Below are 144179 nucleotides of genomic sequence, written 5' to 3'. Positions count from 1 at the left end.
TTCTCTTCCAAGTGTTTGGGTTTCCACAGTGCCCAGCGGCAAAGAATCGGTTTTACTGAATGAATGAAGGATTTCTCTCTAATTGGCACTAATTACAACCATAACTATTATAATTTTGAGTGGAGAGTGAATTGAGTACGCCAGGTAGTAGACAGTCCGATTTGACTGCATTTCCATTATGAAGAAGGCCTGTTGCTGCGTAGGATTAACTAAAATGAAATTCCCAGCAATGTGTCTTAACTTTTCTCCGAAATTTTCCAGCTGTTAAGAAGAATGTTGGGATTGAAACAGACATGTGAAGCTGGCTGTTTCTAAGAAAGTGCTGCGTGTGTGTGCGTGCTGTAGCAAGAGATGGTTTATGGCACAAGTTTAAGATGCTCTAAGCGATGTTGGGTGACGTCACTTCTTCTTGACGTTCGAAGTATTGTGAAACAAAACGGAGACTAGCTCGCCCCTCCCTCATCCCGTCCCCTTCAATGTTATGTTATGCTAAAATGTTATGTTTAGTGGTGCAGGTTGGCGCAGCTTGTTATTGTTGCAGTTTGTGGAGCCTGGGCTGTCTACAGACACCGTGTTTTTTTTTTTTTTTACAGTGTGTTCAGGGGACAGGCAGCTCATGGATAGTGAGGAGATGTTTGCTGTATGTGACAAAAAAAAAAATGTTGTAGCCTAAAAAACACGCAACATCGCTTAGAGCACCTTTTTAAAAACTGCCCCCAACATGTTGTATATGTCATATTGTGCCGTTGCTGCTACGATGCGATGTACTCCATATCCATGAGCATTACCTTGCCCTCTTTGTTTGACTGCTCGCCACCTTTGTCCACTGATATTTTCTTCTAAAGTTCTGAATGCAGTTCTGTTGCCGATGCACGTTTTTAAGAGATTGCCATTGTTGTGTGTGCAGGACGTGATGTGTTTGTATTGTTGGCTAGATTTGTGCGTGCCCCTGTCCCCACCTCAGTGTGTGCTCAGTGAAACCTTTCTACATTAGCAAATAGTTGGAGTTTCTTTTCCAGTAACTGTGATTGAATAAAGAAGCTTATATTTCTTACAGTATCTGTTCGGTCTCAGCGGTTTCTGTCATTAACGCAATTCTACAATGCTTAATTATATTGATCAATAAGAGAAAACACAATGCACAGTCTCGTTAATATTTCCACAAAGAAAGAACATTTCTGGTATCATTGATTAGATAAATTATAATATGCTTTAAAATAGAATAGAAACCAGCCAGGATCTTTAGTATGACTAAGCTTAAAGGAATACAATAAAGTGATAACCAAATCTATCTGGGGGAGAGGCTGTGAGCTGGGACTTTATCTGAGGTGGTGAAGTTAAAGGTGCAGTAGGTAAGACTTCTAAAACTAAAACTTTCTGTCATATTTGCTTAAACTGACCCTATGTTCCAGTAGAAATACATGAAGCAGGTCATTTAAAAAAAAAAAATCCAGCTCCTCTGGCACCACCTACAGCCTGTAGTGCGATTTGCAAAAATTCACAGCTCCCTGTTCAGATGCACCAATCAGGGAACGTTCATTCTCCCTTGTGGGGGGAGGGGCTTAGGAGACCGTTCTGGGCTCTAGCAGAAAGGGGGGGAGGGACTGAGAAGTTGTCGATGTTCAAATTCTTTGGCTAAGTCCTGGATCTTCACAATCCTACCTACGGCACCTTTTAAAGGTCCAGTGTGTAACGTGTTTAGTTGTTGGGGATCCAAGCGTACAAGGGTTTAAGGACGCTGAGGAACTCAGGAGGGCCCAGTTTGAAAAAACCTTTTATTATATTTCTTGGCTAAATCATTAAAACTGTTGTCTGTGTTGTATTTTAAATTGTATTTTATGCCATTTAAACTGTACTTATTTCATCTTCTAGCCCTATTTCCCTTTCCCTAAGGGGCTTTGCCACTTGTCAGGCTGCAGTTGCAAATAAGAACCTGTTCTTAATGACTTACTGTGCCTTTTTTAAAAATAAATAAAGGTGAAAAAAAAAAAAACCTCACATAAGAGCAGAGCAGCGGTTGATTAAACCTGCTGCATGCTGCTCTGTGTTCTCACCGCCGGATGGCTCGTTCACGTCATCGCTGCGCACGTGCGCGTCATCGGTACACGTCCAGCCCGAAACCCTCTGAGCTGACAGCAGAGACCTGCTGTATGTGGAGGACTTTCAGGTGGATTCTTTGAGAAAGCTTTTTATTCAAACACTGGTGTGTGTGTGTGTGTGTGTGTGTGTGTGTGTGTGTGTGTGTGTGTGTATGTGTGGGGGGGGGGGGGGTGGAAGGGTTCATCTGGGTGTATTTGAAGTCTGAGCGCTGAGCTTTTCTTCTCTCATCTCACACACACACACACTTACTTTGATCCACGTTAAGGTGAGCGTGGGGGATTGGGCTGTGCGGGGCAGTGTGGAGGGCAGGTAGGGCGGAGAGTTGATGTCTGCCGGTTGCCGCTTGCTGCCTCATTAGCATAAACCCTTTCATTAGCACATGAATATAGATTAAATGTATCAAAAAGTTCCTCAGCTGTTCTCCAGCAATAGCTCTCGCTTTCCAGGTGGTGCGGGTGGACAGGATCAGTTGTTTGAATGCATTTAATCCGACTATTCCTTGTGCTGTTTGTTGGGGGAGAAGCCACAGTGCTACTCCCGAATTACAGTCCTTTTGCTACGAGACACAGGCATGTGTCACTCGAGCCTGCTGGAGCCCGCTTAAACACCGGAGCTGCAAGGAAACACGGTGAGCGTTTTCAGTTTGAATCTGATTGGATCATCATGCAGGCAGATAGAGACAGTTTCTCATTCGCATCATTTCCACAGAGAACACACAGATCATTATTGCTGTGGCAGTGTAATGTGTGTGTGTGTGTGTGTGTGTTCAGGGTGGTTAATGAGACAGCTCTCAGCCTCCGGGGCATCACCTCTCCACTGCTCTGCTCCTCCTTTTCTTCCTGCTCTTCTTTCTCTTTGTCTGCTGGCGTCTCGTGGTTTCTCCTGAAGCCACCGCTTCTATCTCGAGTAATTCTCCCATTTCCTTTTTCTCTGCTTTCTCCCATCCATCTCTCCATTTACCCTCTGTGCCCGGGGAGCCAGGACAGAGACATCATAAACGTCATAAATAAGGTATGAGGTGGTGTACAACACACGCACACACACACACACACACGCACACACACACACACACACGCACACACACTCGTTTTCCTTGAGAAGCCTGGGAATAAATCCAGCTATAAACACCATGCTGATAAATCTAAAGATGAGGAAATTAATAATATAATATAGTCCTAGAAATGAGTGCTGTGCTGAAAATGTATAGAACAATAAGTGGTCTGAAGTTTAATATTAATATACAACAGCTTACTGTTAGCCCAGCCGTCAGGCAGCCATGAATATTTCACTAACTATTGAACGCACTTCTGTTCTGCTTGAATATTTTAGGACCTGGGTAGGTATATGGAGACAGGCACCCTACGCCGTAGGTACATGGAGACAGGCACCCTACGCCGTAGGTACATGGAGACAGGCACCCTACGCCGTAGGTACATGGAGACAGGCACCCTACGCTGTAGGTACATGGAGACAGGCACCCTACGCCCGTGGGTACATGGAGACAGCCCCTCGCCCGTGGTTATGGAGACAGGCACCCTCGGTATGGAGACAGGCACCCTACGCCGTGAGACAGGCATGCTACGCTGCAGGTACGTGGAGACAGGCACCCTACGCTGTAGGTACGTGGAAACAGGCACCCTATGCCTTAGGTACGTGGAGACAGGCACCCTACGCCTTAGGTATGTGGACAGGCACCCTACGGCGTAGGTGGAGACAGGCACCCTATGCTGTAGGTGGAGACAGGCACCCTACGCCTTAGGTATGTTGAGACAGGCACCCCTGAAGGCAAGTGCAGGGTGTGATGAAGTGTTTTACTTGTGTATGGAAAATATGAGCAGTGCTCATACTGTATTTATTAATATATTTAAAAGAAATGTAATTAAAAAGTTATGTTTTTTATTTTTTATTTTATTGTCCAGTCAAACATTTGAGAGGGGGGTGTAACATGAGCCCGGTGTCTGTCTCTCTGCCTCTCTGGGTTTCCTGAGCTCCACGTCAGCCAGTTCATCTTCTTTCTCCTTTCGTCGTTTGTTGGACTCTGTTTCTCTGTTATTGTCTCATCTGCTTTTCAAACATTCCTTCTAATATTGGTTGCGTTGATTTCTAGATTTCCAATCCAAAGCCTGCCGTTTGGAACCGCTGTCCTTTAGCAGAGCCGGCTTTATAATATCTGTATGAACACAGTGAGTCCAATAGAATCCAGATGGGGCTTAATGAGCTGGACCAGAAATGTTCAATGTGTTCAATAAAAGCAAGAGAGATGACTGCAATCTAAAACCTGCGGCGGTCAGCTCGCTTTTGGTGGTTTGACACATGAAAGAGTGAAAGAGAGATCAAGTGGGGGATAAAGACAGGATCACACATCGAACCATTTCTCATTAGAGCCATTTATTCAGTGATGAAGGAAGCCATAGCGATGTCATTAATCCATAAAGCTACAAGGAGAATTTGAATTCAGAGCGGCTAAGGCATCGCTTTTCTTTCATCTTTTGCTTCTGTACACTGTTGTGCATTTCAACAATGTGCAAGGACAGTCATTTTGAAAAAATTTTTTAAAATGATATATACACACACACATATATATGGTCCATTTTCATCACAGGTTTCCAGGATCCGGTCCAGAAGCTGTTTGCTGATAGACATTTTTAATCCCTCGATTAAAAGCAGAAAAGCTTATCTCATAAAAACAGACATCCAAACCAATCAGTGGATAAGCTGCTAGCTCTCTGTACAATATTAAAATTTAAAAAAAGATAGCACGTGCTTGTTTCCACTAAAGTGTTTGGAAAAAATCAGCACTTGGCTGAGGAGGAGCGTGGGGAATAATTTGTCTCGCGTTTCCCGTCTGTGAGGAGACACTGAGTGAAAGACATAAACCTATTTGGAGAGACGGAGCTTAAGGGACATTTCCTTTGGTGCAGATAATCAAACAATTAGCATGGATGAGACACTTTGGACAGGACAAACACACTGTACACACCTCCAGCTCCATGATTGATGCTGTTTCCAGAACACCATCCCTGTGTCCGGTGTGCACATTGATGGAATACTGCACATATCTGCATCACTAATCTCTAATAAAGCTTCCCCTGTAAAGACTTTATAAATGTATTATTGATTAATAAATGAACTAATGCCTTATAGATCCGTTATGAGCCCATAGTTTGTTTTTGCTTTTTCCAACGTTTTAAATTGTAACATTTTTCTTCTACACATTTTCAGCACTTATTTCTACGTCCCATATTTTCTGATATAAAACTTGAAAAAAAATAAAAAAAATTGAAAACGGGTCAATTTGACCCAAAGTCAACACAAGTTAAAATCGGGACTGTCCCGGTCAAACCGGGACTTCAAGTGCTACATTTTGGTAACACGGTTACTAATAAAAATGTAAAGACATTTTTTTTTTAACTTTAATGCTTTACAAACACCAAAGCAAGTAAGCGCTGTGACTACTCTTCTGAAGAGATTTTGGAGAGGGAATTTAGGTAGAAATACACTGATTGACTGACATGACACCATTGTATTCAATAGGCTACAATTAATCCAGGCTAAAGTGAATGATATTAATAATGCATGCATGTTGCTTCCTCTAAATTTCAGATTGTGGTCGACTAGCAGGGCTTGCTTTGGTTGTTTGAGAAATTGATTAACATTGATTGTGATTGGTAGTTCGCTGTTCGTGCAGAGCCTGCATGTCACGCACTAACACTTAAGTCAGTGTAAATTACGTTATATCAGACACAGACTGCTGTTGTAGATTAGTTTTGTGCTACGTTTACACGTGGCCGGCTATTTTCATAAACCGACATTTCAAAAATACGTCGTAACATTGTGCACAGCTGTCAGTTTTCAGAAAAGTGTTCGTTTACACGTACCCGTGTATATATGCTGTCAATGCAGTTAAGAGCATGACAAACCTGTAGGTGGCGGTGTAACGAGAAGCTCAAGCCCACGTTAGCCAATCAGAATCCCGAAAATAGCAACAGCAACCAATCACTTCCTCTTTCTCTCTCTCGGCTGCCTAAACCTCCATTTGTCTCAGTTTACATACAAATGTGCAAACGAAGATTTCAAAAATCTCCACTCTGGCCGGAGTTTTTAAAAAGAGGCAAATTCTCCGTTTGCATGTGAACGAAGGGCACAAACGAAGGGAAATGTCTCCGTTTGTAAAAATAACCATGTACGTGTAAACAGGGTCTTACGTTTCCAGCGTTGCAGCTCCGAACCGTAACGTTGGTTGGTGAAAAATGGCCGGGAGACGTCGTAATTACGTTGCATTAATCAGGTGATTCATTTCGTCTACACTACTGTAGCTTCACTACCCATGGAAAAGTATGTGCATCACTGTGTCAGCGGCAGCTGCCGCTTACCGTACTTTCCTACACACAGAGAGCCTCACTTCCCATAACAAACCCCGTCGGACTAACGTTACGTCACATCCACACGTTGCCCACATGGCCACCTGTCTTAAAGGGGAAGGCTCGGCCGGTAACAAAAGATGTGACTATCGCGAAACAAAATATCGTGCAGACCTAATCTGAAGCGTTTAAAGACTCTATTTGTTCATTGTTTATTTCTAGAGAAACACGACAATGTATAAAAGGCTCCATTACCTTGTACCTCACGTTATGGCTCCGTAGTAGACGTTTTTGTAAAAATAGGCTAACGATTGTGTCATCACCACGTGACTTTCTGTTGCACAGTAGAGGAATTACTGTACAGTACACGAGAAGCTCGCAGGCAATCGGGGGGGGACATGGAGGCATACAGTCAAGGGAGAAGCCCATAGAGTGTCCATGAAATTATCAGAACAAAATTTTTCAGCAACGTTTTGATGGATTGGAAATACTTCGGTATGTGGCAAGTGAATTTATATGAAGTAACATTTATCCACGATCCACTTTATCCACAAGATGATGATTGAAATTTCTCTTGGCACAGCTACTAGAAGTCTTACAAATATAGACAGGTTGCTCATGTCACATCTACATTGTCAAGCTCAGTTTGAGGCTGCGCCATCACCGGAAAAGGGCTTCTAATAGACCTCACTGGTCTCCATCGAAGTCTATGGCGTCGCTGTGTCTATTTATTTTACTCTCTATACCTAACCAGCAAGGAAAACAGGCTCCACCCTCCTACAACCGCGATGGCTGCACCTGATTGGACGAATGCTGCTCGCGGATTTCAAAACTGACCTTAATGGCGGCTCGTCGGGATACAATCTATTATTTTTATATCTACAAAGGTCACTCAAGATTTTCGTCAGCTTTTGAGAGGCGGCGAGCTGAGGCGACCACGCCTCATTTGCATAAAGTAGACTGGATTCAACTTTATGTAAATGAGGAGCGGGCAACTCGATGCCTCAATGGCTCAACGACTAGCTAACATTAGCCGCGTGCTTGTGCGTATGTATGTGTGCTATGTGAGAATCTGGGACTAATGTAGCTGTGAAAACGGAGTTTCAGCCCTGACCCTAACCCAGTACTAACCAACAAACATATGACACTTTTAATTAACACTTGGTGCTGCAGAACTCGGCCGGTGCCTGGCTGCTAAGCTAACAGCTAACTTTTACATTGTGTCATGCTGGCCCTGCCAGCTTTGCCTCCCACTCTCAGGCTTGGAGGCTAGGAGGAGCATTTCTGATAGTTTTTTTCTCTTCAAGTAATAAACATATTAATAATATCACTTCTGACATCATTTTTGACAGGACGGCCTTTTCTGAGTTCAGTTGGACTTTAAAATATAATCTCACCACTGTTGGCTTTTAGAAGGCAGTGATAGGGTTAGGGTTCGGGACCCTGAGGTTGTCATTGTTGATGATGTGTTTCTCCTGGATATCCAAACGTGTCCGCTCTGCACCCCTGAACCATTTCAACTCTCGCTGATGTGTGGAGCCTGGATGGCCCAGTCGGTCACAGGTCCCTGTTGAGCTGCAGCTTCCTGTCTCTGATGTGCTGGAGGAGAATCTGGCCTCTGCGCTCCACAGTGTGGATGAGGGGCCTGAGACCGCTGGCCCCGCCTCGGCTGTCCCAGAACTCCCTGTCTGTGTAAAGGGAGCGTAGAAGGAGACTGTGCAGGCAGCCTGACTGGAGCACCGACACGGCTCTCTCTGGAAACCTGACAACACAAACAGCATTAGATGTGATGTTCTGTCGCTTTGATGCAAACAGGACTACAGATGTGTAAAGCCTCTCCAGCAGTAACACTACAACACCATGTCCAGTGATTGGCCTTCATGATACAATATGCCATGGAACTAGCATTGTTGGCAATATTAAAATAGTTGATTTGCGCATTTGCGATTGACATCCTGTTTTTTATTCAGGTTCTCGTCCAGGCTTAAGATATTAAGAGCATTTTATGGAGCGGCTTAGTAATCCTAAGTGACAGACAAAGGGGAATTTCTATCAGACGGATTCCTGCAGCATATTGAACAGCAGGCTAACTGAATGTGCACTAATCTAATCAGACAGACATTGTAACAAAGCCTAACAAGCTTCCAGTGGACCTGTCTGAGCTGCTGATGTGAAGGCGGCCCACCAGGGAAATATCTTGTTGTCTTTTTCTTTTTTTTTTTTTTCCTGAAACGTTTCCTTACATCAGCGTTTGTTGGAGCTGGATTAAAGCCGCAGCTGTGCTCAGATGCGCGTCCTCCTGCTTTAAAAGAATGCTCTCTACTCACTCATCAATGCCCTCCACCAGCTGGAAGTTGAGGTTGTTGGTGGACTGCTGCGGTCTGCCCGCGTTGTCTATGAACACCAGTCTGGAGGGATCTGCCTTCCTCACCTGAACACACACGCACACGCACACACACACACACACACACACACACACACACACACACACACACACACGTGCATGCACACACGCACGCACACATACGCACATAACCCAAGCACTCATGCACGCACACACATGCACTGTGTCTCAGTCCAACATCATTCAATCCAAGTATTACCACTACACTACTTACTACTGTAAGATGAGATGTTTTTAAAGATAAGATAGACTTTATTATACTATCTGTCTGGGTGAATACTCAATTCTCATTGGCTGCATGGTGTCCATAAAAAAAGGGTTATAGGACACCTACTAAATAAAGGAGTTCTGGTGGAACTGACTGTTTACCGTTCTAAATTATAGACCTTTTTCCCGGTAGACATGTTGACATGTCATAGTAGGAAAAGCACAGGTGTATTCAGAACCATTAATGATGGCTGCATTCCACTCAGGAGAGGATCTGGTGTTTTACTCTGAACTGACTTTGGTTCACTGCGGTCACGTCTCCCCTCCAGCTCACTGTTCAGATCTCTCCTTCGGGCTGCGGGCGACAGTAACGTTACACACGGATCCTTGTTTTTTCAAAGTCTCGATATAGATGTGGGGACAATGACGTGGCTGATAGCTAGCTCGACTTGTTGATGAACATACTGTCACACTATACATTACTGATGTAATTAGCACGAGCTTTCACAATGAATGCGTGTGCAGGCATGCGCCAAGTATTCATTCTTTGCTCTGTAAATACAAGCAGAGCTGCAGTAGAATCATTTTGGATGAATGAGGCCAATTATTCCCTGAATGTGCCTCGGAGGAGGAAGACATTTTGACACGTCATAGGAGTAAAAGCAACAACAAAAACAAGATATCACGAGTAACGATTGAGAACAGTTTGGCGTGGCAGGAGAAACAGTCTGTGATTTAAGTGTTTTCAGCAACCCAAAGAGCCGTGAACTGTGACTGGGAATGAAGAGAAAGAGCCCAAAAGGCCGTGTCACGCTTCGCGACATCCACCCTCCGTTTCCTGTCTGTTGGAGAGGATATGACATCAGTGCTGTTGTGGGTGACACCTACCAGGATGTGGACCAGCAGCAGGTCCTCGGTGCTGCCGCACTTGGCGTGCAGCCGGTTCTCCACACACAGCTCGCCGGGCTCCGGGGTGAAACCACAGCAGTACCTGTCCAGCCGGTCGTTCACCTGCACCAACACACACACACACACACATACACACACACACAAGACTGAGACTGGTCATCATTAACAACATTAACATTCACAACATTAAAGTACACATCATTACTGAGAGATGACCAAAACTATGAAAATAAGAACAAGCTGTCCTGAAAAGGAACTATCCTGTCCATCTTTCAGTGACAGAACCCAATACTAGCAGCTGCAGTGTGTGTGTGACTGTGTGTGTGTGTGTGTGTGTGTGTGTGTGTGTGCTGCTGTGCACCTCCTCCACTTTCTCTTCTCTCTTATTTGGTGCTTTCAGGAGACTTCTTACCCTGCTGCCACATTCCACCCCACCCTGAAGTTGGCTAGATCCTAAATCGGATCTGCTAGAATGGTCGACAGTTAGGTTTAGGCATGCGGAGTGGGGGAATTGGTTGGGGTTAGGGTAAGAATACCAGGGTAAGCCAATCAGAGGCAGGGGGGGGACACACATCACTGGGACCAAGCTGCCATCCATGCTGAGTGTGCAGAGATTTGGTGGATTTCCCTCACAGCTGCAGCAGAAAGTGCTAGGTAGCGGTGTGGAGCGGTGTACCTTTCATTTAGAAAACCTTCCCTCAGACTGTCAACTTATCCTTAGTTCCCCTGTGTGTGTGTGTGTGTGCAGGTGTGTGTGCGAAGGTATGTGGTGCGTGTGTGTGTGTGTGTGTGTGTGTGCAGCTGTGTCCTTCCTGTGCCTCTGGTGTTTGGTTGCCTGCTATCAGAGCCCAGCGAGGTGTTGAGGGAGCCTTAAGGAACAAGTGTTGGGAGGCTCTCTGCAGATCAATAGAGCCTATTAGAGCCGGGCCCTGTTACAGGGATCGACTTCTGGCAGCCTCAAGGGTTATTCATATTCAACCCCACACACACACACACACACACACACACACACACACACACACACACACACAGTAGATGGGTGTTGGACACATTCCGTCTCAGTGTGCGGACAGAACAAAGCAGGAAAAAATTGCTATAGTAGGCTGTATAATCAGTGACAGGATGCAAGCATGTGTGAGAGAGCAACGTGAAATGTTCTACAGTACTGCTGGTGGAAGACAGAGCCTGACACAAGCTCATTTACAGTGTGTGTGCCCAGATATGACAGCAGGACTACATATATGAAGGGTACAATGCTAAGACACAGAAATACAGCCGGCTGTTCAGAGGAGAAAGACGATATCAGGATATCATTATATAAAAAAAAATCACCTGTCAAAGTAATAGCAGATCAGTTTTTCATCAATCACTCAACTGAATCAATCAATCGAAGTTTTTTAAATACTTCAATATCCATGAGTCTCAGCCACCATCGTCGGTATTTATGGGTACACCCACAGAACATCACATTCTTTAAAAGGTCCAGTGTGTAACGTGTTGTTTAGTTGTTCACAAAACAAAGGCACGTTCACAAACTTGTCCTTTTTCATGAATATTTACCACCACCATCAGTTCCAAGTATTCCTATTGGCTTGAAATTTTACATTTGCACTCGCATGAACTAGTGTAGACGCTATACCTATACGATATTCATGGTCCATCTTGAAATACGTTAGCCGGTAAGGGACATACAGGACATACTGCTTTGGCATTTTCGCTGTCACATGATTAAACTCTCTGGTGCTGCTAATGCTGCTAAAGGGTATCGTAGCTTCCTGGCCCTGGCAAGTTTGAAGAAGGAAACATGGAGGACCACGTCTTCAAAATCCAAATTTCAGGAACAGGAGTCTTCTTCTTCTTCGCCCAGAAAAAGAAAAAGGAGATTGAAAAGAGCAAGAGACCAGCTTTTTGAAGCGTGAAGGCTACCGTAGCTGTAATACGTACTTTGAACTGCGTGGTGAGAGAGTTGATCGCGATATATGATCTCAACGCCAGATGGGAGAAATTCCCACACATTGGACCTTTAAAGGGAAGCCAGCAGGTTGGACTTGGACAGAGAGGAGTGTAGATGATGCGCTGAGTGAGACGAGCCAATGCAGGGAGCAAACCGTACCATGAGTGTAGCAATGGGAGGAAGTTCTGACGGAGACGAGTGGCTTTTTATGGATAGAGTTCAGCCAAAGAAAATCCATCCATTGTCTGGAGACTGGAGACCTAGGCCTCATTGGAAAGGGAACAGTGATAATACTGACTACCAGGAGGAATGGAAAGTTATTATTATAATAATGTGAATGCAACTTCATCCAGTCCGTTGACTAAAGCAACAGAGAGGGAAATTGGAAGAAAAGAGACTGCCAAATTGCTGAGTAATAGAAAAATGCTGATATCAGCAGCAAATACGCCTACGTGCTGATCGCTTATACCAGGAATGGAATCCAGGTTGAGAGTCAGTGGCGCCGGCCGGATTCTATATCACAGTACACACAAGATCCGCCCGCTGGAGCGGTTTACTGCGCCAGGAATCAGCTGTTCTTATAATATTTAATGTGTATAAGAGTGTGCTCCTAGCGTACTTTTATCATATCATGACCAGATCATGAACATATTTTACTGAAGCAGAGAGAGAGAGAGAGAGAGGTTGATGTGCTCAGAGCAGACAGCTGTCAGCGAGCCTGTACAGAGATATGAATAACCTGATTTCTCTGTGTGCCATGTAAACAGCAAGTCCCCAATATGATAAAAAAACGGGATAAGCCTCATAACCCCAATATTCATGTCCATGTTAAAGGACAAATCTGGCGCAAAATGAACCTAGGGGTTAATAACACATGGGTACCGAGTTTGACCGTTCTCTGGGATATGTTTTCATGCTAATCGAATGTGACCGGTTTTAATTAGCGCTAATTAGCTTATAACGCTAGTCGTCAGGGCAGAGGTTAAAGTAAAAAGAAATCTCTCTTTCTATACCACTAACAAGGCTCAAAATAGCGCCACACTTCCACGGCAGCAGAATGAGGGTCCCTACATTCAAACCGAAGCATCGAGAACTTTGTAAGTGTACAGTTTAGAAAGACAGTACCGTTCACGTATACAGGCGGGCGCCATCTTGGGGAAGCAGTCACGACCAGTCGAATGGCGAACGCCGTGTAGCGGCACTATGTGTCCTGGGCCTACATATCCTATCCTACAGACTAAAGAAAACATCTTTGTTTGGTACAGATTCATGCAAAAATCACACTACGTGACTATCGTACATTTTTATTTGCGTTTCAATGAAAATGAGAATATCGTGAATCACATCGCAATCGCAACATCAGTCAAAATAATCGCAATTTGACATGTTCCTCATATCGTGCAGCCCTATTTAAGGTTTACACTTTTCTCACCGATCCTGACTCCGATACCTTTTCTCGGATGGCAAACGGTTATTTTCCGCTCCCCTGTGACTAAAAGGTGATCCGACGTATGGGTTGTCGGTGGCTGTCTCTGTCCTGGAGGAGGAAAGAAAGCGATCTTACCTGTAATAAGAAGTCGAAGAGAGCCAGTCGGCCCCACTCTGAGTGCTGAACTCCCACGCAGGGCGCTGACCTCAGCTCTGCCTCCGACCCACAGCGGACCTGCAGCAGCTCCTGGTACTGGGCCCAGCTGAGCGCCACCGAGTTCTGGTCGTTGTCTGGGTCGGCGAGGTGCTGGATATCTGGATCCCACCACACTACAGGCCGGGGGACGCCGCTGGTGTATCGGTACGGCAAAACAGGGCTGTGGAAGGTCCGGAGCACCGCAGGGAGACTTCTGTTGAGCCCCAGCACCCGGTCCAGGTGGAAGGCTAACACCTCGAACCAGTCATCGGGCCGTTTGATCAGGGAGCAGTGGCCCTGCTGGCAGCGCTCGGCCGGGCCTTCTGGATGTCCTCGGCCAGCTGCTCGCTCAGGGCCACCCCTCTGCCCTGATGGCTGCTGGGATGGACACACACTATATAAGGCTTTACTTTTAGTTTCAGTTATTAAAAAGAAAAATGTTCAGTATTAGACACCACAGCCAATATCTTGTGCCTCAGCTACAGTCATGAATATGTCTCTTAACTTACTGTGAATGTACATTAAATGAGTTAGTTATAACACCAGGGGCCTCATTTATAAAACTGTGCGTAGATTCTATTCTGAAAAATTTGCGCAAAAAAGTCAGAATTTTCGTATGCAAAAACAATATTCTGATTTATAAAACCTTGCGGCGCACACCAGTACGCACTCTTCTCGTTATAAATATGGACGTGCGTCACCTTATGCGGTCCTGCACGGGAGGGGAGAGCAAGGTGTGGGAGGATCTCCTGCCTCTCCCCGTTGCTGGCAGCCCCTCGCCGGGCGCCGCGACCGGCTCTGGGTCGGTTTAGCAAGAACGGGATTGTTGGGTTCAGGAAAACAAAAACTGGGTTAGGTTCGGAAAACGGGCATACCATCGGAGTTCACCAAAACGCAGTCTCCAAAACCTTGGGAGCATTACGCACGATCACACGTGTGGTCAAAAGTTTGCGTAAAAACATTTTTACGCATGGAAATTCTTTATAAATCCCGACTATTGCGAGGAATGTTGCGACGACAAATTTCACCCTGCTTCACGCAACTTTTTCTTGCGTAACAGGTTTTATAAATGAGGCCCCTGGTCTGCACCTCAGCCTTCTGCACAGCTTGTCTTATCTGGAACAACCTGCACAGGTTTCTATTTTTTGGTTTCCAATCATTTCTGTACAGCATGCGAATCATTTAGCAGACCCATGGCACCTGCTGGATTGTATAAACCAACATCAAGTCTGCATTGTTTCTTTCATCCGTTTAGCATTATCATTTCATAGTGATTCTATTTTTATTTTTTTTATTGTCAACAAACCCCAGAAAAAAGGCAATACCATCTGACTCCCTTAGCCTGTCTGGGGCAGTCAGCTCTAACCCTTATTAAATATGATAACACATATAATGTTTTTTAGCAAAGCTCAACCGGATTCATTTGTGGCAGCAAGACGGTGTGTGTGTGTGTGACAGGCTGCTCTCTAATAGCACAGAGGAATAAGATGGTTCAGGCTTTGGATGGGCAAGATATCGATATTATATCTATCGTGATATGAGACTAGATATCGTCTTAGATTTTGGATATCGTAATATCGTAATATGACATGAGTGTTGTCTTTTCCTGTTTTTAAAGGCTGCATTACAGTAGAGTGATGTCATCTTCTGAACTTACCAGACTGTTGTAACTGTTCTATTATTTGCCTTTACCCACTTAGTCATTATATCCGCATTACTGATGATTATTTATCAAAAATCTCATTGTGTAAATATTTTGTGAAAGCACCAATAGTCAACACTACAATATCGTTGCGGTATCGATATCGAGATATTTGGTCAAAAATATCGCAATATTTGATTTTCCCCAGCTCTACACATTACTGTTTTCATTGGATTTGCTGACAAAAATAAACATATACAATGTATGTGTATATATAAATGAATATCAGCAGCCGTATCCTGCCTCATGTTTTCTTGTAGAAACAAGTCTGTGATAAGGACCGGTACAAACCCGACACATTAAATAATATGCAGGCCACAATGCAATCGCAGTATTAATCAGATAGTATTAGAAAGTCATATATGTTTCTCCAATCATTCAGGTATATACATTATGTGCTTCATGTACTTCATGTCGTGGTTGTGTTTCTCCATATTGTAATTCCAGCTCTGCTGTCTGTGACACAGTAGGCTGCTGGAGAACCAGGAGTGGAGGGAAAGAGTTGCGTCATGTGTGGCAAAGACAAGCTCCTATAAATAAAATGGACCTGACTAATATCTGTTGAGTCCCCGACAGAGCCCAGAGCTCCTGGTCTCTGTGTTGGACACTGTGTGACATGCAATTGGACAGAGTGGCGGAGTGTACCTGCTGCAGTGCAGGAGGATCCAGCTCCACCTGGAGCACCTGTCCGTGTGCGGGCACCCTGGCCTTACTGAGCACCTCTCCCCCAGCCAGGAGCTCCATCTTCTGGATGTCATCCTCGCTGAGCCAGGGGAGAGGCCCCAGATCTGGACTAATATGCCTGATCCTCCCGTGGTCGGCGACTGGGAAGTCCTGCCCTCTGAAGCTGCGACACCAGCTGCCGTCCTCGGCTCTGGACGAAGCCTTCTTAGGGTTCCTCTCGGCTTCAGAGGGATCCTCTGAGAGATCAGGGCACTTTTTCAGATCCCCGGAGGGCTTTTTCACGGCCTGCTGCTCCTTACCCACTCTGTCAGATTTCCCAGAGTGCTTTGCCGCTCGTCTGTGTTTTTCCACAGCTGGCTGTGCACTCGTATGGCTGCCATGTATTTGTGTCTTTGTGTGTCTGTCCTCCTGTCGGCCTGCGGCTCGTCTGCCACTCTTCGGGCTCTCTGCTGGGGCAGGGAAATGTGCCGCGCCGGATCTGCTCCTTTCAAGATAAATAAAGGTCTGTGCCGCGTGCTTCGCCACAGCGCTGTGGTTGCTGGCCTTAATTCTATGCCTTGGCCCTGTTCTGTTGACTGTAAATTGCGGGAGACGGCCACGCTGATTGATGGTTGAAAGCTGGATGGCGCCTGCCATCCCTTTTCTCTTGGAAGCGGTGCCTTTGTTTTTGTGTTCGCTTCTGTGTAATTCTGCGTGACTCCTCTCTTTGAAGCTGTTTCTGTTAACGCCGGCAGCGTCCCCGGAAGGTTTCGGCGGCACCGAACGTTCGGTCGTCTCTTTTCCAGAGCTGGATGTCCAGGCCCTGTGAGCGAGGGGCTCCGTGACTCTGAGCCCGGGTCTGAACCCCCCCCCGGCCGAGCTCAGGGCTCGCGACGACCGCCAGTTGGCGCCGGCGTCGGCACGCGGCAGAGCAAGGGGGAGAGTCATGGTCATCACAGAGATGGCGAGGAAGAGGAGGAAGAGCGGGGAGAGGAGGAGCAGCCATTTCTGACCACAGCACAGTTTTGAACACACTTGCCAGGCCTGGAAGAAAAAAAAAACAGACAAAAAGAAAGAGAGAAGCAGCGAGAGAGAGAGAGAGAGAGAGAGAGAGAGAGAGAGAGAGAGAGAGAGAGAGGACCATGGTTAACATGCAGACTCCTGAGGGAGTTAACCAGAGGCTGGCTCCAGGCAGGCATGATTCACACTCTGCAGTTGAGGGGGGGGGGGGGAAGAGAGAAATGGCACATTATTCTGTCCTGTGAAACCACAATAGTGGTGTGTGACCTTTGAGTGTGTATTACCCAAAATAGAAATGCGAGAAAAGCAGGAATGTGGTGACAAAGAGGGAGCAGAGCGCGAAAACATTCTGCCCGTGCTGCACAAATCGGAATATGTAAGCGTCGGAATACGGAGCTTGTGTTTCCGCTGGCTCACAGCAGAAATGGATCCACCCGAGGCCAATGCGATTGGGACGTGCCCATAATTCAGTGCTGCCTTCTGAACGTAATGCAGAGCACCAGGAGAAAGCCACAGTATATCACACATATATATATATATATATATATATAGTAGCCTGTCGCTGGCCAACGTGGCTCGCTGTACACTCACGGCAGGCTCTATAGAAGTGAGGCTGTGTAGTACATGACAAATAATAGAAGCTAAATAAAGCCTTTGAAAGAAGTATTCCGGAGTATTCCTGTTGGAAGAAGCCTCTACAGCAACGCTTATGGCCGTTTTACAGTAGCCGCAGCCAAGCTGGCACGCGCCATCGTGACGTCAAAGTGACGCAGATCTTGCCGGCGCGCCAGGATTTATAGCGCGCGAGCACAGGTCGCGCACCACTCTTTTTTTCACTTCTTCTCCTAGTCCGTAGAAAGGGCAAAGTCGGTAGCCTTTCCTCATTAGCGCCACCTCTGGTCAGGAGAAGACTGCAACTAGTGTCGCGACCACCACGCGCAGGTATGAACAGCTACGGGCGATCCCACGACGTCACATTTGCGATCGCCAGGTTGGGAACGGCCAGTGTACTTTACGCTTCAGGCCGGCTGTACACCGGCTGCGTGAGCGTGAGCGTGGCGTTTCTGTTGCGTGTCAGCTGCGTGGATTTTTCTCTGTCTCTACGCACCAGAAACGTGTCTGACGCGGCGCTGCTGCTGCTGCTAGCCTTGTCTGGACACATGTATGTTTCCCCATTGATAAAATGCAATACCATGTTAAACATAAATACATACTGATCTGATTACAGCGAAGACAACGTCAGCAGTATTGACGGCAAAACAGGCTACAGGATATTTCGTTCTGTATTGAAAATCGATAATTATTTGTTATTATTTTTTAAAATTACATTTATATCTGCATTTATGTCAAAACCTCGACACTTTCAAACATAAAAATGTCATTTATTAATCTTATTCATTTCTGTCAAAATGACAGTTAAACATCTTTTCCTATTCTATTTTGCCTGAAAAATCGGCCTCGGTCCTATTTCTAGCATGCACGCGTTTTCGGCGCGGCTCGAGACGCGCCTGAGATGTGCGTGTCACGCAGGCAGTGTGCACACTCTGACCTGTTGACACGGGAGCCGAAATAAAAACGGACACGCCACGCAGCTGACACGCTCCCTAGGAGTGTGCAAAAAAAATCGATTCACATTCGTATCGCGATTCAAGCTCTACCGATATATATATATATATATATATATATATTTTAATTGTATGTCTACTGTAATCACATGCGAAAAGTAACTACATTTGCATGCTGTGAGTCGTTTTTTTAACCGAGAATCGTTTTTAATCGAATCTTGAGCCTAAAAATCAATATAGAATCGAATCGTGACATTTTCTGAATCGTGTGCCCCTAAAGCTCACAGGCAGTGTGCAGGAGGCCTTATTCTGTGTGACGGCAGCCGTCGGAACACAAACCACCAATCCGACGCTTCCCCTGCAGACAGGGTGGCCTGCACTCCGTGTTCAGTGGAAAGACAAACAGCAGTGGAGGAAGCAGAGAGCATGTATCCCTAGAACGAAGCTTCCTTTCATTCCAACTAACTGGAATCATGCCCAAACAACGCGATCAACTGAAAGCTGAAGCCAACAGTGCAGCTCCGTTTGAATGCCCTGCTTTGAGTCCGGAGCCGTAGGTGAAGCCGCTTCTCCTCTCTCTCCCTCTCTGTCCTGCTTTCATGTGAACGCATAGTGAAGGAATGTTTCAGACCCTTGAGATGTCTTCCCCATCTCAGAGCTGTTAACAACATTCCCCGATCCGTCCACCTGTGAATGGATCCCAGTGTTCTTCCCCCTGCAGCACAGGCAGCCTGTGCTGAGAGATGGCCACTTCGCAGTGGGGTCCAGATGTGAGACTGGCTGTTATGTGTTAACACTCCAAAATATATTTAACCATTGTAGTTCCATGAGGTGGACGTCTGCAATGGCAGCGCCGGTGCTTTGCAAAAGGCTTCACAGTGAATACTAATCAGCCCCCCCCATCGACCAGAGGCGCTACATGGAGCCAGTGAATGTCACGGGGAATAATTACTGATGATTGCTGCGTTTAGCGGGAGCCTTTTGTGAATGACACTGAATAAATGGGATCATTGCTGACAGGGTTGGCAGCATCTACTGACCTCTAAATGGCTTTTTATATATATTTCACATCACTGGGTTGCAGTTTACAGCCTGACTGCCTGCCTGGCCTTAACTCCACTCCAGTTAACATCATCTGGTTCTGTTTGTTTGCTGCCCTTGTTGTCGGGACATTGAGATCCGCAACCATTCGTTAATTCATCAATTAGTCGATGGAAAGAAAAATAATTTCAAGCATTTTTTTTCAAGCAGAAATGCCAAACCTTTGCTGGGTCAAGTTTCTCAGATCTGATGATTTAGCTACGTAGCGTATGATAGTAAATGGAATATCTTAAGGTTTTAGATAGTATTAAGTTAGTTGCAACCTGAGCAACCTGAAAAGACTGACCAGACACTTCTGTCAGAGCAAAAATCAGTCTCAGTGATTCTCACCAAGATTCAACGCGGTCATAAAAACATAAAGGGCTCTGTGTTGAGACCTGACACAAGGACAAATCCGTTCTTTTAATATTCCTCCTTTTCTTCTGTCCCAACTGAGGGCTGCGGAGGAGGAATGCAGCATTAGGCCAAGACATGCAATAGGTGTGTGTGTGTGTGTGTGGGGGGGGGGGGGGGGATTTCTGAAGACAGAAAACTGTCTCATTACATCGAGACGGAGTGATAAGTCAGTTTAAAGAGAGATGCACACTGACTCTGTCCAAAGTGTATTCATCTGGCAGAATCCCAAGAGAAAGGACTTGAAACTGCTAAAACATACCAGCTGGAGGTCTTCACAACAACGACAACAAACCTAACAACCCTCCACGGGAATACCAAAGGGTGCTTTCAAACCCTCAACCTAACCCAAGATAAAAGAAATGAAAAAAGCAAAGCAACTATAGCAAACTGATGTACCAAGACGTAACTGTTGATTCATTTCCTGCGGTGTTTGAGCCTGAGGATGATGAAAAGCCATGAAAGATGAAAAGTAAAAGAGTTGAGCTTTCCAGATGGCCTGATACCTTTCAATGTCTCTACAAAGAAAATAATGAAGGTAATGGAGGGGAGGATGAAAGGTCCTCGGCGTTTCAGAACGGTGCAGTTGTCATTTTCACACCCAGCGCCTACGTTGTTGCAAATGCACTGCACCCATTGGTCTTAAAGTGCCCATATAAGAAAAAATCTTTTCTGGGATTTGGGGTGTTATTTTGTGTCTCTGGTGCTTTCACACGCATACACACTTTGAAAAAACTCATCCATGCTGTTCTGAGTGAGATACGGTTTCTGAATGTGTCCTGCCTTCAGTCTCCGGGTGAGCTGGTGAAAATCTGCACGGCTTTCTAAATCACTAGCCGAGACGAGGAACCTAGGGGGCTAACCGTTAGCATGCTAGCTCGTTCTCAATGGCAAAACACAGCTACAACACACACAAATTCACCCTAATCTACAAAATAAATTGTATAGCAAAAGTTCGAAGTGTGCCCTGGTTTAGAAGAATTCTCCCGGCTAATCCTGCCTTGTACAGGCCGAAGTTGGAGAAACAGCTAGCTAGCTGATGTAGTCCTTACCTAGCTACTGCGCATGTGAGACTGACAACAAAGATGTCTCAGTCTGTAGCTAAAAACTAACTCACTCTAACCAGCAAAAGTGGAGTTGGACATGCCCTAAATGCACCTGCGCCATGCACTTTACACTAGGGCTGGGCGATATAGCTGAAAACTGTATCGCGATATAAGTGTTTCATATCAGTCGATATCGATAATTATTGATATTTTTTATGACCTATTTAAAATAAGGACCAGGAGAAAAATATATATTAAATTTAAACATTTTTATTTTAAACTTAACCTTCCTCTGATTATAATCCCTTCAGTTATAAAGCAGGAATGTCAACACAACCATGGAAAACACTCAAATAATTAAAATGTAAACATAGGTCTAAAATCACAATGAACACTTAACAATTATCTCTTAACATTAAGGTGCAAACTTAAAGAATGAGTAAGAAATGCTTCATAAAGTGTAATAAAATAGTGCAAAATGTTAAATATAAGAAACCTGAGAAACTATTTTCTGCAGGTTTAGTGCTAGGTTGGTAACCTGGCTTCTGAACAGACATGTCTGCCTCCGTTATTTCTTTGTAGTGTTTAGTAAGGCGCTGATGCAGAGTACCGCTCCATGGTGGTCTGCTGCTTGTAGCGTTTAGTAAGGCGCTGATGCAGAGTACCTCTCCATGGCGGTCTGCTGCTTGTGCGGTGTAGCAGCTGCAGATGTTGTTGGACGTTGCTGGCGAATACGGCTGTGCTCCAAAGTGTGAGCGCGGCTAAGGTGGTAAAACAAGTTTGTGGTAGTACCAGTGTTGGTGGGGACGACGGTCTGACGACATTGGTCTGTCTACGGTCACACTTATAAAATCCCCAAAAACTGCCATGCTGACTTTTGTTTTATCAACAATTTCCTCGCTCGCTGCGGCACTCACTTTCCACTTATCACTCCACGCCGGTTCTGTTATTGAGGAACACGAGACAGTGATGTGGCGCAACCAAACTTGATACTGTTACATGATTGGCTGTTAGAGTGTCACTCCCTACGTTGCTAGGTTACCAGAGAGCGAGTGCCTTTGTTCATGCAACCAAACTTGCTTCACAATCTCTGGTTTCTTTCGATGAAGAAAAACAAGTTATCGAACATTTTATCGACCGCATTTTCTATTGATATTGATTACGTGTCTATCGCGAGACATATCGTTATCGTTTTATCGCCCAGCCCTACTTTACACCATTCCACATCTTACGTCATTTTAAAATGTCTGTATTTGCAATATAGAGGGGAAATCCTGCTGTAGCTATCGGGTTTAAATAAACTGAAGGCTGAAGGCTAAAGACTCATAGGGAAACGTGTGGATGACAGATTCTCCTTTAAATCATGAATCACCGAAACCATTTCTTAATTTCAACGCTGCAAAATATTTATCTGTTAACTAGTTTTTCAAACTGATTCATCATTCAGTTGAAAAACTGCCATTTTGTTGCACCTTAGCCTGACACATGCATTGACACAGCTCAGAACTATGCTATTAAAATCGCAGCTATAACAGACAAGAGGATGTGGTGTCGATACAGAAAGCTACGATGGAGAAAGGAAGGAAGCAATAAGGTAGTAGCCCAACAGCAAACACACACACACACACACACACACACACACACACACACACACACACGCACACACACGCAAATGAATGTTCCCACAGCTGGTAATATGCAGTTACACACAGAGGAAAGCATACAGTATGGACTCCATCTGGTCAGTCCTTTACAGAAATATTTCCAAGTATGGTGGACGAGGATTTATGTATTTCAATACAGTCCTGTGAATATGCCTATATCTAATGATTTCCACACTGACGCTTCCTGAAGAAGAAACCTTACACTGCTCTTCCTGTTGAGTGAAATGAGAGCAGTCCTGTCAGCAAATTTCTCCTCTGTTCACTCTGTTATTGCAGAGGGTTTTTTTCATACTATTTGGATAGTAGATTTTGGAATGAGTATTGATAACATTTCTGATATTGTAATTAGTTGTCTTGTTGCAATTGTCTTTGTCCAGATATGATCACCAGATGCTTCCATTCCAAGACCCAAGAGACCAGGATCGGATTGCAAACGAGTTGCTGCACTACCAGATGCTGCAGGACACACAGATGTCTCTGACACCGGTTGGCAAAAGGAGGAAGAGGAGTTCCACCACAGGGACATGGTATGGGTACACTTGAGTGAGCAGAGGAGCTGTGTTATTTCACTCAAAAACCACAAACGTGACCCTTGCACTGGGAGAATTCCCAGTTGGCCGGTCTGGATCCAGTTTTTGGCCGTGATCATAGTTAAGCTATATCATGGATGCTGTCCCTGCTGCCTGCACTCGCATCCCACTCTTTATTTACAGTATTTACGTTTCCCTGCAGCCCGCCGTTCTTTACGTTCATGCAGCCCACTACAGAGTGCAGCCTGGTGATTACGACATCATTATGTCTCGACTCCTTCAGTCCTCAGGCGGCAGCACCTTGCTGCTGTACGTAGCGCACACTTTCAGTTTATAATTAATATCTCTGCTGTCGTGGCCGGGTTGGATCCGTGGGTAGAGCAGGCGCACATAGAGGTTTATGCCTCGACGCAGAGGTCCAGGGCATGTCTTCCCCCTCTCTCTACTTTCTCACCTAGTTGTCCTGTCCATTAAAGGCGGAAAAGTCCAAAAATATTATCTTAAAGAAATTAAAAATATCTCTGCTGTCCAAAGTATTGATAGCACGCTTAGTACATAATTACACATGAAGTGGACTTGAATTGAATTGTAGACCATTTATCTGTTTCAAAATGAAGCAATGACATGCTACATCAAGTTTCCATGGTAATACAATTCATAAGAAAGGTTTATAGATAGTCACAAGCAGCATTTGAACTAATCCCTTAATATTGATGAGTTATTGTGTGTAATATCACTCCTAATAAAAGACTATAATAAGACAAACTACATAATTTTTGACCTGCTCACTTTATTACAATAACACCACAACCAGTCGTGATTAATTTAAGGTTTGTCTGTCTTTGGAGAGGCTTTAGTTATTTCAAAACTGAAATCCATCTGAATAATTTTCCACTGCCCTTGACTTCCAAACACTAGCTCAGAATAAAATAAGTTTTTCAGGCAGCCACAGACATCTTTTTCTGTTCAGAGTGCCAACCCAACCTCAGCTTGGAAAGTGAACGCTGTGTTAAATAGCTTTGTTGTGAGTGAACCGACTTGATAAAGGAAAAGAGGATGCGGTGCTTTATGTTCCTCGTGTCTGTGTGTAGAATGAAGGCCAGACATCAGATCTCAGCTCTGACAGAAACTGTTGCTCCGTATGGCTGCAATGGGAGTGTGGTTCCAGCTGGTCCCCACTGCACATTCCATTCTCCTGAGAGGAAGGTGCAGCATGAGAGTCGGAGAAGTGGGGGCCAAAAGAAAACCAAGGCGGACATTTCGAAACCATTTGAAGGAACACGCTTCATTTGGGCAGGGGCCAAATCACCAATCATCCAATTAACGAGTGTAAATAATCCACAGACCCACAGCCTCTTCACTTTCTAGTCCCTTTGAAGGCCAATGACTATGCAGGTCACCCAAAGATGCATTAGCGACATCACCCATTGGTTTGTGGATTTGAAGCCGCGAGTTGGCATTTTGTCCGTCGCCATCTTGTTATTTTGGAGCCAGAAGTGACCATATTGGGACAAAAGGGTGGGGCGGGGCTGGGCAGGATGACGTTGCTAAGCCAGTGTTGTGTATGGTCTCGATGGCGCTGCGCTAACGTAAACGCGAAAGAGGGAAAGTTGCCGATTTTGTTAACCGCTGCAGCAAGTCATCCAGCGGTTGTTTATCGGTAAAGGGTCTTCAGGTACTGGTGCCGTTCGTCAGCATGTCCGGCAGTACACAGAGCTTTACCCTTAAGTTATCAGCTAACCGTAGCGCTAGCTAGCTTAGCTTTGGTTGGCGAGATGCTATCCAACGCTGAATAAGACATTTTAAGGCTCTGACACGCCAACCCGCCGGCCGACCCTCGGCAGAAAAGGCAGTGGGACTGATCAGTCTCCCCGAGTTGGTCAAAAAAAGTGCCTCGGAACATACCGAAGCAACGCCAACTTGAGCGTACGTCCTGCGCGTGCGCGAGATGTAATACAACAACAGGTGGCGCTAATCTGTATTGTTGCCCAAAAAATGAAAACTGGCAGCTGATTGGACGAACCCGCCATGTGGGTCTGGCTTCCAGACCATAATGGCGGCTCGTTCGGAATACGATGAATGAATGAATGAATATATTTCATATAAAAAAATAAACCAAACATCAAAAAAAATTTACTAATAAGTTAAATAAGCAAAACATTCAATAAACAATAAGTAACATTAGCCAACGTAGACATGTCTGAAAAGGAGTAGGAAGAAGTAAACACTTCCTAACCCTGTTCCATAACTCAGTAAATTAATATTATTATTATTTCATTTACCACACATTTATGTCGATCTCGTAATAAATAGTTTGAAAATAGTTCACTGGAATGTGTTTCTGAAATTTTAAGCGAGAAATAGGCCGTGCAGTTGCTGAATCGGTCTTCATTTCAGATCGACAAAGGTCAGTTTGAAAGATTTCCGTCAGATTTTGAGAGGCGTTCGTCCCGCTCGTCCCGCTCGTCATTTCTGGATTAGCACTCCACCAATCAGATTGGTCGTTGAGTCCGACTGCCCGCTGGCCGATTCAACGAGTCAAATCGGCCCAAATGAACGCCGACGGCTCCTCCGGCTGACGACGGACTCGGGTCACCGACCTCGCCATCCGACGGCCGATAATCGGGTTGGTGTGTCAGCACCTTTAGGTGACCAAAATGTTCCAATAACCTTTGATAAAGTGAAAACACTGTGAGATGGTGAGATGTCAAGACCTGCTTACCCCCTCGGCTGGGAGAAACCTGGCCAGCAGTGTCAGAATAAATTCCTTTGTACCACTTTTAAACAGACAGAAAGACGACCCGATGGAAGGACAAAGATCACAGGCACCAATGGACTGACCGACAGACAGTACAGCAAACAACCTTAGCGTAGTACCCCACTAGTATGCCACAAAATGTATTCAGCTCATTTTTTTTTTTGCATTTAAATCCAGACTTTGCCCCTTGCACCTTTCTTCTCCTACCTCAGATACTTTTCCTCTTATCCCTTCTATCTTGTTTAGTTTTTGTCATATTCGGATATCGCACTGCCACCTGCAGATGCAACCTTTACACATGCTCAAGTGTGTTGGAGCGAGACGCTGAACACCAGGGTTGCTCTGCTTTACAGTGTTCCACTGCTCCTAACGCTTAGGATGGGTTAAATGCTTTGGTCACATTTCACTACGTTTTGCTGTGTAAAATTGAATGTGACAATAAAACAAGGAGAGAAACAGACAGTAAAAGTCTACACAATGCTCCCTCTCCTTGTCTGAATGCTTTAAAGAAAAAGGGGGAACACAGTCAGAAAAACCCATCATAGCATAGCGTTTTATTTATTTATATATATATATATATATATATATATATATATATAAGACCACCACTGAATGTAAACACTGCTGTGCTACAACACTTCTCCCAGCCTTTATGTGTCAGTCTGTTTATCCCCCTCTCTACCTTCTCCTTACCCCTGACTGTCTCTCTTTCACCAACCTCTGCTGAGTTTGTTTAAACAAGTAATACTGCACATCATGAGTGTTCAACGATTCACACGCCCCCTCCACACAGAGAAGAGCAGCAGATGGCCGTATGGACAGTGGAAACCAGAAGAAGTGGGAGGCAAAGCGCCTCCGAAATAGGCTTGTGCCGATTGGTGTTCAGATCGTATATATCGACGATTGAATGAAGGACGTGCGATTGGTTTTTCTACGCTGATATAAAGCAATTTTAAATTCACTTTCTATCAGAACTTTGTAATTTCTAAAATCTGTGCCCTACTGTTCATGGATCTGAGACCTGATGGGTTACACTGCTGCCCATTAACATCCTGAAGATACTGGCTTAACGACTAAATACAGGAGTCATGGCTTTGTTTAAAATGTGCTTCAGTTTCCCCTCCAATCATTTGGCAGGACGCTGCACCTTTACAGGTGACAGAAGCTGAGATTTCATAACGCTCCGCCCTGCTGGATGTGTGTGTCAACATGAGTGGGAGGGTGAACCCACTCATACATGTGTTTGTGTGTGTGTGTGAGTGTGAATGTGTGCGTGTTTACAGGAGGTTGTGTGTGGGTAAACGAGCGTGCATTAGGGCCCTCCGGGCCAGTGTGCTGCCTCAGGCAGAATCAGTTATGTCACCCAGAAACCTGGTCTATAATGAGGCAGAGATTTCCTGTAATTTAAAAATTACTTGGTTTATTTAACTGAAAGTAATGCACATGTTTGCTTTTGCACATATAATATCCATAATAAATGACAGAGGAGCTGCCCTATGCGTGTGTGTGTGCGTGCGTGCGTGCGTGCGTGCGTGCGTGTGTGTGTGTGGAGGCTGTGGAGAGTAGCCAAATCACAAAGAGAGAGAACTTGGAGAGATAACAACTAATTTCTCAGCCAAGTGAAAAGATAGTAATAGTTAAATAGAGTTAGAGTGACTGCAGAGCTCTGGGTCCTAGTGCCAGGTAATTCAAACATAGTTGTGGTGTGTGTGTGTGTGTGTTAGTTGACTCCTCTCATTGCCATAATGTTAGGGAGTGTGAGGCTGATATGGACTCAATCAGGGGGATCAGTTGGAGCCTGTCTAGCTTCTCTTCTCTCCACATGCACAGACACACAGACGTGCAGCACAGGAAGAGGAGAGCCCAGCTGAGAAAGAACACAAAGACTGACTGTACTGTGGTGTTTGTGCCCAGCACTGAATCCCAATGTGGGCCCCGTAACTGAAGAACACTGGTAGTTAGACCTGACATCTGTTGTGTTTCAGACTTAAAGGGAACGATAGCAGCGAAGGAGCGGCAGAAACGTCCACATCTCAGTCCATCGGTCACTTCATTGAATGAAATGTGCAACAGCACATTCACCTTCTATTTAGTGAGAAACATTGCTAAACGTGAGAAGAGAGGAGAATGGGCAGAGAGTTTTCCATGTGGCAGCTGAACCCAGGAGTCGGTCTGCTCAGCATATGGAACCAATTAGAAATGTGAGACTACAGGGACGGCTGAAACACACATGGTAGTTTGGGGATAGCAAAACACGCTTATTTTAAACACTGAAGAATGCAAATGTCAGGCGATGTCAGTGTTGGGTGTATACTTCTGTATGATATCAAACACGGCATGGAGTCACAGAGTGAGTGCATATTTCCCTTCCATTTGTTATTTGAGATGACTAAAGTCTAGAGATAGATCGACTGATAGAATGTCAATTATTCTGTCCATCACTTTCTCAATTAGTCATTTCATCTGTAAAAACGTCAGGATTTCGAACAATGCCCCCAAAACTACTTTAAATTGCTTATTTTGTCCGACCGAAACACAAACACAAAAGGTTTACAGTGATTTGAATGGGAAGGTGCAACCAGACAATGGTTTTTTTGGCCGATCAACCCATTGATTAGTCGGCGAATCCTTTCACCTAGAGTCCTATTTATATGCAACACACCAAATGCTACAGCTCCAGCAGCCGGGGTGTTTGAATGCGAAGCGAGTCCAGCTACATCAGGGATCCAGCTGTTTGAAAAGAGCTGAGACAATGTGTCTGCTTCCCTACTACCCCATTCATCGCCATCCATCACCTTGGATGGACTCCACTGGATTAATCTACATTCAAACAGCATGAAGTCATTAGTCGTAGCAGTACTGCCTAATATATAACAATATATAATATCACATCACTTTAATACTTTAAGTAGGCTACATTTGGCTGATCATACTTCTGCACTGTTGCTTCAGTCTGATGTGGTATGAATGAGTTTGACTTAGTTTGTTGTAAAGGTACTTTTATTGAAAGGTATTTTTCTACAAAAGATCTACAACTTGTATAATCTTGTCACGTGAGCTAAACTGTAATCCATATCGTTCTGGGGTGATAGAGAGACTTTTAACTGCTGATATCAGCAGGTCCAGGATCAGCCCGGGCTGCTGCAGAGAAACGGGCTTACCATGGTTCATCTCCCCGGTCGGGACATTCCTCTGTAGCCGCTGGAAACAAGTCATTTAATGCAGAGACATCCCGGGGACCGGACCCTGGAAGCCTGGACCCTGGACCCTGGACCCTGGACCCCGGACCCTGGACAGCCGCTGGTCCTGAAATTGTAGCCGCGCGCGCCCCTCAGCAGCTTTAAGTCTGAAAAGTGTTCCCACAGTTTAACCCAGCGGTTCTTCTCTCCGCCGCACACCGACCATTGATCGACAAGGCCCCCGGGGGGAACGCGAGCGTCTGGAAGGCTGATTTCAAAGTAAAAGCCCCTGTGTTTACAGAGGAGTGAAATAAGAGAAGCGTTCCTCCTCCACACCGCAGCGGGAACAGCCCAGGCTTTATTCAAGGAGTTTAATATGTCTGCACATTTTGGGAGGGGGAATACAAACACTAATATAAGCATCTTTTCCCATCCGCATGCCAAATGTGAAGTTATTATCTTTATTATGGAAAGCAAATATAATGCTATGCAACCAAACAGGAAAGAATCCCATCACACGGTCTCTCTCTCTCTCTCTCTCTCTCCTGCATGTAGAATCATACCGGTAGAATAACTTAACTCTTGTGTTGTCTTCAGGTTTTTTTATATTCATGGTCAATAAACCTAATTTATGACATTATACCTAGTTTTTGAGTTAAAACCCCCCAGAGATCATAAATTATTTTGACTAATAGTTAAGATCAGAGGATGTTGAGTGGATCACAGTTTTGAAACCATTTAAAAGAAAAAAAAAATTCAATAAAACACCCCAAATTTAATGGAAGAAATCATTAAATTTACCTGCGAAGAACGTTGTAGCCACACAACGCACACGCATGCATCCGTGTTATTTTTGGGGGTCAATTTGGTTGAAAGAAACCCATGTTTCTGATATTAAAAACTTTAAAAACGGGTCGAATTGGACACGAGGACAACACAAGGGTTAAAGCTCACCCCTCTGTGTGCAGCCCCTCCCATCAGACCAGCACCCAGTAACATGTAGCAGTACCAATCATTTCATCCTGATGGCTTTATAGAGCACCACTCTGTCCTTTGAGATGACACGCTGTGAAGCCAACAGATTCCCACTCCCATCACGTAGAGGTCCAGTCCATAGAGACCTGCCCCTTCCTCTTTAGCAGCACTGATGTGCCACTGAGTCTGAACCTCCAGCTGCTCCACTGAAGCCCACAGATCAGACTGTGGTTGTGCTTCCAGGTGGGATTGAGCTATCTCTGGATTAAGCTCTGCCACAGCTGTGGCCTACAAGCTGTAGAAAGGGTTAGGGTGCCCTCTTGTGTTCAACAAGGCGTTTTTATCTTTTTTGTCCGTGCACACCACCGGTTCTGGTTGTCATAAGCCGAGTAGATACTGCTGGAAGTCAGGTTGCCAAAAGATTGAGCTACGTTTTAACGCGTCCACTTCTACCAAAGATATGAGTATTATCCTACCATCAACAGGCTAACAATGCTTCGATGTACGCTACTGGGCCACAATGAAACACACAAACATGGTTAAAAAAAAAAATGTAAAAGCCAGTTTCTTTCAGGAAAAGAAAAGATATAGATTAAAGTAAGGAATAAGTAGTTAAATAGTCAAAATTATGAGATAGCACATCAACAATCCATATGAAATGGACCTCTCCAGGAAGATCTCAGGAAACAAAAGTAGCACAATGTATATAATAAAGAAATACATTTTGATATATGTCTGTCATCATGCGTCTTACAACACAAAACCAAAGTACATTGACTTGTGTGTAGCTGCTCTCAGATGTGTTGCAGAGCATTTGCCTGTAGGTGGCGATGTTGGTGTGTTTGGCGTCTGAAAGGAATCCCCCCCCCCCACATTTTTTCATGTCATCTGATGAACATGGTTCAAATCCAGGCCCTCTCTAATGCATCTACCTACACTCAAATACATTTCACTGAATTGTTTGCATCGTATAGGAACTTTCATTGTGTTAAAAATGTCCTGTCATAATTAAACAGGAAGTGAAGAGTTGGATTTGAGGGGGCTGACATCTTCAGTGCCATCTTTCACCCCCTAGAGCGCACCAAAACACATTCTCCAAACTCCTTGAAAACGATTTCAAGCAATGTGTGTGTGTGTGTGTGTGTGTGTGTGTGTGTGTGTGTGTGTGTGTGTGTGTGTGTGTGTGTGTGCGGGATGGTGCTCTCTGACCTTTCTGCCTTCGACCCACTCTTTCCTAACGTTCAGGCCGACTGTCCCACCGGACAATCAGCTGCTTCATCTGACTTTGCTGACCTTTGACCCCTCACTCTGACCCCCCAGCCACGCAACCCCCACGGCTCTCACTGTGTGACATTTCAGCAGAATAAAAGATCCACTTAACAGGGCGCTCTGTGTGTGTGTGTGTGTGTGTGTGTGTGTGTGTGTGTGTGTGTGTGCGTGCGTGTGCGTGTGCAGCAGAAAGGACGTCCAATGAAGTATTCAAGTGCATGTACAGTACACATGTGGGCTCATCCCTCTGTCACACTGCACAGGCTTCATGAAGACATAGGGAGAATATTTCCAGACCACAGAGAGGCACATAGAGATGATCTTCCCCTGCCACACAGTGAGAGCTTTGTACCCTGGCAGCATTCCTCTGGCTTTACACTTCTGTACATTATCAGCAGTTTGGAACCACACCAACAAACTGCCCCTTCATTCAAACTACACTCATTTGAATTGTACTGTACTCAGAGTAAGACGAGGGAAGAGTGAGCATCTAACAGAGCTGGGTTGTGTCCCAGAAGAAATACCTGGACGGTCCGGATGAGCCCAGGCCTCGCCTCTTTTACCTCCTCCCGAAGATCCACAAGCCTCCTGGGACTTGGACGGTCCCCTTTGTTGTTCCGGTCGGCAGACCAATAGTAAGTGACTGCGGATCAGAATCATACAATATCACAGAATACATAGACCATTTCATTAACCCACTTTCTAAACTTCACCCTAGCTATATCCAAGATACATATGAATTTGTTAATAAAATAAAAAACCTCCAGGTACCCGGCCACACACTCCTTTTTTCAATAGACATAGACTCATTATACACAAACATAGAAACACCACTTGGCCTCGCTGCAATAAAACACATTTTTGATAAACACCCAGACCCATCCAGACCTGACAGCCAAATTTTACAGTTACTCCATCTCACACTTACCAGAAATGACTTCACCTTTAACAATAAACACTATCTCCAGCTTTGTGGGTGTGCAATGGGCCGGAAGTATTCCCCGTCATACGCAGACATCTACCTGGCCCATTGGGAGGAAACAGCTTTCCACAAACTCACCATCAAACCTCTGCTTTACTTCCGGTACTTGGACGACATCTTCGGCCTCTGGGATAACACCGAACAGACTTTTTGGACTTTTCTGGACATCCTCAACTCGCATCACCCTAAAATAAAACTCAAACATAACCTACAACCCGTTACAGTGGAGTTCCTGGACACACGGGTCTTCTTCCGCGCCTCCGACGACCGGACCAAAACACTAGCCACCAAAGTTTATTTCAAGGACACCGGCCGCCATGCACTTCTCCATAAGACCAGCTGTCACCCCAAACACACGTACAGAGGCCTCATTAAGTCCCAGCTGATACGCTTCCACAGGATTTGCACCTTCCCGGAGCATGTGGAGGAGGCCACTAGTACACTTTTTCGTGCGATGAGGTTGAGGGGTTACTCGAGGCGCTTCCTTAGAGGTATAAAGGCGGAGGTCATCGGCAAGTTTACAAACAAAACCGAAACCATCATCCAGGCGCCCAATTCCGCCCTCGTACCTCTGGTCATTACATACTCGGAAAATCTTAGGAATTTTTTACCTACTATCAGAGCTAATTTCCAGGGGGCGGGGGTTGGTTGTGACGTCCTGAGGAACTGCCGTATGATCTCCGCCTACAGGAGGAATAAAAATCTAAAAGTTATTTTAATTCATACAAACCTAAACAAGAATAATGACCCTAGGGAAGCGCTTCGAGGCTCGGATGTTGGTTTTATGAGTCTCCCCCACATTTTTAACCCTTACAGCAGATTTGGTTTTAACCCGGGGCAGGCCCTGCAGCACACAACCATCAATGTGGTTTATGCAATTAGGTGCAGGGCCTGCCACAAATTGTATGTGGGGGAGACAAGAAATGCACTATACTTAAGAATTAAACAACACCAGTATGTTTTAAATAAGGGCGATGGCACAACTGTTTTATATGCACATTTTAAACACATTTTAAAAAAAAAATGTTTAAAGCATCATGGGCCTGGAGAGTAACAAGGCCGGGACCACAGCTCAGCGTCGGGCAGCGGAGCGGAAGTGGATCCATCTTTTAAAAACCATAGACCCTACGGGTCTAAATGAAAAATATTAAAATGGATCCACTTCTCTTTTTAACCCAAGTTTTACAGGGTATTTTTAGAAATATTTCCTCCCACTGCTCTGGTCTCCTCTCTCCCCATGTTTTATTTGGACCTCCTCTGTAGCGCATTATACCCGACCTTTCTTTTCCTTTCCTTGCTTTTTCCATCTTTTTCTATTTTAAATGACTTTTCATTGTTTTATGGGTAATAACTATTTATTGCAAAAAACATTTTTTATATATTTAATTCCTTTATGGCATGTTTTTTTTCCATTTTTACTATTCTTTCCTTTCGGGGGTTTTAATCTATTCCTACAGAGGAGGTCCTACCCAATACCTTGATTTTATTTATTTTAATAAATATTTTGAAGATGCCTTGTTTGTCCTTTTATAACTTTTATTCTGTCTTATTTACATTTTAAGAATTTGATTGGATTTTTTGTCTGTCACTAATATATAATTTATATTTATTATTATTATTATTCATTATTATTTTAATTTTATTATTACGAATTGAATTACTTGCCTCAAGATTTTAGCATAATTATACACATGCCATTGGTTTTATGCATTTTTTACTAACAGTTTAGTTTTATTTATATGATGTATTTTAAATTATTTATGTTATTTATTGTGTGGCACTTTTTTACTTCTTAAAGCACTTTTAACATAGCACTTATTATTAACCCTGAATGGTATGTGTATGGATATTTTTAACTTCAAGAGCAAGTAACGCAGACAGTATTTAATTTTTTTATTTAAATAACATGGTTTTAAGATTATAATAGAGTTAATATTTTATATTGGGACACCAGGCTTTTTATAATTTTATTTATCACACGACTGTGTTTTATTTATATTTATTTTTAAAAAATAATCTTCTGGGAGAGACACCAGAGTTGTTGTGGAGTTGACCTTTTATTCAAAGTTTTAAATTCCCGCTGTCCTTCCTTTCCAGTGGTTCTTTTAACCTCTTTTTAATATCTAAACCCCCTTTTTAAACAGCCCCGTCATTTTTATTTAGCCGAACCTGGTTTTTAAGGAGTTCCTTAAAGTGTTTTTATTCACACCAGTGGTCCCCTTGTGCCCGTGACCCTCGCAGCACCCATTCTGGGTGTTGCGTTTTAACCCAAACCTAACCCTAATCCTAACCATAACCATAACCATAACCATAACCAGTGCCTCCCAACGGTGCCTTCCAGCCAGCGCTGCCTTGGGGGCAAAAGACACCGATAAATCTTTCTTGTATACAGCCGTGCTGTTAGTCTTCCATTTCAGCCTGTTATCGATGTTAACACCCAGGTATCTGTACTCATCAACCATGTCCACATCTCCACCAAGAATGCACAAGGGCTGCAGAGCCGTCCCCTTCCTCCTGTAAATAAAAATATTTGAGGGTTGCTTCATGCTTGTACAATTTACAGCAGAAGTTCTCTAAAAATCTCTCTTATATCTTTTATGTATAGGAACTGAAATTGAATTGATTTGGGAAATCATTGGCGATAACTAGCCCTAGCATCTAAACTTTGTATTCCCTGAAATACTGTCCCCTTTTTTTTTATTCCCAAGACTGTGCTGAGTGTGTGAGGAGACCCTGTAATCTTTTAGCTGGGAGAAATATACCACACTCTTCTTTTGTCTTCTCTGTCAACGCTGCTGCGGTTATGTAAGCGTCTTGTTGCAGGATCCACAGCTGGTCAGGGCCAGCTTCATGACAATCTGCAGAAACACCCAACTTAAACCTACAAGACCATGAGTCACAGTCAGAGATAACAAATGGGGCCTTGTTTTCTCAAGTTCTACCGTGATCAGATAAGCCTTTTGGTACTGTTAGTCCGTGGGTGTAAAGATAATTTGATGCTTTGATAGGTTTGGAAACCCCAGCCAAGACTTTTCCAACCATGACAGTTTGCTCTTTTTGTTCAGCTGTCACGACTCGCCTTTTTCATTTTTAATCTGTTTTAGCCTTTCTCTTATCTCTTCTTTTTTTTTTCAACTAGAAAATACATTTCCCGAATGCTGAAAGCTTATAAGCTGAAAAGCTATCACTCTAAAGAAGCACAATACACACCTATTGTAAACTCAGAAAAGATCTTAAATAAACATTACCACACAAAAACTGCTAAAGATATCAAAAAGCCAAATACAAGTGTGCTAGCTCAAAGTACTTAAGGCTAAGTATGCAGAAGTACAGTAGAAGTGATGCAAAAAAACCTATGGAAGAAGAATAAAGAATAAAGTATAAATATTCAGATAACAATACAACAATACAATACAACTAAGTACATTTATTCAAGTTGAGTTTTCAGGGATACCTGTACTTTACTGGTGCAATTTGGCTATATTTTAGGATGATTTTTTCGTTGCCATTTCACACACTTAGGCCCTATAAGTTTAATTAACTATCTATGAAATTAGAAGTAAAGTTATTATTAGTTCCAGGCCTCTTCTGTCATCTCATCCCAACCTCAGATGGAGTGGGAACATCTCCTGCCTTGTTTTCGTAAAAGGTGAACATGAAATGGACACAGGGAACTATTCGGGCTGGATCGTTACATGGTGGGAACAGTTTTATGTTTTCAATTGTTCCACGATGAAATAATGTCCAGGATGGGAAGAAGGCTAAACCATGCTTGTTCTACAGAGTTGTGATGTCTGTCAGTGATGATGTTCTGCCAGAGAAGTCCACCAACCAGAGGACGAGGATGGAGAACCCGCCAATCTGGAACTAGTGTCATGACTTCAGAGACCTAGTCCTGAATGATTTGACCTCTGTGACATGAACGTGTTTGAGTTGCTGAATGTCTAACAACACTGCTGAGGTATGGGTTCCATACAATGTTCTTCCACGGTGTTTTATTCAATTTCATTCAATTCAATTTTGAAAAAAATAAATAAATGGTTTTTCTACAGTATCCTGGCCAAACGTTTAGATAAACTAGTCTGTGATTCACTCAACATCCTCTAATCTTAAACTATTAGTCAAAATAATTAATAATTTTGGTCGTTTAAAAAAAAACAAAAAAACATTGGTGCTATTCTGCAGACTTTAGGGTAAATTCTTACACACCATCACCAGTCTAATGGACCAACAGATCCCGTAAAGTACAGATGTAAAGTTATTAGTTCATAAAGTTATGAACACAATTCTAAAATGCACAAGACAGAAAGGCTTCTGCTATCGGTTGATAACTCTAACTTGCAGAGAACCTAGACACCGGTGATTACATAGACATGTGCTTTAGGCACGGTTACGGTCTCTTTCAGTAGCCTGGTGCACGGTCTCCTAGTGACAGCCTACCTACCATGTAACAAACATTTAACTTACAATGTAACAAACATTTAACTTAACATAACTACTAAGATAACATGAAGTGCATTTGTATGTGATATCCATCGATAATGTAGTCTATGCATTTGTATGTACACAATCATCTAAGATGCACGAGAAATAAAGGCTTCTGGGATCGGTTGATGACTCAAACTTGCCGAGAACCTAGACACCCGGTTGAATATAGACTCATGCAGTACCCTCGGTTACCGTCTTTACGGTCTCGTTCAGTAGCCTGGTGGGCGGTCTCCTCGTGACAGCCTACCTACCACGTAGCAACATTCACTTCTCTGACATTTAACTTAACATAACTACCAAAATAACATGACGTGTATTTGTATGTGATGTACTGTACTTCCCCATCGATAATGTGCGAATTGCCGTGAACACACAACAACCAAGACGCTTGATTACATTAGACTCGAGCGGGCCGGCTCGAGTCTAATGTAATCAAGAGTCTTAAAGGACTGAACACCCTGAGTCCACGGGTTACGTTTGCAAATTGCCGAATGATAATACCGAATGTGGATGGTTTGTAATAAATAAGTTACGCTAACGGTGGTTAACGTTTGACTGGCAATCAGGTTATCTGACGATCTCTTATGCGCAAGAAACTTGTACTGTATACACACTTTTGGAAGAAGCCGCTTTGTTGTTGATTTATTCTTAATTAATTTAAAATTAATCAACACTAACACAAAAAAACATGAATTTATAAGTCTACCAGCATTATTATCGCATTAGCCTACATCAAGTGTCAAAATAACGCCATTCATATATAGTCATAGTCTCTGCTATAGTTTAGCGACATTAGTCCATGTAAAAACGTTGAGCTTAATGGAATATGCATTTCCTAATGGAAAATGTATTTATTGACACAAGTTAATGTCCGATCAGAGGGTTATACATACTGAAGTAATCTCAGCTATTATGCCCCAAGCCACAGAGTAAACCCGAGACACCGGTTTGTACGTTTTCAACAGATGGTTTATTTACAAATAATGAAAATAAAATGACAAATTGGCACTGCAATCTTCTTTAGAGAAATTCAAAATATCAAAAACAACACCTGCAGAAATGGGTGTAGAACTAGAAACATGGTGATATCACAATACATAAAAACTAGAGGTAATCTTTGAATTTACAGCTAGTTTTGGACACTAACTGGCACATAAAGTTTACATGCTGTCTTAGCTAGCGGTTAGCCGAATTAGCTGTTAGCTAAACTAACGTTAGCTTAACTGTGGAGGCTAACGGCAGAGCGCTACAATCAGCTAGCGGTCCGCCGAATTAGCTATTAGCTAAACTAACGTTAGCTGGAGGCTAGCGTGGGAACAGATTGAGCCAGACTCCTTCAAGACACGCACAAAAAGTTTGTTATTTCCGGTCCTGACACTGGGGGCAGCCTGAGAGTGGAGCCTGCAACAGAAGCAGCCTGACACTGGAGGTCTGCAGCCAGACCCTCTTGACACGAGTCGGGTTAATTAACAGGCTCTTAGGTCAGTTCGTCAACACTACACACACAGAGAGTACACAACCGCTACACTTGTATGTTTTTTAATGTGGCTATGTTTCATATGTGTTTTGTTTTATGACTTTAGGGACGGGCATTGGAAATTAACAATAGCTATAAATGCAAGTGTTTATGTGGTAGCATCTGTCCCCAACATGAAAGGAAATGTGTAACGGAGCTGTGGTGTCCTGCAGGTACAATGCAATAAAGTATCAACCTATGGCAGGAAAGACACCACGTTCACCAATACCGTGCCTTTTAAACCAACACAACATTACCTCATCAACTTCTTTCTTGTGCATCTGGACTCTTTTATTACATCTGTCTACCCATCATGGTGTGTTATGGCAAAGAGCAGAAATAGTTTGGAACATAGTGTAAAAGCCTATACTAGTGAGGACCTACCACAGTGGAGCCCAGCGAGGGCTGTGGAACAACAATGATGTCAGTGTTGCTCTGGTACAGGGTAGAGGCTCTGCACAGCAGCTTCATGTAAGGCCTCTCTCATGTTAAACTGGTAGAGGATGAAACTCAAATGGGACCCCCCCTTTTTTAACTCTGTGGGTGTTTCTCTAACATGCTCTTACTCCTACCATGCCCTGTGGTGACTCATTTCTTTTTCTTTGTAGACTTTATTCCTGTGGGGCGCAGCGGAGAGGAAGAAGTCGTAGGAATCGGCAGCGTGAATCTCCCTTGCCTCTCTCCTCGTCCCTACATTTTGGAATCTTTCACTTGCCCCATGTGTGTCTTGAGAGATAAAGAAAGCTGAGGAGCTGGACTCGCTTTCCCAGACAGAGGTATTTTTCGCTGCCATGTCTGCAGAGTGTTTTGGATCTGAGTTCTTTTCTCTCTCGTTTCCACCCTTTCTCCCCAGATATGTTGGCGAGCCCAGACGCTTGTCTTAGGGCCCAGATTGGTCGCCATGGGGATAGACCTAACAACAGGCGTAAACAGAGATGTCAGGGCAGAGAATGACGGAGAGGAGGGTGAGATGGAAAAGAACAGAGGTTAAAGGACAAGTGGAACGGACCAAGGGGCAACACAGAGAGGGCTGAGCAATGAAGAGAGGGGTGCTGTATGAGATGGGCAGATGGGCAGGACATCGTCTGACACAGGATACCCTGAATGCATGCTTTAAAACAAGCCTTGATGTATACAGACAGGGAGCCAGGCTCATGAATAATAAAACTCAACGCTGGAATACCAGGGTACTTTAAAATCTTTGCTTTGATGTATCACATCACATCTGAGCTGGTTCAGACAAACTGTTTTGAAATGTCAGAGACTATAGCTGCTCCTGATCTGTCCGCAGACAGCTGAACTTCACAGTGCTTCCTCTAGTTAGGGCTGTGAGTGGACTGAAAGCTCTGCTGGTTTGTGTGTTTGTCTAAAGAGGACACCCAGACAGTTTGGATGACACGAGGATGAGTAAAGCAACGACATAATCTACAGTCTATACAAAAGCTGTCTGCTGATTTAAAGAACAAGGATGTGTGCGTGCGTGTGTGTATACGTGTGCGTGCGTGCATGCGTGAGCTCCTGGATTGTTGTTGTCAGTTATGAATCAGTCTGAACTCACCCAGACACAACACAGTAAGCATTAGAATACTTTGTCGTCTTCAGTGCTCGTCTGCAAAGTCCATCAAGAGACTCTGCAGCGTGTACTTAGAGTACTTTTGATCTCTTCCAGCCACTCGGGGACACTTTGTTCTGAGAAAACCTCAGAATTTGAATCATCTTTTGGGATTATTTTTCTGGACTGAAAATGTGAGTGAGTGTGTGTGTGTGTGTGTGTGTGCGTTTAACTATATTCATGGGGTCCAAAAACCGGGAATACAGTATACTTGTGGGGCCTGGACAGCTTTGTGGGGCCAAAATGCTGGTCCCCACAACTTTAAAGGGCTGTTTGAGGGTTAAGACTTGGTTTTAGGATTAGGGATAGAATTAGGTTATGGTTAGGGTGAGGGTAAGGGTTAAGGTTAGGAATTTAGTTTTGATGGTTAAGGTAAGGTAAGGGGCTAGGGAATGCATTATGTCAATGACGGGTCCCCACAAAGATAGTGAAATGCACTATACTGTATGTGTGTGTGTGTGTTTGTTTGTTTCTAGGTTGCGATCGGTAATCATTAATTGAAGACATCTGCTAATACTTACAGTACCTCCACATTAGTACTGTCACACGCTCTATTTGAGTGTGTTAGTGGAAGTGTGTGTGGTGGAAAAAGTATTCAAATCCCTCACTAGTTGTGACGTAAAGTAAAAGTAGTATGTAAAAGTAGCAATACCACATAAAGAATACTTGACTTAAATAAAAGTACATAAGTATTATCGTTCAGGCTCCTTCGCTGGCATCAGATTGTTAGCACTGATACAGACATAGTTTGATGGGTCTATGTTAAGAAACATCACATTTATGAGCTTTATGAGCTCTTAAATTTTAATATAAAATCTTTATCTGTAACTAAATTTAATTTAAATAAAGTAGAAAACTTATGTTACAAGTTTAATAAAATGTTGTGTAAAGTATAAATAACGATAAAATGTGAAGTAAAGTATAAATATCCCCAAATGGTACTTGAGTACAAACATTAAGTGTGCAAGATGTGAGAAGTAGTAGAATCCTTCAGTGGTTATTGTAATTCTTTTAAGGAGACTGTCCTCCCTTGTTTATCCAGCATCATTCTGACCTTTATTTAGGTTTCTAGTGGTGGCGCCCTCTAGTGGCCGTAGTAGTTCTGACGGGAGCAAAGCAGGAAGTAAGGTGAAGAAGTATAAGAGCGCCAAATTACGCGGTGGAAACACAGGACTGTCACCCACAATATAGTTCCTGTCCTCTTTTGAGAAAAATAAAGTAACTAACCCTAGTAAAGTAAAGTAACTAACGGAACAACGTTAGCGTTAGCTTGATCATGACATGGATATGACTATACTTCACAGTGTTTTGCATTGTGTTTTGCTTACTGCGACAGTAAACACTTACTGTACTGAGTACAATTCTGTGATGTATGATTTACAACACACTCTGGTTTATCTTTTCGGAAGTTGAAGCATTGATTAAAATGACAGTTTCCTCTGGGTTCAACATTGTTGGAAACAGACATTTAATGCAGAAGTATTACATATTATTTCTTTAAATGGTTCTTTTGTGTAATATTCCCAGTTAAAAGTTATGCTTGACCATTTTGTGTATGCACAAATTTTTGGGTTTTTAAGGTGGATCATTCATTCATTCAACCTTTATTTATACTCGAGAGATCATTAAAGGGCGACTGTCATTTAAAATGACATTGAGTCAGTAAGAGAAAACTATAACAAAACAACATAGAACACAAGCAACGCCATCATAAGAACCGTAGAAAGATACTAAAACTTTCTGAATTGTAAAAATGATTTGATAAATACATTAGGATAATAAGGATGTAAAAAAAAATATAATTATGTAAAGCAGTAGAAGTTTGGAGGTTTAAAATCAAATGTCTAAACTGTCCACAAGGCACAAGTGAGTTGGTTTTAAGAAAGTGCTGTAATTTGTTCCAGGAGTACGTTGCACTAAAGTTAAAAGCAGCTTTTCCAAGTTCAGAGCGAGCACGTGGAACAGGAAGTAAAATAGTTAAAGAGATACCAGTAAGTATCTCTCTTGGAGAGAAGACCACCTAACCCTTTCATATAAAATACAATGATGTGTAGCAACCCGGTCTCACGGCAGTTCATGTAAATGTCCACGTTATTCTTAATCTATTGATACGTGTTCACGGAGACGTTTTTCTCGTTTTTTACGTGTAAATGTCACATTATTTTCGCATAAAGGTCGCTCCATAAGCCGGGAGGCAAAACGTCTCCGTGAACACGTATCAATAGATTCAAATAACGTCACATTTACACAAACTTCCATGAGACCGGGCTGTGTGTAGACATGACCGGTTATTTAATCTCACGGCGGAGTGATATACTGAGTCCAGAGATTTAAGAGTTGAAGATGATGCATGTCTATAAAACACATTACCATAGTCCAAGACTGACAAGAAAACTGCCTCAACAATACGTTTCCTACAGAACATGGAAATGAAAGATTCCTTTTGATTTGTAGAAATAGCCAACTTTTTGCCTATGTCGGCACACAAGATTATCAATGCGAAATTTGAAGGAGAGCTTTTCGCCAATCCAGATGCTGAGATATTTATATTCTGTGACTTTCGACAGTAAGTCTGTGCATAGTGGAAATATTAAGGTTAGTATAATCTATAGCTCTGGAAAATAGCATCAACTTTGTTTTATCAATGTTTAGTACAAATCTTAGGTCTCTTGCAGAAAATTAAAGGAACGCTGGAAGTTTTCAATTGCTAGATGAACAGAATCAGCAACATGATACAGCACTGTGTGATCCGCATACAGATGGGCATGGCAGTTTACCAAAAATGAGATTATATTATTGATATAGTGAAAATGACTAGTCCTAAATTTGAGCCCTTTTGTTACTGATAAAAACTAAGAGTTGTAGCTTCCCAATTCAACAGATTGTTGTCTCTTTGATAGGTGGTTCCTAAACCAGTTATAAGCATTAATATCTCACCACCTCTGCAAGAGCCAGCAATGATCTACTGTATCAAATGGTTTTGAAAGATCAACAAAAAGTGTGGCACAGTGCTTTTTATTATCTAAGGCTGATACAATGTCATTTACGACCAAAGTAACAGCAGTGGTAGTACTGTGTCCTGCTCTAAAGCCGGTCTAAGAATGGCTCAAAAAGGAGGCTCTAGACAGAAACACCTTCAATTAATTATTTATCAGAGATTCCAGGAACTTTGACAGGCATGGCATGGATGTTGGTGTATAGTGGTTTGAGATTGTTTTCATCACATCCCTCCTAAAATATGTATTATTCCACAACACCAGATGCCTTGCAGACACCTTATATTCTCATATTAATAGAAGTTCTTCATTCACAATGTTGTAATGCTGGATGCTGTAAGTCAATATGAAGAGAAGAGTCGTGCTAATCCAGTCTGGTTCTGTCTTCCCTTGTGCTGTGATTGCAGTCAGCTGATGGTTATGTACACAGGGCTAATTGAGCTTTGGTTTGTCTTTTCTGGTTAAAGTGAGTGTTTGATCTCCACTAAGCTTTTGACCACTGTCACGGCTCGCTGCCAGAGGAGATGGAGCCTCTTGGTCAGCAGGACCAGAGGGACTGACTGCTGTGTGGGTCAGTGTATAGGCATACAGTACAAAAATCCAAATATATACACATAAGGCATGCAGGTTCAGTGCAGTCATAGGTTAATAAAGGGTCATCGCTGGCTTCTTCCATAGGATGTAGCTGGGTTTATACTCATCACTCACTTCAGAAATAAAAATAAGTAAAGAAGGAGATGATTGACAGAAAGAAGCCGAAGAGCAAGAACACACAGTTAAATGTCATGCCAAAACAGAAAGTTGAAACTAAAAAAACTAGAAGAAAACAGACGCTGAAAAAAGAATGAAGACAAACAAGATTGTGATTGAAAAACACAGAACGCAAAAAATATCAAAATAAAATCAATTTAATACACAGCATTACACTAACAAAAAATCACTTCACATGACATGAGCACATGACAAATCCATAAAACACTAAAAAATTACATTAATCCACCCCTGAACAGTGACACATGGGCCGCACATTCAAAAGCACATGGGCTGTTGTGCAAAAATGATGGCTCATTGTGGGAGGATGAGGATGAGGGGAGAATAACTTGACATAATAACTTGTTTTTGCCCATTTCCTTCAGTATTTATAAGAAATCCACCCAAACCACCACTGACTACATCCCTGCCTCTCGACGGACTTCCCAGCCAACTGGGTTTCATTAGGAAAAGCTGATCCACCCAAAACTAAGACTACCCACAGCCACTACTACCAGCATCGCTCAGCAAGGGAAATAAATGATCTCTTTCCTGTTGGGAGGGCCCTTCCGTAACAGCAATCTGGCAGGTCGAGTGTAGAGAAAACATGTGAGGGGAATGCAGAATTATGATGATATAAGAGATTAAATGATATGTACTTCCTTCCCTACCGTCTCTCTGGGTTTTTCCTTGTTTTTCACATCCCATGCAGGCTTCACTCTGTGTTTTCCAGCCATAAACCTCTGTTACTTTCCCATGCTGAATTATTCCAAGTGCTTCCCCACTGCTTCCTCTCCCTCTGTCCATCTTCCATCCTTCTTTTCCTTTTGTGAGACATTTTGGGCAAAATGCCTGCATGGAAACATCTTACACTTTTACATTTACACTTATACATACTTACACATACATTTTTAAGAGGATTAGTACACAACAAAAGCTGATTTCAAAAGGATCCAAAATAGTACATCCAAGTGTGTAAATTGCACATCCATAATTAAAGGAATGAATATTCATACATAGAATTGTTATGCACTTGTGGGGTGTTTTATTGCACCTGGCATGTCTGTTGATCACCGTAAACCTCTGATAGCTAGAGTAACTGCAGTTCTGGAGAGTACTCCCACCTGACAGAATACAGTAGACACATCTTCATTTTATATAATAAAATAAAATCCTGGGCCAGGGGGGTAGGGAAGGAAGTACATATCATTTAATCTCTTATATCATCATAATTCTGCATTCACCTCACATGTTTTCTCTACACTCGACCTGCCAGATTGCTGTTACGGAAGGGCCCTCCCAACAGGAAAGGGGGGCAGATGACCCCCCACTATAGGGCCTTGCCCCCCCAGCTGCCCCCCTAACTTTGGTGTTCAAAAAACTTTGCTTGTAAAAACAAACTGCCACTATGTGCACAGGCTTCTTAAAACATTGAAACAAACAATTATAAATTATTTATATTATATTAATAGTAAATAATAATTGTAGATGTAATCTCAGCCCCCTGCCCCTCAAATACTCTACGTCCCTGCATTAAACGTGCAGAGCGGCGTTCGCACATTCTGGCTCGCACACAGCGAGTCTGCTGCGGTGTGGTGGCCCTGCATCCCGGCAAAGACTGGAGCGACCGAGCTGCCCCCCCCCCCCCTCCCCCGAGCCTCTGAAAGTGAAGTCAGTTTCCCCAGGTGAAGTTAAAACACACGTTTCGTGTAAAGTTAAATTTGTAATAAATGCAATGTATGCTAAAGGCGAGTCAGCATCAACAACAGCGCGTCCATTACGTTAGCCAAAAGTCAAATCGCTCCCTCCTGGTTTGTAAGCGCATTCTGCTGTTTGATTAGTTTGATTTCAGTAAAGACAAGAAGAGCATAATACAAAATATTACAAACTGGCATGTTTGAATTCATAACGTTTACAGAGGGTCGCCGTTTCGGTGGCGTTACGTTACAACACACTACACAGTGCTTGCTGAGACCGATCATTTGTATATGATTATTTAAGGAGTATTATAAAATCCACTTGCTCTCACATATCACGACAATACGGCTGCACAAATTAAACCAGGCGACATCCTTTACTGTCAAACTGGGAAAACAACAAATACAACGGGGTTAAGAAGGCTAGTCTAAACATAACTGATGTGTGCATGTAATAAATCTCCTCTGATGTTATGTTTTTTAGGCTACTTATTAGCTACAGGGCCATACAGTGTAATGTAATACAAGAATAACAAGCGCTTTTCACATCTTGACTTTTGCAGGCCAGAGTAGCTGGAGATATTAGTTGAAGCCTAAAAGTGGGGATATTGCCAGCCAAGAAAATTCTGACTAGTGCACAGGAGGAAGAGAAGGAGGGAAATGAAGAAGGAGAAGACAGGAAACTGGAGAGACCAGGCAGGTCAGAGCAGGAGAAGACCACAGAAGGAGATGCAGAAATGAGTGAAAGAGAAGAGGGAAAGGAAGAGTTGACAGTGAGGGATGAAGAGGAGGCTGCAGGTTCAGAGAGAGGGACAGAGGCAGAGAGTGATCAGGAGGAGGCAGATGAAGATGACAGAGAGGAAGAGGAGGCTGCAGTTACCCCAGGACCATATGGTTGGTTTATATTCTCCTTCCATATAAATTGCAGTACAGTAACATAACATGTCGTGACATGACGTGTTTTCAGTTTTTGGCTATTTCCATTCGGTTGTATATGTTGTAGGGTTAGATATGTAAATATTTACATATACAACAACAGTTCACTCTTCTCAAGACACTTTACAGATAGAGTAGGTCTAGACCACACTCTTTAAGTTACAAAGATCCAACAATTCTCCCAAGAGCAAGCATTTGGTACAACAGTGGCGAGGAAAAACTTCCTTTTGGGCAGAAACATCAGACAGATCCAGGGTCTTGGTGGCCGCTGCCGGTTAGATACAGATGGATACAGATATACAGATATAGAGAATTATGATTCATAATAATGGTAATTATAGTAACAAAAAAGATAATGGAACTATGACTAGAAATAATAGTTGTAGCAGTTTAGGGCGTAGCAGTTTAGGGCATAGCAGGGCGTTGCGGGGCGTAGTAGGGCATAGCAGTTTACGTATGGGGGTTCCCATGTACCGTCTTCCCCTGCCAGCCTACCAAGATCTCTTGCTACCCTTTTGCCCCCCCCATGTAAAATTTTCTAGATCCGCCACTGTCCTGAGCTGATGGGAGGCTCAGAGGAGTAGAGAAAGGCTGGCTGTCTGATGGAGAAAGTCAGCGTTTCCTGATTTACTTGATGTACCTGTTGAATTCAATGCAAGTTAATAACAAAAAGGTAAAAAACATTGCTGACTGAAGAGAAAAGGCATCAGGATGAATCAAGCCGGTTCTGGAGCAGGCTTGCTGCACAGAATAAATCTCCATGGTAACTTATGTGCCTGATATCTGGAAAATACTGCTATGTATGTTTTGTGAAATAGCCCTCTGATGTTTTATTGTGTTATCAAGGGCGTCTTGCCCCTTTGTGGGATTAATAAAGTTGTTTTGAATTTAAATGAGAGGGGGTCAGAGGAGGTGGTGGAGCTGGTTCTGGGCTAGGTAAAGGCTCTGCTGGTATAGTGGAACCCTCTTGGACAGCAAGTCGGGATTGCGTTGAGTGATTGGTTGTCCCTCGCAGTGAGGAAGCAGCAAGCAGGTTGGCCCATGCAGAGTGAAGTGGATTTAGCCTGGTCCTACCAGACTCTTATACATTTCATTTGTACAGAGAGTCTGGCCACTCTCCATTGACAAGCGTTAACTTCCTTAAAGTTTAAAACTATTGGATCTGCCCAGAGCCACTCTGGATCTGCCATAACCAATCGCTAACGTTTGGTCGTGACGTCGGCTGAGCATCGCTAGCGTTAGCCTTAGCCAACTCCTTCACCACTAGCGGAGCGAGTTGGATAATCAAACTTTTCCCGAACCCCGTGGGGAGGAGGGCCACAACATCATGGCCCCCAACAAAACCCAGCAAAGATTGGTGTTGCTCGGGCTTTAAATTCTGGACATTCGGCAGCGCTGCCACAACGGACCGAATGGCTTAGCTCGCATCTTTCTCCGCCGCAACTCTAGCGCACGACCTCAACGTCATCGTTCTCAGCCAATCCCTCTGTTCGCTGACTGGACCGCCAATTATTTGTTCGGATAGAAAACCTAACAATATACCGCAAACCCAGACGGTGTACTGAAGGAAAATTAAAATTGAGCGGAAGTACGTAGGAGGGCGGAGCCAGGCTAAAGTGGATACGCTGGGGTGTAGGGTTTAACCATGTGCTGCATGTAAGCAGGGCCTGATCCGTAGCATGGTACCCAGTACTAGTGTCTTGAAGAGGATGCGGGAAGCAACTGGTAACCAGTGAAGGGAGCGGAGGAGCGGTGTAGTGTGAGAGAACTATTATTCTGAATGAGCAGCAGGGGCCGGATGGCCCATGCAGGCAGGCCAGCCAGGAGGGAGCTGCAGTAGTGCTGCTGCTTCAGCTTGACTGATGGTCGACTCCTGGGTTAGGGTCATAGCTGGAGGCTCATCAACAAGGATCAGATCAGTTCAATACGGACCAAGATCTTTTTTCATAACCTCTATTTCCTTATTTTGAAAGCTGGCTCCCTTGTATTCACTGGAAAGATATTCATGCACTCAGTTGAAAAACATTAAGCAGCGGTAGCTACAGAGTCATTTGAGCAGTGGTTAACAGTTTATTTAACAGCATTTTTCTTCTGTTGCTCATTGATCAACAGCACAAAAATACTGAGTCATAAGTTCTTTAATCCCTAATATACTGTCCCTAAAATATGTTTAGCTACCTGCAGATCTTTTTGCTTCTCATCTGCGATATATCTTGGACATACAGCATGAGCATGACAAATGATCATATGAGCATTATTTCCAAGCACAAGCTCAGTTATTTAAGGCCTGTATTTTGTCTTTATTATACTTGAGAGTATTCAGCACCTAACATTGGGACGCTGATCGTCCTGTTTCTAAAGGCTTTCTTTACAGAACATAGCTTTATCATGCTGGGGTTCACGTTCTCTTCTCAGTATCTGACAGCTGATTATTTCAAGCATCCTGAAATATCTTAAATATACAACAGAAAACATGTAATCCAATGTAATTCTGTGCAGTTAATTATTAGCTACTGCTCATTTCTACATGCAAGTGTTCCAACATGCCCTCTGTACACACAATACCAATATGAAACATCATTTTAATATGTGGATGTGAAGAAAATTGTTTTTTTCTCGATTATTTTGAGTCAGCCAGTTACTCATAGACCTACGCCCATTGGATGGAGACCAAAGCTGTGAGACATAACCAAGCTGATGCTATCTGACTTGTGACTCATCGGTTTCTTCTGATTGCACAAATATATTTTCTCCTGTTTATTTGCTCACATCTGTAGTAAACAGCTGTTTTAGGGAATTACTAAACCTTTTCGAAAACAAAACTGTGTATTAGTGACCCAAGACTTTTGTCATCAGAAGGAAGAAATGAGGTGAGCTGAATCCCACAGACGGTATTGGGAAGAGGCAGAACAAATGGTTAGTTTTAGTATTTTCCTGCAGCCCAGTATGCCTAGGAATGTTGTTCATGTTTATGATGATTGTAGGTCTGCTGGTGGACGGCGGTGTAGCGCTTCTGATATTTAAGAGACTGGAGTTTGCAATAGTTATATTTTAAACACAAGCTTTCCGTTTACCATACCATAGCTGCCTTGTGCAGATGTTGTGGAAAGAAAGAATAAAAAAAAAAATTTTGCTCAATGGATGTCCAGTAATTTGGGATTTTGAATAAACGTCTGATATCAACCAGTTTGTCTGGCGATAGGGTTATTTGATGGGATTTATATTTAAAGTATAAATATAAAGTAACACCAGCTTCATCTTTTAACTTTGTGTATAAAAGCAAGAATTGTATTTTGTGACTGCTGCACTGCAATATCAGACAAGAAAGAAGAAAGGTCCAAAAGAAAACACTATAAAATAAGAGAAAGAAGCCCAAGAAGACCTTGATGGATCCCAAAATTATATAGGGGCTCTTGTATTGAAGAAACTAAACACCAGTCTCATTCAGACCTCACCCTAAACTTAAATGTATCTGTGTTAATGATCTGTCTGAACAAGTGATCTATTCCTCTGATCTACTGTACCAAAATCACTAGAAAAATATTATCGAAAGGCAAGAATAGTTAAAGGAAAACTCAAAATCCCTAATTTATAGAAAAATGAAATCCAAATTATGACTAGTTCTACTAAACTGAAGGCAGCGTAGGAACTCCCTCCTCTTATTTGCTGCCCTCTCTCCCCTCCCCTCTCAGGGGCTTCGTTCTGGCTCCAGAAGCCAAACTGCAGAGGTTAGGAAGTAGATTAACAGCCCGAGTGTGGAAATCACAGGGCGGCAACGTGCACAGATCATGTTCTGCTGACTGATGAGCCCCCCCCTTCCCCGCTACTCCACCAGTCTCTATTTGATTGTGAAAAACATCTGCAACGTGCAGCCTTCTACATCTGTACAGTATCCCACTATAAAAGCTTTTTATCGTAAAGTCTCTTTCGTGTTATTCTGTACCAGTGCCTTCCTTTTTGGGCTCTCTATTCTCCTTCTTAATCTTTCTTTCTTCCTTCCTTCAGATCTGTATTTTAAGTATCTGGATTTCTTTCTTTCCTTCTCCAGTGGTATTTCTCTGAGATCAAAACATCTCTTGATTTTCACTTAGCGCTACGAGTGTGAGTGTTTGAGCAGATGTCTTTCTGTGTGTGTGTGTGTGTGTGTGTGTGTGTGTGTGTGTGTGTGTGTGTGTGTGTGTGTGTGTGTGTGTGTGTGTGTGCGTGTGCGTGTGTGCATGTGTGCATGTGTGATGGTTTTGCCAGCTGAGAACAGAGTGCGCCTGTCCTGCCAGCTTGAGAAATGAGAGGAAGCATTTTACAAGTTGTGGGGTTGTACTTCCATATCCTGATTCCTCCTGTACACCTCAGTCTCTACAAGTGGATGCAGTGATTGTATGGCAATAATGTGTGACAATGGAGGAACCAATGATGCAGTATGGTCAAGCTCCAAACTGATTCTGAAGTGTATTATTCATTATTTTTTTAGTTTCATCTCCAAGTCTGACTATGTGCAATTGATTGATTTCTAAATGATCTTTAACAAGTGTAGACAAGTACGATCACCATATTTAAAGCCACACAGCGTCGCTGAGACTGCTACCTCTGAAGGTGGCTGGGTCCACCCGCGCCAGCCATCTTCAGAGGTAGCAGCTGATCCTTCTTTCCAGGGTTTCTACTGTAGACATAGTCACCTCATACACCGGCAGAACCAGAGGATACTGGACAAAATGCCATGCTTGCACCGCCATCCACAAAAAAGGGGAACTTGTCCATCTGCCTTGACCACCATCAGCTGCCTTCACCACCATATTTATGGGGAGAGCGTTAAGGATAACAGAGATAGTACAGAAAGTTATGATCCCTCTCTCGAGCCGGTGCCAGTCAGATGTTAAACTCCCAGATGTGACTCTAAGCCCGAATTTCCCATAGTTGGTCAGGATCCAGCCAAAGCACCACCAGGTCTCCATTCCCCTCTTGTGCCTCCTTGATGGTGGCATATTAAACGCTATAGCCGAGTAATCTGGGAACAAATAAACACTCAATGTGCTGCTCATAAGTATTCATACCCATGCTAAAATTGACTAAAAAGAGGAATAAAAAAAATCATCTTTTGGAAATTGATCTTAATGCCTTAATTAAAACAATGAGGAAAAATCCGATCTTTTAAGGACACCAATTGTTTTTGTGAATGAATAATGTAAATAAATAAATGTTCTTCCTTAAAATACAGGGGCCATAATTATACATAGCCCTATGTTAAATTCTTATAGAGGAAGGCAGATTTTTATTTTTATAAAAACTTAACTTTTATCATCACATAGCCTTCACCATATCTCACGATTGGCATGGTTTTATTTCAGTTAGCCTAATAGCTGGTTTGATTTGCATTGATATGGATCTTAGATATGGTGGAGGGTATGTGATGATGTGGAGCTATTTTAATTCCAAAGGCCAAGGGAACTTTATCAGGATGCATAGTATCCTGGATCCATGAAATAACTGGCCTTAAAAGGTAAAAATCTGCCTGTCTCTATGGGAATTTAACATAGGGGTATGTATACTTATTGCCCCTATATTTTAAGGAAGAACATTTATTTATTTACGATACATTATTCATTCACAAAAAAATTGGTGTCCTTAAAAGGTCGGATTTTTCCTCATTTTTTTAATTAAGGCATTAAGATCAATTTCCAAAAGATGATTTTTTTATTCCTCTTTTTAGTCAACTTTAGCATGGGTATGAATACTTAAGAGCAGCAGTGTATGTAAAAAAAAAAATTCTCAAATCAGAAACAGACGGATTACTGCAATTAGCAGAGCTTAAAAGGTGCTGTACTTAAAATTCTTAACAAAATGCAGTCTGGGCCGCAGGCATCATCGGTGGGTAACCTCCATATGAGCACCGATGTCCCGCAGAAGCCCGCCCCGGGCAATGTGCTGCGAAGAGTGGTGGCAAGTTGCAGGCACTCAGCCAACCAGTAGGACAGTAACACTAAGGGATGGGCCAACCATTTCAACAACCCGTTGTCATTCCCAGGTCGTCATATACCGACCCACTGCTGTCGGTCTGGTGGGACTCCCATGCACTGACATGCAGGTGTGGCCGGACCGGCTATCAAAACAAAGAACAGAGAAGCTCAGACTACGACACACGCGTGTGGAGTGAGACTTCATTCTCTGCTCGGGATACCATTACTCCACTTACAAAGCATATATTTATTTGCTGCTATATAAATGTTGTGAATGTTGAGTGCAAGAGCTTTAAATCTGACCTCCTGTCTAGGTTTTGATAAATGAGGGTCTCTTTTCCTATTCCTAGTCGTCTCCTCTCCCTCTTTACTCTCACCTTCACCCTCCATCCGACTCTTTCGTGAAGTGAGGGAAAACTGTTTAGACAGGCGTGCAGTTTTGCAGCGATTTCAATCCATTAAATGTAATGATAATAGCCCTTCACAGCAGCTCCTCTCACTGCTCCCTATTTGTTGGAGTGATGTAGTGTTTGGCTCTGAATACTCTAATCTGTCTCTATCCAGGAGGCCCTGCCCTCCTTCAGCCTTTCCCAACAACGCCTTGCACTGTGTTGCTGACGTCTGTCTTTCCTGTGTCCATGCCAGGAAAACCCAGATTGTGTTGTGCCGAAGTAGAAGAGGAAATGCAGGAAGACGCGAAAAGAGATTACGTGGAAAGGCTTTTCGCCTCACTAACATTAGTTAATCAGTAACGGAGAAAAAGATAATTGTATTTACTGTAAAACATTATTCACTCCTCACACACAGGCAGGCACGCACACACACACACACACACACACACACACACACACGCACACGCACACGCACACACACTGATATATTGACAACACTTCCTATGACTTTTGTACACAAGTGAAGTGTGACTTTAAATTGCTTTGTGGGTTGTTAATGCTTTTCAATGATGTGCATAAGAGAGAGAAAGAGAGAGACAGAGAGAGAGAGACAGAGAGAGAGAGAGAGAGAGAGAGAGAGAGAGAGAGCGCGAGTGAGAGCAGTACATGGAGGCACATTCCATTCTTGTGGGGGCTGGACGACTCCTACAAGAAGAAATGCTAGCTACATAAATGCAAACACATGCATAACCACACACACACACACACACACACACACACACACACACACACACACACACACACACACACACACACACACACACACACACATGCTTCTCCTCCCACTCCTATCAGCTGTTATTTGTTCCCATACTCACATTAATCTTGGCCTCCTGCATATGTTACGGAGATAGACTAATCATTAGGGACTAATATGCGAATGGAGAGGTCGCAGGACGACAACAGGGTCACATGCTGAGGAATTAGGAGGAACAAAGAAACAAATGAAAGTGCTAAAAATAGGTTTAACACACGATGAGACAGGTTGTGAATAATTTAGAATAGAATAGAAAATAGTTTGTCTACTTCTTTTGTGTGCAAAAAGGAAGAGATTTGTCTTTGGTTTGCATGTGCAAAGACTTTCAATAAAAAAAACGGCACACTAAAACACATCATATCACAAACATTAGCCAAACATATTAAAATGATTACCCTAACTGTTATCATTGTGAAGCAGAATTCACCAATTGTTGGATTGTTCACCCACTAATAAGGAACGTGAGCTGGGTTTAGACCGTCGTGAGACAGGTTAGTTGTGCCCTCCTGATGATGTGTTGTTGCAATAGTAATAGTGACCGCAGGTTCAGACATTTGGTGTATGTGCTTGGCTGAGGAGCCAATAGTGCGAAGCTACCATCTGTGGGATTATGACTGAACGCCTCTAAGTCAGAATCCCGCCTAGACGTAACGATACCATAGCGCCGCGGATCTTCGGTTGGCCCCGGATACCCGGCTTCGGTCGGTGAGTAGAGCCGTTCGTGACAGGGCTGGGGTGCGGCTCCTATCTCGCACCTCATGTTTGTGTAGAACCTGGTCCTAAATCCCTTGTCTGAACAATGACTGATTTTCTGAGACTGAAGATGGACTGCTAAATAAACAAAAACAATAATAAAAAAAAAAATGTACAAGCAATGCATCTGCTGCGGTACAACCCACTGGATAGAAATCGGAGTTCTGACACACATTTCTAGCTCTCTACTAGACCATCTGCTCGCTAAACTTCATACTTCCGGTTTGCACAGGAAGTGATGCAAAACCGCCATTATACAGCAGGAGCGCGCTACTACATAGAATACACAACATATTAAAACAACATAAATTGCCTGGAAGGCAAAATACCTTTGATTCCTTGTGTTTTCACGCCTCGCAGGTTTCCTTGGATTGTGGTGGCACCTGGATTGTGGTTGCAGCTGCTGCCGTGGTTCTGCTTGACGCCCTGCATTGCTACTACTATTATTACTAGTCGTAGTTCTATTTTCTTTATTGGTACTATAATTGTCACTGTTCATCGTGCCCACTGCTGCAATTATTATTAATCATATTTCTCCATGTCTGTATATCTGTGTCAGCGTCTCTGTGTCACAACCAGCAGCGGTAGATCACAGCCAGAGGTGGGTAGTAACGAGTTACATTTACTCTGTTACATTTACTTGAGTAAGTTTTTGAAAAAATGATACTTCTAGGAGTAGTTTTAAATCTCTATACTTTTTACTTTTACTTGAGTAGATTTGTGAAGATGAAACTGTACTCTTACTCCGCTACATTAGGCTACAATGAGCTCAACTTTTTTTTTTTTCACCTCTTTGGTATTCTACGCGTTGTTTTTTTATCCCCAGCGTCGCCTCATTTTAATGTTTTATTTTGACAGAGAGAGAGACTTCCGCTAAAGGCTCTACCACGTGACTGTGTTTCACCAATCAAACGTAGTTGTGCAGTCTCGTCTCGTCACCATACTCAAACTCAGCGGCGGGACGGGTATTAGCTTACAGTCGCAGCAAAACAAAAATGGCAATGTCAGAATCAACCGTCGGCAATGCAGACACAGACAAGGAGGAACACGCCAGAGGCCAGATCAACATGCCCTGGATTTCTTTCAGTTACCCGGCTTCACCTAACCTAACCACCGCAGTCCCACATAAACTGTGTCATGACGGTGATTAACTAGTTCAATCAACCCAGGGTTTCCCAATACAGCGGCGCGTGTTCACATAAAAGAGGTGATGTTTGCACAACATGACCAATAGCCACATATTTTACATAAGAAGAGCAAACTATAATTCTACATAAATACGAAGAACACAGACACGGTTTTACAGGCAAAACGCAATACAGTCGCTGCTTCCTAAAACAGGAGGACAGCTGGCAAAATAGCAGACGCTGTAGACTCTTAGGCTATCAATATCACTTCCCCATCAGTCAGGCACAAGATCTGACCATAATTACACTTGTACTTTCCATAAACTGCTGTTGCTTTATGCCTTTTATTTCAGTTGCAACCCTGGCAGTGGAAGCGATCATGAGAGCAAATAAATATAAAAAAGACATTTTTATCACTGTGCGCATTACACACGGCAAATATACCCATCAGGGAATGTTAACGGGGCTGTCGGTCACTAAATGTTTTTTGTATGAGCACACCCCTCTCTCTCTCTCTGCGCACCGAGCTTCACCTGATCTAAGAACGGTGAAGCCGTTATCAGTGGAGTATTGATTGGTCAGTAGGCGGTGCTTTTACACCAGTTGATCTCTGATCTCCAAAATAACCTGCTCCCGACCAGGTTAGACATCCAGCATAAGTTACCACGGCGATTGAACCCGATAACAAGTGATCCACCTTTGTGATTGAAAGCATGTTTACCTTAGTAAAAGTGCCAAACAGCAGCTACATTACCTTGTTCTAGTTCTGCCTGCAGAGTCTGGTAAAAAAAGTGTAAAGGTTTGGAAATTTGTGTTACTTGTGCTTATTTATTTTTCATGTATTATTATTTTATTGATTTTATTTTTTAAGTACTTGAATTAACCTGGATTATTTTAATGTAAGCTATTTTGTAATTGTCAGGGAATGACCAGGAGACCGACTGTAGTAGCGAAGCAGATCTTTAATAACTATGATCCAACAGAGAGCAGGAAGCAACAGGCAGGAATCCGGTAGCTGAGTAGGCAGGTTTAGAGCAGCAGCAGACAACAGGATACAAAGTACTGGTAAAGCAAACTTGGATAGACTAGGCATAACGTGTGTGAGTTAGAGCGTCACCAAAAACGAGACTAGACAAAGTGCAAGTGTGTCTGTGCTGCTTATGTAAGTGGTTGTTGGTTAGCTGCAGGTGGTGAACTGAGGATGTGGCTTGATGAGGTGAAGGTGTGTGTAATTAGGACTGAGGGGACTGGGAGCGTCTGATCTGCGTGAGTGACGAGGAGTATGAATCAGTGGGAGGAGTGTGTGCTGGAGAATGAGAGAGAAAGGAGTGAGTGCTGGTGACGGTGGGACCCTGACAGTAGCCCCCCCTCCCACAAGGCGCGACCCGCGCCGTAGAAGGCAAAACCCGGGAGGGGGGGCGGGCAGCCCGGAGGCCGGGACAGGAGGGGGATAGGACGAAGGCGGACGGACTCCAGGCTGGACCAGAGGACCTGGGCGGAGCTGGCTGGAGGCGCGGCCACGGCGGCGCTGGCTGGGGCCGTGGCCATGGCGGAGCTGGCTGGGGGCGTGACCACGACCCCTCGGGTGGCCATGGCAGGGCTGAACCCTCGGGCGGCCATGGCGGAGACGACCCCTCTGGCGGCCACGGCGGAGACGGCCACGGCGGAGACGACCCTTCTGGCGGCCACGGCGGGGCTGATCCCTCGGGCGGCCACGGCGGGGCTGACCCCTCTGGCGGCCACGGCGGGGCTGATCCCTCTGGCGGCCACGGCGGGGCTGATCCCTCTGGCGGCCACGGCGGAGACAACCCCTCTGGTGGCCATGGCGGGGCTGATCCCTCTGGTGGCCCAGGGAACCATGTAGGCGGGACCTCCATGGTCCCCGTAGGAAGCGCACCGCCCCCCAAAATATCCTTGGGGAGGGACTGACAATGAGGGCTTTGGGCTGGACGGGACCGGCGATGAGGACTTAGAACCTGGCTGTACCGGCGATGAGGGCTTTGGGCCGGACGGGACCGGCGATGAGGGCTTCGGGCCGGACGGGATCGGCGAGGAGGGCTCCGAGCCGGACGGGATCGGCGAGGAGGGCTTAGGAAGGGTGCTACCTAGCTGGGGTTCAGGAAGGATGCTAGCTAGTCTGGACTCAAGGGAGATGCTAGCTGGTCTAGACTAAGGGGGGCCGCTGCACGGCCGGGACTCTAGGAACTCTGGGGGGCCGCTACACGGCCGGGACTCTAGGAATTCGGGGACTCTAGGAAACTCGGGGACACTAGAGAGCACAGGGACACTAGAGGATTCTGGAACACTAGAGGATTCTGGGACACTAGGGACACTAGAGGATTCTGGGACACTAGGGACACTAGAGGATTCTGGGACACTAGGAAGCTCTGGGACACAACAAGGCTTGGGGACGCTAGAGAGCTCGGGGACACTAGAGGACTCTGGGACACTAGAGGATTCTGGGACACTAGAGGACTCTGGGAAACTAGAGGACTCTGGGACACTAGGAAGCTCTGGGACACAACAAGGCTTGGGGACGCTGGAGAGCTCGGGGACACTAGAGGACTCTGGGACACTAGAGGATTCTGGGACACTAGAGGACACTAGGAGTCTGGGACACTAGGGGACACTAGGAAGCTCTGGGACACAAGAAGGCTTGGGGACGCTGGAGAGCTCGGGGACGCTAGAGAGCTTGGGGACGCTAGAGAGCTCGGGGACACTAGAGGACTCTGGGACACTAGAGGACTCTGGGACACTAGGGACACTAGAGAGCTCGGGGACACTAGAGAGGCTGTCAGCCAGCTGAGAATAAAGGGGGCTGCTAGCTAGCCTGGGTTCAGGGGAGCTGCTAGCTAGCTGGGACTCAGGGGAGCTGCTAGCTAGCCTAGACTCGGGGGTGCTGTTAGCTAGCCTGGAGTCAGGGAGAATGCTAGCTAGCCTAGACTCGGGGGTGCTGTTAGCTAGCCTGGAGTCAGGGAGAATGCTAGCTAGCCTAGCCTCGGGGGTGCTGTTAGCTAGCCTGGAGTAAGGGGAGATGCTAGCTAGCCCGGACTCAGGGGAGATGCTCGCTAGCTGGGACTCAGGGAAGCTGCACGTCAGCCCAGGGTCAGGAGAGCCGCACGTCAGCTCGGGAACAGAAGGGTTGCATGTCTCGCCTGGGCAGTCGCTGTGAGCAGTCTCTGGCTTCAGGTCAACTGGGCAGACGCTTGCTGGCTCTGGTCCGACTGGGCAGTCGCGGTGAGCAGTCGCGGCTGGGCAGTCGCGGTGAGCAGTCTCTGGCTTCCTGCTGAAGGGGCCTGAGGTGAGGACTTTGGCACCGGATCGGCTGGCTCTGGATCAGCTGGCTCTGGATTGGCAAGCGCTACCGTGAGGGAGGAACCACAAACCCAAAGGGCTCGGTCCAGAAACTCTCTAAACGGCAGGTTGAGGTCCTTGAGCAGCAGCATCTGAGCAAGTGGGTCATCCAAACCCGACCAGAACTGCTGCTTTAAAAAGTCCTCCTCCCAGCCCTCGTTCTGATAATAATGAAGGTACACAGCAACAAAGTCCTCCAGAGTATCTCCATTCTGGTTGAACAGAAAATCTTCCATGGCGTCCTCATCCATGTTCGTAGTACTTGGTCTAGTCTTCTGTCAGGGAATGACCAGGAGACCGACTGTAGTAGTGAAGCAGATCTTTAATAACTATGATCCAACAGAGAGCAGGAAGCAACAGGCAGGAATCCGGTAGCTGAGTAGGCAGGTTTAGAGCAGCAGCAGACAACAGGATACTAAGTACTGGTAAAGCAAACTTGGATAGACTAGGCATAACGTGTGTGAGTTAGAGCGTCAAGCAGAAACGAGACTAGACAAAGTGCAAGTGTGTCTGTGCTGCTTATGTAGGTGGTTGTTGGTTAGCTGCAGGTGGTGAACTGAGGATGTGGCTTGATGAGGTGAAGGTGTGTGTAATTAGGACTGAGGGGACTGGGAGCGTCTGATCTGCGTGAGTGACGAGGAGTATGAATCAGTGGGAGGAGTGTGTGCTGGAGAATGAGAGAGAGAGGAGTGAGTGCTGGTGACGGTGGGACCCTGACAGTAATTAATTAATTAATTTAAATTTATTTAATTGATTGGATGAACTATGATTTTTTTGTATTTTTGTCCATCTGATTGAATGCTTGTGTTAAAAAATAAATCAGACGTTACTCAACAGTTACTCAGTACTTGAGTATTTTTTTTACCAAGTACTTTTTTACTCTTACTCAAGTAATTATTTTGATGACTACTTTTTTGTTTTACTTGAGTCATATTATTCTGAAGTAACAGTACTTTTACTTGAGTACAATTTTTGGCTACTCTACCCACCTCTGATCACAGCCCACTAAAAGTCAGGTTCTGTCCGAGGTTTCTGCCTGTAGAAAGGAAGTTGTTCCTCTCCACTGTCACACAAAATGCTTGCTCTTGGGGGGAATTGTCGGGTCGTGGGGTCGGGAGTGTGATCTAGACCTACTCTGTAAATCTGTAAAGTCCGTAAATTCCGTAAATCTGTAATCTGTAAAGTGTCCTGAAATAACTTCTATTATGATATCACACTATAAATACAATTTAATTGAACTGAAATAGCTATAACAATATCAGGAATGATAATTATGTGACTCATTTGAACAACACCTTAACATTTCTAAATTGTATTTCTATCATTGGTTGGTGTAGATGTGCGTAATAAGATGGCAAGTGGCTGCACACAGGGGAGATGGAGATACAAATCTAAATGCTGAGGGGGCTTATTGTCCTTTCTTTTAACAAAAGGTGATAATGTTATCATTTGCACTATGATTATATTGACCATATAGTTTATTTCGCAAAAACCATGCACAACTACGAAGAAAAAAAAATACGATGAGTGGAGGTCAAAGTTAAACAAGTAAGGGGTCTATAAACTGTGATGGATGTTTACAATAGGCAGTTTGGGTAATACTTTTACTCTGCATCTACATTTCTTTTTCAAATAAGTTTGGCTAACCTGGGGGTTTGTTTTTTGTGATTGTCTGATGATAGTAGGTTGCCTGTCAACTTCTTTGCAATGAACGCTATTATTTTATTGATAGGAATAAAAGCTAAAACGTTAAAATGTTATAATTAACCACATTTCCCCTTTAGGATGAGCTTTTCTTCTGGTTGATTTTGTGTATGTGTGTCCAGGGGCGGACTGGGACAAAAATTCGGCCCTGGCACTGTAGCCACAGCAGCCCACATCACCACGCCCATGCAGCCCCACCCACGGACACGTGCATTCACTAATTTATTGTGTACAGATGGTGAAATAATATAAGCAGTACCTTATGTAACATTTTTTTTAATATTTAATGTAAGTAACTGGCAAACTTTTTAACTTTTTACAGAGCACACATTTATAACAAATTTACACATACTACCTATTTATGCTGTTTGTAAAACTCATTCTCTACAGTATGTTGTTCTTTGTTGTCACTGTCTGTTCAATTGTCTGTGTTTCTCTCTGTTGACACTGTACATATTGTCCGTCTGGTTCTCCATCTTTTCAACTGTTAACTCTGTAACTCTAACTCTGCAATTTAAAAATGTTTTTATGGCTGTCTGTTATTATACTTCAGGGTTTTTCCTTGCTCAGAATTGGCCTTTGGGGGAACACATAAAGCAGGGGGGGGTCCAATTTATGGCAAGGAAATCACTAAATTCTGGTGGCAGGTAACAATTCAAAATACAAAATATAATGGAATATTATTATATTCAGTAGTCCAGTAAGGGGGCTTCCACATCTGGGACGTGGGCCAGATATGACAACACACAGCATGAACAGGGGTTTATGGTAACTTTTTTCCCCAAGGAGCATGTTTTACCAAGTTGAAAAATGTAGGATTGACTTACATAGGCTACTGCTTTTACTGTTACATTGCACAGTAACACAATCATGTTAAGGATACAAAACGTTGTGAAGTGTAACGTTTTCTACGTTCTATTGATCAGAAATGATCAGTGATGTTGAATATAGCCTACAGTGTAATGGACCACCACAGTTCATGCATACTGTACATGTGAACAACGGATTAATTGCAGAGTTTAACCTACATACTGTAAAACTAAAGACTACGTGAATGGGGCACAGCAGACGGAGCAGAACAACGCTGCTTGTTCAGGGTTTTCATGTGTACTCCTATAGGCCTACACTTCGCATCAGGCACTGTACGAACAAATTAGGCTACTATTTAAACGCGACAATGAGACGTTTTTAACCGGTAATGAAACTCTGTCAATTAAGACGGAATTCAGATGGCTGCGTGGACAGACAGCAGCCAGAGCTCTGGCGAAGCTCTGTGCCCGTCAGCAGCGGCTTATCGCTGCGCAGCTGGTCCCCCATAGTAGCATGATCATCTCAGGTGACATATATATATATATATATATATAAAAATAACAAAAAATAAATCTAACCGGCCCACATTAAAAAAAATGGTCCGGCCCCTCTGGCATTTGCCGGAATTGCCAGATGGCCAATATGCCCCTGTGTGTGACTCAAAAAAACAAACACTTCCTGGCAGTTCCTGTTATCCGGTAACTGCTAGCTTGATCTGATCCCAAAGAGATCCCATCAAAAAACTACAGAAGAAGACACAGTGATTTCTTTTGAGGGTTTCTGCAGAGACAGCTGCTGGATTACAGTTAGCAGACTTTTGGCACAATGACAATGGCACAGAAAGGCTTTTCAAAGAGAATTGAAAAGTATCTTCACTTACAGTCCCCAGCTTTTATTCCCACCAAATCCATCTTATTTCATTTCTTCATCTCCCATAATCTAGTCCAAATAAGCTGTAAATAAGGTTTTAGCATCACGACACTCCCTGTGCCTTTTCTGTCCTATCACCTTCTTCTTGAAACTTTCTCCTGCTTCTTGCCCTTATTGTCAGCTACATTCCACACCAAGGCTCTCCCCTTGCTATGATGGTTGCTGTTGGGAAAACACTCTGGACAAACACTGGCAGCATGTCGTGTCAGGGTATGAGGTGGAATCAAATGTTGTTGGTCTCTGGGAGAAAAGAAAGCAAAAGAGTCAGGGATTGAGATTCAGGTTGCTTGAAATACTGTTAGTTGAACCAATGATAAAGGTATGGTAGTATTAGGCTACAGTAGCGGCTTTTTGCCTCACATAGCTTCTTTAAAGTGCCAACCGGCACCGTCAGACACCGCCTACCAAGAGCCTTGGTCTGTCCGAGGTTTCTTCCTAATGGGGAGTTTTTCCTCGCCACTGTCGCACTGCTTGCTCTTGGGGGAATTATTAGAATTGTTGGGGCTTTGTAAATTATAGAGTGTGGTCTACGCACACACACACACACACACACACACACACACACACACCGACACACACGTATGGAAACGGTTCAGGTTTCTCATGCTAACACTTCTCTATCAGTGTGTATGTGCTCCCTTCAATCACCTCCACCTCCCGGCAGGACAATGGTGTTGTGTAGCAAGGACAGGGTGGTTTCTGTGATAGCGCTGACCCTGATACACTCCACATTTCCACTTCCTCTGCTGCTCCCAGACGATACATCATTCTGACCGTGTGACAGTTACACTGTCAGCTCCATATATAGCATTCTCACTAGGAAACCTTTTTCCTGCCAGTGTCTGGATAGATGTGTTCCGTCAGATAATTTAAGTGTACAGATGCAGCTTCTGAGGTAGAGGATTGGTCTATACAACTTTTATGTCCTTCAGAATGGTCACTTTGTCAGATTAGGCGATTGTGATCAGTGACCTGGCCAATCAACTTAGACTTAGTGAAAAGTCCATGGGGGTGCGGGGTCTCTAAATCAGAGAAAATCATTCATTTGGTGGGGTGGATGATTTAAGCATATTTATTACCAATACTTAAATTATTATTTTTTTAAATTATTTCAGAGCAAAAAACACAATGGGTATATGTGCATGTATTGTCTGTCTGACATAAGAACCCCTGCTTTCCAGGTGGGTGAGAGCAGAGTGGACGACTCTTGACACTGAGTCAGACACAGACTGGTTCTTTCTACAGCACAATGGGGGGTCCACGTTGATGTTGATAGTGTCCTTAATTAGGCCAGAACCAGCCGTTCAAAGCATTTCATGACTATCGGGTTGAGGGCCACCCAACTGTAGTCATTCCTGCTTCCCACCGCCTGATTTTTTTGGCCAACGGAAGGATAGTGGACGTCTTGACACAAGTAGGCCCCACAATTTGGTAGAGTGAGATGTTAAAAATGTCCGTCAACACCCCTGTGAGCTCCGGAGTACAATCTCTCAGAACCCGTCCCGGGATGTTGTCTGGGCTGGCTGCTCTGATGGAGTTCACCCTTACATCTGCAGCAGACACACTAAAAGGGCAGTTCACCTGGTGCTGTGGGAAGAGTTGTATGACTCAAAGCGGGCATCGAAGGTACTCAGAGCATTAGGAAGAGATGGATCCTGAGGGCGTTCACCATCCCTCCCTTTGTAGTCCATGATGCTCTTTATGCTCTGGGGGTCATACATGTCCCTGTATCCTGAGGGCATAATTAGCCTTTGCCCCTTTGATGCCAGTGACGATATGATGAAAGGGTCTTGACTTTCTATTGTGGCCAATGTAAAATGAATGACTTCTATATTCTTGTGGAGAATGACTTTTCTGGACTCAACACAGCGCTGTGAACAATGGACAGAGAAGCAAAATATGGAGGAAGAAATACAGAAAAGCGAGCAGCGATGGCAAATGTCAAGGGAAAGTAATAAGAGTCCATTGTTGGAAGAAATGAGCTTCTATTGTTGTGCTGGCTCACATAAAACTACCACTATGCTTTAATAGTTAGCCATAAGGGAAGTGGCAGACTGACGATGAGGTCAATCAGAATCAGAAATCAGAATCAGAACAGTGTTTATTGTCAAAGTAAGTAACACTTATGAGGAATGTGCCTTGGTGGTTGGTGCATACATAAACAGCATATTGAACATAGGAACTAAACAATAAATACAGATACGTCCTTCCTTAAGTCCACAACCTTCTCCACTGTCTTCAGAGCAATTATCTCCAAGTTGTTCTGACAGCACCGGGTCACCAAAAACTTTCTCTTTGCCTTGTCTTCTGCTCATTAAATGAACATTTCAGCCTCGAGCCACATGTTGCAACATTAGCTGTCCCCAAGTCCACAAGGCAACAGGTGGACAGGCACATAGCGCCTGCATTTCAACACGCTGCATCCGGCTGCTTTCAATTAGTGCTGGGAATGTGTGTGTGTGTGTGTGTGTGTGTGTGTGTGTGTGTGAGAACGGACACGCCCATTTTCGTCACCCCATGTGTCGTACTAATCAGCTGCAGATGTGTAGATGAAAGTGTGACGGCATCATGTGTGTCTGTGTGTGAGAGCGTATTTGAATGGGTAATAGAGCTGCTGTAGGAAATGCTGGTGGAAACAGAGCGGCAGAGTAGCACTGCAGTTTGTTACAGTTATCAATCACGAGCCACAAAACAAGGTGACATGTTGTCTTTGTCTTTCAGCAGTCGGTGGAATTCTTTTTGAAACCTTCCTGCTTCCTGCCCCTGCTCAGAAGGTGAAGACAAACGGCTCTCTCTGACAATATATGGCATTTAATGGCACGTCTGGGCTTGTCTGGAAGAGTGAAGGAGAGAGAGAGAGAGAGAGAGAGAGAGAAATATGTGTTAATATGTGGGGTCAATATTAAATGTTCATGAGCATGATCTGGCTGTTTGTTTTCATGAGGTCACTGGTGTACGGATGACATTTTTATTTGACATTATAATCAGAGCCTTTAGAGGATCTCCTGCTTGATGACAGTGAACTCAGGAGTAACGCAGACTTTTGTCACGTGTCCATTTGACAGAGGGGTTTGTTTAATTAGAATCACTGTTCTTGTCTTCCCTCACAAGTCTGTCCATCGTGATGTTTCTATTAGGTTTTGCTTTTTGAATAAATGTTAGTTTGTTGAATACTTACAGCAAGCACTCTTTTATATTGTTCCCACATGAATCCGATTCTTATAAATCAATAATCGATTGGTTAATTGAGAGCAAAGACAATTTTTTTTTTTTCACAGATTGAAGCATATAATACTATAAACTTTAGCTTTTCTTTGTGTGTGTGTGTGTGTGTGTGTGTGTGTGTGTGTGTGTGTGTGTGTGTGTGTGTGTGTGTGTGTGTGTGTGTGTGTGTGTGTGTGTGTGTGCTTGTTTAACTATATTCATGGGGTCCAAAAACCGGGAGTCCAGTACACTTGTGGGGTCCCGACAGCTTTGTGTAGGCCAAAATGCTGGACCCCAGAAGTTTGAGGGTTACGACTTGGTTTTAGGATTAGGGTTAGAATTAGGTTATGGTTAGGGTGAGGGTAAGGGTTAAGGTTAGGCATTTAGTTGTGATGGTTAAGGTTAGGGTAAGGGGCTAGGGAATGCATTGTGTCAATGACGGGTCCCCACAAAGATAGTACCACAAACCTGTGTGTGTGTGTGTGTGTGTGTGTGTGTGTGTGTGTGTGTGTGTGTGTGTGTGTGTGCGTGTGATACCATCATGAGGTTAAGTTTCTATGTAAATTCTTTTGGTCATGTCCACAGCTGTTCTCCACATTCCGTACTGGAGTCTGCAGGACTTCCCAAAGCGCACGCACACACACGGTAACCCAGTGTGCACAACAGGTCAACTGTGTGCTTCGGCAGCCTAAGTTAGAGTAATACTAAGAGTTACTGTGACTGTGTGTTGCCTTATGAGCCCACAGTGAAGCACACCGTGTCTCTACTTTATGACAACTGTGTCATTAGCTGTTAACATACAGAATGTGGTTTGAAAACAGAGGGCAGGAAGTTACTGCTTGTTGAGAAGATTGTCATGGTGACAAGTGATTACAACCAATAGGAATGCAACTGTGTTGACAGAGAAAAGAGAGAAAGTGGGCAGATCTGACTCACTTTGGAGTGTCTGTGATCGTGAGAGAGTGTGTGTATATGTGTGTGTGTGTGTGTGTGTGTGTGTGTGTGTGTGTGTGTGTGTAGCTGTATATTCTGCATGATGAATGGTGTGAATAGGGACTTATCAGACACATGCTATACACTTCACACCACACGCTGGTGCAGCAGACACACACACACCTCTCTGCACCTTGCTGAAGTTGTCACTCAGACCTTCTCTTCTCTACACTTTCTTTTTCTTCTCTCGTCAGCAACTCAGAAAAGTGTTTACACACCTCCTCCTCTGCATCATCATTGTGGTCAGAAACAAAACGTCACACAAGACATTTGTACCGAACATTTCCTGTCTGGCCTGAAAGTAAAAGAGCATGAAAGAACCAGATACGTATGCTAAAATGCTCTACTTACTGTATAATCTGTCGGATCAACTAGAGCATATGTGCACCTTAGCCACTCCCAGGTTATCATTGGCAACTCACTTTCTTGGTGCCAGTACTTTTGTCTTTTACTAAAACAGTAATAAAGACATTAGAAAGCAACGTATGTAGGCTATTCTTAACCTTCACTTTTTATTTATAGCAGGTGTAGCTGCAGCTAGCAAAAACACTACAGAAAAGAAGCCTTTCGGCTGCCTTCATCAGTTCACAGGCTGTAGCGATCCCTTGAGAGTGTCCATTACACTGAGGGGTATTAGCCAAACACTTACTTTAGGTTTCACCTCCAAATAAAGTGGTTACATTAATCTACTAAACTAACTGGTGGCTTGTTTAAAGCCTTCGTTGTAGATGTGAGCACAATGTGACCATTAGGACCTAAGTTAAAATAAGATGAAATGATCCAAGAATATTCTATAGTTACCATATATATATATTGAGTGAGTGTTTGACATTCGGATTTGTTGTACAATGAAATAATACAGGCACCATTTTGTTTTTCCAAAAAAATTAGTTATTTTGCTAATGCTGAATGCTTGCATATTAACCCTCATGTTGTCCTTGGGTCAAAGTTGACCCTTTTTTATCAGAAATATGGGTTATTGCCCAAAAATAACATGGATGGACGGTCGGATCACTTCTTACCTTTGAATGAATTGTGTATGTTTTATTCAATTTTACAGCATTTGAAAAAAACAAAATGTTAAAATGGTTTCAAAACAGTATCCTGATTAAACTTTGACATATATACCAGTCTGTGATCCACTTAACATCCTCTGATCTTAACTATTAGTCAAAAATAATTAATAATTACTGCTCTTTTTTTTAACTCAAAAATGAGGTATAATTCCATACAAATGAGGTCTGTTGACCATGAATTGCAAAAAGAACTGTAAAACTAGTGGTAACGAGTTGGTTTTAGTGGCGCATATAGCCTACTGGTGGTACTGAAGAAAAAGCGGCGAAAAAAGGGAAAAGTACAGAAAAGAAACGACATAAAAAGTGTTTTGATCAATTTTGACACGGGAAGTCAAGTTCACGGTCGACGGGTAGACAACACAAGGGTTAATAGAATTGGTAGCAGTTTTGGTTGGTTAAATTGTTCTTTCAAAATATCAACATCTACACTGAAGACCACAGACGTTGTTTTATTACTAATCGGCCAGCCCTCTATAATATTACTCATCTTGAACAAACAAAAAAGAACTAGCTTGCAGCATTTGAGCGAATGACCTCGAGGGGACTACGCGGATGATTTTGTCCCACAGCCAGTCTTCCAAACATGGTGCACCTTTTTATATGCCTCCTGGGGCCAAAGACACAAAACGGATACCACATGAATCCAAATAAATATTCTTTTAATAGCTCTCTCAGCCAACATGGCAACAAAATGTCTATCCCATCAGTGTCCAAGTTTCCATTATTGTGAAACTGCCCAGGCTGGAGAACTCCAGGATGTTAAGCATCACACACAGCAGGGACATGACTAACAGGAACTACTTGTTCTGATGGAGAATGTGGAGTGTTTCATGACATATAATGAAGTCAACGGCATGTGTTTGTGTATTTACAGTATACACACTCTCCCAAAGGATTATTAGGAACGCCATATTAATACCGTGTTTGACTCCCTTTTGCCTTCAGAACTGCCTTAATTCTTCGTGGCATTGATTCAAAAAGGGGCTGGAAGCATTCTTTAGAAATGTTGGCCCATATTGATAGGATAGCATCCCCCACACCATTACACCATCACCATCACCAGCCTGCCCAGTGGTAACAAGGCATGACGGAACCATGTTCTCATTCTGTTTACGCCAAATTCTGACTCCACCATCTGAATGTCTCAACAGAAATCGAGACTCATCAGACCAGGAAACGTTTTTCCAGTCTTCAACTGTCCAATTTTGGTGAGCTCGTGCAAATTGTAGCCTCATTTTCTATTTCCAGTAGAGATGAGTTGTACCTGGTGGGTTCTTCTGCTGGTGTAACCAGCCTGTAGCTGTGTGCATATCAAAGTGTGGGGTCTGGGTGTCCTCCCCCAGGGTTATTTGGAGCGTCAAAGACTTCATTTCCTGCATTCTGATACACTTTTATGCACCAATTTATGGTGGGATTACCTTTATGTATCCTATGAGAAGGAAAACACAGATGATATTCAAAACATATCAAAAATAAAAATGGAATATAAAGCAGTAAGGGGGCTTTCACATCAAGGACCTGAGCCTGGATCACAAAAGTTGACCCCAAAGCAACAAGGGCAAAAATAAAAGAGGTATATGGAAATCCTGAAGATTTCTTAGTAGGTATACTGCGTATACCTGCACATCACTTAGACTAAACCACTGATGTACATGCTTATACAGTATATATACACAGCACTGTGTAGAGCCCATTGAGCTGGTGTTGACAGTTGGAATGACTAATAAAGAAACTACACAAACACACACACACACGCCTACACACACTGACACATTCTATTCATCATTCTAGCCCTTGGGAAAAACACTGAGCACTAAAAATCTCTTATTTTGAGACGCGAATGCGTCCCAACACCCATGCTCTCGGTGTAATCTCATCTACAACTGGGAAATAAATTGTTCCATGGTTTCAGATTCTGACAGCAGCGATATAATGATGCAGCAACCCCGTCTACTCCCCTCCATCAGCAATTATTCTAAATCATATTAGTCACCAGCCAGTGACATTTATACTCCACATTGTTATATCACTTAACAATTTCTGCACCATTAGGCGATCCAGTGCCAGTGGTAGCGTTTGGATTATATGGGTTATATATGTCCAAACTTACAAAAAGCAACACTTCTAAAAAGGAGTGCATAAGACACACATTAAGAACAAACTGCAAAATGATTTAATAATTAATAGTAAGTTATAGTAGTTAGTCCATGTATTAAACTTGTATGCTATCTCAAAATCAAATCCAAAAGTCCCAGTTTGTAAATTCATCTTTTAGACATAAGTTTATTTGAAGTCCCAGGCTATAAAATATATTCTAGTGGGACCCAAAAACACACAGAACTTGGACACACACACACACACACACACACACACACACACACACACACACACACACACACACACACACACACACACACACACACACACACTTATTAGGAGAGAGATAGAGAGTGAGTGCTCCCTTCTTCGGTTTCCTGTGTGTCAGAATGTGTGTGTGTCTTTGTGTGTGAGTTTGTGTATGTGTGTGTGTGTGTGTGTGCATGTCAGAGTGTGTGTGCGGATGGTTCAGCAGTGAGTCTCCAGCTGCGCAGCGGAGTGGAGCGCACTGCTCAGCGGACTCGTCGCCCTCGTTCCACGGCGGGTTTCCTCTACGCCTTTCCCCGTGAAGGAGAGTCTTTGGACAGCAGGACGCAGAAACATGGAGGCACAGTTCGGCCCTTTATCTGTCCGGGGAGTCCTATCTTTCTTGTTCCTCACAGTGCTGCTGGAGAACGGGACTCTCGGTGAGTTGCGCATTTCCTAAACTTTTAACAAGGCTGTGTTTGTTCATCGCTGCGAGCCCACTTGCACTCCTCTCTCAGTCCCAGGCTCAGTCTCACTGTTATTTGGACCAAAACGTGGACTGTGTAGTTGTAACGGGCCTGGGAAACGTGAGAGCAGAGCCGAGACGCAGCCAGGACAACAGGTGACTCAGCCGGCAGCGGCTGATCCACCGCTCCGCTCCGCTTCGCTGTTCCGCGGCGCGCTCCCACGCTACATTACCTGCTGCTGTCAAGTGCTGTTCCACACAGACGACTATACACGAGACATGTCTTTTCCACGTAGAGACAACCTTTCATCCGTAACACCAGCTGGAGGACTCTTCCCTCCATAACATCTGATCAGATTGGACAACTTCATGGTTCTATTAGGTGGAATCTTTTCCACCAATCTTTTCATCTATCAGTGCAAAGCTCAATTTGAACATGATTTCTTTTAAAAGTCGTTTCTAAAAACATTACATCAAATGTTTATATTAAGTGCAAAATCATTTCCTTGTAAAGCTATATTGTCCTGCATATCCAGTATTTTCTGCTGAACTAGTTACACACGTGACAAATGCACTTGTCTTGTGCATCATTTTATATTGTTATAATATAATATAATTAATAATAATATAATTGTCCTTATATTTGAAAAATAAATAAATAATAAAAAATATATATACTGTATATGTATATATATATATATATATATGTATATGTTTATATATATATATATATAAACAGGTTTGCATAATGTTACGCTGCACAGTGTTAGTTTGTCTGGAATGTCCCACGTAGGCTAGTTCCTCAGTTCCTGCGTGATCATAGTGAAAATCGGTTCTTCGGGGCAATGTGTTTAAAGTCTCCTTTTCTCACTTTCCCTCCCCTACACTGTGGTCTCATGTGTTACCAGTAGCAAGTTAAGAGACTTGGCCACTTTCCATCTGTCATACCAAACACCTCCCATTTCAGTCCACCACAGAAATGTCCCCACGCTTGTTGACAGGTGGGTGGATTGAACACAGCATGAATATGACAAACACAGTTCTGCCTTTATTTGCTTTGGACACACACATCGTGTCTTGTCTCCGTTCTCCTTCCCTTCTCCCCTTTTCTTCTTCCCCCTCTCTTTCTCTGCTGTTTGTTTCCTGCCCTCCTCCCACGGTGGGGACCTATTTTGAACCTGGAAATCCCACATACCAGAAGGGCTGTGTGGCCCTGTTGCATTGTATGTATCACACTATAGACGTGCACACCCACACACACAAGAAGACGTGCACAAACTTCCACCCACGTGCCCCCACGCTGCCAACCTATACACATTAAAACACGCGCTCCCTGTCCCTCTGCCTTCTCCAGAGCAGCTCGGCCGGAGCTCGGCTCCCCACTCTCCCGGCACTGAGTAGCCTGACGTTGGTTATCCAAACACCAGGCCGGACTCTGTTGTTTTTTTTATCTTTTCCTTCTTTGTTTGCTTTCAATTGATGCCGATAACCATCCGCTCAGTGGGCTGTCACAGGAAGGTTCCTTTTTCCTTCCTTTCCAGGGAATCTTAGTGTCTGGGCAGAGGCTACCGGGTGCTTGTACATTCCCCAACCCCTCCTGCTGAGCCAAGATAGGGTCGGCCACAAGCTGTTGTGAAGGTGGCAATCAAAAATCTAGGCTGAAAGGGGAACAGGAGGCTGTTTGAAAGCGGAACCGTATAAATATAACAGTTTATACACAGAGATTGTCTTTTGGGGGCGATTCATTGACTTACAGTATGTGTGTTATTGAAGCCGTTTGAGAGAGCCATTCTTACTGTGGGAGATAGTTTGGAGCGTGTGGCGCCTGTTTATGCCCGAACTTTGTTCACTCTGACTTTATTTTGGCTTCAGTGTGTAGAAGAGGAAAGGAGGGAAGGGAAGGGTCACCCACTTTAACCTCAGTGAAGTGTCTCACTTTGATTTTGACCATATTAGTCGACTTCCCCTCTCAACTCGCTTCACTGACTCCCGGGTCAAAAAGAAGAAGAATAGATGGAGGTGGAGGTGGCGGAGGGGGAGAGGGAACCAGAGAAAGTCAAGGGAGGAAGATAAAGGAGTGAGGAATGAGAGAGGATTATGGGCAGGTTGAAGGGAGGTGGATGAAGAGGGAGTTGAGGTGGAGGATAACTTTCAGGGCAGAAGCAGAGAGCTGAGCCCCCTGCTGCTGCAGTCATGTAGCCCTGCGCAGCCTCTTGCCAGTTGCCCCCCCCCCTCATTTCAGTGACAGGACTAGACCCAAAAGAGGATTCTTAATTCAGACATATTTTTATTGCATCGCTCCAGCGCCACGAGGCAAATGTCTGTGATTACTCCACATTTTAATGCCGATATGTTGTGAGTAAATTCTGAATCTGCAAGGTTCTCTGTCAGGTAAATAGAACAGTACAATGTTGACCTCTAAGTAGTAGGAGTAAGTAGGAGCACACAGTAAGTCAGTAGTAGGCTATATAATGGGGGTTCAGGTCCATCATTGTATTTATAGGTTGTACCAGAATAGGTTTACATGGTTTAATTTTCAAAAAACACCATATTTTTGTTGTACTGCACATTGCTGCAGCTCCTCTTTTCACCCTGTGTGTTGAGCTCTCTGTTTTAGCCGCAAAATTAGGCATTTTGGGCCGCAGCAATCAACAATCCTGGAGGGACTGGAAAATGGAGCAGCAGCAAAACAGTATCATGCCAGCAGCCGATTTGCTGTCACTCAACATTTCGGTGTTGAAAACTTTCAGTATTTAAACATGTTTTACAGTCTCGATAAATAGAAAATAATTAGTTGGATTTTGATGTCTCCGCGGGCTCTTTGGAGTTAATTATAGAGTACGAGACCCCCTGTATTCCGCATCCCGAAACAACCCCACAGTTCAGATCGTGATTCAGATATCGTTAAATCCTGGTTGACATCACGTTATCCCTACCGAGCCCTGGCCACTTTCAACCGAGCAGAAGAGCACATACACATAACATAAAAAACAGAAATCTCTCCAGCTGTTCTAACAGAAAAGTTTGTGCTCATGTATAGGCCCATCACTCCTAGTGAAGAGTGACACTGACCTATACTACGCCAGCCTGCTGTGCAGATGTTTGACTTCTTTCAGTCACATTTGAGCAGCGTGGGGAAGTCTTTCCTGTATAGGGGTGATAAACTGCAGTCCAGTTTCCTGTCTCTCCTCCCATCCACTGTGAGCTCACATCCTCAGTGGATTTCTAAACCACTGAGGATGAGGGGGGGAGTTTTAATGCTGATAAACATAATTCTGCTTTATGTAAGCTCCAGAAAACTAAGTTTGCATTGGAATTTGCTTTTGCGTTTCTGGGACATATATTTCGTATTGTTCAGATGATGTTAGAGTACAGTGGATGTGATGAATAATGATTTTCATGTTACAGGCAAGGAGGAGAATATGTCTGTAGGCCTTCGCCGACCTAAATATTTCAGGTTAAGATAGGCATACATAGGAACAGTTTGACATTTTGGGAAATATGCTAATTCAGAGTTTTAGGAGAAGATTGATTCCACTCTCGGACATATGTTTGGTATCAATCTTCTCATCTAACGCTCGGCAACGGTTTAGAGTTATACACGGTTGTGGTTTATTGATATTTTGAAGAGTGTCCGATCCACTGCGTCCACAGTGATAGGAAACTTTAATTGCTTCAAGTGCTTTTTTGTCACTTTGTAAAGTAGACACTTGTCTTCACCTTCTTTGGTGCTAAAAAGTGCAACATAGTATTTATCAAGGCTATTCATTGGTCTGCCAGCCAGCCAGAAGCAGCCACAGTAGCATGCAGTGACAGGAACACAAAAAAAATCTCACATTTCAATTACAGCCCCTTGAGGAGCCATCAGGAGCACAGTGAATGACAGACCACACTTTCCTCCTCCACTTTCCTGTGGCACACTGAGGTCACTGGTGTTTTCATACTATAATTCCTGCGCAGGGACTAGCAGCAGGAAAAAGTGCAGTCGTAATAAAAGAGAAAGTCAAAGCGCTTTAGCAGCTGGAACAATGAGCCACATGCCACCACAGACCTTCAGGCACACTTAGCCTTTAACTTTCGGCCCCAGCACAATCTGCTGCAACTTCAAAGTAAAGGGCATAAAGCTGCAGCCTCCAACTGTCAGATCAACAGTTACCTACTTTGTTTTGTGTCTTGGATTACCCTTTGAAAAGAATGTCCCTTCTTCTCAGTGTCATAACTCTAAGTCGCATTTACTGGAATCGGCAGAACGTTTCGCATGATAGCAGATTCTCATAGAAATGCCAGGTATTGATATCTCTGAACACACTGTCTACTATTCACGAACAATTATCTGCTGTGGTAAAAAAAAACTGTAGACATATAGGTGGAAACAACCAAAACAACAACAACAACAGCAATACACACGTCGTTAGCACTGTAATGGATGGCAAGCTGACCCCTGAGCCTCATTTGGATGCTGTGTGTAGAAAAGCCCATCAGCCCATGCATTTTTTACTGTAAGCGTCAAATTCATAATGAAAATCTGTTATTCCTGTTATTGAGTCAGTCCTCACATTCCCCATATGTCAGCCGGTTACTTACACAAAAAAATAGAAACAGATTGCAGGTCATCGTCAAAGTGTGCGGCAGAGTTACAGGCAGGACTTTGAATGGCCTTCCTCATGTGAACAGGGTTATCATCAGAATCAGATTTATTGGCCAAGTATACTTACATACACAAGGAATTTGACTTTGGTAGGTGTTAACTCTCTATACATAAACAAATAGTAATATAGACACATACTGTACAATAGAGACAACAATATACTTATAGTAGAGGTTTAGAAATGAATCAAATAATCAATGCATCGAATCGTGGACATGGACGATGCTGCATCGATAATCGGCAGGCTCATAATCGATTATTTCTGTTTACAATTTAATGTAGGCCTAACAACATTTCTGTTTCCATATTCTGTTGTTTTTTGCACATTCAGGAAGTGCCATGTGCTCAGTGCTGTAGTTTTATGTATCCAGTTTATTTAGTATTAGAGCACTGCAGAATGCTTTGTTTTTGAAGCTTGATAAGCTATGAATTAAATATCCTACATGGCTTTAATAGAAACATGTATTTGACGCATCATGATGCACATGAATTTAAAAACTCTGCACCAAAATGATTTAGTATTTTTATTGGCTGCCTGCACGTGCACTTTCCCTGGCCTCATGGCTGCGACTTGCGCTCTCTTCATCTACTCTATAACATAAAAAGGGGACAAGTATTTCAACCCCAGACTCTGGTGTCCCTCAGCTGTGATGCCACCCCGTTGTCTCCAGACGGGGGATGGGGGCTTTTATTTTGGAGACGAGGAGGCAGAGCGCCCCGGACCATCTGCAGGACGACTCAATCACCATGAACAGTTTCTAATGTTCTATCAGACTATAACTACTCCAGAGTCCGCTCTTGAGACTTTGCTCTAATTTTCGGGACAATTAGGGCAGGATTCGGGATTCGGGACAACCGCTTGGATTTCGGGACTGTCCCGAATTTTTCGGGACATCTGGTCACCCTAGGCTACAGATACAATCTGCCAAGATGCAGGACAAATGGACTGAAGAACCATTCTGTCCCTGCTGCCATTTAAAACAAAAAATCTATTATAAAGATCTGTTAGTTGTATTTATTGCTTATTGTTTGTCTGATGGTTATGTGGTTACTGCTGGCTGTGCAACAAATTTTCCCCGCAGGGATTCTTGATGTGCTCTTAATGAGTAATCAGTCATAACAACGGTGCAATAAAGATGAATCAACACCATAACGGAATGACTGAGCTCAATGACTGAACAGTGCAACTCATTCACATGCATTCAGTCTGCTGCACTAAATCAGCAGGTTTTAATGGTCTCTGAGGTTGGGTGGGCGTTACACTCTGTCCTGCCCCACACTAGACTCTGTGTGACGGAATGTGTCTTGAAAGTATATTAACTGCTTTATGCGCACAAAGACACACATCCACTCGTATGAACACACAGTACACTTCAGCAGCGTAGTCTTTGAGGAGAATGTGTAGAGATTGACGACATGAGGGAGGCTAATGAGAATTCATGCGAGTCAGACCTCTGGTCGGCTTTCACAGTTCAGCTCTGGAGACACGCTCAATTGATTTAGCGATAGCACAGACTGTGCTGCGTGCAGTTGTTTTGTCTCTGTCTTGGATGTCAGACGTGCGAGGGCTGCTGTTGTTTAGCCCTTCATCGTGGTCAAGTGGCTATATGTCGTATCAGACCTCTGTCCTGACTCTTTTAAGGATATGTTGGCACGTTCTTTATCTGCATCTCTGTTATCTGAACGCTTTAATTGAACCGTTTGACTCTGATGATAATAACTAAAGTCATCTCTGTAGAATGTACTGCAGTTCAGCAGACTAAAACCACACTCGGTTAGTTCCGTCTATGGCAACCAGTAATGGAGCGTAGCGTTAGTTTAGAGTTGTGTTTGTGTTAACTGATGTCAACGACTGCTTTATTCATGCTTCACAATCACTGGCTCATTCACCGGCTCTATTGCTATCAGCTGATAAGTCATGTCCAGTCGCGTCCATGCTCTTGTACGGCATTGGCCATTAAACAGTAACTTGACACTTCTCATAATTACTCCGCTGATAAGCTCCCTCCACCACGTCACAACTAAGATTGATGACTATATCATGTAGTTGATGTTAATAATGTAATATTTCCTTGATCACAGTGTTGTTTGTGCTTTAATTGCTAATCCTGCAATACAGGAATGTGTCTGAAATATGTCACTTAGTAAGTAAAATTTAGTAGTGCTTTTCCCAGATAAAAATCACAAAGTGCTTAAACACACAAATGATAGATATTAAAATGTACACAAAGTAATACATAACAGATAAAGTGCAGACAGGTTAACCAAAAGGTAGGTCATTTAGGGATTTTTCAAAGAATCCCCAGAAACAGCAGAGAGTAAGGTAAGGGAGGAGGCAGAGTGTTCCAATGTCTCGGTGCTTCTGACTGGAAAGCTCGATCACCAAGGGGGCCTTAGCCGGGTGGAGGACAGTTAATAGAAGTAACATATTAGACCTTAGAGGACGCACTGTCAGATAAGGCTGCAGTAGGTCGGCCACATATGCAGGTGACTTGAACTTCTTTCCATGTAGTGGTTGTTCTTGTTGTTTTAACAGCAATTTACTGGTGAAGTAAGTTATTGTTAAAGTTATTTTTAGTAAAAAAAAAAATTATAAATCATTTAATTTTGACCATATGGCCTTAGCAATAAACCAGCCGTTGTTGCAAACACCATTACCCACAAGGCCAAGACCTTCACCGGTTAAATGCTACAGCTTAACTGACTGAGGTCCAGTAAGTGTCTGGATATGGAGGGCCGCACTGTTACGTGATGGATAAGAGAGAAGCAGTTGTAACTCACAGTGATGTCTAATTTAAAAAAGAAATAACAGCGATGCAGCAATGTGCTGGGAAAATTTAATTTGACCTTTTTGCATGTTAATGTTAATTAATTGTTCCAAATCACACAGGTTCACACCGAAGTAGCTAGTGCTGTAGATAGTCGTCGATTTTAGAACCAGAAGCAGTCACTGCTGCTCATTTCAACAAGAGGTGTAGGAAAAGCTGATATACTGTACAAAGTACAGAGCTGGAAGGAATTTAGTGTACTGCTCAGTGAAGCTGAACCAGGGCAGACGCTGAAGGAGGGTTTCTTCAGCTCTGAAAACACCCTTCTGCACCACAGCGCCTGGATACACACAGAGATCCAACCACCTTATTTGAACCAAAAAAAGCCAAATGGGGGACCTTCCTTTTTAGACTCATAAAGAGGGATATTTAAGCTGTGTAATCTTCAGCCTAACACAGGTTAACATGGATTACCTGGGTTTCTTACACAGCCTTACTAGGCCATAAATCAGGGGGTTTGGAGTCAGAGAGGCAGGTCTGAACAGGTCACGGAGCCCAGGGAGATCACAGAGGCTAAGGGGAATGCCGGGGGTAAGATTGTACTGATTGTTGATTGCTGATTGCACTACACTGCCAGCCAGCCACTGTACCACGTGCAATACCTTCCAACCAAACACGGTGATGATATCAGACAGTGTAACTGTATCTGTGTGAGTAGTCCTTTAATATCATGCTCAGGAACATAAATGCTGATTTGAGCTATAACCTGTTAAACACGAACAGAAACGATCCAGTAAATGCGAAACAAGGTCAGTGTGTGCCTGTCTATAATTAGCCTTGTTTGTCATGTTTTTGGGGAGCTTGTGAATCATTTATCGGATGGATTTGACTTTCACGGTTGACAGATTTGTACATTCACCTCATTCTTCCAGGAAGTCACAGCTTCACTCCACATCCTGTCTTTAATGAGTTTAAAAAAAAGATGGGACTTGATCTATTAATTCTTTCAGGAAATCCTTTTGCATAGTTGTATTTGAAGGTTTTTTATCCATGAGGTTTTGGGTTATGTATCTAAAGTGGTTTGATGTAAGAAGTGACTGTACCTTGGCTCAGCCTGCCTATTGATTCAGCTGTGGTTGTCTGTGTTGGTGGGTCATTGTGGTTTCCTTTGGCCAATCCAGCACATTTGAGGTGGTTGATGTCATCCCCTGCAGTGCATCCCGTTGGAGATCTTTCATTGGTTGTGGTTGTCTGTGTTGACAGTTGTGTGATGTACGGTATGTATTTCACAGTGCCGTGTGTACCAGGTCTTTCCCTTTATTTATTTGCAGCAGGAATTGCCACTGATTTTGTAGCGCAAGTAGCACAAAACTTCCAACCAATAACCAACTTTTTGTATAACTTAGGTACCAGAGCTAAAGGCTTGGGACTTGGACCTGAATCAGAATGAAGTAACTAAAAGGAAGTTGTGAGACTTGACTTGTCTGAAAGACTTTTCAGGTCCAATATGTCATATATTTACTGTGATAAATCCAAAAATGACCCCAATGCGTAATCAGATATTAACGAAAACCTATTTCCTTATAAGAATGAATTTATTCAATACATCTCACAGTTATGTGATACTTGCAATGATAGTGTACAATGAAGAAAGGTCCCAAAACATATATAGTGTCCCAAAAGGAAAGGATCATCCTCTGGAGAGAATGAATGTGCTAATCATGTTTAATGACAATGGCTTCATTAGATGTTGTTGTTTCCTGTGCATCACCTGAAGTATTACAATCCAGTCTCACGGCAGTCCGTGAAATGGTCACGTTATTTAATCTATTGGTTCGTGTACACGGGCACGTTTTTTTTCCCGTGGTAGCCAGCACATTGAACTGTAAAGTAATGTATTTCAATGGGAAGCATATTTCGTGATCACAGCACAACTACGGTAGCGAGTAGTATGAAATGCCGAAAATTCGCGTAAGGAGGTTGGTTGGGGTGGTGGTGGTGGATGGGTCAAACAACATAGGACTGTCCTGGCCAGGACACTCTTGAAAAAGAGATTTTTAATCTCAATGAGTCTCTTCCTGGTTCAATAAAGGTAAAATCAAAATAAAAAAAAATAAAACCTTCACCCCGGAGACCGGGGATTGTGGCCCGCGCGTGGCGTTTTGTTTCCCCGTTGTTGTGTTACTAATCACAACTGTCACGTTGCCTCATCGTCTGGGGACCATGCATATCCACAACACGTTTCATTGTTGCTTGCTGTGAAACAAAGACCAACACTGCCATTGTTTTTGTGCTGCAACATTGAAAAGTTACCAAACACACGGGCGTACTATTGGTGTCACGTAGCAGTTCCGTCAATACGTGCGTTTGATAACTATTTGTTGCGTAATTTATTAATTTATAGTTCTGCTTCAAGCAAGAGCGTGAATTCTGCACACTCCGAGAGCTGCCATTAGAGGTTGCAGTGTTTTCAGTGTGAAGCCAACCTGATGGCGATGTTTCTGTCTTTCTGCAGGTATGCACCGTTTTTTAGGTCGGGAGCAGCTTTGTAAGTTCTGTGATGTGGAGCCTTCCTCCTGCAATGGTACGGGAACCTGCACGACCAACTGCTCCATCACAGCCATCTGTCCGGACATCAACGAGGTCTGTGTCTCTATCTGGTAGGTACCTGAGAGCACAGAGCTGCCTTTGGCTCTTACATATCACTTACTAGATAACTATAGATAGCTTCAATGTATACAATTTGAATCATTACATTACATTCATCTGTCTGTCTTTCTGTCTGTCTATCTCCTAGGAGGAAGAATGAGACCGGCTTCTTCATTGAAACTCTGTGTCATGACCCGTCCACGCCTCTCTATGGGGTTCTGCTGGATGACTACAACAGCTCCACCTGTGTGATGAAGGAGAAGAACACGACGAGCGGGATGGCTCACTTCTGCTCCTGTAACAATGAGGAGTGTAACGACAACCTCTTATTCTCCCCCAGTGAGTACAGTGCATATATAGGGGTCACTTTTAGTGATGAACTCCCAGAGAATTATCTCTGCAGTTCCCCTCGGCTCTACTGAGCACTGTAGCATCTTTCAGCTGTGTTCTGGGCAAGTCTCACTGCTCTCATCAGTCTACAACTACAGTAGGAAGATATTTTATATATTTTCATAAAAAAAAAAAAAAGAAGCTTAGTAATTTCCTAAAATTCTGGCAATTGTAGGTTTTGTTAACACTGATTCAAATGGGAGGAAGGAGGAGGAAATAGCATCTTTGTTGAGGACTATTTTCAGCGGTAGATGAATCCACATGTGGTGCTGTTGTGAGTATTAGTGCCAGCAGGATGGTGTGTGTGTGTGTGTGTGTGTGTGTGTGTGTGTGTGTGTGTGTGTGTGTTTTACGGTGATGAAGGAACAGCAGAGGCTCACTGCTGGTTTTTATAATCCATCAGCTGTGATACACACACAAGACTTATTAGGAGATACACTCACAGCTGGTTTTGGCCTTTTAGTGAGATTTGTTACCAATAAGAACCATATAAATTATGCCAGCCTCATCCTTTGAAGACATGTTTGTCTAGGTACGGCTGCTCTGAATATATTTGATGTGACCGCTACGGCCCGACAAAACATTCGAAGGGAAAAGATTGTGCGTTGAACCCCCCTGTTGTTTGCAAAGGTATGCTGTGTGCAAAGGTACACTGTCTTTTTAGTAGAGCTGATTGGGTAGCACTTCTTACACACCCACCAGACGAGAGAAAACTTACTTCAAAGCCCATTGCACGTTGTTGCACGTTGTTGCACGTTGTTGCACGTTGCTGCATGCTGTTTTCAAGGAAACGTGTCATTCGAGGGTGAAAGTGAGAGAGTGACGGCAATTAGCTTCGGAGCGAGTTGTGACGCTGGAGTCGTAGTGAGAGAAACAAAGTGTCTCCCCTGTTCTTTCTGACCACGGTGGGAAACCTCTAGCAAGAAAAGTTAACCCTCTCTTTGATTTCACGTTGTTTATGGAGAAGGAAAAGCAGGAAATGAGTCGGGGGGCAATGCAACGCTACCAAGCCACGGCCGAGCGACGTGCGTCACCGCGACGTGTGGTTAGATGTCTCCACACCTCAATTTTTCACAATAATAACCAGAGCCTTTAGGGTAGTAGAATGATACATCTGTAACCCTTCCTCAACTGTAAATGATGAGCCGAGTGCTGGTGTTTGCTGTTCTTCCTCCATTTCCTCTTTGTGTAACAGGTTGTCTACTGCTCCTAATCTCTATAATGGAGTAAGTCGTTATTCCCCTCTTTGCTGTTATCTTCTCACCCCCGCCCCTTCCGCCTTGTTCTCTGACTTTCTCTCCAACCACCGACAGGGAAACTCTGTGTTTTGGCACGTAAAACTGTGCTTTTCAGAAGTTGTTGGTTTTTAGGACTTAATTGTGGTCGCTACTCTGTTGTGGAATGACTGGATATTGCACCGTCATCACAAACAGGAAGTGGAAACGTGGTTTTTTGCATCACATGTAAACATGAGTCGGGGAATCCTCATTGTGGTCGCAGACATGCAGCTGGGTGCATACTGCGCTGTGATTGGCTGCTGCCCCTCAACTGCTCAGCAGAAAATGTGGGTGTCTGTCTCAGCCTGTGTGTGTGTCTGTGTGTGTGCGTGTGTGTGTGCGTGTGTGTGTGCGTGCGTGCGTGCGTGCGTGCGTGCGTGCGTGCGTGCGTGCGTGCGTGTGTGTGTGCGCGTGTGTCTGGAGAGCTCAGACATACGGTTTCCTGTCTGTGTTTAACTCAAATCAGAAACATCTCCAGCCCACAGTGAACCGCCCAGAGACAGAGCAGCACTGTAGGGAATGACAGTGAGGTAGACTCAGTCTGCTGCTATGGGCCAGCTCATGTATTCTCTTCTTATGTGCCAGAATCATTAAAGACGATTGGATTGCTCTTTTTCCCACCTCACTGACTAAACGGTTACTTTTACCTGCTGTATACTGCATAAAGCCTCCCACGTAGTCAAGTGTCGAGACTGACAATCCTTCACCTGAATGAGCTCTTTTAAACCGGCTGAAATGTCCACAGATAAGACCATTGCTCTGCTGTTTATTTCAAATAAATATTTTTTCTCAATGGTAGTTATATTTTATACTGATTACCTATGTACATACATAACCCTAACCCATATTAGAAACATATACCAATATAATATTTCAGTAGAACACCACTAACTATGACCTTTGTGATAAAACAAATAAGATGGTTCATTTATTGACATTCTACAACACAGGGTTACACAGCCAGATGCAGTTCTATTACTTTTATGTTACTGTAGAAGAGCTAGTCTTACTGATGGCGTGTGGAGGATGAGACAGCAGACTGGCACTTAACTAAAAGTGCAAAAGTATTATCATCACAATATACTACTTAAAGTGCTCATACTATGCACATTTTCAGGTCCATAATTGTATTTAGAGGTTGTACCAGAATAGGTTTATGTGGTTTAATTTTCAGAAAACACCTTATATTTGTTGTACTGCACATTGCTGCAGCTCCTCTTTTCACCCTGTGTGTTGAGCTCTCTGTTTTAGCTACAGAGAGAGACATCTCACTTCTGTTCCATCTTTGTTGGAAGTCGCACATGCGCAGTAAGTACTGCTAGCTAGTCAGTTGCAGAGCGTGACGGAGTGCCACGCTAGCAGCTAGGCTAGCATTATAACGTGTGTTACAAAGTGACCCACGTTCGTCTCTGAAGTAAAGGCTGGACTACAACAGAGCAGTGGAGCAGTTTGGGAACAGTGTTTTCTGTTGGAGATGGTCCCAGTCCCTTTGGGGTGGACTTTGGGCTTTTTCACTTTGTAAACTTATAGCATGCACACAAATATATATATAGCACAATAAAGGAAAGGGGAAAAGCCAAATAGCATAATATGAGCACTTTAAAGTAAAAGTACTCATTATTCAGAATGAAAATACAGGTCTAAGGTCGAGAGTGTTTTCATGCGTTCGTCACGTAGCAGACAAGATCAAAGTCCTGATTGGCCCATCAAAATGCCTCAAAAATTTAATACTACAGTATTGATTGGACAATCCAAGAAGGTTGATGCCAGCCTGGGTCTGAGGGAAGGACGATCTCATAGCAAAGACAGATAATGCGCAATCGCGGTGATGATTCACGGGATTGACCTGGTTGATACTATAAACAGCGATGGTCGTGTGATGGCCAGGTAAAAAGTGAACGTGACGAGCTTTATAAAGGCAGATGTCATGACAGGGCTGTATTGGATTGCATTTGATTGTACAGGTGTACATTTCTTTGGCAATGGATCTTTGGGAGAATTCATTTTTTGCATCCCATAGAAGACAAAGAAAGAGCATGCATGTTGCTTTCTACTCATCTTATATCTAATAAAGGGGACACTGAGTGTATGGTGGATAACTACCCGGCCCAAGCCTGGTTCCAGACCCCTGAATCACGACCCACATCTGGAAATCGTTCCGATAGGTCTGGTGTTGTTCACATCGATGACTGTAAAGCAGTCAACCAATCAGAGCTTTATAGGTGGGATCATTTGGCTAGCAACCTGCCTACCCATAAACATGAAATATTGTGGCAGAAAAACAGCCACAGAAAAGGCAACAAGCAAGGAGGAGATTAACGCAGCTAGTCAGCTGATGCGGCACTCTGATCTTCCTGTTATTGATCCCTACAGTGACCAATACGCATAAGACAACGCCATTCTGCATCATTATAACAGGAAGACTTTAACGTAACAGGCAAGCCCGGGAGCGGAAACCCTAATACTAAATCTGACAAGTTCAGTAGCACTAGCTCCATCAAAAGAGTAGTTTGTGTAAAAAATAATACACACACACACACACACACACACACACACACACACACACACACACACACACACACACACACACACACACAGAGGCCTGAGGGTCAGGGTTGTGGTTCCTTCCTCCCATTGAGGACATATGCAGCAGGAAGTCCCTATTTGTTTATTGGACCACTGCCATGGCTTATTCCTCCACAAATGCCTCACATTGTTCTCCCCCAGCATTGCATTCTTATGACGTGCCTGTAATAGTGGTGTGCATTTGGTTTATTGCTTGAGAGTCACACTCATGGATTCTCATGTTTGTGTTTGAGTGAGTGTTTGTGCATTCAAACATGTGCTACAAATGTCATAGTGAGGGAGCGGACATTGTGACTCCCCAGCTGCAAAAACTAACAGGGCTGGTTGGTTTAATGGGCAGCTGAGTGGAGGCCTGTTAGAGGTTTGTCAGATAGGGAGATGAGTGCTCTGTTGTCACTGGCAACGTGATAAAATCATCATGCAGCTGTTGAAAAAGCTGTCATAAACCCACGGTACACTACCTGCCCAGCAGCAAGCAGCACAGAGACAAAGTCAGTAATCTGGATGCAACGATTATGACATTTTGTTGGTATGATTATTGTATAAAATAATACACGGTTTCATGCTTGTCACAATTATCATGCATTAATTAATTTCACTGCTAATGTATGTAATTACGTGAACACTCTAGATTTAAATGTGTTATTTATTGCTGCCTTTTGAAACAGAGATAACACAGTAACAGTTTTGAATGTTTTGAAAATGATTATATGAACAATCATCAACCTTTTTATTTAAATTCATCTGAAAAGATTAGAGAATAGAGGTGATACAGTCACACCACAAACAAAGGCCAAGTTGGAAACAACAGTGCTGTCCTTGTGTCATTGTGGGACTGGCTCTAGTGGCTGTAATTCTGCACCAAGGCTGAATTTCGGGAAAGAGACTTTAGATACAGTATTAGGGGACCACTAAGGTCTATATAAAATCATCCAAAGAGCACCATGTCATGGGACCTTTAAAACAGTTTCCCCTAGTCTTCTTCCGGGACACAAACTCTGTTCCGCGAATGAAAGCCCTTTGCCCCTTCGAGCTCTGCTCACATGCTTCAAGTTATAGTTCTTTACTGTCATGTGCACAACAATTACAAGAAGCAGTTGCTGGTTACTCACTTTTTACATCATCAAGGAGGCAGGTGACCACATCTACTCTGAATGACTCCATAAAATCACACTGGAAGGTGATTCTGACGAAGACAAAGGCTGCTTCCCAAGTCTCTTATCTGATATTTCCCAGCTCTTCGCTTGAGCCAGAAGTCATTCTGGCCCCCTTTTTGCAGGCTGTCTCAAAGCTCTTATTCCTGCCACGGAAGAGGATGGAAGAGTGAGGATGGAGGATGGAAGAGTGAGGATGGAGGATGGAGGAGTGAGGGTGGAGGACGGATGATGGAGGATGGAGGAAGGAGGAAGGAGGATGGAGGAGTGAGGATGGAGGGGTGAGGATGGAGGAGCAAGGATGGAGGATGGAGGAGTGAGGATGGAGGGGTGAGGATGGAGGAGTGAGGATGGAGGAGAGTGGATGGAGGATGGCGGAGCGAGGATGGAGGAGCGAGGACGGATGGAAGGATGGATCTAGATATAGATGGGATCCATGTGCTCTCACTCTGACAGGCCTCTGAGACAGAGCACTTGTTTGTAATTAAGATCCTGTACAGATGATTGACTAATGCCACCTCTCAGCCACTGTCAGTTACACGTTTGGCGCTTGTCAACTAGTTTCAGTGGGACGGGAGGCATTGATATTAAATACCGCCTTGTCATAGTAACATGCTATTTGTTTTAGTGCTATATTTACAGCTGTGCTCTTGTGAAAGTCCGTTTTATATTCTTTGAGGCACGCTATGTGAGGAATGAGAAGAAGGTAGAACTAATTCATGTCTGACATGGATTCCTTTCCTGGTACAGTCTGCGTTTTTGCACAGATGTCCCTGATCTCCTCCAAATGACTTCATGGGTTATTGTGATCTATTCCTCATAATGAATGAAATCTTCCGCATGACATGAAGTGGGGATTTTTGAAGTCAGGGGGGTGTTTCTATTTTGATGATAAAGAAGAAGAACAAGAGATAAAAATAAAAAAGGGAAAAATGATTAGAATGACTTCTTAATGCAGCCAACCAAGAGGAAGAGGAAAAAATAGAGGAAAAAGTGTCTCTGTGTATGTTCCAAGATCTGTATTTTTGTATTCTTATTTTTTTTTATAGTTCCTCCTTAACTGTGGAATCTTGGCTTGCTTTCAGTGAGTACACCAGTCTTTCAGTCACACAGTCTGCTGTATAGAGAAAAGACTCAACTCTTAGATGCATGAGGAGGGAAACAAGAAGGCCAAGTGAAGCCCTGAGATGGGGCGAGGAAGTAGATAGGCAGCTTTATCGGGCAGTTTGGGTTGTAAAGGCAGCGCAGTTACCATAACAAGTAAATAGTGAGTGTGATATTCAATTTTAGTCAGGGTCACCACCCTCCACGCCCCACCATAACACGATGCCCGCCTGGATAAAGGAAGGTTATTTGTATACATTTATGCGAGGGGAAAAATGGGAAAAAATGAAAAACTTTTTTAATACAAGGTCATGTCGTGACATGTAACACATACATAATGCAAACATAACTTAAACCTGGGAGCCCTTTTGTGTGCTGTGCAACGATAAACTGGAGTTTAACAGCAAATATTTACTAATTTAATAAATTAATTTAAAGTTACCTAAACCCTGCACAAACAGATTATTTGACAGTTATGGTGCACATTGATGACCAACAAACATTCATGGCTTTAAGCTTTTCACAGAACTGACATCCATCTGCTGCGTGTTGTAAAAGTGATATGTATGTATATCTTTGATAGTGGAGTGCAGTGATTTCCAGTTTTGTATTGCTGTAACAGAAAATGATAATTGACCAAATGTGCTTTTCCTGAATGGGATAAGAAACTCACCTCGTGTGGTGCTTCTGGTGATCTGACTGCTGTTGTTACGTTGGATTCTGAATGAGCTAAAGGTGCCCTGCCACACGTATCACTTTGTGGTAATGTGTGAAGTTCTACCATGGACTCTGTATTGTTGTGGAAAAAAATGCCTAGGTTACCGGTGAATCGGATTGATGTACATAAATTATGCCATTGAGTAATTAACAAAATTATCATTCATCAATTATTATTATTATTACATCAGAAAGTAAACACTATGGCTTTAGTTAAATGAGAATGTTTGATCAAGTCAACATGAATAATGATAGTTAAATCCAACAATTGTTTTTCTGGCGCAGAATACAAACTGGCACAGTGAAGTGTGCTTCAACCTCCTCAGTGTTTAGAATTGCTTCCATCTATTCACCCATCAGCTGTTTCCAACATGAAATCATGTCTGGCTCTGTCATTTTCCAAGGAAAACTGTTCCTTTTTTAATATCCAACTCACAACTTTGTTATTCACCAAACAGTGTGAGGATCCAAGTAATTAGCAATGGTCCCCTGATGGTTAGACATAAGAGGGTGAGTCAGAGATGGCAGCGTTTGAAATCCCAGCATACATACACATCCTGAAACACACACACACACACACACACACACACACACACACACACACACACACACACAACGTGTAGAGTAATTGCATCGTGGAGGCAAGGATCGCTCTATTAGTTGGAATGATGTGTCAAACCTCCACGAGCACTGCATGAGAACACTCTGGCATACTGATTGGAAAAGGCAACATGAGTCGGATTAGCAGCTTGTCTTGGCACCGTCTGATTGGTTGTTACTAGCTTGAATGAAGACACTCATGCACTCTAATCATGGCAGAAATACAGCAAGGAAATAAACTTAAAACCTCAAAAACCTCCAAGCAATCTTAAAAGACTTAAAGCATACACACATGTCCAGAATCATGGAATTCAAGTAGTAGTGTCTGGCTGTCTGGTAGTTATTACCAGACTCTAAAGTCTGTGTTCGGTAGCATTGATTCATTTCATCCGCGGCTTTGCCCAAAGCTATTTCAGAAAGATATACTGCTTTACTAGGGGTGTGACGAGACACTTACTCCACGAGACGAGACACATCACGAGATTGGGTTCACGAGAACGAGACGAGACGAGATTTTTAAAAAAAATTTGAAGAAATCCTCAATGATGAAATATATGAATGGAAAATAGTTTTTTATTCAACTGACCTTGGCTTCTTTGTAGAGGTTTGGGACTACAGTGCGAGTTAAATGCGCGCGTGATGGGATGACGTACCTCGTTTCCAGTGTGTGGAGGAGTCGCCAAAATCCAACATTTTCCACCACAGAAAATGGCCTCATATCAGCTGCAATGAAAACGCCTATGTCCCTCGTTATTGCCGTGGCTCTTGCACTTACCGGTGGCAGAGATGCAAAGGCTTTTAGAGTTGTTTGGCCTTTTAATGTTTTCGTCGCGGGTGCTGTAGTTAGTAGAGAGCTGTGGTGGTGCTGTAAGTGTTTTTGCATAGTGCTCGTGTTAGCCGCGGTATACGGCATATTTTTCTTACAATGTTTACATATTGCGTTCGTCTTGTCTGTCACTCTTTCGCCGTTTATTATTTCCGCAGGAAAACCAAAATGTTGCCACACAAATGATTTAAAAGTGGCAGGGGGATCTTCAATAGTAATTTCACGCTCCATCACGCTGACATCACATCACCGTGTTTTAATCTCGCGAGATCTCGTAAAACGAGATCTCGTCACACCCTTATGCTTTACACACACACACACACACACACACACACACACACACACACACACACACACACACACACAAACTATGTCAATCAGACTTACAGTTAGTGTAATCATATGAATGTTGCGACATGATATAAAGCCATATAACAGTAGCTCAAGGATTTCAATACTAGCAAAGTTAACTGCACTAATTAGAAGTCCAAAGACACCTTTTGTATATCTTCATAACTTTATCTTTTTTATTAAGTGCATGTGTCTTTATCAAGGAACACGTGTGTGATTTAGTGTCTCCTTCCTCATAATGTCAATAACCCAATTAAATACTTCTAAGTAGCATTACCTTTCCAGCTAAAATGCTGTTGCTACTTTTACAATACATTGATACTACAGCAGTATGCACAACACTGGACCGGACATGCACGAACATGCTCGTGTCATTATCATATAAGCATTAGGTAAATGGTAAATGTGGTAAGGAAAATATGAAATATTTGGAGTGGAAAATAGGAAAAAGATGAATCCTCCCACTTTGAATGTTAGCAGCCAATTGGATGGGTGTTGTATCACTACCGTTAATATGAGGCAATATGGCCATATTACTCAGTGGGCTGTTATCATCCATGGGTAAGTTGGATCAACCATCCACGTCAATTTTCAAAGCTTAGAGCAACTGCCTGACTGCGGCGCTGTAAAATGACTTAGTGTGAAGAGCGACAATACATACATAAGTTAAGTTCCTTAGGTAACTTTCTTAACTAAAGGAAATGGAATTTCTTTTAACCCAAACCACAATCTTTTACTGAACCAAAGTAGTTTTGTTGCCTAAACCTAACCAAGTAACGTTAATTTTAGTTTAAATTCACGGGACTCCCTGAGCAGAAAGTAACGTCAAGGCGTCCTGAATGCAAAATAGATGCGTGGTGGTGCGACTTCTTCAAGGGTCAGACCTTGGTCTGAGCTCCTTCAGCCAGCCTATGTGGCACCTATGAGGTTTCCCCTGAGCGACTGAGTGAGACACTCTTTGAAAAGGTGCCCAGCTAGAGCAGAGCAGGCCGGCCAGGCCAAGCCGAGGCAAACAGGCTCTCCACTGTTTTCTCCCTGCCGCTGGAACTCTGGTGGTTGGCTGCCGTTTTGTCCGAGCTGGCAGTCAGAGTCAAAGGAGGTAGTTAATGCTATAGCTCGTGAAGCCGTAAAAGGCTACTCATACTGTAGTCCCATTATCAGAGGACAAAGTCAGCTCCCTGCTGAGAACACAATCCTAAAGATACACACACTGTATAAATAGTGGCAGGGAATTGCAGTGTGCTTGCTGCTGCTGCTACTGCATGCAGCACACCAAACCTACAAATTAGTTGTTCTCCAAATACCTGCCTTTACACCACCACCTTCGCTTTTAGTTAGTTTTCTGTGGAAATGGTGGGTTTCTGAAGAGGAAGAGGAAGTTGTATGGATGCTAGATACAGCGTGACATAAAGGGAATCCATAACGTAGAGTTAAACGCAACGTATTTGTCGGCGAGGTTAGTGCTGATCATGATCGTTCATCAAAAATGTAAAATATATTAAACATCATGTTATGGTTGTGTATGTTCTGTTTCCTGTTTTATTTTGGTAGTCTGTTTTTCTGTCTTGTCTGATGTCTTTCACCTGTTCCCTAGCCCTTGTGTCACCTGCCCCTTGTTAACTCTCATTTACTTGTGTAGTTATTCTCTGTGTAATCTTTTGTCTGTGTCAGATCATTGTTTCTGTTCCGTGTGCTTCTGTCAGTGGATTGCTTGCCACTGTTTCTGTGTTTTGCCTGTTCCTGTGTTTTGGGATTCTGCCTGTTCCTGCTTTTGTATTTTCGCCTGCTGTTCCAGGACTCCTCTTTGTTTGTTTGGACTTTCATTAAAGTAATCCTCAAGCTTACTCGTGTGTCTGCCGTCTCTGCATTTGGGTCCGACATCTCCCTTTTCTACGTGACACGCTCATTTTCTGCATTGTTTGACAGCTGATAAGTTCTAAATATTTCAGGAATGAATGGAACAAGAAATAGCAACCACAGTGAGCTGTTAGATGAAGAGCTGCATGTGACACGCTGCACACCTCCAACTTCTCAACAAGGTAGCCCAGTCCTCTCAATGTGCCCTGCTGTTGTCTGGAAAACTGCTTGCACCGTGTGCAGCATGAAATCAGATGCTCATGGCATCGTGGAAAAAGGATTTCTTTATCCAAAAAAACGTTGTTTTTTTTTATACTGTTGTAATTCTGACATAGTAGCTGCTTTCGAAGTGTTCGCCAAACCTGCTGTCACCACCAGTAGGTGTCAGGTGTCATCCAATCAACCAGGACCCAAATCTGAAGGATTGTAAATTTGAATTTGGCTAATGCGTGCTACAGATTTAATAGCCATGTTCTAGGAACAGAGTTGTTGTGTTGAAAGTTTAAATTCACATACAATTGCTGTAAGCACCTGCCACTCTTTTCCTAAGCAGTTAAACTTTGAAACATACTGTAGATTTCGACCAACTTGTAAATTCTCTGGTTAACCCTAACCAACCTAAGCGAAGCTAGCGCTACGCTACTTTTCAGTTCGCTTCAATCGAAGGCTAGATGGCAGCAGTCACAGCAGAGTTTGCATTAACTTTTAACAGTCCCAAAATGACCACTATCCTACTCTTGTTCGTTAACAGTCTTGTATCCCCATGTTGGCTGTTACAAATTGCCCGTCTTATAGTTTCAGATAGGCAGGGCCAACCCTGAAAACCACCGAAAAACAAATGGGATGACAGCAAAATCCTGACCCATGTTTGCAGCGTTCACCACAGTCTGCACACGCTACATTACAAATCTTCATGGCTGACTCAGTCATAATTTCACAAGCAGTTTAGCTCTTCGATGGTTGAATTCTATAACCTAATTGTAGCTAAATAAAATCCGGGTATGTCATAAATACTGTTGGGTTTACCCTCCGTATTTCGTTGATTGTGCATAGTGTATCCCATAGTAAAAATCTTGTATGTAATCCAACATCAATTGTCTCATTTGATTTCTTTTCAGTGTTTTTTTGTCCCTGGTGAGACTCTTGGTCTCACGCCATACACTCTCCACCTTTTTGTATTCATCTCATCTTCTGTCTGCTTTTTCAGTTGTGGATCCAACTCCGGATGATCCCTTGGTGTTGGTGATTCTGGTTAGCCTGCTTCCCCTGCTGGTGATGGGCATTGTGGTTGTGGGAATGTTCTTCTGGTACCGAGCCTACCGACGACGCCTGAACCAAGAATGGGAGAGCAGCAAAAAGAAGCGCAAGCCAAAAGCTGGTGGGCTGGACTGCAGTGATGCCTGCGCCATCATGATGGATGACGATCGGTCCGACAGCAGCTCGACGCATGCCAACAACCTGAACCACAACACTGAGCCACTGCCAATAGAGCTGGATCTGCTAGTACATACCTAGTGGTATTTCAGAGTTTTTTTGTGGAGCAATTCTTCTCTAAGCCACCCTGACTAATATCATACCTTTTTGATCCTGTCTCAGGTGGGAAAGGGTCGCTTTGCCCAGGTATACAAGGCTAAGCTGAAGCAGACCACCTCGGATCAGTTTGAAATAGTAGCTGTGAAGATATTCCCGTATGAGGAGTACGCCTCCTGGAAGAATGAGAAGGACATCTTCTCCAACACAGATCTCCGGCACGAGAACGTCCTCCACTTCCTGACAGCTGAGGAGAGGAAGATAGAGAAACAGTACTGGCTCATCACTGACTACCACCAAAGAGGAAATCTACAGGTGAGACGGCTACTGTTGTGTAACCCAGCATGGGAGGACCAGTATTACTCCATGTTGTGAATTGCTGTGGTGAAGGACATATTCAAAGCCTTGACTGAAAAGGCATCAATACCACACTTTAAACATATTCCATTACAAGGAAAATGCATTGACAATGTTACTTAGGTAAAAAATATAATAAGATAAATGTCCTATGTGTCTGCTATACTATTATATCATGAAATCATTATTTCTCATGCATTAATGTAAAAACAGGATTTTGCTGTTGAAGTTGGAGAGCTGGAGCTCATTTTGAACTAATTTCATTTTTTTGTTTTAATGGATTCATCTGCAAGTTATTTTCTCCATTAATCAATTGAGTCTTTGGCTTGTAAAAATAGAGAAAATAGTAAGAAATGGCTTAACAATTACCCAGAGCCAAATGTGACACTTTCACAATGTTTTTCTCCAACCAACAGTCCAAACCTCTATATTATGTCTCGCATGTCAGACCTTCCTCCACAGCGCTGTAGAGGAAGGTCTGGCTAGTCCACATCATTCCGGCATGGGAGAAAAACGTGCTCTGGTGTATTGGCATTTCTTTAAACCAATCACAATCATCTTGGGCGGTGCTAAGAGCCGGACAGAACAACGGTGCCTCTGCTAAATAGCCTTGGGAAGGAACTTGTTTTGGTGGAATTTGTACTACATTTTCATGTTTCCTGTGCAAAAATCTTAATTTTGTAAAGTCACTAATAACTAAATCTGTCAGATAAATGTAGTGAAGTAAAAAAAAGTACAATATTTCCTTCTGAGACGTAGTGGAGTACAAGCAGATGAAAAGCACCTCAAATGTGTATTAAAGTACAGTACAGTACAGAACTTAGTTACATTCCACCACAGTTGGTAGTCTTTTTTTTTTTTTTTTTTATTCATAAATTTTAAATTCGCAATTTGACCAATCCCATCATCCCTCGGCCCTCCAGGAGCACCTGACGCATAATGTGATCAGCTGGGAGGAGCTGCAGGTGATGAGCATGTCTCTTGCCCGAGGTGTCGCCCACCTCCACAGTGACCGTCTCCTCTGTGGACGCCTTAAGGTAGGACTGTGTGACTATGTGACAACGTAGCAGACAAAGCATCACATCTATGGGAGGGTTGATGTTGTCCAGTTCAGAGGACGAGGCACTGAAGGACTACACTCAGTGTTGGAAATAAGATATTCAGATTTTTTTTCCTGATTTTTAGTGCATTCATTTTAGTTTTACCGGAACTACTTATTAGGTGTCCTATATAACTTTTCAATGGACACCCTGCAGCCAATCAGAATCGAGTGTTCACCCAGACCATGATATTAACAGTATTTATTTTATGTTTAATGTTTAGTTTGGATAAAAAGTCTAAAGCCTTAATGACTGTTAATATGGCATTTCTTTATGTATAATGTCTTCTTTTTAAAATGTAATTAGTTCTTTTGACCCCCATACTTGTATTGTGCCTAAAGGTGCCCATAGTCCATCGAGACCTGAAGAGCTCCAACATCCTGGTGAAGAACGACCTGACGCTGTGCCTCTGTGACTTTGGCCTAGGACTCCGTTTAGACAGCACTCTGTCTGTGGATGACCTGGCCAACAGTGGACAGGTCAGATTAAAAGTCTTTTTTTTAATGTCTTTTCTCATTTATTGTGTGAGTTCATAGTCTTCCTTTTCATAGATTATTTTATCCAGAGACTGAGTTGAAAGAGCACATTTGCCCCTTGGGATTTCAACTTCAACCTTCAGTCTTCTAGTTCGGACTGGCAGCAAACGACCTAAAGAGTACCAGACTATCTACTGCAACTTGTCCACAGTAATCATTTATGACCTAAGACTAAATGGCTAAATGGAAATGTGATTATGTTTTGTTTTGTTATGTTATGTTATTAAATATACAGTATACCGGACGATATATCGGAATATCGGATTTTTAAATCACCAAATAAAGTCAATATCACTGATGGCTTGTGGGAGGGAATTCTAGAGGGGGGTGCACAGCTGAAGGCTCTGGACCCCATGGAAGATGGCAGTGCAGGAGGAGTGATGAGGAGCATGGAGGAGGAAGAACGGAGAGTACTATGCAGTGTTTGATAGGGGAGCAGTGCAGTTGCTGAAGGACAGGGGTTGGGGGGTGATGATACGGGCAGCTGCGTTCTGGACCAGTTGAAGTTTATGGAGGAGTTTGAGTGAGATGACCGGAGAGGAGAGAATTGCAGTAATCTAAACGGGATTTTACTGATGTCGCGGTTCAAGCCTTTTGACTCAATATCCTCCCTAAGCCCAACATGTGGGCCAATGTGTGCTTACACTACAAATACAAGACAAAATATAAATTTTAAAGCAGGTTCAGGTGTAGGTGTGAAGCACACAGCCAAAGCAAACACAACTTCAGAGTTTTGATCGTGACCTACACGTTAAGAAAACCTAACATAAGTAAACCATTGCAGAGATGTGACCTTCAGCTGTTACAGGTTCAGAATGTGAGTACAGAAGTTACTGACCAGATTTGACCATAACAGTATTTGCTCAGGTGTGATGTATTTATGTTTTTTTTGTAATTTGTGGCGAGGTGGGACATGACTTAGGACTTGTTGGTCCTTGCTCGCTACTTTTACCTACTTTATATACAGTAAAGTACAGTGGTTTTCATTCAAGGCGTAAGTAAAAGTTCCTATAAAGGGCACTCAATTACAGTTCTCGGTGAATACTTAGTTACTTTGCCCCACTGAATATGACAGTACAAACCATGAAGTCAGCTGTTTTACACCTGTTTGAAAGGAAAAGTGTATTAACTCTCTTTGTTTGCCCTCAAAGTCCTGCATTTAGTCCACTTTGGTTTTGGTGAGATATGAGCTGACTGTGTGTGTCTACTGACTGAAGAAGGGATGAACGCAGATGTGAAGGCTTTGTTGTGACATGCAAGCTCCCTAAAGGCAGCTCTCAGCTCTTTCTCAATCTCTTTCTCAGTCTGTCTGCGTGACTATCCTAATTTATGACTGATCATTTACTGGCTCGGAATGCAGAAGGGACAGGTGACAGGGAGTGTTGACAAACTTATAAAACAGACACCTGTGAAGCCTCTACTCACACAAACGCACACATGAGAGATACAGGCTGACTCAGCACACCACCACCTGCCACCCCTCAGTCTCTTCCTGGTCAGTAGCAGAACGTACACTGAGATTCTCTACAGTTGTTCTCCGTGGCATTGCTTCCTCCATTCAAATGTTCAAATTATGATCTGTGGCCTTCACCTTGTTTTCCATTTACAACTGGAAATTCTCAGCTGGTAGGCTGTAATTATAACCTTCGTGAGCGTTCATGTGGTCCACCTGTATAAAACCTGTGTAGAAACATGGGCATCTGCAAAATGTTCTTTGTTCTGCATTAAAAAATTAGTTCGGCATGCAACAGGAGATATTAATGGCAGCAATATTTTCGCAAATATTAGCCAGAAAGCTTGTTCACCTTCACAAAGGTGCTGAAGAGTTCTTTGAGGGTTATTAAAGTAGGGGTAAAAGTGACGCTGTTTCCTACTTTCCTGATTCTGATACACTGATCATTAGTCACAGATTCCTGGTTAGGTAATGTTGATAAAACCCAGCAGCATCCCACACCAGTGATACATGCAGTAACATTACTCTTAACGTTGCAACACATCATCAGCTGACTCCTGTGTGTACAGCACCAGTGGTATGCGAGCAGAATCTGATTACTTCAGACTTGACTTGACAAAAAAAAAAGACTTGTACTCGACTTGACCTGAACACCAATAACTTGTGAACTTTGCTTGAACTTCAGCCTTTTGATTTTAAAGGACTTGATATCCTCCCTAAGCCCAAAGTGGGGTCAAGAGCAACCAATCACAAGCTCATATAGGGTTTGATATGTGGGTGATGTTCCAGAGTGAGGTGTGTGTGTGTGTGTGTGTGTGTGTGTGTGTGTGTGTGTGTGTGTGTGTTAACCCCTCCTGTTATGTCTGTACTGCAGGTGGGTACGGCGCGTTACATGGCTCCGGAGGTGCTGGAGGCCCGGCTAAATCTCGAGAACACAGAGTCCTTCAAACAGACCGACATTTACTCCATGGCCCTTGTGCTTTGGGAAATGACGTCGAGGTGTGAAGCTATTGGAGGTCAGTGCACACACTCACACACATCCACAAACGCACACATTCAGTAATTACATGTATGATGTCATGTAACACACACGCACACACTTACATAGAGAACAAAACAAATCCTGCTGAGGTGAAGTGTCAACAACTGAGAAGACTCAACAGTGACAACTTAAGTCATGTGTTTCAGGTTATCACAAGTTCAGTAGGCAGTCCGATTGGCCGGTAGACATGTAGCAGCATGTAAAGGCGTGTATCACATCTGCCATGCAATCTGCTTAGCCTCTTCTTCTGTTGGTACTTCTTCTGTTAACTTCCTCTCTCTGTGTGTTGCCGTTCTCCCTACGCTTCAGGAAACAACAAACTTCAAGCTACATGCTAAAAACAGCAAGTTTTGAAGAAAATGTGGATGATGCAAAAAGGCAGGCCTGCTTGGTTCTTTCAGGGAATGATTGTAAAGATTTACAAATAATATTTGTATGGTATTTACTATCTAACTGGGAAATTTTGGGGCCGATTGGTGGGATTGCTGTGGACGAAGTACAATACAATACACTATACACACAATACACTGGTAAGAGCCAATTATGTTTAACCATTTATCCATCTAATTTTACAACTGGAAAATTGCCAGATCGCCCACAATCTTTCCTGCCCGCCTCAGCATCCTGGAGAGACGGCAGATTGCAGCCAATCACCTTCTCAGCAGAGCGGATGATAGGCTAAAGTCTGCACTCTTCCTTAGCAGTGGCAGCAGCGTACCAGATGCTGCTAGAGGAGATGGACCCAGCGATGTTAGTGTAAAAGTGCAGCATCATTGTCTTTGACGGGTTTAACTTCTTCAGCTGCCGCAGGATGTACATCCTCTGCTGGGCTTTTTTTGATGACGGAGCTGATGTTCAGCTCTCACTTGAAGTCCTGGGAGATGATGCGTCCTTACGAAAACCCACCACCATCTCCACTGTCTTCAGAGCGTTTAGTTCCAAGTTGTTCTGACTGCACCACATCACCAGGTGGTCAATCTTGCACCTCTAGGCGGACTTATCCGTACCAGAAATAAGTCTAATGAGGGTGGTGTGGCCCGCGGACTTCAGGAGCTTGACGGACTGGTTACTGGAGGTGCAGCTGTTGGTGTACAGGGAGAAGAACAGAGGGGAAAGGACACAGCCTTGAGGGGAACCAGTGCTGAAGTTCAGAGACGTGTTTCCCCAGCTTCGTGTGCTGCTTCCTGTCAGACAGGAAGTCTGTGATCCACCTGCAGAGGTGGAGTCAGGCTCTGCTACTGGGTCAGCTTGTCCTGCAGCAGAGCCGGGAGGATGGTGTCGAAGGCACAGCTAAAGTCCACACACAGGATCCTGACATGGGATCCTGAGGAGACCAGGTGCCGGAGGATGAAATGAAGAGCCATGTTGACTGCGTTGTCCAGTAGTGGTTCTGTGAGGGTTTTGAGGTGAGCCAGAAGGCGCTCAAAAGACTTCATAACCACTGAGGTCAGGGTGATGGATCCGTAGTCATTCAGTCCTGTGATCCTTGTTTTTTGGGAACAGGGATGATGGTGAAGGACTTGAAGCAGGCTTCAGTGAGGTGTTAAACATGTCTGTGAACACCGGAGACAGACGATCAGCACAGTGCTTCAACTCCTCTTCCTTCAGCAGCTGTCTGAGTTTGGATGTGAAGCAGGGCTTGTCATTGTTGTACCTCAGTGTGGTACGTGATGGTACAAAGCTGTCCTCACAGAAGCTGATGTATGATGTCAAAGCCTCTGTGTACTCATCCACACTGTTGGTGGCAATCTTGAAAACATCCGCCACAGCTTCACTGGTCCGCTTGTTAGATGTCCTCACAACAGGTATAAAAAGTTTGTATTTTTGTCTGTAAATCAGGCCAACCAAAAAGTCCCTCTCCATGGCTTCTCCAAACTTCGCCCACGCCTGATGCTTCTCCAGACGTTCCCAGTTCACCCCCACTACACGTTTGGGCTTACCAGGTCTGTCCAGAGTCTTCCCCTACCACCTGACCCACCTCACTACCAGATGATCATTTGACAGCTCTGCCCCCTCTTCACCCGAGTCTCCAAAACATGCAGCGTCAGACCAGACGATACGATCACAAAATCGATCATCATCCCTCGGCTTCGCTCTGGTACCACGAGCACTTATGAGCATCCTCATGTTTGAACATGGTGTTTGTCATAGACAATCCATGACTAGCAAAGAATTATAACAACAGCAACCACTCGGATTCAGATCAGGGAGGCCGTTCCTCCCAATCAAGCATCTCCTGGTGTCTCCATCCATTCTTTTCATCCTAATTATCATACACTGTAATCTGAGAGTCCATATACATCTACTGCCTACTGTCTGTGACCTACATAGTGCAGACAGGAGGTTCCGGCTACTATTTCCTGTTATGCACTAACTGCGGGTTTGTGTGTCAACAGGGAGTCTGATGGTCATGTCTGTCGGACTGCATCTCGACCTCAGCTTCAGGTCTGCAGCAGGAATCTTAGGAATGTCTGATATGTAAGGGAGACAATCTAAACTCTGCTGTTGCCCTTCTTTGGGTAGGAAACCAGGGAGAGATAGAGAACAGCAGTGGATACTGTACCTGTTTCAGCTGGCTGTGTGTGTGTGTGTGTGTGTGTGTGTGTGTGTGTGTGTTGTGTGTGTGTGTGTGTGTGTGTGTGTGTGTGTGTGTGTGTGTGTGTGTGGACTGTACCCAGCTGAACTTGAGCTTCCCCTAAGTGATAAGTATTACAAGGCAGGTGTGTTTTACGAAATCAACAAACACAAACATTTCACATTTTAGGAGCCCACCCAGGGACCACAAGGCACAGCCTATTTTTTTTATACATTGAGAATATTAATATAATAATAATATTTTCACATGTGAAATAAAAAGTTACAGCACTACTAAATGATGGTACAGTATTTCCTTGCATTGCCTCAGTAGAGGCATAAACCCCTAAAAAAAGGATAAAGATACCAACTTGAATTTATACAGCCAAACTATGGAGCCTGTGGACTTTTTTAAAGAGCATTCCTGCTACAAAGGAATTGTTTCAGTCAGTCTAGAGAGCGGAATGATTGTAGCAATGAATAACTCTTTCACAATATGGTGTGAAAGTATTTCCTTAAGATAATCTTGAAGAATCTAAACCTAAATCTTTCAACTCTAAAACTAAATCTAAACCCTCAAACCAAAATCCTTTGGGCTGAACAAAATGTCTTAACTTTCCAAAAATGTCCTCAGTCTATAAATTACAAGTACACACACACAAACTCCACTACGCTCCTGAAAGTAGACAGTAGTCTCTTTGGTCCACTTCATTACCTCTGCCCAGTGTGCTTTTCTAGACAGTCAGAGACATTTAGAATGAGACAGTCACATTCCACCGTGCATGAGTTTGTCTGCGTGTCTATTTCAGAGAGAGGTACATAGAAACAGAGCACGAAAGAGGGAGGTATTACACAAACACCCCCATCTAGTCCTGTTTCTGCTGCATGTGTCAATGTGTGTGTGTGTGTGTGTGTGTGTGTGTGTGTGTGTTTGTTTTCTGTCTCCACCCCAACAACAGGGGGCAGCATGGTGGATAGAAATACTACCCTGCATTGGCACTGTTGTTGTGGTCAGTTATAGTACATTCTCTGTGTGTCTCTGAGCATTTTAAATAAGCCTGCAGGGCGCGGCAGGGCCGGCATGTTCTGTTTCAGCTGAGGGTTCTGCAGGGTAATGGAGCGGGGCAAAGAGTTTGCAACGGGCCAGGCAAAAGACTTCCTTGCCTTTGACAACAGCTGGTGAGGGGATGATCGTTAAAACCCTAATGGGGCAAGGGCAGATGCTGACTGCCTTATGCCATACGCACAGACAATGATATTGCTGCTTCATCTCGTGCGTACTAGAAAGCAAATACATTTACATTTAAGAACAATGCACAATAATCAGCTTCACTATTTACGATTCAATGTAAACTAAGTGGCTAATATGTTGCCTCTTGGCTAGGTCTGGGCGATAGGGAGAAAATCAGATATCACGATATTTTTGACCAAATACCTTGATATCGATAACACAACGATATTGTAGTATTGACCATTGGTGCTTTCACAAAATATTTACACAATGAGATTTTTGATAAATAATCATCAGTAATGTGGATATAATGACTAAGTGGGTAAAGGCAAATAATAGAACAGTTACAACAGTCTGGTAAGTTCAGGACATGACATAATTGACTGTAATGCAGCCTTGAAAACCAGGAAAAGACACCACTTAAGCCATATTACGATATGCAAAATCTAAGACCATATCTAGTCTCATATCTCGATATCGATATAATATCGATATATTGCCCAGCTTTACTCTTGGCCTGATGTGAAATGATCTATTTAAAAACACAGTGACACAGACAACATTTTGTATCAATGTCGTAACAAGCAAGGCTTCAAGCGGCGAGCGTTGTAACGATCAATAGTATACATAGTATATCCAACTATAGCTAATGCTAACGTTACCACGGGTGGTAGACGACCTGCTTAGCAAGAAGATGAAAAAGGAATGAGCTCGGGGATTGACTCCGGAACTTAATACCTTGGCCAGGGGCCACCCCGAGGTCACAGGTGACTTTGTTGAAATAAATACTCGACCTGCGCAAGCGCGATACGGAATATGTTCAGTGTTAAGCACTGCCTCTGGCGGTCAGTAAGGATGAAATAGAACAGGGGTGACAACATACAGCATGCAGATAGTTTGCATGATAACTGATTGCTTATCACACAAATTTGAGGAAATATTAAGCCTCATCAAACACCACTCGCAGTATTATATAACAGCACCCTGATGTGCTAGCCACAAACCTGCCACAGCAACTCAGCCCACAACTATCTCTGGAGATGGGCCAGTGCTTGGTTTGGACAGAGAGAGCATTTGTTTTGATGAGAGGGTGGCGGTGTTGTGCCTCAACGCGTTCACTGAACTCGTTCATATTTTGGGGCGAACGTGAACAGAACGTACCGTATTACTGCCTGAAGAACGTTACTGTGAACTCGTTCATTCTGGTGTCTGTGAACGGCACGCAGCAAGGAGGCTTCGTATGATCATTTAAACAAGTTTTATGACGAGGTCGGTGAGGATGCAAAAATTGTACATTTCTGTGCAAACTTTGCCCGCCGGCTTTCAAAAAGAAAATCCGCACTTCAGTCCCATCCACAGCAAACCTGAAACGGCACGTTGTAATGATTGGATATGAAGATGAAATCCGACGCATAGTTTTAGTGTTAAAACTCATAAATAATTGCTGTCTGTGGTTCTATATGGGCTGTGGCAATCATTTTGAAAAATAATAGCTCGCGGCAACATATGGGGAAAAAAGGACTATGAACTAGTTCATCTTTGGAACTGTGAACTTAGTTCAAAATGTTGAAGTATGAACTATGAACTGAACTAGGTCATTTTAAAATTTGTGAACTGAGTTCATGTAGAAAGTGAACTTTCCCGACACTGGAGGGTGGGGTCCTTAGTTTGTGCAGTTTCACTTCTACTTCTTATGATGTAATTTTTTTTATCGTATCCGTGTGGGATCGGTCTCTGTTATTGGACTGGCGAGAGTCTAAGGTCTCTCGCAAACATAGAGCTATGTTTCTTTCAAGATAGCAGATCCCAGACAGTGTAGCCAGCCTCCGAGGTTTCTGCGAACCTCCAGGCCACAAAGGTTTCAGACGGATAATCTGAAAAGGAAACTGTCGTAAACCGCTTCCCAACCCTTATAGATTGAATGCACCAGGCCTTTAACCATGGGCCCCCAGACAGTGAAGGCTCTGGTTGCAGTCTCTTGTGAAATATGTTCTCAAACCACACATGAAATTCTTCTCATAGCTTTCAAATGTCCAGAGCCGTTCATGGGAAGGCAAGGGCAGCATTCTCGTACAGACTGCTGCGATGGTCTCTCTGTCTGTCTACTTCTTCATGTCCCAGATACTATTCAGAAATATGAAGACTATTTTTTTATTACAGCATGAAATGACACCTTTTCCCACCACAGTCATGTCTTGGACGTTTTCGAAAGTGCTCCACCTCTTTTTATTTCTGTTTTCAACTTAGGTCAGCTCGCTCTCTCCGCTGTTCTGTAGTTCAGCTGTGTCCAGTCCAGAAAAATGTGTGGTATTTATTCCAGCTCTGCGGCAGGAGATCTAAACAGCAGAGAACTGAACACATTACCAGCCCTGGCATAAACAACCTCCAAGGGAATGGGCCGGGCCCGGCTGGGTCCTGTTGTTAAAAAAAAAAAAAAAAAAAAAGGGGGAAGTACCACAAGTCAAAAACAGGAAGTGTGAGCCTGTAGAGTCAGCTTCTTTGCCTCGCAGTCCCAATCCCAGACCTCCAACTTCCTGTCCGGGGGGTTCAACTCCAACCTTCCTACTTCCTTTGTTTGAGGACACAGCGGCAGAGACCGCGGGGGGGGGGCTTGATTTACATTAAACCACTGCAGCCTTTTCTAGATTTCATCATACCATTCTGCTAATTAAAATGTACATATGCTATTTAAATTAATATTTGCAGCTGCCGAGCCAGATAATGGGCAGTTAGAAGACTGCGGAAAAAAATGACCTCAACACAAAGGGCAATTTAGTAGCTGCTTTGGGGTCTTTGATCATATCACATGATCCTAATCAGGAAGTGGAATACGTTCAGTTATCATGGATTTGAAGATGAATGCATACACGTCCTTTAAGTGCATAGAAAAAAGCGGAAATTAAAATGTCTACATTTGAGTATAAACTCTGCCATCCGTAGTTACTTTTGCTACACCTATCAGGCTTTACATGCTCACATATTCACTTTACAGTACTGTAACAGTGGAAGATTTACCACTTCAAGTGTAATCATTTTTGAAACAATGGGTCCTTGATTTCAGACAGGTCGGACTGATCTCATGAAGTGGCGTATGTATGACACGGCAATTTGTATGCCATTTTGGCGTGTTATCAAGACGTATAATCGCTTTTTAGCATGTTTATCAATGCCGTTCGGCCTCCATTGACCTCCATTACGTGTGAATTTTCGCCGTAGCGAGTAGTATGAAAGGAAGTATGTCCGCAGAGGGACGTTGGCTGGGTTGGCGGATGGGTAAAACACAGGACTTTTACCCAGGAGGGCCGGGATTGCGTCCCGCGTATGCCGTTTTTTCAACCGTTTTTATTTTTATTTTTTTTAAGCCTTCCCCAATGTTTCTTTCCTAAATCCAACCATTTATTGTTTTCCTAAGCGTGTGACGTTGGTCACCTTCCTGTTTTTTTTTGTTACTAAAATGTTCTTTTCCTAAACCCAACCTTTTGTTCTCGCTAAAGTATGGCACGTTCTCGCAATATTGCGTTTATGTTATGTGTATGTTTACATCCGCTGTATACAGCAAAGACATACGTGGATAGCTCAAAATGCGTACAGAAAACATACACGCCATTTTCCTAAAGCCAAATGGCGTGTATGTTTACGCCAAGTCATGATGCCACGTTGGACAGGTAGAAAGAAGCAGCTATACTGATATCTAGCACACAACTGTTTTACGATTTGATCAGCTTTAGCTAGCTGAGTTATACCTAATGTTATCTCCATAAAGAGGAGTTTTCACTGGATACATGATATGCTAGAAGACAGGCTAAAGTGGTATTTACACTTCTGCAGGTGCTCTACGTAAGAGGCCTGAGGTTTCTACTTGTGTGTGCGTAGATCTCTTTAAGAGAATAGCAGAGCCGGCATTTGTGTGTGTGTGTGTGTGTGTCTGTGTGTGTGTGTGTGTGGAGTGTGTGGTCGAGCGAGTGAGAGAGGGGTTAGTTTCAGAGCGAGTAGTGACTCTAGAGCAGGGGTCAGAGAGGGTTACCAGGTTCAGTAGCCCTCCGCCTGTTCTAAAAATGAAAATTGATATTATCTAGTTAAGTCATTGTTGATAATTATTGTGAGAAATCATTAACATGACCAGTGTCTTCCATAAATGAGTATCCTTAATCATTAATAATCATTTAACTAAAGGCAACTTTTGTTATTTCATAAGAGTGTATCAAACTGGTAGCCCTAATACCCATAAAGTAGCTCTCAGTTTCAAAAAGGTTGGTGACCCCTGCTAGTCTTTCAACATGAAAAATGACAGATTGGTACAGTACGTCCGGGAAGTGTTGCGAATAACTGAAACATAACGGCACAGATAACGTGGCATAAGAGAGGATACTTTCTGCACTTGAGACTCAGCTGATGATGATGCTGATGTGCAGTCCATATCTGATCCAGTGGTTGTGTTTGTGTTTGCAGAGGTGAAGGACTACGAGCCTGCGTACGGCTCTAAAGTGCGAGAGCACCCCTGTGTGGAGAGCATGAAGGACAACGTGCTGAGAGACAGAGGAAGACCAGAGATCCCTGACACCTGGCTCAGGCATCAGGTCAGACACGCGCTGAGCGGCTACACTAGAATGACATTTACATACTGCTCACACGGATACTAACTTTAGCATGAATTCACACCATTATCATTTTCTAGGAAATTTGTATTTATTTTTTTAGGGCGCATACGTTCCACAGTAGTTTTGTAAACATGATGGAGGCCGATGAGAAAATGTTGCTCATCGTACTGAATGGACAATTCACATTCAATCAGGTAGGCTCACCATTTCAATGGCTCTTAAATGCCTGCGCTGCCCTCTGGTGTTCTCAAACGGACGTTGCAGCTATAATGTTTGTTGATGATTTGAATCGCTTGGCAGCCATATTATTTTTACATGAACGAAGCACAGAAAAGGAAGCTATAGAATACATGCTGAGATAAATGGTTTAGACTTTCTTTAGATTCATCTTAATATCTATTCAATGCATGAACATACTTCAATTCCAACCAAAAATTAGTTATGCTACTTTTTACATAATACATTATGTGATACATTATGATTGCATTCATATCCAGCTCTATGTTGATTATTACACCCTGACACCCTTGAACACTATTGTAATATCATACAAATGTGTCTGTCACTTCCAAAGAAACATCTGCATACTCTTATGAACATCTGCATGTATTTCACTTTGTGTTTTGGACATTTGTTCCAGCAGGCACAAGCGGTAAACTAACACATTGTGAAATCAATGGTAACCGTATGCTGGGGATACACACGGTATGTTGTTGGTAAAATGCAGCCAACAACTCAAATGAAATCGCTTAATAGAATGATTAGCACAGGAGCAGAACAAGGCTGTCATATCATGGTTTTTTTACACATTGTTCACACATTGGGACGGCTGTGGGTCAGGAGGCAGAGGGTCGTCCACTAATCAGGAAGTTTGATCCCTGGCCCCCGCAGTATACGTGTTGCAGTATCCTTGGGCAAGATATTTGAACCCCAAATGGGTGAATGCTGGCTTATGTTGTGAAGTGCTTTAATTGGTCGCTAAAGACTAGAAACTATATAAATGCGGCCCCTCTGACCCGCTGGCTGTAACTGTCCCTCCTGCTCCGGAGAATGCCTCCCAAACTGCATCAGACCGCTCCCCTACCAGTGAGCTGTAACCAGTCCTTCCAAAAAATGCGGAGTTTGTTTGTGGTTGTTGCGGGCAAAAATCCTTGATTATGCGGCATGTTTTCTTTAAAAATGCGATGGAATATGCGGGATATTTATGCAATTTTATGCAATGAAATTGCGGGAACTTGCAAAAACTGCGGTTTGATGAAAAAGTTAAAAGAAATTGATCCCCCCAACACCCCTGCTTTTCAATGATGTTCACGTCGCGTAATTACGTCACTTCAAAACGTTCCCATGATAACAAGGGAAAATGGCTGCTCTTGTGTGATGTAAACGCAACATTTTTCAACTTTCTGCTAAGATATATGGGACTTTTTTTCAACGAAAATGCGGGGATTATGAAATCATGCAAGCCCCGCATATTTTGCGCGGAAATCGGCAATTTATGTGGCGAAAGTGCAGCGTATTTGAAAAAATGCGGCCCGCGCTTAAATATGCGGACTTTAGCTGGTTATGCACTGAATTATGCGATCGCATAATCGCATTTTTCTGGAGGGACCGTGTTTTCTCCTTGACAACTAACAACAAGTGCCATTTGGTTTTGTTCTAATTAAATTACCATGGAAACCAGTTCAATTGACTTTCTATCCCATTTTATTTCTACGCTACTGCCATCTCACTCCTGAACTCAGGTCTGGCCAGGGAAGTAGGGGGTGATGGTACGCTTGGGTCCTGATGATGATGATGATGATGATGATGATGGTCATGATCATGCAGAAAAGGCTAGGTTGTTATTATTACTATTTATTGCCTGGATTTGTATTTCTATGGTATTTCTTAGTGTTTTTATGCAGCGCATTAGTGTTGGTTTTAGTCTTATTATTGATCGTACTCAATTAGATTTGTAGTGATTGGTTGTAGTTTTATTTTGGATGGTACTTCCTGCTCAGATTTGATTAGTGACTGATGACGGTTTTTATATATGTGTGTATTTATGTGGATTTTGTTAATTTTGCACTAGCCTTTATGATGGCAAACTGACACTTTAACTATGGAATATAGGACTTTAATTATTTTAAGTTATGTGAATGTATTGTTGTATTTCATGTGCTTATTATTCAGTGGCCCCACTTCATATGGATCTCCTTATTTTGTTGTCTTTTGTTGTGCTGTGTTTCTTACCCCACACATTGCTCCTCCAGTGCCAACATGGACCAACAGAGGACTTTTAGTAGTTTCAGTGGTTATGTGTATTAAAATAACTTGAGGATGGTTGAGAATATGCCACCTTTAGTGCATTGTGCATTGTATTTCGTATGGAGTCTAACATCACTGCTCTCTTCCTCTCTGTACAGGGCGTGGCGGTGATCTGTGCGACCATCATGGAATGCTGGGACCACGACCCAGAGGCCCGACTCACCGCCCACTGCGTCGCCGAACGCATCTCCGAGTTGGAGGACGAGATGGACAAACTGTCCAGCCGCAGCTCCTCAGCAGAGAAGATCCCTGCGGAGCTGAAGATCCCGATAGAGGTGGAGATCCCGGGAGAGGAGGTGAAAATCACAGAAATACAGGACATCATAGCTGTGGACTGCTCCGTGAGCGATGAGAAGTGAGACAAAGTTTTACATCTTCGTGGACTCTGTGGGAGATTTTTCTGCTTTGATGAAATTGAAGACTCGGCCGTGGTGTTCTGGAGCTGAGCTCCTGCATCCAAAGACTTTGAATTGAGTCCCTGACCGTGTCATATCATATTCTAGCCCGGCAAAGTGGGTCTCTGGGTGAGGCTTTTGGTCTTCACCACTTCTAAAATTTAACAAATTGCCTTAATCAGCTAAAGAACCAAAAAGAGCCAAAAAGTTAACTGGAAGCTTCAAAAGATGTGCTGAACATGGAGACAGTATTTCGTTAATGGTCAAACAGGCTTTCTAGGTCACTGTCTTTATGAGAAATGAACAGGGCAATAACTATTAAACCAAAGACATTTGATGTGCACTTTACAATGTGATACTTATGCATTACAGACTTTTGTTCATGCAGTCTAACATTTTGGAGTTAAGGGCAGTTTGTACCTAAAGTGTCTTTGTGTGTCTCACTTTGAGCCAAAGTGTCAGCAGAGATATTGCCTTAACACTAATGATGCTGTGGACTTCATCCTCGCCAGCAGGAATCCAAAGGAATGTATGAGTGTGTGTGTGTGTGTGTGTGTGTGTGTGTGTGTGTGTGTGTGTGTGTGTGTTTGTGTGTGTGTGTGTGTTTTACCGTGTTGTTTTTACCCAGCTATACTCAAACCTTGTTTGCCAGATGAACAAGCACAATGTACATAGAGACAATAACTGTACATAAGAGACTAATCAACCAACAGGGGAATGTAATCCAACTACTTATCTTTCAATATTGACAGGGAACTAAGGAGTGTGCCAACGTTTTTTTTTTACCCTGCCTTACATACAGTTTGTGTCATTTGTAAAATATTGTAAATCTTATATGAATTAAAGATATTTCTGCATTCTATATGAAGCTGTTATTTTCTCATTGTGTGAATGCTGATTTACCATCATACACAGTATTGTTATCCGATTCTTCCGTACAATTTTCGGTCACCTCCTACTTCTGTGTACTTTCAGCTACAAAAACCATTGAAATATAAAAATGTTCAGCTCAACTTTTCTCCGCTATTTATACTTTTTAAAATATTGAGCTTTTTTTCTTTTTACATTGAAAGTCAATGGAGCAATCTTTGAAGGTCCCATGACATGGTGCTCTTTGGATGCTTTTATATAGACCTTAGTGGTCCCCTAATACTGTATATATAGACCTTAGTGGTCCCCTAATACTGTATCTGAAGTCTCTTTTATATAGACCTTAGTGGTCCCCTAATAGTGTATCTGAAGTCTCTTTTATCTAGACCTTAGTGGTCCCCTAATACTGTATCTGAAGTCTCTTTTATATAGACCTTAGTGGTCCCCTAATAGTGTATCTGAAGTCTCTTTTAGATAGACCTTAGTGGTCCCCTAATACTGTATCTGAAGTCTCTTTTATGTAGACCTTAGTGGTCCCCTAATACTGTATCTGAAGTCTCTTTTATGTAGACCTTAGTGGTCCCCTAATACTGTATCTGAAGTCTCTTTTATATACAGTGCCTTGCGAAAGTATTCGGCCCCCTTGAACTTTTGGACCTTTTGCCACATTTAAGGCTTCAAACAAAGATATAAAACTGTAATTTTTTGTGAAGAATCAACAACAAGTGGGACATAATCATGAAGTGGAACGAAATTTATTGGATATTTCAAACCTTCTTAAATAAAAAAATTGAAAAATTGGGCGTGCAAAATTATTCAGCCCCCTTAAGTTAATACTTTGTAGCGCCACCTTTTGCTGCGATTACAGCTGTAAGTCGCTTGGGGTATGTCTCCATCAGTTTTGCACATCGAGAGACTGAAATTTTTGCCCATTCCTCCTTGCAAAACAGCTCGAGCTCAGTGAGGTTATATGGAGAGTGTTTGTGAACAGCAGTTTTCAGTTCTTTCCACAGATTCTCAATTGGATTCAGGTCTGGACTTTGACTTGGCCATTCTAACACCTGGATATGTTTATTTGTGAACCATTCCATTGTAGATTTTGCTTTATGTTTTGGATCATAATTTGTTGGAAGACAAATCTCCGTCCCAGTCTCAGGTCTTTTGCAGACTCCATCAGGATTTCTTCCAGAATGGTCCTGTATTTGGCTCCATCCATCTTCCCATCAATTTTAACCATCTTCCCTGTCCCTGCTGAAGAAAAGCAGGCCCAAACCATGTTGCTGCCACCACCATGTTTGACAGTGGGGATGGTGTGTTCAGGGTGATGAGCTGTGTTGCTTTTACGCCAAACATAACATTTTGCATTGTTGCCAAAAAGTTTGATTTTGGTTTCATCTGACCAGAGCACCTTCTTCTACATGTTTGGTGTGTCTCCCAGGTGGCTTGTGGCAAACTTTAAACGTCACTTTTTATGGATATCTTTAAGAAATGGCTTTCTTCTTGCCACTCTTCCATAAAGGCCAGATTTGTGCAGTATACGACTGATTGTTGTCCTATGGACAGAGTCTCCACCTCAGCTGTAGATCTCTGCAGTTCATCCAGAGTGATCATGGGCCTCTTGGCTGCATCTCTGATCAGTCTTCTCCTTGTATGAGCTGAAAGTTTAGAGGGACGGCCGGGTCTTCGTAGATTTGCAGTGGTCTGATGCTCCTTCCATTTCAATATTATCGCTTGCACAGCGCTCCTTGGGATGTTTAAAGTTTGGGAAATCTTTTTGTATCCAAATCCAGCTTTAAACTTCTCCACAACAGTATCTCGTACCTGCCTGGTGTGTTCCTTGTTCTTCATGATGCTTTCTGCGCTTTAAACGGACCTCTGAGACTATCACAGAGCAGGTGCATTTATATGGAGACTTGATTACACACAGGTGGATTCTATTTATCATTAGTCATTTAGGTCAACATTGGATCATTCAGAGATCCTCACTGAACTTCTAGAGAGAGTTTGCTGCCCTGAAAGTAAAGGGGCTGAATAATTTTGCACGCCCAATTTTTCAGTTTTTTATTTGTTAAAAAGGTTTGAAATATCCAATAAATTTTGTTCCACTTCATGATTGTGTCCCACTTGTTGTTGATTCTTCACAAAAAATTACAGTTTTATATCTTTATGTTTGAAGCCTGAAATGTGGCAAAAGGTCGAAAAGTTCAAGGGGGCCGAATACTTTCGCAAGGCACTGTAGGCCTTAGTGGTCCCCTAATACTGTATCTGAAGTCTCTTTCCCAAAATTCAGCCTTGGTGCAGAATTACAGCCACTAGAGCCAGTCCCACAAGGAACTTTCCTTAGTATGTGCCATTTCTGTGTCTGTAGCTATTGAGGAGGAGAGGGGGGGCAATGTGAAAGGTGGGGGTGTGGCCTCATAAGGAGCAAGATTCCAGATCGGCCCATCTGAACTTTCATTTTCTCAAAGGCAGAGCAGGATACCCAGGGCTCGGTTTACACCTATCGCCATTTCTAGCCACTGGGGGACCATAGGCAGGCTGGGGGAACTCATATTAATGTTAAAAAAACCTCATAAAGTGAAATTTTCATGCCATGGGACCTTTAAGACACCACACTGTCTACATTCAGTCCCTGACTGATTTCCCTAAAGAGCCTCTCACCCTGTCTCTTAGGAGCAGCAAGCTCAGTTTAATCTCTTTTAACGTGCGCACGGAGTTAGTTATTACCTGTAGTCTTCTCACATAGGTTATGGACTAGTGTCTCTCATAGACCGTAGATATTTATTTTCTTTTACCTATCGACTACTTATTATTGCTTCGTTTCTCTGATTATCTTGTCACTAGGTAAACGCATACTAAATATTCAGAATAAGTTGTACGGGGCTTATAATGTCACTAGAAAACAATTTATCCAAGCGGAATCAAGACATCATCACCGGTTTGTCTTAAAGGAATCCGCCACTGTTTGTTGAAATAGGGCTTATCACGGTCTACCCTGGCTGTAGATAGGTGGGCCAATGCATTTTTTGTTTCAGTGCAAGTAATTATGTTGTTTTTTTTTTGTCTTTTGTTGGCTCACTTTAACTCACAACATGCTAACCGGCAACATAGGATTCCATTCACTACGCTAAGCTAACTAGCGGCGCCGCTGCCGGTGTTGCACCGGACTAAAACAATTCATGCACAAAAAATGCGTTGGCCCACCTATCTACAGCTAGGGGAGACCATGATAAGCCCTATTTCAAAAAACGGTGGCGTATCCCTTTAAACAAGTAGCCTTTCCGGGTAAAGAAATATATTTGATCTCACATAGGAATCTGTTAAAAAAAAAAAAAAAGCCTGTCACCTCCCTCTCCTCCAGAGGGAACTGGCCTCTTGTGGAAACAGGAAGCTGGAGGTTGTCGTTCAAGGAGTCACCAAAGGACTCCACCGTGCACGGTGTTTCAGGACCCAAAACCTAGAAGGGGAGGAAGGATGTTGGGCCCCCCCTTAAAGTTCTTTTACTTGCAAGTAGAGTCAGTTTTCACAGCACCTCAGCGTTAAGTACAGAAAAATTTGTGTTCACAGCGGTGGCTTTTTAAAGGAGTTGGGAGTCAAGTTAGTTATTCGGTTCATGTGATCGGTAGCTTTTCTTCTTATCTTATTAAGGTGGTGTGGACTAGTCCCAACCAGTCCCCTGCAGGGACCTCAGGCACAAAAATGTACACACTTTTTGCCAGCACGGGTCCCTATAACTCCCATAACATACACCACACCTTCAAAAACCTGATACGTGTTCCCTGAATTTAGCCGAATCTATAGACCACGTCCATTTCCACCTATCATTTTGAACTGCAGCTCATTTCTGACCAAACTAAAGAGTAGTAAACAAGCCTGACCGAAACAGAACAGGCATCCTAAATCCGACCTGAGCTTGACGCAGTTAATGTAAACTGAAGCACTGAGTTTGCTGCTGTGTGACAGCTGTCAGAAAGAGACAGACATTATATTTTTACTTGAACAGCCTAAATAGGCCTAACAAAAGATTACAGCGTTGCCGATTGTTTAGAATTCTTAAATAAAAACACGGGTTTCAACTTTTCAACTGAGACGGCACTGCATGTCTCCTTTATTATTTAATACACAGTCAAAATAATTCACCACTTCCTCTTCACCTTTCACAATAAAAGCTTTGGCCAGACCCTCTATGAATCTAAACATCATGAACATTACACTGAAAAGTTGCACACATAAAATACCTTACAACAGTTTACTTAACTTTTTATGGTATTTAAGGTAAATACCATAAGTTGGTCACTAACAAATGGGATTACATTTTATATAAATGTGACAATTTCATCTGAAAAGATTGAGAAAACATGATTTTATTTAGAAACGTTTTAAACAGCCTACCATAGTTTATTCAATACTTTTTATTATACTTATTTTTCAAATAAAATTATTTTAGTCGTTATTTTTTATAAATAAAAGTTTTGGTCTTCAAAAAGTCTTTTTCCAAATATGAGCCTTGAAAAAGAGGGGGGTCGTCTTAAAATCGGGGTTGTCTTATATTCTGGTTATATAACGATATACGTTTATTGTTAACTGGGTCTGGAAAGTAGTAAAAACGACCACGAGGTCACAGCCTTTAGCGGTTGTTGCAGTTGTGTTTAGCCGACAAAAGGGGACTGTCAGCCGTGTACAGAGTAATTTAGTAAAGTTTATTTGTATAGCACCTTTCACAGATAAAAATCACAAAGTTCGTCACAATAAAATGTAATACAATACAACAAATTAAAATACAAGAAAATTTAAATACAAATAGAAAACATAAACAACCATAAAAACCCTTTCACTAACTAAAAGCCAGCTTGAATAGCAGAGTCTTCAATTGCTTTTTAAAAAATTCGACAGAATTCACACAACGTAGAGAGGGAGGCAAGTCATTCCACAGCCTAGGAGCCACTGCTTGGAATGACCAGACCCCTCTAGTTTTCAAATGAGTGCAGGGGAACCATTAATAGCCTCTGACCAAATGACCTCAGACTACGGGTGGGGGTATGAAGATGTATCAAGTCAGAGATGTAGGGAGGAACTTGACCGTGCAGGGCTCTAAAAGTAAGGACCAGGATTTGAAATTGAATCCTGTACTGGACTGGTAACCAGTGAAGTGAGGCTAAAACAGGCGTGAAGTGTGCACTGTTGTTAATGTGAGTTAAAAGGCTTGCAGCAGAGACCGTAAAGCTCCTTCTTACTCAAACAAAAAAAGAGCCTTTTGTGGTGGTCAACATAGCCAGCATCTAGTTAACATTAGTATTGCGTTGCCAACACTTTCTCTACAGTGTTGAGGAATAAAGTCTGGACACACCACAGATCCATTCCAAGATAGGAGAAGAAAAAAAACCGCCCTGGGTTGTTTGCATTTCTTTTAATTTTAAATCAATTACAATGGTCTTGGCCGGTGCTAAGCTCTGGACGCGGCGACGCTGGCTCTGCAAAAATGGTCTCGGAAAGTGTTTTGGTGGAACATTTGAACCTCGCCAAAAGAAAACGCCACATAAAACATTAAATGAAGATAACTGTTCACAAAATACAGTAATGTGAGCTATTTAAATTAGCTGGATAAATTTAATAAACGTAATTGTGTAAGTGTATCGCAGTGTGTAGTTTCGTCCATAGAAATTCCCACTAGTCGGCCCGAAATTGTCCCAGTTAGATAGCAAATGACATAAACATAATCTGTGTATAGCATTACAATCATTGCCTGAGAGAACCAAGCAGGCCACTCTTACTGCACGATCCAAATTTTCCTCAAAACTCGCCATTTTCAGCGTTTCGCTTGCTAGCTCAAACAAGAGTTTGAGAACGGCAACACGCAGAGAGCGGAAGACGATGGACGTCCTGCATTTGGGGCAATTATCCGGGAAATGTACTTCCGCTGATCCAGACTACGCTAACATTGACACGTTAAGTCTTCTAAATCTGGCAATCAATTAGCTTTGAGTGTGGGCATAAGGAGCCGCGGGCAGACGACTTGGACTACAGTAACCATTTTAACCACTGAATGTCAGTATTACCTATGCTCCTTTAAGGAATCTTAAGAGTTACTTTGTTCATGATATGTCCTTTAGCTTACTCCCACATACAAAAAATAAATAAACTTAAAGGACCGCCTTTTTTCAAATGTATAAAATCTGGCTCATAAAAATAAAAACAGCCATGCATTTTATACTGAATTATTGCAATTTTTTATCATCCGGCTGCCCCAATAAAGTTACTTAAGACTCTCCAGTTGATCCAGAATCAAGGGCGTAGGTTTGCATATGGACTTGCCCATCGTCGACTAATCGTCGAATCGTGAGGGGCTGTGATAAGGTTGTGTGTAGCGCTCCTTTTGCATGACAACATGCAACCGATTATGACATAGACCTAAAAAGTAGGGCTGTGAATTTTCACTGGTCTCACGATTGGATTACAATTATCCTGTCAACGATCCGATATCCCGATGCATCGCGATGCGTCACCTATCATCATATATATATTACTGCACATGGTTTTCATCATCAAATTCAAGCAGATGTATATGAACTCCCCTTTTTTATTGTAGCTGCTCTTAAAAAAGGACACTTCCTTAATGTAACACAGTCTGAACACAGCAGACATACTAGATTTTTAAATGAAAATGAGAATAAAGATGCAAAAATGATAATTCTTATTTAATTAAACATATTGCAATTGCAGTATCTGGGAAAATATTCAAAATTAGATTTCTTTTTTCAAATCGTTTGCAGGAGATTTCATCGATCTTATACGATTCCTACAAAGACAGGTTACAGTCTACCATCACAACCTGAAGCACATTAACACCTGTCAATATCTCCTATCATCCACGACGGCACGTCATATCATCCTTTTTTAATTTGCAGGGACTGGTATAGCTCCTAGTGTAACGTTAGCGTAATTATCATTACTCATGGACCTAACTTTACCATTTCCCACAGTCAGTGAATATAGCGTGTTGTGCACAGAGTAGGCTACAGAGTTATATTTGAGATGAACTTCTATCTGAGGAATAAACATTTGTAAATATCAGCTTTAACGTACTGTAATGACTAAATGGTTATAATAATGAGCTAAAATTATGGTTGAAACAGATAGGTAAACAGTAATAGATCAATCGTGGGGCTGCTAAACAAGTACCGTGGTCTCTGTCGTGATGTGTCGGGCTGACGATAACACATCTATGGGCTGAAGTGGAGACGGAGGTGGGGCAGTTGAACAGGTGGCTGTCGCAGGGCTGTGGCTCTCTGCCGTGTCCCGCTGATGCTCAGGTCCTGGATGATGCTAGGCTGGTTAAAGTCATCGAGGTGGGACAGCTGAACTAGTAGGTTAGTGGCTGTTTGGTTACTGTCCTCTCCGCTAGTAACGTTTACGTTATTAACATTCCCCGCCGTCGCCAGGCTCCTTGCTTGCGAGCTGACTTTTGAAACAAGTCTAACATTACATAGTTGGTATGTTTTTCGGAAGTACAATGTCTCTGCTATCGTTTACTTTTTAATCCTTTGGCTTTGCTGCGCCACCATTTTTAAAGTGCTCATATTATGCTCATTTTCAGGTTCATAATTGTATTTAGAGGTTGTACCAGAACAGGTTTACGTGGTTTCATTTTCAAAAAACACCATATTTTTGTTGTACTGCACGTTGCTGCAGCTCCTCTTTTCACCCTGTGTGTTGAGTTGAGGGCGTGGCACGCTAGCAGCTAGGCGAGCATTATAACATGTGTTATAAAGTGATGCACGTTTGTCATCAGAAGTAAAGGCTGGACTTCAATAGAGCTGTTTGGAGCAGTTTGGGAACAGTGTTTTCTGTTGGAGATGGTAAGTCCCATTTTGTAAACCTATAACATACACAAAAAAGATATACAACACTATAAAGTAAAGGGAAAAAGCCAAACAGCATAATATGAGCACTTTAAACAATGTTTGTGGTCTATTCTGTTGGTTAGTCAGCGATAACGCCTCGCTCTTGCATTCGGCCCTCCGCCGTGTTTAGCACGTATGCGACGAATGACGTCAGTCAGACAGCCGTCAAGCCAAAAATAAGCCGCGAACGGAAAATCAACAAGCAACATAAGTAGGCTATTAATAATGGATTATGATCCGTCACTGCTTCGATGCAGAATCGTCCGCATCGCGGTGCATCGTAAAAATTATTAATTTCGACACCCCGAATAAAAAGAGTAGCTTCTTACTGTGTAAGTGTCGCAGGGGTGTAGAAGATGAATTGAAAGAGTTTATGGAGCGCCCATGTGTCACTCAAGCAGTCAGCAGATGACACGCGCCCCCCGGTGACAAGAAGCGGAGCGCACAGAGCAAAAGTCTGCTGTCCTGCAGCACGTGCTCTATACTTCTTTTACAACCCTATTGTCATGTTTTTCTGCCACAAACGTAAACGTTGCCTTGTTGCTGGTCTGGTTGGCAGGACTTGGTGATCACTGGGACGGACGGATCATGTTGTGGGCCACACGCTGGATCACAGCTGTGCTCCTGTATATCTTTCTTTGCACATTTTTATTTACAGCATTATATGTTGATATTTCTATCTTAATATTGTGTATATTAACTAATTGGGAGAGAACAGGTAGTTATATGTAAAATCCGACACTGAGCACCCCCAAATGGCCAAAAAGGCACGATCCTCATTTCATAACGCCTCTGCGAAGATTCGACTGTGAGATTGGCGATTGGCTATTCGGGGTCACCCCCTAAATATGATAATGTGATTAACACGTTATCTTCGTTTATAACAAACTGACTGAGCCGTTAGTGTCTGACTGGCTGGCAGCACTTGATTGCCAAGCGGCGCAGTGTGGAGATGACATGAGAACTGGAGCTGCTAAAATCTCATTATGGGCACTCTCATCAGTCTCACCCGGGAGTGGCTGAGACAAGTGCGACACCTACAAGTACTGGTAACATTCGGTATACCAGTCTGGTTTTTGGCTTGATATAAAAATCGGTTAAAAATTGTTTCACCGGCCCAAGCCTAGTATCTATCTACCAACAGTTGAGTAAACTCGTTCGCATTGTCTTAGCTGCTCAGAACGCTCCAGTTATTTTGACTTGTAAAACGTTTGGACTGCTGTGTTGTGTCTTTCCCCTGACCGGTAGCTCTGCGTCTACTGTGTCTGTAAAAAATAAATTAAGATGAGCTAAGATGTGGTCAATGGAGCAGCTTCAGCTGATTATGATGGTCTACTGTGGGCATGCCGCGCCAGACGTGTCGCACGGTTTCCATGCCCCAAGTATTTCAGCCATAGTTTCGTTTTTTTATTTATTTATTGTTTCAATCACAGATGAAGAGCAGCGCACAGCTAACCTGACTCCGCCAGATAGATTGCTTTGCATTCGCTCTGCATATCCATCTGGGAACTTTCCGTTGGAGAACTTTTGGGAAGGGGCGAAAATACTGGTTAGCTGATAAACCATCTGTCAACCTATGTTGGTGATAGACGGGCCAAATTAACCAATCAGATCAACGGAGCGTATGATCATACTCTTGCCGAAACCAGTCGGGAGAAGAGCAAAAAACATCTTTTCCTCCGAGAAAAGCCTCCGGTGCCGTTTTTTGCTCTTCTTTCAATGAAGGAATACTTTCTAACTCGGATAAAACTTGCGTGATAGCTACGCTCATCTCATCCGTGGAAGCTGCCACGTTGTTTAGACTGAATAATTGCTTCTCGTTGCGTCACACCTAAACCCGCCTCAAACCCAACACTGATTGGTCGGTCGTTTGGCGAACGGCTCCAAATTTTCAACATCTCAAGATACCACACTGATCTGCGAGTGGAAAACTGGAGCTCGCGAGATCAGGACCGTCTCACGAGGCTAGCGCACATCCTCTTCCCTTTGTTTCAGTCGGAGTCCCAAACGGGGTTCTGTGTCTGTCACACAGTCTAAATGAAATTCTACCATGCATCACGATGCGCCACCTGCGCAATATTAATATATATTTCTATACATGGTTTTCTTCAACAAATTCAGGCAGTCAGATATATACGAACTCCCCTTTTTATTGTATCTACTCTTAAAAAAAAAAAAAAGACACTCCCTGAATATTGCGGAGTTTGAACACAGCAGACAGACAAAAACTAAAAAAGCAGCGACTGGAAAATCAACAAGTAGGTCAATAATAATAATCATCGATTATGGTCTGTCACTGCATGCATCGATGCAATGATTCATTTCAACACCCCTACATGCCACTCCTGTTGTGCTTTTATAATGTTCAACTGTTTAAATATGAATTGTATATCTATTTTGTATGGTTTTTATTATGCAAGTGTTTAAGTATTATTGTTCTTTTATTTTATTTTATTTTTTACACACCGTGGTATCGAGCATCGTGTACTTTTGATGGAATCAGTACCGACTACTAGATTTTTGGCGTCATGACATTCCTACCGAAAACAGTTGGGAATCACCCCCGTGCATACAGTGATAATAGAACTTTGAAGAAACAAAAACAGGGTAATCAAGATGGTCATTCAGATGGATTTTGTTAAACTGAATATTGGCAAGCTGATTTGTACAGTGTACAACATTTTTGAGTTGTCAGTATTACCAAGTATGGACTATTTGGCTCAGACATGCAAAAATACTGGCACTGTCCTTAAAAAAGAACTACAGAATGGACAGGCTGCAACATGTTGATGAACTCCAGACAGTATCTGTTTTGAGTACGATGTCTGTTCATTTTACCTCGGTTTCTATTTGTCGATATTGTGAAACATTTGACCATTATTCAAATGTCACTTTGATTACTTTTTGTGACAGGGGGTTAAATACAGACTTACATTTCACCAGTAACATTTAGTCCTCCTCTTCCTCCTCATCCCCTCCAAATGACAGAAGGCTATTATTTTTTACTTTCTTTCCAGATTTTCTCTCTTCTGACTCCTCCTCTCCTCCATCACTCTTCTTCTTTTTGCTGGAGCTGGCAGTGATGCCCTGGAATTTATCGGAGGAGGAGCGCTTGGCTGGTTTCTTGAACAGGATTTTACCATCAGGGGGAGGTTCATCGTCTGTGGACGAGATGGATGTGTACGATTCATCAAAACACACTTTTCACACAGTGAAAGGCAGCGGTTCTCATTTTAGATGCTGACAGTTGCCTTGACAAAACACATAATTAAAATGTTTGTAAAAATGATATCATCCACCCTGTGTAGGCTAAATCAAACATTTAGCTGGAGAGAATCAATTCTGCATGCCTAGTAAAACAAAGAGATCCTCTTGACATATAAAAGATAGTTCATGCCTTTCTCTGCGCCGTCACCAGTATGCAGTTCGTCCTTGATCTTCTTTACGTCCTCTGCGGTCAGGTGTCCTTCTTTTAGAACCACAACTTGGGGTAACTCATCCTCTCGATCGCTCCCGTCGTCGTCGAGGGTTGGCATCACCTGGCGCTGAGAGAGGAATATGAAACACAGGCAAAAAAAAAAAAAAGGTTTTGTTTATTAGCTACCCATCCAATGAGAGAAATAACCCAGTTTAAAAATGGTTCATTCACTGCGCTCAGTGGTGTAGTCTACGTGATACACAGGTATACCCACGAAAGCTCCAGGATTCCCATATATCCACTTCAAAATGCCCAATGACACGCAACAACATACTTTCCATTATGTTTTTGATATATTTTGAATTGTCATCGGTGTTCTTTTTCTCCGCATATGCTAAATAAAAAAGGTATTTCCACTGTAAATTGGTGCATTAAAGCATATCCAAATGCAACAAAAATGAAGTTGCTGACGCTCAAAACTTAGCTGAGGGAGGTCACCCAGACCCCCCACTATGATAAGCCCACCCCCCTTCCCCAAAGGCAGATTCTGGCCCATATATATAGGCCAATATACAGTACAGTGTACCCACTACAGAGCTGGGCGATATGGAGAAAATCAAATATCATGATATTTTTGACCAAATACCTCGATATTGATACCGCAAAAATATTGTAGTGTTGACAATCGGTGCGGTCATAAAATATTTACACAATTACATTTTTTATAAATTATGTGGATATAATGACTAAGTGGGTAACGGCAAATAATAGAACAGTTACAACAGTCTGGTAAATTCAGAAAATGACATCACTTCACTGTAATGCAGCCTTTAAAACCAGGAAAAGACAACACTTATGTCATATTATTATATTACGATATCCAAAATCTAAGAAGATATCTAGTCTCATATCACGATATCGATATAATATTGATATATTGCCCAGCTCTAACCCACTACAATACATTAGACTAGCTACTACCACTGACTGCGCTGGATGAACATGAATGAGATTAACGTTAGGTGAAGGCAAGCGGTGTTGCGTGGTTTAAATGAACTGGTCGGGCTCCAATACACAGGTTGTGTTTTGATAGTAGTCTATCAGCAGACTGTACGTTACTTCAACCCAATACAATACAAAATAAAGCTGGTAAAAGAGATAGCTAGCGCTAACATTTCACTCAAATGGGCTAACGTTATTCGGGTTTTGTGCTGCTAGCTCAACTATAAGTAACGTAACGTTACAAAACCAACGCCAACTAAAAAAAAATAACGTTAGCCAAACCACGTAAACGTTACCTTAGTATCGACAGTCGGTCCTTCTTTATAACCAACATCTTCTTTAAACTTCTTCAGAAAGGACGGTTCCGCTGGTTTCACCCACGACACGCCGCTGGCCTTGTTTTTGTTCATTACAAAGGAGTAATACAATACAAACAGATAGATTTTTGGGATAACCAGTTCCACCAAATATGTTAACCTGTGTCTGCTTTCACCAAACAATAGCATACGTCATTAAGATGCGCCGCTGCGAAGTTTCTTCCTCCTTTTTTTGTAGAATTCCGGCAGTGTAGACGCTGCTAAGGGTAATACTGCCCTCCCCAGGTCACAGTTTGAACTCGATTTTTACATACAGTCATGTCATGTGTAATGAAGAAACTGAAGAACTGCCTTGGATATCCGTTGATTTTTCTCAATGTGTCCAAAAAATACATACTAAATGAATATATCTGTAAAATTGTCAATTGATAGCCCATTAAAAAACGCTTTAATTAGTTTCATATTATAGATCATACTCAAAATTCGCCTTTGTTATTGCTGCCATCATAGAATCCAATGCACTCAAATGACCTGCTTGAAACTATTTGGTGGCCTATGAACCACGTAGTTACCCTTAGGAAGATGACAGATGGGATTGGTAACAGATCCCCTTATCCTCAGCTCAATTCATTTCAACAACTTCTATTTTTTTTTGTATTGTTGTAAAGTTTGTAGTGCAAAGACTGTAAGGATCATGAAGCATAAAGACCAAGTGTTTTTTTTTTAGCTACCCATTTTATTTCTCTATCATTTCATCAAGTTAGTTACAATATTGGCATTTTAAAAAAAATATTCACATTTTTTGTACATCTGCTGGGCACCATTTGCAGTCAGAATGTTTAAATTAAATGTCTTCATAAAATATCCATCTTTTTCTGTAATAACTTTTTATCTAGGTTTACACATCTCCCTGCTTCTGATATGCTTAGAGCAACTTCAATTATTCTCTTTTCTTGTAATAAACTGATTCTCCATTTATATAAGGTTTGCACCTTTGTGTTGAAATGTTTAGTTGACACTTGGCAACCCTGTCAGAGTCAAAACATGTAGCTGTAGGTTTGAATTCAAAAACCCCATGCACTGAGACAAATTGATGTTTCAACAAGCTTTATATTTTATCACCAGGGGTCTCATTTATAAAACTGTGCGTAGGATCCTTACTAAAGGTGTATGGACGGCCAAAGCAAATTTATGCACATTTTCAGCCCTGTTTTGTGCGTACGCAACGTTTATAAATGAGACCCCAGTTCTTTACCAGAGGACTGCAAAATCTGGTCTCTGCTGCCAACTAGTGGATAAAATGGAAAACACATAAAAAGCAATTATTCAAAGAGGCTAATGGGTAATTCAAAGTGTCCATGTGTAAACAAAAAAACAAAACCAGACACATTGTGCCAATCATTTATATATTTTTTACATTGTTCCTTAAATATGTCAATAAAAAGATTCCACCCTTTAAATATTCACGAACCTGAGCCCATCAACTCTCCAACATGAATCCAAAAAAAGATGAAGAATAATTGATAGAGATCAAAGCAAATGCAATCGTCTGTCCTGGTTTGATTCCACTGTGTTTACAGGTCTGAGAGGAACAACCCTGAGTAATAGTTGAGGAGGACAGTGTCAGGGAACCATAAAAGCGGTTTAGAGTCAGCGCTGCAGCTGGAAGAGCCTTCAATAGATCAGCTGGGAGTTGTGATGTAGCACTGGGAGGTGTGGATGTTGGACCGAGGACTGCTGATATTGAAAGCAGCAAAGCAAGTCATGTGAAGATGTGTCCAAGTTCCATCAACCATGACCTGTGACAACATTTGCATGATTTAAATAAATCCTGGAAAGAGGGATTGTAGGAGGAGAACGACTCCGACCACCATGAGGCCACAAAAGAACAACACTAGCCAGATAGGAAAGGATCCTAGAGAAAAATGGAAAACAACGGCAAAGATAAGGTCAAGTCTGAAGTCATGATACATGGTCTTCAGTGTGTTCTTTGAACGATGATGAAGGACTTACTTCGGTTGGGGACAGCATGTACCTGACAGCGGCTGTCCACAGCTACACTCAACATGGCGGTTTCAACATTTCCTTTGATATTTTTGCCTTTCAGCGAGTCGGGCAGGAAGGCCAGGTCTGTCACAACAATGCCATGGGACTCCTGTACATAATACAGCTTCTGCACACACAAAGAGTTAAGTACACGTTATCGTCAGCACAGCAGGGATTAGAGGTCGACCGATTCATCGGTTTTGCCGATTAATCGGCACCGATAGTTGATTGGTGGAACTATCGTTATCGGCAAAAATCCATGGCGATAGTTTTTCCTGTTTGCGTCCGTTGCTGGAGCGGCTGAGAAGCGCACGCTGTCATTCATTACACAGTACACGAGAGATGAGAAGGCTCTGCCGGCATCATGCATTACAATAGTGGCCTCTAGAGGCAAAATAAAAACTATCACTGATGCCTCGTGTTGTTTATTTTCGACACGCGTTACTGCGCGCTGCACGGAGATCACATGCTGTGCGACATGAGATGCGCGTTTAAAGCATGGACAGCAAAAAGGTATGTATACAGTACATTTTGTTATATCATTATAAAGTTATTAATTTGTTGAATAGATGCTGCATTAGTAGAGAAAGAACAGCACAACAGTATGTTTGTTTGCTTTTGAGGCTGAGATGACGCTAAACATTAGTAGTAGGCTAACCAACCTCAAGCGGTTAAACACTGACAAAAATGAACGCAAGTCCGACCCAAATCGTCTCGATCCGTCTAGTGGCTGCCGCTGGACAATTGAGATGTGTAGAATCGACAGCGCATTCATTTTAAAATCCTCAGCGGAGGAGCATCAACAACTGCCCGAAAGCACGGTGACGTTATATGGTGGAGCGAGATAGTGAGTGAAGAGAGGGAGCGCCCAGCAGCGCTAGAACAAAGCCGTGACTCATTGAAATAAAACCTGTTTTCGCCGATTCATCTCTAGAAATGCGACTGTAGCGAGCATGTCACTATCACTAACGTTATCCACATTTATATTTACACGCAACAAATGATATATCCAGCTTCAAAAAAAGTCTAAAAGTCGGAAGTTAGAATGAATGCATTGTGCAAAGAGTGGTTGCTATGGAGACGATACAAAGTGTTGAGTTCCGTTGCTCTGATTGGTTGTAGGTCTACATTGGCATACATTTGGGCCTTTTTTGAAGAAATGTAAATAGTTTGTCCTTTATATGAATTATAATGCTCATTATGTTTATTTTTGCACTGGATGACTCCAAATATGTAGGAGAACTGTTTTAGACAACACACATGCTTGTGTAGCATTGCTGTGGGTGTAATATCAATAAATATGACATTATTATTTTGATTATTGGCAAAAGCGTCTGGACTTTTGAAAAAAAATGTATGTATTTTGTCAACTGTTTTATCCAGTATCAATTCTAAATACTATTGGTCGATTAATCGGTTATCGGCAAATACGGCCCAACCTAGCTATCGGTATCGGTAAAATCCACTATCGGTCGACCTCTAGCAGGGATTGCTTGGTTGATTTATGTTCCTCAGTTTGAGATACGTGTCCACGAGGTCTTTACCTGTAGGGAGAAAGCAATGTAGATTGCCACTGATCCTGTTACTGTTCCAAGGCCAAGAAATGTTCCAGAGTCACTGTCAAAGACAAGGTTCAAGTTAAATTATGCTGCAAGAATTTATTGTTTTTATCCTAAGAAGTCTGATTAACCTTTTCATATAAAAAAAAAACTATGCTAAAGTACTATTAAGAGAACAAAGTACAGTATACGGGACCATCCTTCCCCTACTGACGAACTGAAAAAGACTTAAGCAAGAAATTCCTTTTTTCACTTGCCTGGTCAGGTAAACACTGTGGATCATAAGTCTACTTGCCCTTCAAGGACCATACCAATGGTTTTGCACAATCAGAACGATACATCCAGTGCACTTACAACTTGGATCGTAAATGACTGAAAACCAGAGATGTGGACTTGGTGACTTGGACTAGAGGACTGTATTGGGTTTGCGGGAGTGGGTGGTTTTAACAGGGGCTGGGTGGTCCAAATATAGACCGCTGGTCCCAGTGCTGTAACCGATTGTTAGGTTTGCTTAGCTTGGTTTCAATTCGGCATCGCACACGGTGCATCCAGTTAAACATCAGCCAAACGCTTTATTAACACTCCTCTACTCCCCCTCTCTCGCTTCTTACCCGGGGCACTGTGCCCCGCCCCTTTCTCCTACGCTGACCTGAGGGATCCAATCAACAGGGACTTTAACATGAAATCGGTTAGAGAGTGAGTTAAAAGACAGGGAAACAAAAGTAAATAAAACAACCTGAGCAAAACAAACCACAGCCAACACGTTCTAAAATTAGTTAAATAAATAAATGAATACGTCACTTTGCAAAGTCGGAGTTTACCTCCGTAGGTCGTAGCTAAAGCAATAAGCAAGCTAATGTTAAATGGCCAATGCTGAGCTAAACATATTTGCTAACCTATCAGGGAGCGTTTTCAGGTGCCTGACAAAATCGGTAATGGTTGAGCCAGAATCCTTTATCTTGATACAACATATTTAGTGTAATGAGAGATGTGTGTGTGTGATGTTGGGGATTTGGGGTTCATGCTCTGGGTTCATGACTAATTCCTGGCATTAGCAGTCTTTTGTTTGGGCCTTGTTGTCTGATGTTTTTAAAGGTCACAGCATTTGGAGAGAGCAGAGTGAGATCAAGCAGATCACAAGCCTCTGGAACCAACATACAGCAGCAGGTGTTAGAGTAAGGGATGGAACAATGATCGGTTATAAATCAATTTCAATGTGTAAAAGATAAAGACCAGTTGAGAGTGAAAATAATCGCGACGCAATAGAGCTGGGCGATTTGTTTCCCTAAAAAAAGACGATTTTTTTTTATAAAAAACTTGATTTACGATTCGATTTCCCCCCCTTCCATTTAAAACAAAATAACTGCGAACTGTAAATATATTTTAAAAATATTTATATATTGTATTTAATTAAAGTGCATCAACATAAACAAAATTGCAAAGGCAAACCCTTTCTTTAAGTGAAAAGTCACTGTGCAGTGTGCAACAAAGATAGTTAAACATCCAAATTATTTATACTGTATTTGGATTAAAAAAAAATCTAAAAAAATCAATTTTTTGAAAATATGAATCGATTTGACCTACCAACTTGATTTTTAAATCAAATCGATTATTTTCCCAGCCCTACGATGCAATATTAAAACAGCCTAGGGCGTAACACTATTTAACATACAGGTAATGGTGGAACCACTGAACTAACCTATCCAAGCAATAACAAAGAGGATTAGATAAGTTCAGGCTTCAACACACAAACAATACTTGTGAGTAGGATCCGTTCATTGTTGTTTTTAGTCTTCACTTTGGATGGGTTGTCTAACACAAAATATAGAATATCACCAGACTTCTCCTTAAAGTGATAAAAATGTATTGTTACAGTATCATTACCAAAACTGTATTGACACCAGATTCAGAAAAGTTTTAAATGTTACACAGCACTACTTTTTTAGTTGACCAGTTGTAAATGCAGGTTTATTTTTTAAACAATAAGCATTACAACTACAGTTTTATCATTTAGATCTAACCAGGAGTACTTCATGAGAATGAGAAAGTGTAGTTTTGACAAAGATACAAACAGCTTTTCTTATACCTGCCGCCGTGTTTACTTAATACAGGGTTAGGTGGCATCCAATTTGACTGTCAGAGAGGTGAGGATAAAAAGCCACGTACTATGTAGCGTGGGCCATCAGGCAGTCCTGACCAAAACCCTAACTTCCTCATGTCTAAGGCGGGTCTCTCTTAGCATTCATGGTTAACAAGGTATAATATAAGATCAGTAACCTGACAGCCAGACTGGAGATGACCTCGGTGCCACAGGGAGCCGTCAGCATGGGCAGAAAGCTCTTGCCGTCCCACTTGGTGAGGTAGCAAGGAGGAGGTTTTCTGTCTCGTTTATGGGGGATCTGGACAGTGTAAAGCCTCAGGGCGCCTTTTTGGTCGGCTACCTTTCCAAACCTGAAATACATGAAAATATAACCATCTATAGTGACTGTCCCATCATTCAGATATATATGGTGAGGTCAAGAGCTGGGATGCAGTTTTGTAAAACAATAAGTACATTTTTCTTTTTTTCCTTTTTTACCTGCAAGCCATATATCGATATGTCTTCTCAGCTATTTGAGGCATGGTTTCAAGCCATTTCAGACCCATAGCCAACTGGCTGCCACTCCATACACTGCAGGAAAAGTCCCGGCCAACAGTCACCAGGTGCTGCATGAGAACACAATGAATAAATACCACACAGAGACAGACACAGACAGAGAGACAGACACACACATTCTACCAAGAGGTGTCAATTTTTCACCTTGTTCCCTGGACTCATATCCAAGTCTTCAATCTCCCCTTCATGTGCTTTAAAGTCAAACCTCTTCTTTAGCGATGGAAACTGTAAAAAGAATCAAGAACGTACAATAAAAGTCACGACATAAATGCATATGTCCAGTGTCCAGCTTTTTATAACCTGCTTATTTAAGTAAATGCAACAAAAGAACATGAGAATGTTCTTTTGAAGAAAGATATATATGTCAACTATGTATTTTTGAAGTTTCTCCCATCATTAATTTTGGTTATAACACTTATTGTTCATCAATTTAATAGCTGATTCATGGAATGAAGCAACAACTTTACAGCACAGCCCACAAATCCTAACACTTTAATTATCAACTAAATCTCTTTGAAAATTAATACACCCAAAATGTTCAGTTTCATTGTAGCAGGCCAAAGCTGAAACAGTTAGTCTGCAAAAGTTAATGGGGATTTACAACAAAACATTTAAGTGAATTTAAAACAGTCTAAGGGCTTACAACCATTTCAATAAAAAATTAAATTATTTATTTTTCTTTAAACATTGAATGATTGTCGGTGGCAGACATTGCGCTTTTCGGAAACAGCAACCCTTCTAGGATTATCAGGTAAAAGTATCTACAGATTAGCTAAAAGTTATAAATAAAAACACACAGGGCTGAGATAAGAGGAAAAGGTCCTGGGGCGTCATATATAAACGTTGCATACGCACGTAGAGATTGCAGGTCGCTGGCACACGGTGTGATGTATAAAAAAATAAATAAATCGTTTTTTATTTTTATTTACTTGAAGGTATCTACATAAGAGTGACATGACACTGTCATGAACGTGTCATAAACATTATAAACAAGTCATAAATGTTTATGACATAACGCTTCTTTTAATAAGTGCCATTCGGTTTTTGTCATGACAAGTTATGGTTAGGGTTGTGTCATGACAGTGTCATGTGTTCATGACAGTGTCATGTCACTCTTATGTAGATACCTTCAAGTAAAGTGTTACCGAATTACTTTGCCGTGAGAATGTGCGGGCCATCCGCAAAGTACGCCCAGTTTTATAGATCTGAATATTCCTGTGAGCATGTACTTTTTAGGATTTGTGCGTACGCCATCTTTTAGTATGAAAGCTACGCAGTCTTTTATACATGAGGCCCGTGGTTTCTGCAATCTAAAAGAAAGGCCCAAAGTATACAATAATGGCTGAGTGGTGTGCACAAGGGCAACTCTAGAAAGCCACCTGGTAGCTCATCCACTTCAACTCTGACATAAGTGTAGATAAGCTACCAGCAGCACAGATAAGATTACTTAATTAAAAAGCTGCAACCAGCTAATATAAGTATTTATCTTGGTAAATTGCTTTATTATTTACCAAAAACAAGATGTGTCACCTTATTGTTTTAGTGCCTTTAGTTGAGTTAATTTCAGTTCAGACCTTTATTGTCCTTAGAGGGAAAATATGATTTGGTGTGGTTAAGGTTAGTGTAAAAAATACTTTACTATGATAAAACAGACCACAATAAAGAGCATTTTCACCAGCTGGTTTTCACACATCAAGATCCAGTTTACATCAATACTAAAGTTTAAAAGCATTGTCCCAATATCCCAAATGAATCAAACTAATGCAGTCCAGAGTCTAAACACACCAATCAAACATGGCTGGTGTAAAGATACTCTAAAATTGAAGAGAACAACTAGACATTATTTACCTCCCAGACTCGTATGTGTCCGTCTGTGCCTCCTGTCAGCAGAAGGCTCAGGTCTGGACTGAACCTGACTACTTTCTGAAGCGGGTCCACGGGGTTCAGGTCTGACTGCACTTCAGCCAAACCAGTCACCGAGATATGAGCCGTCTCATTCTTCATAGGCGAAATATCTCCAGATGCTGCAGCTTCATCCGGACCACCTTTGTCTCTTTTCCCAGCTCGTCGCCTGGCATTACCCTGCTGCACGCGATTTTCTGCTGCACAAACGACACAAATTTTTAATGGATCACAAAGACGCCTGAATGGGACACGCATGGGTTATTGTAAACAAAGACACAGGTTTGACTTTTTTTTGTATAAGGATGATATCTTCCTTTTCTTACACTCAACGCTTGAAGTCCATTATGCAGCTGTTGTAGAACAGATTATAGCAACACTTTGATGCTAGGATAACTCCTTATCCTCCTAGTTCTAATGGCTTCTTTGGTTTAAGTAAAGTTAAAGAAAGGGATGCACTGACATTTTATGACCATCTGATAACCACCAACTTATATGCTCATTTTGATCAATAAGGTTACACACGCTCTTATTTCACCAGCTTGCTTTCAACTCATGAAGCTGCGATAGTGCAACTATAACGCTAGGTACAGGTGCAGATGTCTAAACCTATAGCTTCATCGGTGCTGGTCTTATTTTAGAACTTAAAACAGCACTACGAGTGTCAGAAGTAGTGATCGACCTACTTTCAGGATATGCAACATCAAGTTTTGAATACATTAATTCATCAGTAGTTATATATTATTTATAAATGGACGTTTACTGTTAAATTTAGTATTTTTTGTTTGTTACAATAACATTTACTTAATGGATTAAATGCAAGACATACTTCTGATAATTTTTACACTGTGGCATTGCTACTTTTCAAAAAATCTGAGCACTACTGGTTAATAGGCTACATGGAATGCTGTTGTACACATTCATCTAGTTTAGTTTTTTGAATACCAGGTTGTGAGGCTACTTGAAGGGCTTGTAAGGGCTAACTCTCTTGCCACTCAAATGTTTTGCATGTAATAAATGAAGCTAGTCTTGAGTTCTCTAATGACTACAGTTTCAGTTTGATTTAATAATTGCTTAACGCATTTAAACAAAGTTCCGTATTGGAGTTTGTTACATTTCAAAATCTTAATTTAGACTAAATTACTGTAAATGGTGGTTATTGGTTGCATTAACTACTAATAATCTGCATCAGCCCTTAAAATACATACAGTCACTGAAGAAGAAGAATACAAATTACTCAAGTTAAATGTAGAAAAGCTTGTAATATTTAATCAAGTGAAGCAAAATTTGGGTTAATTCCAGCTATCTCTGGGTTTAACTCAGGTTTTTCGGTATAAGAAAGCGGTCTCACTTTTAACTAGGGTAGATCACCATGCTAACGACAGTAGATCACCACGATAACTAGGATAGATCCCCATGCTAACTTGGGTAGATCACCATGTTATGCTATGCTGCACAGCTAAAACAATCAAATTCAATTTCAGAAGATCAGATCAAAATATCTCAGCAGGCCAACCAATGACTGATCAGCTAACTGGAGAAATTAAATTATTAGTCCTAAAGGCTCATGACAGGAACAGTACTGACTTTACAATTCAGTGACTAGTACGGAGCAACTTTATAACTTATCTTTTAACAAACAAGAGACCTGAGATTGGTTTCCATTCATTTGTCAATCAAAAAACACAGAAAAAGTCACAAAAATAGAAATGCATTGGTAATGAATTAGATGAGTTTCCATCAACTTGTTTAGAGCTAAATAAATTAGGCTTTTCTTAACTTAGCTGGATACATGGTTAAATGTAATATGCCATACCAGTGTATCGCCGTTTGTATTTTGTCCGTAACAAATCCCCACCAGTCGGTCGCAAAACGTCCCAGTTACATAATAAATGCCGTAAACATATTTTTGGTAAATCTTTACAATCATTCCCTAAAACAACCAAGCAGGCCTCTGCCAGGTTGTTGTTTCACCGTAGCAAACAGAGTTTAAAAAGACAGTAGGTATACTGTATTCCTGATTGTAGTAGTAAGCCTCACCATCCTCAGCAGCAGCAGCTTTGCCTTCCTCTTTCTGCGAGCACTGTTTAAACCTCATCAGAGAGCAGGTCCCGTCCTGTCCTGCAGCAATCACACCATTGCCTATAGCCATGTTCATGGTGGCACGTGTGTCAGTGTCATGAGAGTGAAGGAGACTGGCACTGTACTGGTGTTCTCCAACCAGCTGTAGATCCAGGAATTGCTGAAACACACACACACACACACACACACACACACACACACAGCCATAAGTCTGCTTCTGCTGATTGTTTACAAACTCTCATAATGCATGTAATCCACATTTCTATTCATACCCTCAGACTTAACATGTTCTGGTGTGGACAATACATGCTGAGTACCTTATGCAACATAGATATATATAATCATGTCATACCCTGTTCTGCTGTATTCTATGGTGGCTCTGAAAGCGCAACACACTACAACTTAAGAAGACATGCAAAATGACAAAACAAAAGCAAATAAACTGCTTCCCCAATTTGACAGCATAGCATTTGGGATAAAAATGCTGGAGATATAGTATTTGTTGTAGAATTAGATTCCAGTGGTCGCTGCACTGGACTTGGAAAGATCCAACATTTCCAATAACTCGGAGCTTTGTGAAGTCCAAAAGTCAAAATATATCGAAAAAAGACAGATTTACTTATTTCCCAAAGTTCACAATGTTTTTATCTAACAAAATATTCTGCTTCCATCCGTATTTGTTGGTGTTTAGCCTTTCAAAAACAACATTTTTATAGCAGTCAAACAACAGTTTGCTCTCCTGGAGGCACGCACTTGTATTCACAAGGCAGTGTAGCAGCAATCCAACACCACCATAAATAACATTTATATAACCCCAATGACAAAAAAATAAATATTTTCACTCAACACAATAGTGTTGATAGAAATAGTGAATGACTTACGTCATTACAAAAATGATTATAGATCTAATTAACAGACATGCAAACATGTCAGGGGTAAAAAAGATGAGAAGGATACGGCGGACATAGGGGGATGTTGTACATTTTAAAGTTAAAAGCACTGGTGGTGCACTTTGAGAGCAAAAATTAAGAGGCTAGATCTATGTAGAATCTGTGCTCAACAATGTTGTGTTCTTGTAAGCGATTTAACCATAAACACATTTTTGTAAAGCATTGAGTCATAAAAAGAAATTAAACAAACGGGATTATCTGTGTTGAACTGCTTTATTAGGGGTCCAAGCCCGAGGGGGCATGGGAACCGCGTAATGCAAGGCATTGCGGTTCATTTTCTATTTATTACCGGTAGGCTAGAGGTAGGGATCAACTTGACAAATAAAAAAAATGACAATAACGTATTCTGTTCTAACTCTCCCTACATTAATAAGTGATGTGATGTGTTTTTTAGGCTACAACATTTTTTCGTCCCATACAGCAAACTTCTCCTCACTATCCTCTAGCTGCCTGTCCCCTGAACACACTATTAAAAAAAAAAAAAAAAAAAAAAAAAAAAAAAACGCGGTCTCTGTAGACAGCCCAGGCTCCACAAACGGCAACATAGAAACTGGGCCAACCTGCCCCATGAACCATAACAAACAGTGTTCCAGCCAATAACCGACAAGAAGGAGCTGGTTGAGTCATGAATACGCATTGTGGAAGTAGCCTACGTGCTAATGCTGCTGCATTGACGGCTCAACCAGCTCCTTCTTGTCGGTTATCGGCTGGAACACTGTTTGTTATGGTTCGTGGGGCAGGTTGGCGTAGTTCGTTTTTGTTCGCGTTTGGGGAGCCTGAGCTGTCTACAGAGCATTCAGGGGAAAATAAACAAACAATTTTTGAAGGGGACACAAATATTACAGCCACAATTATAAGCCTACTTGTAGAGGACGTGTACACAGAGGAAAGTCTTAATACTATCATTAGTGTAGCATGGAGACTGTACCATTATCCTTCTTTTCAGTGTTTCTCTTGATTCAATGAAAAAGTTGACTATTCTTTAAAAACATTCTCACACACACACACACACACACACACACACACACACACACACACACACACACACACACACACACACACACACACACACACACACACACACACACACACACACACACACACACACACACACACACACACACACACACACACACACACACACACACACACACACACACACACACACACACACACGAGAAGACTGCTGGCGAAATTCAAAAGTTCACGAAAGGTAGGTATCTATCTCGTGAACACCTTTACACAATCACACTTTAAAAAGTGTGATAAATATTTTATATTCTGAATACACTGCTGTCAGTGTGTTAATGTTGGAGTCCCGACCCGACTCTCTTAGCAAACAAGCAACTGCGCCTGCTTTAGAAAGTTAACTAGTCGCAAGTTTGCAGTAAAATACAGTTGGGTTGTCGAGGTCAAAACACTATATGTAGCAGCTGTGAATCAAACAATGTATGTCAAATAATGTTATGTCATTTTTTTACTCTTACACTGAATGTTTGCTGCTTCAATCCAGACAAGTATTGAAAAGTATTTTCCGTGACTGACAAAGGCACATGTTGAGGATGAGGACCAGCCTGAACCGGAGGTATCAAAAAATGGAATCGTCGATGCTGCCAGGCCCTCATGTCACGTCCGGTCGGCTTGTCAAGCGGACAAAAACACACACGTGTCGAAGTGCTGCGAGTCAAACTCCTTTAACTCAGCTACAGCCAGTCAAAAGACAGCATGGCAACTGCAGATGCAGGAGACCCATTGACAATCTTGAGCCCCCCTCCTCTTTCACTGAAGTTGCCGGTGTGGAAGTATTTTGGATTTCCAGTGAGTTATGTTGACATCGTTCGCGTTGTCGACAAAAAAAGCCAGTTTGCAAGCTCCGCTATGTGCGCGTACCATATTCTTCCACTGGCAGCACGATTAACATGGCAGCTTTATTCTCAGTAACGTGACAACCTGCAAGAAACAGGTTTGCCTATAAATCACTAAAACAGCAGTGACAGCACCGTTTGGCTTAGTTATCAATGGCGTTAGCATCGTGGCTAACACTTTTGTTACTTCATTTGATGACAAACCGTTTCGGCTGTGCTTTCTAACAGGATGTCATTGTGCTAACCGAGCACAGCTAGCCTTTACAACAGAGCCGCTTCACAACACCTGTTAGATGTGTCATTACAGAGTAATCTGTAATGACTTTTGATTTGTGTTTGTCACTGTGTGCGTGGTGGAATATAATTTAAACAGACAGCGGCAGGCCAGAAATGCAATGCGCCATGACGTAGGTCCCCTTCAAGGCCAGGCTGATGTTGGAAGTCCCTCTAGTGCACAGAACGTGTAACAACAACCACATGCTGATAATGGCATTGACAATGCACAAGCCTGAGTAGTGTAGTACATATTTAACAGGCTGCATTTGAGCATTAAATATTCAAATATAAAAAAAAAAAAAAATTAAATTAGAATGGCATTATAGAGGAAGACTGACTACGCTCTAATCCGTACGGACTACAGATCATCTATGGTGTGTTACTCCACTAGTGTGGAACAGTCTGCAGTCCATTTACTATTCGCCAACTGACGTTGTGGGTGCTCGGGCATACACATACACACACTTGCATACCCACAACACAATCAAATACAGAAAACACAATCAAATACAGAAAAAACAACCAAATGCAGAACTAATTTCGCACACAACCAAATACACAAAATGTTGTCAAATTGGATGTGTTAAGCAGATTTCTTCATTATCTATGTGCATATATTTTGAAATGTTGCATTGGGTGAAGTTTTCAGGGCCACCGTAGTAATCTATTAAACTGTTTAATTTCCAAAACACTTGATCCTCCGTACTTACCACAGCATTCTTTATGCCGGTCTTGGAAGCCCCCCCTCCTCCTGCTGTGATTACAAGCCCAGTTTTAGGATCCACTTTAATGGAGTATAAAGGAAAGGGGGCTCTGTATAGATCTGGCACCTTCCTCTTCCCCATCGTTGTTGTATAAGTCACCTACACTTCTTCATACATCTGCTGCATTCAAGCCCACCTGTGGAAAACAGATGCTGCGTTTCAATAGTGGTTCAACATATCCTCGTTCATTTCCCCTCAGCCCTTGATATTACGTAACAGCGTACGTCACACGGAGGGCACTTGGAGAGCAGAGGGAAGGTATGTGGGGCAGGAGCAGAGGATTCAAATGCAACGCTCCTGCCCTTGTTCACTTTCAGCTCAAACTACATGGATCCACCGCCAGTTGTAGGCTTAGCTCTGCTGCTTCAAGTGCGTTTCATTATCCATTAATTATGGCAGTCTATCACCGTTTTTTGTTTATTCTGTCTTCTTAGGTCATGCAATTTCCATTTTTTGTATGAAAGGCGCTATATAAATATTTATAAAAAAAAAAGTGTTATTACTGCCTTTTACACCTCATAAATACCTGCTCATTTCAATGAGGCTTGGTAATCAGCTGCATAGGCTTAAGTTTCCAATTTAGAAAGTTTGTGATCTGTAGGAGTAATCATATTATTGCAACGTATTTTATCTTGCAAAAACAGTTCCATAATAATTTCAAGCTTGTTGGGAAAAATAAAATCACAAGAACAACTGTCTAGTAAATATAAGCAAATTAAAAGTATAATTTAGGCTAAATATTAACTGACAGTTATATTACATGTTTTAGTAAAAAATAAATATGGTTGAAGCAGTAGGCAGAGGGAACTCAGATTGTGACTATGAACACCATGAGCCACAATATGGATACCATCTTGGAGAAACTGACAGCTCTGGACAAGCGGGACAACATCATGGAGAAACTCACGGCTTTGGCAAGGAAATTTGATCGATACAGAGACCAGAGGGGACATTTCGGAGTAGACGTGAGTGACTAACTGCGGCTCCTCGCAGACAAAACAAATTCCAATCTTATCTTTTCGGCTCCCTGAAGCGCTGGCCTTGGCCGAGGCCGGTGTTGAATAATCACTCCCCCTGGTAGCACTCAAGCGAGGCACACTCTTGCGTTCCTTACCCGATTCCCACAGACACCTGCTGATTGTTGACTCGGACTGGGTCCTGTTCAAGATTGACTCCATGGCAACCGGCTATGTATCGCTATGACTATCGTGCGGACTGAGACAATGAGATTGCAGGGCCAGACGTAGTTTGACTACTCAGGCCTACAAACACACACGAACCCTTACATATATACAGATGTGCACTCACCCACCACACCCCATATCTCGCCTTCGCCACTTTGTACCCCCAGTCAGGCGGGCGGGTCTGTGACCAGCGCCTTGCATGGCTGCAGGACCAGATGGCTGCTTGCCTGTGCTGGACTACCTCCACACCAACACTCCCCTCCCCCATTGTGTGTCTTATGTGCTCTTGTACTGGTTATGTGCTTATATTGCTGAGGTGTTTTTTTCCTGTTCCTACACAGTACCCCTATCAGGGGCATAGTCTGGGAGTTGCCTTTTTGTCCTCCCCTATCCTCATGTCATGCTGTATTTTCATAATACCCTGTCTTCCTGGCCTGTCTACCCCATTGTCACATTGTATGTTTGTATATGTATGGTCAGGGTGATGTGTTTGTACCTTGTAAAGTGATTTGTACCTGTGAAATGCACTCTATAAATAAATTTTACTTACTTAATTGCCTTACTGCCACCTAACCATGGATGTATTCTTGCACCAAATGCATAACTGCAAAGCATTCTGGGTAATATCCACCTCCACCAAGTTCACTTCAGTTTTTTTTAGACAAATGAACAACAGTTACAATAGCGGCAGGGATTCCCCAAGGGCAAGTGCTTAGGGGAAGTGAACAAGGGCATGTTGAACCACTATTGAAACGCAGCTAGAGTGTTAGTTTATCTGTGGCATGCTCTGTCCGTCACCTGCTGGTGTCCACTGAGGTTGCTACACCCCTGAACACCTAGTTTTTAGGTGTGTCGCTTGAGGGCACGTAATCAAGTTAAAACACACACGGCAATCCATTTGGGTAGACAACACCCCATTAGGTTGACTCAGACTGGGTGCTTTTAGCAGACAGTGAATTGCTGACGACCACATCCCATCACATTCTGCATTAAAATGTCTAAAAACGACGACACAACTATATACAAGTTATATATTTTGTTGTTGTTGTGCATTTATATTATCCCAATTTTTCAAACCTACAGAAATCTTTAATGTTAATAAATGAAAAGAGGCGTGTTGTTTGGTCGGCTGTTGATGGCCTCATATAACCTTTAAACCCCTCTAGTTGCTCTAACTTCCGGAGAAACATAGGAAACTTCCGGGAAACAACAGATGATGTCAGGAAAAAAAATGTAAATCATACAATGTTACAGACAAAATTATACTCCGTAACGGTAATACATCTTTTATCTGCTACACAAGATTGTTTTTTTTAATAACTGTAGCTACATGCCTTTGCAAGAGACAACAGCATGTAAGATATATTTATGAATGAGACATGGTTTATATGATGTCTAATTTTGACTCTATGAACTGCAAAAAATAAACAAAACGTCTCCACTAAAAAGCAGAAAATTGTCATTGTACTCTTTTTTTGCAGTCCTTTATCAGTTTAGTCATAGAAGTCGGTTGCATTTACCTTGGATGTGTGGGGCTCAGCACTGTTAACGTTAGCTATATTAGCACTGTGACCGATGTTACGTTAAATGTTACGTTATCACCTATAAATACCAAAATCGTTTGTTTTCAGCAATAACGTAAGAAAATGTCAATTAACTACAATACAACCGCTTTAAGCTAATGTGTCAACGACTGTGTCAATATCATTTAACTGTAACGTTAGCTAGCTAACGTTAATAACTAAGTTACAGTTAGCTAGCACTACAGCCTGCTAACTTTAGCTCGTCGTAAATTTAATTAGGAGTCCCCTACCTGTGCAATTGGCCCGGTTGTCTTCCGTTGTTATTGTACCAAATAGCTAACTAAGTACCAAAGCAGATCATTTCATAGTAGTCTGTCTATGACACAGACTTGTGATAAAGAGGAATACTAAGTGCTAGCTTACAGTCAGGGGCTACAAACAGCTCAACAGTCACTTCCCTTACTCCACCATGGATGTGTAGAACTATTCGGTTATTAAACTGATAAGAACAGATAGCTACTACACCTGACCTTAGCCAAAAGGCCGATAACTATTCCACAGCGTACTGTCTCCCTCCCTACCTAGCTACACGTCAGCATCGTAGTGTTCTTCCTCTTCTGCTCTTAAATTGGCGGTTAGCAACCAGCTTTAATGCGCATTACCGCCACCTACCTACCGGACAGGATTGTGGAGCAGTAGATTGGCAGGGGGGAAATCAAACAAATAAGACAAAACTAAACAAATGCGCTCTCTAACAACCATGTTTTACCGAATGACAACAGTCATGAATACTCAAAATGACTCCTACGGTGTCATGTCAGTCTTATGCACACCCCTTCAAATAAAGTGTTACCAGCAGGAGCTGTGGTACAGTAAATAAAAACTAATTCCGTATCAAGATAGGCACTCAACAGTATATTACCTCTTTTTGACCTTTGTCCTTGTGTTGTTTGCTATGTGATTTATATAACTTTACTGCTGTAATGATACAATCATTGAGATAAAGTGCTCTCTCTCTTTCTTTTCAAAGCAATGAGCTAATTTCATTCAACTTGCACGTGCAAAATGAATCAGTTAAGAGAGGCAAAATCAAAGAAATGCTATGATAATAGAGCTTTTGCCTTACACTTTATTACACTAAAAATGTTTGAATGATTTATTAGCGGATGCTCTTCTTGCCACCCTTTTTGCTCAGTCAACCTGCAGAGATACTGAGTCATTGTAGAGCTGATGATCTCTTCCAGAATCAATGTGTTGTTTCCACTTACCGTGCAGTAATCATGACACTGAGGCATCTCTTTATTGAATTATTTTTAATCAACTCACCTTATAATGACAACTAAAATGAAAGAGGGTACACTGAATGAGAAATTGTAACAACTTAAACGTACAATATGTAACTTTCTGCCGCTATGGGTCTCTCAACCAAAACAATGGACGGTAAAACTGGACTTTTGATGACGTTGGGAAGTTGCGTGGAATTATGAGTTTTTAGTGTTAAACACCTTCGCTGCCGGTTAGAATAGGCTCGTTCGAGATGAGCCAGATCTGCGCAGAATCGATCACCGGCGATCGCCGCCCAATGCATGCCGGTTAGATTTGTGTCCGACTTGATCCCGACTTGCTCTGACGTCATGCACACGTGGGCAACGATAATCTCACGAGACCAAGGCGGCCGCAGTTCTGAGACGCAGGTAGCGCAGTTGCTTTTCACCAACTGCAAGAGCCAGGCGGACGCCATAGACAGTATATAATGGACCAATAGACCCCGTTGCTCTGGACGGAGACCAGTGAAGGCTATTAGAAGCACTTTTCCGGTGATGGCCAGCTTTACTGCGCAGCCTCCAACTGAGAGAATGTGACGTGAGCAACGTGTCTGAAAGTTGTAAGTCTTCTGGTAGATGTGCCAAGAGAAATCTCAATCATTCCCAATCTTACAGATACGGAGACTGTAGGTGTATGTAAGGAGATAACATGGGCACAGGCTAATTATTGATCACTAACATGCTAGTTAACATTAGTAATTAAACCTAAACATCTCATGTAAGTCGACACTGCCTGCGAGCTTCTCCTGTACTATACGGTAATTCCTCTACTATGCGACAGTAAGTCACTTGGTTATGACACAATCGTTAGCTTATTTTTACAAAAACGTCTGTTACGGAGCCATAACGTGAGGTAGGCTACAAGGTAATGAAGCCTTTTATACATTGTTGTGTTTCTTTGGAACTAAACAATGGACAAATAGAGTCTTTAAACGCTTCAGATGTAAAGTTATTCGCAGTCAAGTGACGTAAAAAAAAAATGGCGGTCAGCGGAATGCTAACAGGAGGTGATGGCCAGTTAGCAACAAAATGGCGCCATGATGGCTCGAGTTCTGAAGCGAAGCTTACCCCCTTGGCGGACGCAGGTGGACCCACTGCATGCTGGGAAACGCCGGCCTCTCAGCTGATCGAACAGCTGATTGGTTCAGAATCGACTCAACATGACGACGTTTTATATAAACTTTTTTATTGATTTTTAATCGGAGGGATTTTAACTGCTATTTGTCTGATTTAAAGGCTTATTCTGTACAGAACACCTGTTGTGAGGCCGATAGTTACGTTTAGAAGTCAGAGAGACTAAATCTGTTCAGGTTATGGATCATCTACAGTTTGTTGGTAATTAAAATCAGCAACAGATCGCATGTAGAGAATTTTGACAGCTACTCTGTCATAATAAAATCAACTGAAGACTGTGTAAGATCTGATATATGGGTCTGATAACATTTTATTAAATCGGAATCGGACCACAGTGTTTGTGTCACTTCCTGTTCAGCCTGAAGGCTGCTGGAATCAGCTGGAAAACTGTCCGACTTGAGAGCGGACTTTTGTCACCGCCCCCGGCTGCTGCCGCCTGCTCTCGTCTACTTTACAGGCGAGGCGCAGTTCATCTCGAACGAGCCTAATGCATCAGTTCACGGACGAGTTTACCCATTCAAGTTTATTCACGTTACGTTTATTCATATTATTGTAATAAAATAGCTGCAGTTTCCCCAACATAATTACGTTTTTCTTGATTAGATTTTTATTTGTAGCTGACCAGTTAGCTAGTGATCCAGCAAGCTAACAGTAGCCAGCAGCTAAAACACAAAATATTTCACATATCAATATCACCTTTTGGATGGTTTCAACACCGGGGCGGACGGGGTTTGTTGTAACGCTAGCTAGCTACTACTACTACTAAACGAGGCTGTGAGACGGGTGTGGCTGGGGATTGTCGGGGAAATCTCTGCGACGGCGACCCAGGACGTTTGATGCCTGTTGTGCAGCAGCAGAACATCTCCCAGCTGCCCGGAATTATCTCCCCTTCACTTTTCAGTAATCTTAACTTTTCGTTTTGGTGCTTAACCCACCTTTTGTCGGGTTAATTTAGTTAACCGTAAAGACAGCTAAACGCGAAGGGGGGAGAAATTCGGCACATAGCTACACCGGTAGCGCTACGGAGATGTAGCTATAGCTACCGCTATGGATGTTTCCACTGTTGTGACTCGGTGCTGGGTCTGATATGGTCTGTTTCCCGACGTTTAATTAAACTGACGTTAGCGTCGTAATCACCAGGCACTGGAGATAAGTTCTGGCCGGGGGTTGCTGTGATGAAAGTAGCTGGCTGATAGCTGACTTGGGGCTAACGGTAACTAGCTGTTGTTGTCAGCTGTCATCCCGACTGAGTCTCTGCACCGGGGGGAGTGAGGCAGACAGACCGGGGTGTGCTACTTTGGCTAAATTAGCATTAGATTAATCGTCTATCTATACAGCTAACGTTAACGTTACTAGTGAAGTTATTTGTGGGTTAGTTCAGTCCTGTTAGCTGTGGTCGAAACAGTCATATAAAAATAACTTTATTAGCGTGTTGAACGATGTTGTAACCTCATCATGTTACCCACAAAGCTTTAGCATCAACGTTAACGTCAAGCCGGTATCAATATAGAACTTTGAAAATAGATAAGGTCTCTGTTGTTTTACTGTGATAAAAAGTGGGATGTAATTAATCACAAAATGATGCTGTATGGCAAAAAAAAAGCAGTATTACGGTTACAAGTATTTTTTTTCTGTGATATTGTATAATTTACAATTACTCCTGAACGTATCATCTTGGTGCCAGTGTTCTGACGGAAGTTAGAGTAACTGGAGGGTAAAAGGTTATATGACGCCACTGACGGGCGACTAAAGGAAACGTGCCGTGTCTGAAAATAAAATAAGATTTCTCTGGGTTTGACATTTGGTGGAAACATTTGGGATAGTGTAAGAACACAACTCATAAAAATATATAACATAGGTATGGTCATTTTTAGACATTTTAAAGCAGAAATGTTACATATTGTACCTTTAAAAAACATAATTGGGATCTACAGTATATCAAATCACAAAAATATGTGAAGAGTAAGCAGAGTTTTGAATCAAATTCTGACAAAAGCAAATGGTAACAACTACAACCACAAGATTGAATCATTTTGTTGCCTTTTGATGCCATTAGTATGGCCCTAGTGGTGTGGGCTCTCCATATGGCATTTATGTGCTCTTGTCTTTTGCTAAGCACAACAAAATTCTGTTGCGACCAAGACCTGAAAACATGACACATTATTCAAATTTAGTTCCCAAGCCTGAGATTCTTTTTAAAATACAAATACATGAACAGCCATGGTTTAATTTAAAGCTATTCCTTTATTATTGGCACTTTCACAACTGTGTAAGAAAAAAAAAATGTCCCTGTAATTTCCAATAAATAAATGTGACTAATAAACACTGTCTGAACTCTATGTACAACTAGGACACATTCAGTACTCGTTCCCTTTCTTTAAATAGAACAAAGCTTGTACAATACATGATACAAATGTCAATTAAAAGGTGGAAGGAATGAGCGTCAGGTTTGTAGAAGAAGAAACTATTGCACATTCATCCCATTCTACAGAGACAATGGGCTTTAAAAGAGGAAAAGAGCAGTATACTGTACATATATTTATTCCTAAAACACGATACAGTACATCTGCTTCCTGCCAGGTGGGTGTGCGCATTCTCCTGCATGTCACTGCTCACATGTCAAAAGTCTTGTACATTTGAAATACAAACTTTGGGGAGAATGTCAGAGGTTTTCATTCAAATTCAATCAAATTTGGTGCGTAATCACAACCAAAATTATGTTTGTAACTAAAAAGAAGCACCCTGATGGGCTTCAACCCTTGCATGTGAACAGACTGGCTAGTCACACCTATTGATAGCCTTGAGCACCTCCTCCCAATATACAATTTGCCTTGAATTGGTCCAAAATGTCATATAATTAGGTCAATTTTTTGATTTTCTTCGCTTCAAGTGACCCATGACACACTTTTCTAGTGGGCCTTGATTTACAATGTTGATTTAGCTATCGAGCAATACCACCTTACTTCCACCATGGGTAGAGGGAGCAAGATGACTTAGTTGTTAAGACCTCCTGAAGCTGTAAGAGGGTAAATTA

The 144179-nt window shown here is 42.6% G+C and overlaps 5 protein-coding genes across 9 annotated transcripts in view; 2 read left to right on the top strand and 3 right to left on the bottom strand.

Annotated features, from left to right (window-relative positions):
* The window catches only part of pomgnt2 (protein O-linked mannose N-acetylglucosaminyltransferase 2 (beta 1,4-)), a 16560-nt gene extending 16112 nt beyond the window's left edge, over positions 1–448 (top strand). The window contains exon 2 of the mRNA XM_028580300.1: positions 1–448. This exon is cut by the window's left edge and continues 2674 nt beyond it. The gene's annotated coding sequence lies outside the window, so the exon portion shown is untranslated.
* Positions 449–6842: 6394 nt separating this feature from the next.
* Positions 6843–29441, bottom strand: gask1a (golgi associated kinase 1A). The gene is made up of 6 exons (XM_028580744.1): positions 29163–29441; positions 15907–16968; positions 13500–13937; positions 9961–10083; positions 8789–8892; positions 6843–8223 (listed from the first exon to the last, which is right to left on the bottom strand). The coding sequence occupies exons 1-6, from the start codon at positions 29163–29165 to the stop codon at positions 8019–8021; spliced, it is 1935 nt and encodes a 644-aa protein (XP_028436545.1). The 5' UTR covers positions 29166–29441; the 3' UTR covers positions 6843–8018.
* Positions 29442–69980: 40539 nt separating this feature from the next.
* Positions 69981–109233, top strand: LOC114556613 (TGF-beta receptor type-2). Of its 2 annotated transcripts, XM_028579602.1 has the most exons (10): positions 69981–70295; positions 80253–80397; positions 80535–80725; positions 92456–92751; positions 92845–93093; positions 94059–94172; positions 94577–94714; positions 97099–97240; positions 105521–105648; positions 108075–109233. In XM_028579602.1, exons 1-10 carry the CDS (start codon positions 70211–70213, stop codon positions 108333–108335), a joined length of 1749 nt encoding a protein of 582 aa, XP_028435403.1. In that variant the 5' UTR covers positions 69981–70210; the 3' UTR covers positions 108336–109233. The 2 variants fall into 2 exon arrangements, with proteins under 2 accessions (XP_028435403.1, XP_028435404.1); XM_028579603.1 differs by lacking the exon at positions 69981–70295 and having other exon boundaries at positions 80300–80380; positions 108075–108335.
* A 10041-nt stretch (positions 109234–119274) lies between these two features.
* Positions 119275–122139, bottom strand: kiaa1143 (KIAA1143 ortholog). Its single transcript, XM_028580887.1, has 3 exons — positions 121859–122139; positions 120540–120687; positions 119275–120303 (listed from the first exon to the last, which is right to left on the bottom strand). The coding sequence occupies exons 1-3, from the start codon at positions 122066–122068 to the stop codon at positions 120092–120094; spliced, it is 570 nt and encodes a 189-aa protein (XP_028436688.1). The 5' UTR covers positions 122069–122139; the 3' UTR covers positions 119275–120091.
* Positions 122140–123264: 1125 nt separating this feature from the next.
* On the bottom strand, positions 123265–139378 carry preb (prolactin regulatory element binding). 4 transcript variants are annotated; one of them, XM_028580620.1, is made up of 10 exons: positions 138977–139378; positions 135926–136115; positions 132083–132284; positions 129989–130239; positions 128285–128365; positions 128063–128190; positions 127762–127935; positions 125470–125542; positions 123893–124052; positions 123265–123794 (listed from the first exon to the last, which is right to left on the bottom strand). In XM_028580620.1, the coding sequence occupies exons 2-10, from the start codon at positions 136058–136060 to the stop codon at positions 123700–123702; spliced, it is 1299 nt and encodes a 432-aa protein (XP_028436421.1). In that variant the 5' UTR covers positions 136061–136115; positions 138977–139378; the 3' UTR covers positions 123265–123699. The 4 variants fall into 4 exon arrangements, with proteins under 4 accessions (XP_028436421.1, XP_028436419.1, XP_028436418.1 ...); XM_028580618.1 differs by having other exon boundaries at positions 129989–130242; positions 139110–139377; XM_028580617.1 differs by having other exon boundaries at positions 129989–130242; positions 138977–139376.
* Positions 139379–144179: the final 4801 nt, after the last annotated feature.

Source organism: Perca flavescens, chromosome 6 (genome assembly GCF_004354835.1).
Source record: "Perca flavescens isolate YP-PL-M2 chromosome 6, PFLA_1.0, whole genome shotgun sequence".
NCBI lineage: Eukaryota > Metazoa > Chordata > Actinopteri > Perciformes > Percidae > Perca > Perca flavescens.
The sequence above is the reverse complement of the archived record's forward strand: the minus strand, read 5'-3'. Positions and strand labels throughout refer to the sequence as shown.

Excerpts from the sequence above, each read along its gene's own strand:
- gask1a (XM_028580744.1), bottom strand. Across the intron at positions 13,938-15,906 it reads ATCCTCCTGCACTGCAGCAG|CAGCCATCAGGGCAGAGGGG; the intron begins GTACACTCCGCC and ends TGTCCATCCCAG. Across the intron at positions 10,084-13,499 it reads TCTTCGACTTCTTATTACAG|GTGAACGACCGGCTGGACAG; the intron begins GTAAGATCGCTT and ends GTGTTGGTGCAG.
- LOC114556613 (XM_028579602.1), top strand. The coding sequence starts at position 70,211 with ATGGAGGCACAGTTCGGCCCTTTATCTGTCCGGGGAGTCCTATCTTTC. Across the intron at positions 94,173-94,576 it reads TCCTCTGTGGACGCCTTAAG|GTGCCCATAGTCCATCGAGA; the intron begins GTAGGACTGTGT and ends TTGTGCCTAAAG. Across the intron at positions 105,649-108,074 it reads ACACCTGGCTCAGGCATCAG|GGCGTGGCGGTGATCTGTGC; the intron begins GTCAGACACGCG and ends CTCTCTGTACAG.
- kiaa1143 (XM_028580887.1), bottom strand. The coding sequence starts at position 122,068 with ATGCTATTGTTTGGTGAAAGCAGACACAGGTTAACATATTTGGTGGAA. Across the intron at positions 120,688-121,858 it reads GACCGACTGTCGATACTAAG|CGCCAGGTGATGCCAACCCT; the intron begins GTAACGTTTACG and ends TTCCTCTCTCAG. Across the intron at positions 120,304-120,539 it reads TGGTGACGGCGCAGAGAAAG|ACGATGAACCTCCCCCTGAT; the intron begins GCATGAACTATC and ends TCTCGTCCACAG.
- preb (XM_028580618.1), bottom strand. The coding sequence starts at position 136,060 with ATGGGGAAGAGGAAGGTGCCAGATCTATACAGAGCCCCCTTTCCTTTA. Across the intron at positions 125,543-127,761 it reads ATCTCCAGTCTGGCTGTCAG|TGACTCTGGAACATTTCTTG; the intron begins GTTACTGATCTT and ends TGTCTTTGACAG. Across the intron at positions 123,795-123,892 it reads ACATGCTGTCCCCAACCGAA|GATCCTTTCCTATCTGGCTA; the intron begins GTAAGTCCTTCA and ends ATTTTTCTCTAG.